The sequence below is a fragment of the Diceros bicornis genome, chromosome X (genome assembly GCF_020826845.1).
Source record: "Diceros bicornis minor isolate mBicDic1 chromosome X, mDicBic1.mat.cur, whole genome shotgun sequence".
Lineage (NCBI taxonomy): Eukaryota > Metazoa > Chordata > Mammalia > Perissodactyla > Rhinocerotidae > Diceros > Diceros bicornis.
The window spans coordinates 130294118-130438296 of record NC_080781.1 but is presented as its reverse complement, the minus strand read 5'-3'; positions in this window follow the sequence as shown (position 1 = coordinate 130438296).

Here is a 144179-nt window from a genome sequence, read left to right as displayed (position 1 = left end):
TATATGTTTAATGAGTAAATGACAAGTAGGTTAAATATTGTGGAAGATAATAATTTTAAGACTATATCCATATCCTCAATCAGTTTACAATCTAAAAGGAGAGAGAAGATCTAGAGAAAAATAATTCTGAGAAAAATAATTCTGGAATGGGATTTAACACCTTTCTTTTTTCTTTGCATGCTAAATGTCAAATAAGTACTACTACAAGAAATGAAGAGGAAGAAAATATATTTGTTAGTGCCTATACAAATATCCTACAAAAATGGTTAGCCCAAAGAAGGGTAGGGTGGTCTCAGGCAATCTTTAAATTTCTCTCTGCCTTGATATATACAGGTCCTAGCCTCACTGAAGTGTGGGATTCTTCTGGCCCTGCCTGGCTGTTTTAACATGGCTTTTACACTGAACTTTCACAACTCACTCACATCCATTACATTGCTGCTCATACTAACCCTTGCTCCTGTCCCGCTTGGATTAAAGTGTTTTTCCCTGAATTTACCACACTTTGAAATTTTAGCAAATCTCTTTACTTTCCTACATTCAGGGTTTTCATCTACAAGATGAATAATAATAATACTTACCCTACCTATTGATAGGGTTGTTAGGAGATTAGGTGAGATAATGTGCATAAAAATTTTTCTGTGTACTGTAAAATAAAATACACATACACACAAATGAAAGGTGATTATTAGAAGTAGTAATAATAGTGAACAATAACAGACTGTTGAACTTATGGTTAATATTACATAACTTCTACTGATAAGTATAGGGGGTTGAATAGTGTCCCCTCAAAAATTCATGTCCACCCAGAACCTCAGAATATGACCTGATTTGGAAATAGGGTCTTTGCAAATGTAATTATTTAAGAATCTTGAAATGAAATCCTCCTGGATTTAGGGTGGGCTCTATTAAAAAACAAAATTCAACTGAGTAAATTTGAAGATCTAATTGGCTTTATTAAACAATTCACGAACCAGGCAGCATCCCATCTAGCAAGTAGCAGGGTGCTTCAAGGAGCTGTACAAAATGGAAAGTTTTAATAGGAAGAAGGGTGGGACAAGGGAGCTATTAGCAAAAGGAAAGAAAGGACTATTCGTAGGCTGGGCCATCTCCTCTTGGAGAAAGGGAATGGCGGGGGTCTTTATCATACAGACGGCCTCTTCTTCTTCTAGGGGGATGGAGAGGGCCCACATTACCAGAAAATTTCAGACTGGCAAATAAGATTACATTTGTGGGAGAGGTTGAAACTGCAATTAGATCAGGCATTAAATCTAGGTTTGTATCATGGGGTTTAGCATGAGTGACACAATTTTGGGCCTGTGGTTTTCTTTTTAACAGCCCTAAATCCAATGACTGGTATCTTTATAAGAGAGGGAGATTTGGATACAGAGACACAGGAAAAAATGTTGTGTAAATATGGAGGCAGAAACCGGAGTGATGCAGCTCTAAGCCAAGGAATTTGCTTGCCACCAAAAGCTAGGAAGAGGCAAGGAAGGATTCTCCCCTAGAGCCTTCAGAGGGAGAATGGCCCTGCCTGAATCTTAATTTTGCACCTCTAGCCTCCAGAATTGTGAGACAATTAATGTCTAAATTTCTGTTGTTGTAAGCTACCCAGTAGTGATAATTTGACACAACCACCCTAGGAAACTGATACGTGGTTTACTTATTTTCGTAGGTTTACTTATTTTCAGCAAATATACATTGTTCAGTGGATAGATATGTCACCTACTAATTGCCCCAGGAACTCAAGGGTGGGTTCCAAAGCATTTAACTGTTCAAGAGATGCAATCACCAACCACCCTGAACCAGACCAAGCCCCACAACAAGAGCGACGCCTATGACCTTTGCCTCATTTTTAATGCTAAGATCTCCTCTCTGGGAGGCCCTTAAGCCTCATTGCTATAACCTGCAGTGTATGTGGGAGCACATTTTTCCAACTGAGCCTGCACAAGCAAACGTCCACCTCTCTCTTTTGAATATTCATTCCCCATCCAAAATAAAAGGTCCCTGCTTCCCTTTGTTCGAGGACTCCATGACTTTGGAAATGATTCTGTGTGGTCTCGTATTTGCTGCAAATATACCCTACTTTGTGTGACAACTGCTTCTGGGGGAGAGCCTGATTGTAGCTCTCCAGAAGGTGCACTCACTTTGGTTTCTGTAACAGATAATATCTTGAGATACCTAACTTGGTGGATCTTGTTGAATTGTCTGAGGGCCGGGCCTGGGCTCTGGTCTCAAATGTGCAGACTGTACTATAGGTATTACCAGTCACCCCAATCCCTTCCCACTTAATAAAGTTGGTTGCTGAACTACATATACTTGGTACAAAGTACTGTATTTCTGCACTGAGTTTAATGTTGGGTAGAATGGGGGACAGCTATGGGTTCATGGAAAAAAACCCTGTATTCTGAGTCAGAAATAGAGAAAACATGCTGCCTATTAAAAATGTGAACTGAAGTACGACACTTACATTATTTCTTCTTGTTATCATCATCTGTAAAACTAGAGTAATTTTTGATTTATAAGGTTGCTGTGGAAATCAAAGGATAAAACATACGTGAAAGCACAAAGCACAAAGCACAATTGTTGACCTTGTACACAGTTTGTAAATCTTCCCCTTGTCACCCAGGGAAGTCCCTAAAACATTTTCCATGTCTAATGCTTTGTTTTTAAGTTGTGCTTGCTTACAGGAAGCAAGGGAGAACACTGCCAGATGGGCAAACCGCAGAACTAGTCCAAACCAGAAAGGTCCAAGATGATGATGGGGTGCTGTGCACAAAAGGAAACGTGTGCGAAAGGTGCTGTGCATGAGAAGGGAAGATCTGCACATGCCCCAAATGACACCACCCCCTCGAGCGATGATGCGGAGACCCCTCTCCCTTCACATCCCATAAGAACCTGCTCACGTTCCCTTCGGGGAGACGATGTTTTAGAGCACGAGTTCTGCCTTTCTCCATATTCCTTGATCAATGAATAAAGTTTTTGATCTGCTATTCTGAATCCAGTCTCATTCTATTGGCACCAGCAACCCCGGGGCCAAAGGACCCACTTGCCGGTCACCAGTCCCTTAGGGCTTGGTAACACCCTTACTCCTAATATGCCTCTTATTTCTTCTTCTTCTGTCTTTTTTTACACACCCCCACTTTTTCACAACAGGAATACTAAACACATAGTTTTAAAAAGATGCAGTATTAATTGACTCAGTGACAATTACAGGGAACTAATTTTGCCAAAAAGCAATAAAACAAATACAATGTCCAAAGGACCATTATTTGTGAAATACCATTTTAAATTTAAAGTATATGCCAGTGAGAAATAAAACACAGCTGCTCCCCACTCCCAACCAACATATTTTAAGAAATATCCCCCCAGAATGGAATCTAATACCATTAATTTGTACCTAACATGTTTTCTAGGTATCTGAAAAATACTATCTATGGCTTGAGGCAAAAATGAATTGCTTTCAGAATGAGAAAAAACTGTGAATCACTGAGTAGATAACTAGAAGAAGTAATTAAAGAATATTATAAGACAATAGTAACTAGTCTGCACTGATCTTTTAAAAAGCCCCAGAGGACTTGTTAGAAATATTTGGTGTACTTTTTGTTATAGAAGTTTAAATCCTATTCTTAGAAATGTGTCTACCTTAGATTATTCTCTTCTCTGGCTCATATTGTGATTCCCCACAACCATCCCCAGCTTCATATATATAAAAGATAAATGATTGAAACAGAGGACTTTTAGGAAGGTATGAACTTATCCCAACAGGACTAAAAATAAGGTAGACTCACTTGGATTTCTTTGCTTCTGTACCTATATCTATACGTCACAATTAACTTTTGGACATTTGAGATATCACTCAGACTCATTTTCTTGAATTTTTAGCAATGGTAATAGACCCTCTGTCATTTTTCTGTGGAGGAAGGCACAAGGTGAAAAACAGTTAGGAGTGTCCTTTATTCTTTTTTATGTTTGTTTTTCTAGATGTATAGCACAAATTTATCTTACTGAATTTGTTATTCCTGAAGGATAACTTTGAGGAAGTTCTCAGGGACTGTCTCCTAAAACTATGCATTAGGGAACTTGATAATCTTTCTGCTGAGAAACAACCAGAAGCAGAGAAAAAACCTTTTTTAAAGGTACAGTTGAACTTGGAAAAACCTAAGGGACATCCCTAGAGACCTTTGCCCAGTATCCTTAAACAAAAGGCTTGGCTTTTAATGCTCTCATATGAGCCCTCATGAGTCTTAGAGCTGGAATTTTGGCCTCTGTATAAGTGAAATAGAGGAAGAGCAAAAATCCACTGGCAAAAGCACAAGGAGATGAAAAAGAAGTTTGTTAGTCTTTACTGGGCTTTGTAGGGCGAACCTCTTCACACTAAACTGACATTATCTGCAAAACACAGAAACTCTCAAGATGAAAAATTACTATAAAAATTGTCACTTGCTGGTACGTGCAGAAGCAAACAAGATGTCTTTGGAGGAACATGCTATCAACTCATGAACATCACACTTCACAACCATTGACCATAACGCTGAGGATGAATTGGCAAACCAAATTTCCAAAACCACAAAGGAACAATCCAACATGAGAGTCAACTGACATGAGGAACAGCAGGATTATATTTCTAAGAACTTTAGACAGTGAAATACTCTCATAAAAGACCATAAAATGGGTATGTTTAAAAAAATAAACATATCAATCTAAAGTATGAGAAAATAATTAGACATTATTAAAAATGGATCCGTCATACTGAAAAAGGATCAACAGAACTTCTGGAAATGAAAAATATACCATTGCAATTAAACCTCAATGGTTCTCCCAGGAAAATGTCATAGAGAAACTCTTGCACATGTGTACCAGCATTAGTTTTATCAATACGTCTCCCAAAGACACAAGGAATAAGTTCCAATCTCACACAAAACCCTCTGTTAGGAAGAAAAACTACTCAACTAGTTTAATGAAACTAGCAAAACTTTAAAACCAGAAATGAGCAAGGGCAGTGTAATAAGGAAAAATACAAGACAACAAACATTCTCATGACACAGATACAATGCTCATTAACAAAATAGTAGCAAAACAAATCCAGCAGTATTTTAAAGTGACAAAGTTAGGTTTACCTCAGGAATGTAAGGAAGCTCTTATACTCAAAAATCAATTAATGTACCATTGTTACCGGATACATACACAGGGTCTTTCCCCGCCACAAAAGAGAGGCCAAATAAAAACTGGAACACCAGGCTTATGGCAAAGAACAGGTTTTATTTCGAGTGACATCAGCCAGGAGACGAGAGGGAGCCCTCAAATTTGTCTTGTCTCCCTGAAAGATGGGAGGCAAGGGGTTTTAAAAATTGGGAGGGATGCGGCTGCTTGTAGGGAGGGGGAGCCTGTGGCCTTGCTAGTTGGTGCTATCCCACCAGCCTACCTTTGGCCTTGTGAGGCTGCTTGTAGGGAGGAGAATGGTGAGATAGAATCCACAGGTGGGTGTCCTTGGTTGTCTGCCTCCATGGTGGATGGTGGATTCTGGTGCCAGGAAGCCAAGGAGTTGGGGTCTGGGAAGCTTCAGCTTCTTCATATGCTCTGGATATCAGTTTCCCTGTAACAAAACTTCAAAGGACACATAACTAGCTAAACTTCAGTGTGAGCCCAGTGTGAGGCCACCTGAGCTCTAACAATGTGTAACTTTTATTTGCCTTGTGAAGTTCAGGGATACAAAGGGTTAAAAAACCGATAGTAATATATGAATGTAACTTAGAGAAGCAGGGAAAGGGGATGAGTGCTTTTGGTTTTAACCCCACATATGCTGGGTTTAATGTAGGGGAACTGATATCAGGGCCAGTATCACGATGTTTACTTATAAAAGCGGAAAATAATATGACCATCTCCCTATGTGCAGACAAAATGTTTGATAAAATTCAACATTTACTTTTTATTAAAAAAGGAAAAAAAAACTTTATCAAAGCAAGAATAGAAAAAAATCTTTATTAGCCTGATAAAGGGTACCTATAAAAATTTCACAGAAAACGTCATACTTAATGGTGATGTAATGAAAACTTTCCACTTAAAGTCTGGAATGACAGAAGGTTTCCCACTGCCACTACTCCTATTCAACACTGTGCTTCATATCCGAGTCAGTGCAGTAAGGCAAGAAAAAAAAGACGTAAGGATTAGAAAAATGCTACTCATTATTTGCATATGATAATTATTTATGTACAAAACCCAAAACATATACAGGTACATTATTAGAATTAGTAAGATGATGTTGCAAAGTGTTGGGATGCATGATCAACACACACAAAACGTATTTCTGTCCCCCAGCTATGCAGAGTTAGAAAATATAATAAAAATAGTAGCAGTTATAAAAGCATCAACAATTATAAATTACCCAGGAATAAATCTCACCCCAAAATATGCAAGACCTTTGAGGAGAAAATTGTATAATTTCACTGAAAGACATGAAAAAAATCCAAATAAATGGAGACAAACACCATATTCATGGATTAGAAGGCTCTGTGTTAAAAAGATGTAAGTCATCCCCAAATTGATTTATAAAGATAATAAAATTCCAGTCAAAATCCACAGATCTTGTTGTGGAACTTGAGAAGCTAATTTCTAAAAATTTACTTGGAAAATTGAAAGCCTTAGAATAGTTCTAAAATAGACATCAAGGTGTGGGAAGGTGTTACCTTACCAGGTTTCAAGAATTTTTATGAAGCTATGGCAATTAAAACACTGTGGGATATTGGCACAGAAAGGGACAAATAGATAAGCAGTATAGAAAAGAGAGATCAGAGATGGAGTCACACATATTTGGAAATTTGAATTATGACAGAGGTGACACTGCAAATCAACTGGGAAAGGGGACTCTTCAATAAATGCTGATGGGGCAAATGCTTATTCACATAAAAACATGAAATTGGAGCTCTACCTCCGACCAGAAACAAAAATCAATTTCAGGAAAGTTAAAGATTTAAATGTGACTAGGAAAACCATTCAACTATTAGAGGGAAAGATAATAACGTGAGGTCCTTGGGATAGGAAACTCTCTTACTATATACAAAGCACAAACTGCAAAGAAAATGTTTCAAATTCAACCACATTGAGATTAGGAACATTGTTCTTAAAAAGACCGACAAATGAAGCTAAAAGACAGGACATATACTAGGAGAAAAAAATTGCAACGCATGTAATAGACTACAAATTAGTAGCCACAATAAATGAAGAACATATTTTTAAAACGCACAAACAATTCAGTAGACAAATGGGCAAAATAATTCATAGGTGCTTTACAGAAGCACAAATGGCACATGAATATCTGGAAAGATGTGCAGGCTCATTAGTAACCAGGAAAATGCACATTACAATAATTGAACATCATTTCATATCCATAAGCTTATCAACAATATAAAAACCTAATGATATGAAATGTTAGGCTGTGGAGCAACCCAAACTTGTCATCACTGTACACAGGACAGTAAACTGGTTCAAAAACTTTGAAAAATAATTTGCCATTATCTCAAAAAATTTAGAGTGCTCATCTCCTGTGACCCAGCAAGTCCCCTTTCAGATTATCATCCCAATCTCTGGCGCTAGTGAATAAGATGTATATAAGGATTTTTATAATTTCGTTGTTTCTAATTGCAAAAACCTAGAAACAACCCAAGAATCTGTCAATAGTAGAATGAATAAATATATTCTGGCATAGTCGCACAATGAAATGTTAAATGGTAATGAAAAATTAATAAATTACAACCATGAAACTACACGATTGCATATCAGGAAGATAACTATGAGTTAAGAAAAGAAAAAAAAGAGAACACATTCAGCATGTTTCCATTTATAAAACATTCAAAAACAGGAAAAATTAAACAATATAATGTTTAGGGATACAGATATGTATAATAAAATGGTATGAAGAAAGTTAAAGTGCTGATAAACACAAAATTCCTATTATTGGAGAGGTAGGAAGGAGATGAGACAGGAAATCGCACAAGGAGCATACATTGATATTTACTGGATTATTATTTCTCATATTCTACACTTTTTATAAATATCCTTTTGCATATACTCCTTAGTAAGAAAAATAAGAAAAAAAAACCCGCAGAAAATCAAAACATATAGCACTCAAAGATGTGCCACAGCATCATCACTATGAGATGCCAGAATGGGATGATTTTTCTCCTGGACTCCTCAGAGAGTAAGGGGAATTAGTGGCCTGCGTATTTGAGAAAATCCAGGGTTGGATGTGCAGACAAGCGACTGGTTGGGGAAGCGAAAGATAAGGAGGAGGGAGCTCTGCAAGCTGATGCTAAGAAAGTCCTAAGACCTAAGACAGCCATATTTTAATTATGAGCTCACTTTTTGGCATAAAATCTGTCAATCAAACAAAAGTCAATGAAGTGTTTTTACATGTTAGCAAAAGGTATATTGAGGCGAGCACGGGGAACTGACGATAAAGGTTGAATATTGAATAACTGTTTCAGTGTTTTACTTCAAAATCCTTTTATGATTGAAAAAGCCCTGTAAATCACATTATGTGTCCACGACCAACTTTCTCAGCACATTTTTATTTTTAGCTGAGGAGTAAAAGAACTTTGACTAAATGGATATTGTTATTGACTGCTAGCACTCACGCTAAGCTTGCTGCCCCAAATCCAATAAGAAGAAACTGTGTAACAGCCTGTCTACCATTTTATAGCTGGGGTTAGTAAAATCTTGATCTAGAATATTCCTAAGGTCCTTTATCATTCTAAGTCTCCATAACTCTCTGTTTAACAGCACTTAGTAGAAAATGGTCATTTTTACCCCAGTCCTGGCTTAGGAAAGGTGCTGCTTCTGAGATTGGTTCAGGTAGGATCACAATTGATTTATGTAGGCCACTTGGAGAATCTGGGCTCTGAAACGACAAAAAGACACGTATGTTAGAGTTAGGATGTACTCCTGCTCCATCCTAGAACATGCTTGACATGACGCTGACACTGACACTACAGAGTTGGGCTTCTGAGATCTGGCCCAGAGACAGGGCAGAATTGTTACACTTTCTAGATGATATCTTCAAACCCTCAAACTTGAAGCACTTTCTGATTGTCACCACACTGATCTGGTTGTCAGGAGATATGCCTTCTAGTCCTGCCTGTGACTTTAACACGCTAGTGCCTTTGGGCATATTATTTTCAGGACCTCTGTTTCTCCACTGAGAACATGCAAGATTTGCACCGGGTGATCTCTAAAGCAGCCTCAGAAGTCAGACCTGCTAAGCTTCTGTGATTCCAGCTAATTTCATCTACTATCATGCTACCTTCTGAGGTATGTTGGTAAAGGACCCATCCTCAAGCCTATTAAATGAATGAATAAATAAAACAAAATCAAAATGAAAACTACAGACATATTAAAGTTGTGGCTTTCAAAAGTCCAAGAAAAGGCAAATGATATGGATGTGTAGCTGACCTTACCACTCTACTGTCATTTATTGTTTTTTCATTTTTACCAATAGTATAGGATAAACATTTTAGAATGAAATCTGAAAGAGTTGGATGAACACACTGTGATGTTACAGCTTAAGAGTATTGGCAATAATAATTCTGCAGTTGCTAAAACTAAGCTTCAGAGCAAGATTTCTAGGATTGGATTTAAAAAAAAAAAAACTATTGTTCTTCTGCCCCCTTGTGGACAGTTTCATGTATTACAGAAGTCTAGGTCATGCATCCCTTGCAAAACGGGTTCAGTCAGACCTGAAGAGGTTCAGAGGTTTTCTGTGTAAAAGCCCAAAGCCCATTCTGCATGTTTGCAGAATATTTTGTTATAATTTTTAATTGTATTACTCCATTTAAACAAACGTTTTTTTCTGCACAACTTCTCCCAAGAATTCTTCAGGAATTTCTAAATTTTTTTTCTGAGAGACATCTAGTCTGAAAGACTGACTACTATAAAATCTAGAATGTTTACAGTCTCCAACCCTAGTGTGGGGGAAGAGGAAGAATATCCCCCTCTGCCCCTTCCCTTAAGGTTCTTATGGCTGGCCAAATAATTAACAAGACAGGTTAGCAGGAGAAAACAATACCAAGTTTAATAACATGTATACATGGGAGAAAGCAGGGACACTGCGTTTCTCAACACAATAGCAGAAATTCTCGTCTTAAATACCATATTCAGTCAATGACAAAGGAGGATGTTGGGGGTGGGGGGAGTCAGTTACAGGAGATTACCACTAAAGCACAGTAAACAAGAGTAAGGTTATTATGCAGATTTAAGGCCTCACCTTCCACATTGATAAGTCTCTAGAAATGAGGCCCTCCCCCCTCTTCCCAAAACAGAGAGGGATATACCTTTACAAATGGAGATTTCCCTTATAAATGTAAATGTTTGTCTGGCAACTCCTCTCAGGGCCATCCAGAGAATGTGGCCAGAGAGACAGAACTTCTGATAAGATGGGCTTGTTGGTGCCTTTCCTATTGTAACATCTATTTTACATTATATTACAGCCATCAGATAGAAGATCTGTTCCAGGAAGGAGTTACTATGTCAAATTCTTTAGGCAGTTAGTGGGGGAGGTCAAATGTCCGTCAGAGAAAACAATCAAGGTAAAGAGATATATTTCAGGGTGGCCAAATCTTGATCTCCCACACTACCAAGGCTTATTTAGACTGTGTATAATTCAAAAATCAGTGGTTGAAAAACTATTCACTATCATTTTTCTTGAAGAAATCAGTATGTTCTGATTCCAAAAAACATGTTGATTAGAGAAAAATTTTAAAACATAGAAAGGTACAAAGAAGAAAAATTGCCAATATTTCCAATAACCACTATTGGCTCTTTCAATTATTTTGTTCCAGGTTATTTTCTAAACATATTTACCATTGTTGCACATAGTAGGCAATTAGTAAACAATTGCTGAATATACAGGGATATATGTATATACAAGCATTTTATCTTTTCACTGAATGTCCTTTGTAAACATAATTTTAACTTCTTAAAATATTCATTCAAATTAATATGTACTTAATTATGTCTCATTATGTTTTTATGGTACATGATAAATCTTCATAAGATGTTTCCCAGAAGGTTTATACTGTTTTATATCCCTACTAGTGGAACATATAGTTATCCATCTCACTTAACCCTGGCCAAAATTGAATATTCTTGTTTGTTTTTACTAAATTGAAGGATGGAAATGTATCTCACTTAAATTTCCATCCTTTCACTCATCCATATATGTGTTTATACAGTCATATGTCACTTAACGACTGGGATAAGTTCTAAGAACTACATTGTTAGGCAATGTCGTCATTGTGAGAACATCTTAGAGTGTACTTAAACCTAGATGCTATAGCCTACTACACACCTAGGCTATATGGTACTAATCTTATGGGACCACCATTGTGTATGTGCTCCATGGTTGACTGAAATGTCATTATGTGGCGCATGACTGTATATACATACATACACATACATACACGAATATGCATGTAACATGTATATACATATATACATAATGTATATACAGGGAGAGAATGGTGATGTGATTGGTACTTTAGTTTTGTTTTTGTTCTGCTCAGGTTTTAATAGTTTATGTAAACAAACATCCATATTTTAATTTGTAATTTCTTCCATTGCTATCAAACTTTAAAAGTATCAGCACAAACAATTTGATAATCACTTGTATTTTTTATGGTTTGATTTTTTAAAAATTTCTCTTATGTAGTATAAGCCATACTAGAAACTTCAGATGAAGCATCCTTTAGGTATATAGTAAATATTCATTTAAATTTAATGTGTTTCAGGAAAAACCAATTTCTTCATAGGGTCAAATGTTATCACAGAGTATTTTAAGAATCAGGTTATTAAAAATACATATTTTTCTTTGAAAACATCAAGATATTTCGTCTAATTGTTCAAAAGTTGTACAGCCTGAGTAGCATTTCTTAAACATAGCTGGTATTATCTGGACTCTTCCTAAACTGGCATGAAATATGAAACTACAAAAAGAACTTGGAAGCTGCATCCTTTCAATTTTGGTGATTAAGAAAACAAGTGAGCCTCAAGAAACTTTTAAGACTCTTCGCCTCCAGTTTTTTTACAGTGTATGAGAATGTAGACAATGAATTGCAAATGAAACACTGCTTATAAAGGAAATTATTTGAGAAATTTCAAAATGCTCAACTAACTTGGTTGATAACTCCATAAATGTTACTTTGACATTCTCCAAAATGCAGGGAAACATGATAGATTGCCTGTTCATGTGGAATTCAAGATTTTTCAGGTGAAGTATGAGGCCCAATATTTCAGAGATTCCTTCACATTGACTCTTGTTTTCATTAGAATGAAAGATAGAGTCTAGTGGATAAGTTAATCAACAAGGAGAAACTGTCTATGGTGTATTTTGCTGGGCATAGAACACACAGAAGAGGAGTACAAAATTTGCTCAAGTAGAATGCAATAACATTGAGTGCTTATAATGTCCCAAGTTCTATGGTAAATTTATATGTGTCAGTTTTTAATCCTCATATAGCAACTGTATGAAATAGTTTTATGTATTTAACAGATGGGGAAAATGATGTTTAAAGTTGTTAATTACCTCGTCGGCATTCACACTATTGATAGAAGCCAGAGCTAACGTTCAACATTTTAAGCCCTTACCATCTGCACTATATCGCTGAGGGTAAACATCTGTGAGCCAGATTAGATCTGCTATAGGGCAGAGAAAGTTTACATAAAGGTCTTGGAGGTAGAACTTGAACAGGTAAAGAAAAAAGAGGAGAGAATTTTTTTTAGGGCAAACAGTGAGAGCAAAAGCAGAAAGGTATGAGTAAGGACATAGGGGAAGTGAAAAAAAGTCAAAGAACTTTTTTAATGTACGCCAATTATTTTACTGTTTACTAAGCAATCCCGTTATTTTAATAAAACAATTTTTAAAATATACAAAAGCACAAAAGGAAATTAAAATCACTTATAGCCCCACTTCTCAGAAATATATAAACATGGATTTTAATAGTATCATATTACATATAGAAGTTTATAATGTTTTTAACTTAATATATCATTTGCATTTCACATCCCTACTGTATTAATTATATACTTATTTTTGTTATTAATCTAATTGGCCTGTTATAGATTTATAATGAAAGCATCCACCAAATTTAGTTTATTTTTCCTTGCAATGTTAACAAATGATTAAGTTACTCATCACGGACTTTTGCCTTTTATCAACATAACGAGTCCCTGAAAGACTCTGGAAGAGTCACTGAAAGTGTTTCCTTTTGGTTATGGTATTGCATCTGGTGTTCCTTTGTCAATTCTCTTATTTTTAACCCTTTGGCTTAATTTTATTTTAGGTAAATTTTTTTGGTTAGCTCGCTCTCTTGTTATTTTTCTTTTAATAGATAGGTTTCACCCATTTTCATTATTGCCTTGCTTCTGTGATCTTGTTTGAAGGTTGCTAATTTTAATGTTTCTTACTATTTTTTTTTCTCTTCTGATTCCTTTTGTTGTCCTGATTGTTCTTTCCTCCTCACCCTCTTATTCTTCAGGTTTTGATTCTTTCACTGCTAAATAACCAGTAATCCAAGTACAGATCATAATAAAATTAAAAAACAATAATTTTGGGGCCGGCCCTGTGGCTTGGCAGTTAAGTGCGCGCTCCGCTACTGGCAGCCCGCGTTTGGATCCCGGGCACTCACCGACACACCGCTTGTCCGGCCATGCTGAGGCGGCGTCCCACATACAGCAACTAGAAGGATGTGCAACTATGACATACAACTATCTACTGGGGCTTTGGGGAGAAAAAGGGAAAAAAAAAAAGGAGGAGGATTGGCAATAGGTGTTAGCTCAGGGACAGTCTTCCTCAGCAAAAAGAGGAGGATTGGCATGGATGTTAGCTCAGGGCTGATCTTCCTCACAAGAAAAACAAACAAACAAACAAACAAAAAAAAACAATAATTTTTAAGACAAACTTATAGCAAGAAAACTTGCAGTATTTGTTTATTTATAAAAGCTCAAAGCAATAGATCTATTTTCAGAAATTGTCTTATTTTTTCATAAAGTCCAAATCAGCGTGATATTAGTCAAATCAAATTAATTTGAGGGAATAGATTCCAAATCTGTGAAAAATTATTTTACATATATAAACTAGCCACAATTGTCACCTTGAATATTTTTCAAATGTAAAATCAGAATAATTTACAAGTTCTAGAGTGTTCATAAATATGTAAATTAATTTTTTAAAAATTCTGTAGGGATCTACACCCCAATGGTAGGTTGGGGGTGGGGGGTGTCAGGAAATATGTTATCTCTTTTGTATGACATTTTTATAATTATATCATAACATACTATGAAACTTAAAGATTACAAAATAAGAGTATACAAGGTTATACCTAACTTATTTGATAGAAGCTGTATCATTTTCAGTGACTAGGTCATGGAAAAATCCACCAATAATTTTTCATGAGAAAAACAAAGGTCTCAAAGCATTTTGCAGTAGACATTAATTAGGCGAGGTCCTAATCCTCTGATTTTCTCTAGCAAACAGCATGATATCATTTACTATGCATTTAACCATCACGCACCCAGTGAGAAACATAGGCAGAGCAAGATAACACTTCCAATTTTTGGATGAAAGAAGTGAGGAGTTGTAAAATGACTTGCTTAGGCCCATCACAGTATTTACCAAAAGTAATTATGTAACTGACCCCTAAGACAGGCGACTCCTTAACCCTTACGCATGCAGAATTTGTTACTTTAGCCAAAGAAAAATGTGTCCATTCTTTTCTCCGTAACATGGAGTTATTATTTCTATTGCTTAAACATTAAAGCCACAAACATTTGAAGGTAACTTTCTTAAAGTGAAGTTTAAAAAATGTCTTTATATATATTGAATTCCCTTAGATCTACGGAGAAAAGGCAATATTTTAAGTGGTCTAGTAAATGTTTTTTACTAAAAATAGGAAGCATTTAATTACAAAGAAAAAGACTTTTCCAAGGCTAGGATGATCTCAGGCAGTCAGAGCATCACAATACAAGTCCTTTGAAGGACGCGTTTAAGAATGCAACATGACAAGTCTGTACTCCTTTCTTACTGTTCGATTTCCCAATAAGGAAAAGATGCTAAGAAGTAATACAGTGGGTTCTCCTCAAAACATTTCAAATACTCTACTTCGCCTCTGTCATTATTAAACCCAAAACGCTTATGCAAACTAAATAAATACCGAGGTGAACCACAGACTTCTGTGAATTGTCACTTTAAGGTTTGATAGTCTAAAACATATACTTTTTTATTCTGGGATCCCAGCTATGTATTTACAACATTTTCCATGCTGAAGCTGTTGGCGAGTCCTTTCTGTCATTGCATTTCCTATGAAGTAACTGGAAAACTAGCAATCCTTGAAAAATCCTAGCCCACGGAAGGAAGTCCTTCCATTTTGTGGGAGGACCCCTGCGCCTTTTGCCCCTTGAAAGGTCCTGGGAGACCCCAGGTCATATGCGCCCAAAGCCATCAGAGGAGATAGATGCTCTGCTTTCTGGATTCATGGCTTCTGTATTTCCTTTTGCCTGAGAATATTTTCACATTTTCCCTGATTGACAGATAATTATTAGAATCATATATTTATGCAATGCAGGGTTCTGCAAACTTTTTCTGTAAAAGGCCAGATGGCAAATATTGTACTAGACACTTCTTGTAAATAAATACTGTACAGCTTTGTGAGCCATACCGTCTGTTACAGTCGTAGGCAATAAATAAATGGATGGGTGTAGCTGTGCTCCAATAAATCTTTATTTACAGAAACAGGCAAATTAGAAAACCATTGAGGATGGAATTGAAAGCATCTTTGATGTCTCCTTTTCCTATTCTTAATCTTCAATGGGTTGAGGTCAATCAAAAACAAAAAGAGAAAAAGAAAAAGAAAGAAAAGGTAAATAGACTTAAAAAGGAATTAGAAGTGAAGTCTGGGATTTATAAATTAGAGGCCACACTCACTGCTCTTTGCAGGACTCTGTTTACCAGTGTGATGCTATGTGATCCGAAAGCTGCATACCAAGTCCTTGTCTCCTATAACTTACCCTGGTAAACACTGCTGATACAATTTGGTCTGCAGCTATCACCCTCCTTCCAGTCTAGGTATTTATGTTCCTGCTAAAATATATAGTAAACAAGGGAATTTTTCTCCGTTAACGAGCCTGTGTCATTTTTGTCTCTGCCAGATGACTTTTCACTTACTTATCGGGCTTTTGTGCCAAATGCTAATGGCATTTGGGCACATGACCATTGCCATATTAAACTTAGAGACATAAACTAATGCTTTTTGCATGTTTATTGCTTCTCTTTGCCTACAATTTCCTGTCTACCGCAGCACATAAATAATAAGGCATGTTTCAGGAGGGTCCTTTCCCCGTCACTTAATCCTTTCTCCTTTAATGGCCCATAAATTTGACAACCATTTGCTTTGTTCTTTGCTTTTATAAGACAATGTTCTCATTTTCAAAAATGTTTTGAATAATTTAAAGGTTGTTTCAAAACTATAACATTTTTCCAAGTGGCATCCAAAAAATTGGAGCTGGTTTTATAACTTTTACTACTTATAGGTCTAGTGCCTTAATAGCTATATACCTCCATTAATAGATATATTTTGAATATTTAGATATACTTTGAGTATTTACTATGGGCAAGGCATTATATTAAGCACTGGACCAAAATAATATCTGCTGTACAACTGGAACAAGTAGATAGAAATTTGAGACAAATATCGAAGGCACATTGTTTTTTTTTGTGAGGAAGATCACCCCTGAGCTAACATCCATGCTAATCCTCCTCTTTTTTTTTTTTTTTTTGCTGAGGAAGACCAGCTCTGCGCTAACATCTACTGCCAATCCTCCTCCTTTTTTTTTCCCCAAAGCCCCAAAGATAGTTGTATGTCATAGTTGCACATCCTTCTAGTTGCTGTATGTGGGACGTGGCCTCAGCATGGCCGGAGAAGCAGTGTGTCGGTGCGTGCCCGGGATCCGAACCCAGGCCGCCAGTAGCAGAGCGCGCGCACTTAACCGCTAAGCCACGGGGCCGGCCCTGAAGGCACATTTTTAAGCTACCAACAAAATCAGTTCAACGTAAGATATTGTCCACGATTATCCGCATACCACACTCTAATTTCTGCTTTACTTTGCTAATGGAGGTTTAGATTTAATGTTCTCAATACCAAATATACTGGTATATTCTGAGAAAAACATCATCCAAACTGGTTATTTGAGTAGTGAAGATAGAAATATGTGCTTCTTTGGTACAGCATGACACATTCAGAACCGAATATTTCCTTAGCCCAGGATTGTTCCTCTGTAGAAAATTATTTAGATGGTTGAGATCATAAAGAATACATAAGTTTTTACTCTTGATCGTTTTTACTTTAACACTATAAAATTAGTATTTCCCCATCTGATTGTAAAATGATTTTGAATCATCTTTTTAATCACTGCCTGATTTTTCAATGATAAATGAGAGAGCATTCTCTTAATTTTTAAAGTTTTGAGTGTGTCTTTATTTTAAAGACTATTTTTTTAGAGCAGCTTTAGATTCGTAGCAAAAATGAGAGGAAGGTACAGAGATTTCACACATCCTCCCTGCCCGCACACATGCGTAGCCTCCCCTATCATAAACACTCACCAGAGTGGGACATGTGTTACAATTGATGACCCTACATTGAAAAATCATTATCACTCCAAGTCCATCATTTACATTAGGGTTCACTCTTGGTGTTGTGCATTCTATGGGTTTGGACAAATATATAATGACATGTATCCATCATAACAGTATCATACAGAGTATTTTCACTGCCCTAAAAATCCCCTGTGCTCCACCTACTCATCCCTCCCCCCCAACGCCTGGCAACCACTCATCTTTTTACTGTCTCTATAGTTTTGCCTTTTTCAGCATATCTTATAGTTGGAATCATACAGTATTGTGTGTCCTTTTCATTGTGTAAATTATGATGCAATAAAATATCTTCGCATATCAAGATTTTCCCACACTCAGGATTATTATCTTAGGCTAGATTCATACACATACTGCATGAAAGGGATATCGTTAGATATTTCACTTTAAAAATTGACTATTTCAGTAGTTAGAAAGTAGAACCATATATTGTTACTTGCATGAGAGAAACATGACTTTATATTTACATTTTTATTTCTTTGATTTCTACTATGTTGAACCTTTTTTCCCCCAAACTTATTAGCAATTTGTTTTTCATCGTTTGTGAATTATCCGTATGTCAATTGCTCAATTTTATATGAAGGGTTTTAAACACCTTTCTCAAACATTTATATTGAGCTTTTAAAATAAGTTGCCATGTTCATTACATTTCTCAGTTTATTGTTTGCCTTTTAATTTTCCTGGGTATATTTTGAAATTCAGAAATTTTGTGATTTATTCCAGTCATTTATATCAATATTACTTTATGATTTCTTTCTGCTTTGAAATTGAGAAAGTATCCCTTGCCCATAATTGAAAAAATATTTATCTCTGTGTTCTTCTATAATTTTATTGATTAATTAATTTTACATTTATTTCTGTAATCCAGCTGGAATTTATTTTGCTGCATGAAATAAGATGAATACATAAATTCACTTCCCCAGGGCTTGATGATGTTCTTAGTCGTACATTACATTTTATATATGACAAGATCTTTTTCTGAATTTTCTAGTAGAGAGGTTTCCAAACTCTTTTGATCACACAGGCCCACCAATACAAAATATTTGTGCATGCACCATCAACATGTGTATATTTATTTTTATTACCTACTTGTACTACTGTTAATCCATATGTTAGCACATATTAATTTATATCCTGAGATCAAGTGGAAATATACTTTCTAATATTTTTCATTCAACCCCTATTGAATTTTTTTGCATGTTACACATTGCTTATTATATGATTTCTATTATTTTAGCTTTATAACATGCTGTAATTTCTCTTATATCTAGTTTTTCCCTCAGGATTAGTCTTTCTTCAGACATTTATTTGACATTCACTTCTATATAAACATATATGTCGTTTTATAAAATTTTCTGAAAAATCCCATTTTGACTACAATTGTAGTTTAATTCAATTTATATTTATTCTTTTTCCATCTTTAGATGGTCTTCTAATTCTAGGTCATTGTATAGTTTTTGTCATCTTTATGTCTCTTAGCAGAATTCTGAAAATGACTCAAAAATGGTTAATGTTACTTAATCCTAGAAACTGTATATATGTATTTGTTGCTATGGGAATTTGATATTTTCTTTTTTTCCAAATTATTTTTAACAGGTTATTGTAGGTATAGGGTGACTATATAATTTTATCATCCAGACCATTTCATTTTTTAGAGTGAAAGGGGGCACTATTAGCTGAGGCAGCAGGCATAAATGGGACTCTCCTAGGAAAATCAGCCCACCTGTTAACTCTAGGAACCTAGAAAGCTTTTCTCGTTAGAAAATGCAATTGTCGACAATTCTTTTTTTTTTTTTTTTGTGAGGAAGATCAGCCCTGAGCTAACATCCATGTCAATCCTCCTCTTTTTGCTGAGGAAGACTGGCCCTGAGCTAACATCTATTGCCGATCCTCCTCCTTTTTTCCCCTCCCCAAAGCCCCAGTAGATAGTTGTACATGGTAGTTGCACATCCTGCTAGTTGCTGTATGTGGGACGCGGCCTCGGCATGGCCGGACAAGCGGTGTCTTGGTGAGCGCCCGGGATCCGAACCTGAGCCGCCAGTAGTGGAGCGCGTGCACTTAACCACTAAGCCACGGGGCCGGCCCCTAGACAATTTTTGAAATACCTTTTTCTGTGAAGGGGAGGAATAACAGAGTGGTAGATGTAGGGCAACACAGGATAAAATAATGCTGTTTACATTTAATTGAATCTGTTTAAACGTTGATGGGAAAGACGTCAGTGAAAATAGAAATGTTCAAATGATATTAGAAAGTTGAATAATTAATGAAGAGAAGTCTGTCGAGAGGTCACAGCGGGTAGGATTCTGACCACAGGAGGAGGAGTAAGCATTGTGCTCAGAAGGAAAAAGGGAAAGATGGCTTCGTATACAAATAAACTTGCAGGTAGAGGCTAGGTAATTGATGTTATTCCCATCACCTCTCAGAACATATAGCACTATGTCATACCGAAAATACTCAAGAAATTTACTGAAACATATGGCACCTGTAATGAAGATGGGATTTAATATTTTTGTTTCAGTCACAATTTCAGTGAAATTCATTGCTCATTAAAATAACCCTGCAAATGTATATACATGTTTTTGTATTCTCCGTTTTTATTTACTGTTATATTGCCATTTTACCATTTTTCGCCTTTAATTTTTTGGCCCCTATAAGTCTTCAAAAGATACACTCCTAAGAGAAAGAGTTTACATGTGAATAAGAGGCAGTGCACTCCGGTTTTTATTTTATCTATATTTCTTGTAAGCCCATGGCACTCCATTAATTCCATTTCTTTGCTATCTTAAGTTGTGTTATTTGTGCATTCTGTATAGTACTTCTCTTTGGCAGTGTACTTTGTGTTCAGCCTAGGATTCAGACACATCTGAGCACATTTGGAGGGCCTGTCAGGCAGAACCTCCGGGGATTCGTTTTTTGTGAGGGACTATGGAGTCTTCTTGGAAGGAATTCATCCTAAGGCAAGACAGATTTCAGGTACACAAATTGTTTTAAGGCCCCTGGGTCAGTGGACAATTTGAGTGATAGAAAATACCCTTTACTCAGCTTCATCCTTTCCCACTGGGGCTGGAAAATCCTCTCATCTAAAGCCTCTCCCACCTCTAATGGCCCACTCTCTTCTCCCAGGTGCACTCACCCTTCATTCCAAACCTTGAGCAGAGTCCTGTGCTCCAGGCCTTCCTTTCCCTTCTCTCTCCTGCCCTCTCCCTTCCACCAGTGCAGCAGTTCCTGCCCTATGCCGTGTTCCTCTAGGGCTTTGGTTAGACAGAAGTGACAGGAGCTGCTAAAAGTTTTATGCTAGTCATCACACTTGTCCCTTTAGAACTTACCTAGCCTCCAAAAGGGACAACCACAAGGCATAGTTTCTTACTCAAGTTTTCCCCTAATGCCAGGCATTTGCTTACCATCTTTGCGGTTTTGCCCATACCTGTTATATCACCTGTACTATCATGTACATAACATTTTTCTTTGAATCAACTCGTGACTAACATCTCCACTTACTTTTATTTTGTTCTAGGCAATGATACCCATGAAACTGCAGGTTTTATGTGGTAACTATAGTTTTAGAATATTTATACTTATTATATATAATATATATAAAGGAATATAACTATAAAAAAGTAGCATAACAAACCAACAGAAAGATATTCAGGACAGACATGTTTTTTCTTTCAAATAAATCAGAGAGCGTGGCAGCCTATTTCTTGTCCTAATGCGAGCAAAGTTTTCTCCTTCCTTGCTTGTTCTACCATCTCCCTTAATTCATACATAACTAGACTTGATACAGCATGTTTATGCTGTGAAGTAAGCCATTTTAAAGTCTTTCTTCGCACTAACAAATAGGCATTCATATAAAATAAAGGGCAGTTAGAATTATCTCATTTTATCTAAAAGTTGAAATGATTTGCTATAAAACAGTATCCCCGCAGGAGTCTTGAAGGATTATTTGCCAAAGATAATTTGCTGATTTTGAAGCATTTAAAAGAAAAGGATCAGATATACATATTTTTTTGTTTTTTGGGGAGGAAGATTAGCCCTGAGCTAACATCCGATGCCAATCCTCCTCTTTTTGCTGAGGAAGACCGGCTCCAGGCTAACATCCGTGCCCATCCTCCTCTACTTTATATGGATGCCACCACAGCATGGCCTGACAAGTGGTGCGTCGGTGCGCGCCTAGGATCCGAACCTGGGAGCCCCGGGCCACTGACGCGGAGCGTGCACACTTAACCGCTACGTGCCACCGGGCCGGCCCCCACATTTACATTTTTTTTAAGGTTTTAAAAATAAGCAAATTTGATATTTGGAGTTGAAAAGAGAAACTGGTATTACAGAGTAGATTTTCTTGAGCAACTGATAATAACAACAAAGATACAGACTTCTAAGTCTGAAAGAAAATTATTTGGCAATAAAAATCCTTCAACAAAATCTCTGCTGTAAATCATACTACAGACTTTTCCAGAGTGTCACCAAACACGTTAAGGACATTTCTAACCATTTTATCCAAAATATTGAATCATATTAATAGAGATATGGTATTAAGATGTGTTAGCTATTGGAGTTTACACTGTGCCCTTACAAATTTCAGGACAAAGATAAAAATACCTTGAGTTACTCTCCTTGCTAGGGAGGCAGCAAGATATAGTATAAGTCTTGAATCTCAAAGATAGTAACCATGTTATCTTAAATAACTTCAGCATTGTGTACCTTAGTTTTCTTGGTTATAACATGGGAGCAATAATGATTCTTCTCTAGATATTTTGTTGCGTAAATGATAAGATGTATATGCAACAGCTCTGTAAAGTGCTTTACATCTATAAGTTTTTAATGTTCTGATATTAGTATTTAGCCTTTCTCTGGATATGGTTATAAACTCTCAAATTTGAAAAAGAAGTATTTGCCCCCATGCTTCTGATGGAGGCATTTACAAATCTTTATATTTTTTAGGAGGAATGATGTCACATTGATGTGTTCCATTTTTTAATTTAGTTCTGATTTTCTTTTTGTAAATTAAATTTTATTTGCATTATTTTTGGCAGTAGTTTCATTCTCTGGGTACCTGAGGCTGACTCAGGCACTTGAAAAGTGTGTTAAAGTTACATAACTACCTTGGTGAAAAAGACACTGCAAACTGGTTATTTACGGAAGGTAAAAGATGTAGATTTCTCTCATATAATCTCATCTGCCATGTCATCAACTCTAAACATCAGAGACTTTTCCAAGGACTAGCTTTGCTAACTTCCCACAGCTATGCACCCTGACCTACTGACATATTTTCATCAACTCGCATTGCTATCTAACTTTTAAAGACTACTACTTTCGTTATGGAGCAAAGCCTACATAATTTCATTCATTCAATAAAAATTTATTGCTCACTTGTCCTGGGAAGGGACTGTGCTAGGTGCTAAAGATTCAAAGGTAAATATATTGAAAGACTTTCCTTCAAAAAGGTCAGGATATAGTCATGGAGATAAAGTCATAAACAATTATAGTGCATTGTGTTCAGGGAAATGAAAGTGGACTATACTGCTGTGGTGGGAAAACAAAGGCCTAGGACTCTCAACCTGGGCCTGTTAGGGAAGGCTTCCTGGAGGAGGTAAGATCTGAACTTCATCATTCATTCATTCAACAAATGTTCATTGATCATCTACTATGTATGTGCCAAGCATTGTTCTAGGCACTTGAGATATATGGTGAGCAAAATTGGCGATAATTCTTGCCCTCTTAGCACTTACATTCTATTAGGAGAGACAATCAGATACTTTCTCAAATAAATATAAAATTACAACCATGGTAATTGATGCAAAGGAGAGATACCTAGTATTAGGGGAGCTCATAATACGAATGTTTGTTCTAGTTTCTGGTTACGTTGGAGGAAGGCTTCCCTCAGAAAGTAACTGAGATCTGAAGGATGAATAGGAGTTGATTGGTATAGGTTGGGTTATAGACTGATTCTAGGCAGAAGGAATAGCATGCTTAGGAGGGAACGTAGCCATCAGGGTCTTTGAGAAGCACCCAATAAATAGCAACCCTTTTCACTGTCTAGGTTTTGAGTAAATTCAGGGGAAAAAAAAAGGACAGAGGAGTGGTACATAAAAAGATCAAAATATCATCTTATATTAATGACAAAGTTGTTATTGGAGAATGTTGCTTAGATATGAGAGACAAATTCACTTCCTATTATTGAATACCAGAATTAGTCATGTTTACCTGCCCAGTTACAAAAGATCGTGGACCACTTATGGTCTCCATGGAAGAGAGAAATCTTTTGTGAAATTTACAACATGAAGAAACAGAGTATGACTTGAACACTGTGTAGAATGAGTGGAAAGGCTATGTAGAAGGGAGAGGTTGGAGATAAAGGAAGTAGATATGAATGATTAATCAAGGTTCTGGGAGGAGGCAGGAGGCCAGGGACTGGACTAGGGTGAGGCAAGCGAAGGGTCCAGGGCACAGAGTTTGAGACACTCACTCTCAGGGTTGTGAAAGTGTAGGGTCAACACCTGAAAGTGAGTTCTCCTTAAATCTTGTGCCCTGGGTACCTCTCTTGCCTTATCCTAGTCCTGGTCCTGCTGAAGGGCATGAGATTGAAAAGCACAGGGGAGGTGCTGGCCCTGAGAAAGAGGCATGGATATTTTATCTTCTGAGACTGAAAAAATGATGTGGGAATAGAGATGTATGCAGAGAATGGAATAGTGTACAGGAAGTTAAGGGAGAACACATCAGATGGTCTTGTGTTTCTTGATGAACTAGGAAATGAAGTCAACCGTTTAAAATGAGCATGCAGTTTGAGAGTTGTGACTGTTTAGAACATGCTGACAAAGGGGGAGGGGTACTCACAAGCAGTACTGGGGTCCTTGCTAAGACTGAAGCTCAGTCTGTACCATTGTTTGATCATCTTAACTTGTGTGTAGCTTCCCGGGGTTCATGAATGGCAGAGGCATGACACAGCAGCAGTCCAGGGTAGAGGCTTTACACGATGAGTATCACAGTGGGTGGGAGTAAAAGGTACAGGTGAGAGAGGAGTCCAGGTGATAAACCATGGGAACCAGGCATGGTACAGGGACAGGAGTTGCTGGTAGGGTGATAATTGACAGCGACAATAATGGTCTCAGTGAAGCAGAAGAAGAGAGGTGGTCAGAGTCAGGTTGGGTATGTGACCAGTGATTTATTTGCATTCTTTTCAGCAGATGAATCTGTTCCAGAGTGTTTCTGAGTGAAGTCATAGATGCATTAAAGCTTTTTTTTCACATGAGTGTAAAAATATGTGGAGTGTTGGATAATAAACAGGCTCTGATTAAGCAAGCTTCAGAGGAATGGTGTCCTCTGAGCAAGATCAGCTTTCAGTTGACTTTAGTGAAGATTTGAGTATGTAGAGGATGTAGGAGCTTCCCATTGGATAAGGCTCATGGAGGACCCAGTGGAAAGATTGGTTTTTTGAGGGAGGAGGTGTTCTTGTATTATTGAGAGAAGTACAGAGTAGTATGGAGACAAGAGTAACAGGGATGTCTGTGGACTCTGGTATCACTTTGACTTGGCTTAAATCCTAGTTCCATCAGTTAAAAACCTTGTAATTGTGAATAAGTTATTAACAAGTTCTTTGTTTCTAAAATGGAGTTATAAAATATGCAGCTCCTTGGATTAATGTAAAGAGTAACAAATTAAGGGCATGTTTACTGCTTAGCACATAGTAAGTGCTAAATAAAAGTTGTTATTTATATTATTATTATAAGGATCAATTACAGTAAGGAGATGACCAAAGATAATAGAGACATGAGGTCTAGTGGTGTTAACTGAGTTTAAGTTAGAATTAGAAACCTGCGGATGTGTGCATCTATGGTCTAGTATGAGATTTTTACACCAACAGGATGATAGGGCATCAGTAAGCATGTCAGAGCTACCCATCTGTTTCATTGGCTTTTCTCCTGGTGTTAGGATGTCATAGCTCAGGCTTTCAATAGTGGCACTGTAAAAGTGGGAGTTGAAAGTGGGAAAGTAATGGGAAAACTTAGAGTGATTCTTCTACCCATTCATTACTACTTTGCTACAGATAGAAAAGTCATTTCTAAGAGAAGAATTAGGGACTGAATAAAGATGAATTAATTGCCACTTAAAATATGTTCTATTATTATTCTGTGGTTATGGCTATGCAGAGTTGTTTTCCTCACAAAGATCCACTGTGTTTCTGAGCCATAGAAGTGAGGAAGTTCTGAGAGCTATCATGCGTTGATTCCATTTCCAAGGGAAATAGTGCAAACACCTAGTTCCATCAGCCTTGGGGAGTGGAGGCTTTCAATTCCAAGAATATTTGTTGAATAGTTCCTATGTACTTAGTAGCCCTGCTAGACCCCAGGATTATCAGGAAGTATATCTTACATTTTTATCCTTCCCTGAAAACCCCGGGTTCTTATAGAAATCTTATGATTTAGTTACAATGTCCAATGGAGAATAGGAAGCATCAAATCCACTAATTTTTTTTCATGAAAATCAATCACCCAATATTTATTGAGAGTCTGCAACGTAGAAGGTACAGTTTTTTGTTTGTTTGTTTTGCTGAGGAAGATTTACCTTGAGCTAACATCTATTGCCAATCTTCCTCTTTTTGCTTGAAGAAGATTTGCCCTGAGCTAACATCTGTGCCAATCTTCCTCTATTTTGTATGTGGGTCACTGCCACGGCATGGCTGTCAATGAGTGGTGTAGGTCTGCACCTGGGAACCAAACCCAGGCCACCGAAGCAGAGAGCACCGAACTTAACCACTAGGCCACGGGGCCAGCCCCAAATCCACTAACTTTTAAAGATACTCTCAGCTTAGAATTGGATCAAATAGGATAGAAAAATCTCTCTCCATTGTAAGGTTTGAGTTGTGTGACCTAAGCCCCTAAACTCTTAGCCTTGTCTACCATCTCCCTCCTCTATCCTATATATACTTTTTTTTCCTTTTAATTATGAAATATATCAAAGTGGAGAAGAGTATGGAGGAGAATATTAATAACTAATACTCCTTATGTTTGCTTTGTAGCAGGCACTGTTCTATCTGCTTTACATGTATCAACTCGTTTAATCCATGAAACAATGCTATGAGATAGGATGTTATTATTATTCCTGTTATGGAGATGAAAATAGTTTCAGAGAGGTTATGTAATTTATCCAGGATCACACAGCTAGCAGGCAGTTTTTCTCTTAACTACCTAAACGATACTACTTTTCATGTTTCATCTTTAATAAATCTTGCATATTTGCTTCAAATGTTTTTTGTAAAAAAAAATCACAGAATACAGTTAAAATCCCCTCGTCACGCACTCCTACCCAATCCCTCTTCTTCTATCTTCACAAAGGTAACCTCTATCCTGAATTCGATGTTTATCAATTCCATGCATGTTTCTACAATTTCCCTATATATGTATTTATGCATAAATAATACATAGAAGTATTTTGCAAACTTTTTATAGTTTGATTTTTACCTTTAACATAACATTTTTGAAATGTAGTCTTGTTGATACATAGAGCTGGAGTTTGTGCATTTTTATTGTTTTAGAGAGTACACCACTGAACATATACTGTACCTGTTCTCTTATCTATGAACCTGTGGTGGATTGCGTTGTTGTTCCCAGTACTTCACCCCTCCCTGTATCCACACTCTGTTCCATGTGATTTTTTGATTTCTTCCATTAGAGGCAGAATATATTTTCGCATCCAATTCATGTTAGGCCTGGCTATATGACTTGCTTTGACGAAAAGAATTTTAGTGGGAATGACATAAGAGAGGGCTTGAAATGTGTTTCCACATTTGAGCTTGCCCTCTTGCACTTCTGCCAACGTCATGGTAGAAAAAAAGCCCCAGCTAGTCCACTTGCCCAAGAAGAATGAGAGGCACATGGAGCAATTCTGAAACAAATTTGTGCCCTGGAACCAAGACCAGATCAGCCCAGCTGAGATCATTAGAGCTTCCTTAGGCAACCTACATAGATGTGAGCAAGAATAAATGAGAATTGTTTTAAGCCACTGAATTTGGGGGTGGGTGTAACTAACTGAGACAAACTTTATGTTTGTTTCCAACATTTGACTTTTAAAAACAATTCTGCTATAAATAATGAGCAGGTTTCTTTGAGTATATGTGTGAGTTTCTCTAAGGTACACATCTAGAAGTTGAATTGCTGGATTATAGAGTATGCTCCTTTTCAGCTTTACTAGGCACGGTGCTAAATTTCCCTACAAAGTAATCGTAACTAATGAACCTAATGAACTAATGAACTAAGTATTGTTTGTTTCTCTACCTCCTCACTAACAATTAATATTTTCAGAATTTTATTTGTTTGCCATTCTGACAGGTATGTAATGATATCTCATTTTACTCTACATTCCATGATTACTAAAGAGGTTTAACATTTTTCATATTTATTGACTATTTGGGTTTCAGTGTGTGTGTGTTCTCTATTCTTATCCTTTGCCCATTTTTCTATTTATTTTACAAGATTTTTAATGTTTTATTTTTTTATATCCATCTGCTCTTGTTTCACTTATCCCATTGTCAGTGATTTCCTTTTTTAATGGAGGTAATTGCTTTATTTATCTCGTTGAGCACCCTAAAAGTATGCCTTTTAAAGTCTTTCTCTAATTCGAGGATCAGCAGACATTTTCTGTAAAAGGCCAGACAGTAAATATTGTAGGATTTGTGGGCCAGACTCTGTTACAACTACTGAACTCTGCCATGGTAGTGCGAAAGCAGCCAGAGACCATACATACATGAATGGACGTGGCTGTGTTCCAATAAAACTTTATTTACAAAAATAAGCATTGAGCTAGATTTAGCGTGAGGGCCACCAGACTAACTGTGCTCTACCACTAATTTCATCTGGAGTAAATTCCTATGAGATGGTTGATTTTGTTGATTGTTCTTAGCAATATGTCTCTATGTGTTTTAGATTTTGGTTTCTCTTTAAGGAGATTTTTTTTTTTTTCAACAATTGCCTCCACCAAGTCAGAGAGGCCTCCACTCCAGTGCACATCCAGGTAATTTCTGTGAAATCTCACTCTGACAAAAGAGGTAACACCCCTTTCCTCTAGACTATTTATTTATGTTATGCATAATTCTGTCATTGAATATATTGCACTCTATATTTCTGGCAGGGGAGGAGAGTGGGGGGGAGGGGTTAAACACATTCATTCTGTGTTTTTAATTCCCTGGGAACAGGGTCTGTGTATTATTTCTGTGCTCCTAGTGACTAGCAAAATATTTGTTGGATCTCTTGGTACATTTTCATTATGAGTTCTAGAGGAACGTAGATTTAAAGAAAACAATAAAATTGAGTCAAAATATTTGATTTGAAAACGTTTCTCCTCTTCCAATATTATACACTGCTAACTGTGGAGTAGAGAACCTTAAAAGATTTTTATAGGCTCCTACTTTCTTACTACTTGATTAATAAGAATTGACCAGGAATGAGTTCTTACTATAATGAGTATTTTGACAGACTCATTTAAAGAAAATTAGTAGAGACAAGACTCTTCATTTAGTACAATAACAATGATTATAATTAATAATTGTACATATATTTTATCTAAACATAATGTCAATCCATTTATTTGAGAACTCTTATACGCAGAAAAAACATTAAAGTGAATGAAAAGTTAGTCTCAGAAGAGTTTCAAACGAAGCAATTAACACTGAGGACATAATGAGAGGCTGTTAAAGGGAGTATTTCCAAAAACTGCTTTTCAAATGACTGTCTTATATAGTAGTTAATTTTATTTTCTGATCTAAAAAAATATCATCCAAGGCTTGTTTATATGCAGTTGATTATCAATTTGCTTGTTAGCTCTAATTGCTCAAAATTTCTATTCTTTCTTAGCTTAATGCCAACATTATGCAGTGGACCTTGCCTACTTTAAATGATTTTCACATCATAATTTCTCTCCTATATTTTGTTAAAGATATTCCACTTTTCTTTCTCTTTACCTATTATTATATTTCAAGTTAAATGCTGCACTATTATATTCCACCAATGTGATCACAAGTTAAAGAGTTTGTGCAAAATTTAAGAAACTATTTAACAAAGAGTTTTAAATTGGCACCCTTCTGGACTTTAGGATTTTTCCTTATTTTGTCATTTCAGTTGAGGATGGCCTGTGTTTACCGTAGTCAACACATATAAGTTATGCATGTGATCCATATGTATCTATAACCAAAGAGTATTATATAGAGTATTAATGCACATTCTCACCCTTGAAGAATCCTCATTATTTCAGAAAAAAAGGCCAACTCAATGTTGTAGTCACTTTTGACTCCAGGGGGCAGTATAAAATAAGAAATGATAAGGCCTTACCTACTCAATGTTTATATTTAATGTAATTATCAAAGCCAGAGGGAAATGATGGATTTTATGAAGCCAACCAGGATTTCACTGTGTAAGTTGTATCCTTCTGAGATGGCTCTTTAAATGTGGGAGCCAGAGTGTCCATTTGAATCCTCACGCAGAGGCTAATAACTGCTTTCCTGCTATGTTTCAATATTCTCATCTACAATCCTTTTACGATGTTAACACAGACAATGCGGTTCCTCTAAAAGACTTGTTAAAAATTCTCTATATTTCCAATGGAGCTTTCCTTCTGTGTACACATGTACAGGAAGGCCTACACATACACGTGTAGACAGCCAGAGATAAGAAGCTGTTAGCATACCATTATGGCCATATACTTAAGCAGGTGCTGGACTGAAATGGTGTTAACAAAAGCTTTTTATTAACAATTTACTTAATGGCAGGCTCTGTGCTAGTTCCTTCATATATTAAATCTCATTTAACCTTGTAACCAAATCCCATTTTTACAGATAAGGAAATTGAATCTCAGTAATTTACCCCAAGACTGCCAGCTAGCAAATGGCTAATGAGGATTCAAAAACATACGTTCTTTTTATTATGGTAACCTACATGTTCATACCCTACACAGCATATATTTTGTGCAAGAAAAAATAAGTGCCAGTTACAAACAGATTTTATGATCCTATTCTGTGTGTCTGTTTTAGTGCCACAGCAGTTATTTTAAAAGGCTCCTGGTTTTTGTTTGAGAAGAACAATTTTACCACTTCAACGTTTAGTCTGCGCTTGCTAAAAATCACAACTCCAGACCAATGGATTTTAAGAGGCTACCTCGCTCAACTCCTAAAGCAATTCTGGCCCCACAGCATCGGCTCTTGTGTTCTGCTTGCACAGGTTAGAATTAGTTGAGTCATCATATTAGAAAGACATGTAAAGAGCATTTTTGGTTGAAGAACCAAGGAATTAATATTTGGCTATTACTATCCTATGATCAGTTAATTACACATCCTGCCTTATCTACTTCACAGAGGAGTGCTAGGACATCTGAGAAGATAAGCACTTGGAAATCTTTTTATTAAAAAAAGCAAAGAAACTGAGGTTCTCCTTCATTTTTACCTTCACATTACCAAAGACCACATACAGTGATAATGTGAGCAGAATGGATTAAATTAGGAAATAAGAATGATAAATGGTGATTGCAAATCCCTGAAGAACTTGTGGGTTAAGCTATAAGGTAACCAGTATTGATAAATATTGCAAAATACTTATCAGTGCTTAGAATGATAGATTGTTAGATGTGATATAGATCATAAAGCTCACTTATTCTAACTCCTTCCTTTTCCAGATGTGTAAATTGACCCATGAACAAGTCTTAAATTGCTAATATGTGTGCAATGTGTAGCACAACCCTATAAGAGTAAACATCATTATGACAACATTTCATAAGAGGCACTGCATACATGTCCTTGACAATCCAGTCCCCAAACCTGGATTATAATCACCAGTTATTACTAGTTCAGATATATATGTAACAGGAATTTTTGAAGAGGCTCTTTAACTTGCAATTTATAAAGCTAATAAAATGATTGAGAATAAAGCAGTGTTCAGGTATTATGCTGAAACCCTGAGGAAGATATGGCTCCCTTCTTTGCTCCTTATATTTTTCTCAGATTCTTCATCCAGGTACTGCATAGCATCCTTTCAGAGCCCACACTTCGAGGGCTCTCTGGCTATCCTGGAATGATCTCTTACTTGTTGTACTCCTAGCAGGACCTTAATTACTAATTGCAGAAGAGTCTTCATCTCTTTTGCATCTGGAATTGTTTAAAGTTCAGATTTTTAAATAACAATTCTTCCTCAATTGATTCTAAAGAAGACTGTTTTCCTCTAAATTGGATCTGCAACATGACTTCTCATTACCCAGGAAATGTTTTTTCTCTCTATTTGTAAAGGTCTGCAGATTTCTGCATCTCTGAACCTCTCCCTCTACTGCTAGTGAGTTCACCCTGCTGAGACAGTTGATGGGAGAGTGGTGGGATGGTTATATTCCTTTCGTTTTTGTTGGTAGCCTAACATCTAGATTGGGATATGTTCTACAAAAGTATCCTCCAGTGGAAAGAGGCAAAGACACTATAGTACTTTATATAAATACAATTCCATGTCCTCTGGCTATAGCAGGCCTGCAAGTTACTCGTATAACCATTTCATTTCTAGTTTGTCTAATAAACATTGAGATTTTGACCATTCATAACTATGAAGTTTATTTTAAGTATCAGCTGAATAAATAAAAGCATTCAGAAGGGAACTCTTTTGTCTTCTCACCACTTAAGCACCCAGACAACTTGTCCGTGTACATATATTCTCCGCCTTCCGTCCAAGGACAATAGAAACACCATCATTCCGATCAAAGCTCCTCTTCTCCACTTACACCCTGTATCCCATCTCTTTTTGCATGTTCTAGAATGGTAGAGCCTCAACCATGTCCTCTCTCTCTTGATCATCAATTTCTCATTCTCTGCCGGATTGTTCTCAGCAGCAAACAAAAACGCTCTAGCATCTCCCATTTTAAAATTAAACTCTTTCTTCATCTCTTGTTTCTAAAGTCTATCTTTCCTTCACATCAAAATTTGCATGTTTGTATTCATTCCCAAGTTCACCGTTATCTGTGTAGCTGCCACCCATTTAGGCTTGTGTCCCTCTGCCGCTCCACTGAAACTGTTCTGCTCAAGGTCATCAACAACCTCCAGGTACAAAATGCAATGATTAACACTCAATTCTCAATTCATTCAACCTCTAAGTGTGATTCCACAGAGCTGGCCCCCCGCCGTGAAACTCATGTCCTCTTGCCTTCTGTGACATCGCACCATCTAGGCTTTACCCCTACCTCAATGGCCATTGTTTCTCAGTCTCCTTTACGTGCTCTCCCTCCTCTTTCCATTTTTTACAGTTTGGAGTGTCCAGGGCTTCGTCCTTGCCCCTCACCCCACAACTACACTCACTCTTCAGTCCTATGCCTAAATTCCATGTGTATTGTTACAGTTTGCTGTTTTATATTTTTAACTTAATTCTTACCAAGTTCCAGACTTCTATTTTCAGCTGCCTACACTCCATCTCCACGCGGAGAGCTTTCTTAAATTCAACATGGCCAAAAGGGAAGCTTTGATCCCTGCCCTTTCACTCTCACCCTACAACTACTCCTCTCCTATTCTTACCCATCTTAATAATTAGCACCACCATTCATCCGGTTGCTGAAACCAAAACATTAGGTGTCATCCTTAGTTCCTCTCATTCCCTCATCCCCTATATCCAATACTTAGCAAGTCTTGTAAGTTTTCCCTTTGTCTCTGTCTCTCTCTGTAACTCCGTCTCTGTCTGTCTCTCAAACTTGCCCCTTTCTTTCCATTTCTACTGTTGTCACCCTAGTCCAAACCACCATCATTCACATCTTGAGCTTAACTAGTCCCCTTGTTTCTCTTCATAGCCAAAATGATCTTGAGAGCATAAAGCATATCATGCTACTCTTCTGCTTAAAACCCTCTAGTGGCTTCCCATGACTCTTAGGATAAAATCCAGACTCCTTACCATGGCCTGCAAAGCTCTACAGTGAGGTAGCTCTTGTCTGTGTTGGAGTTCAGGGCAGGCCACCCGAACATGTGCCACTCTGGTATGAGAATTATTTTGAGCTGAAGACAATAAAGGCTCAGAAGACTCTGAAAGAAACTTTGACCTCCACCCCCCCCCAACTAACTGCCTAAGAGTATTAAAGATAGAAGGCCTATCCCCAGGACAGGCCATCACCATAGATAACTGGGTATGGATAGACTGGGAGGGTGCTTGGTAAGCCCATTCTTATCAAAGTTCTGTTTACCAAACATTCACATTTGTAACGGAAATCTCCATTTGTAAAGGTATCTCCCTCTCCATACCAGGAAGAAGGGGGGGTGATCTAATCTCTAGAAACTTATCAGTGCAGAAGGTGAGGCCTTAAATCTCCATGATAACCTTACTCTTGTTTACTGTGCTTTCCTGGTAATCTCCCATAACTGACTCTCCCCACCCCTAACATCCTCCTTTGTCTTTAGCTGGAGATAGTATTTAAGATGCGAACCTCTGCCATTTTGTCAAGTTACCCAGTGAGTCTCTCCCATGTATATGTGTTATAAAGCTTTGTTTGATTTTCTCCTGCTATTTGGTCTCATGTCAATTTAATTTGTAGCCCAGCCAGAAAGGACCCAGAGTGGGTAGAGGATAGTCTTCTTCCCCTTCATCTGCTTCTCTTAACCATTCCCGATTGCTTACTTTGCCATGCTGACCTTTCTTCTGCTTCTCTAGCATACTAAGTTACTTTCTACCTCAGATTTTTGTACTTCCTGTATGCTCTTCTGGGAATTATTTTCCTTCAGATACAAGTATGCTTGCTCCTTCCCTCTCATCAGCATTTTGTGAAGTTGCATCTCCCTTACCTGTTACTCTCTATCATATTATGCTGTTACTTAAAAAAAAAAAATCTTCCTAGCACTTATCTCTGAAATTATCTTAGCTATTTGTATATTTTCTAAAATTCTCTATGAGAACCCACTAAGCTCTATGTGAAGAGGAGCCTTGGCTGTCTTGTTTGTCACTATCTTCCTTGACCTAGAACAGTGTCTGCCTAAAGTAGGTACATAGTAACCTCTTGTTAAATGATTTCATTTTGCATGATTTTCGATCTATTTGAATTTTTCCTTTTTTATGAAGAGGTGTAACTGAATCCAAGGAATCTGATAATTTGATGTAAATTTGATGCTATATGTTAAAATATTTCCCAAAATTTGATCTTCATTTGTTCATTTTATCTCTTCAGATGTAGTATATTCTTTTTAATGCTCCACAGATGGTTAACATTTTGTTGATCTAATTTCAAGGTGATATAGCAATTGTCCATATTGTTTGCTTGTTTTACATTTTGTTTGAAGAACACAGGTTGCTCTGTGACTGTACACACACACACACACATACAATTAAGAACTAGCTGTTTGTTAATAAAGATATAATTTTTTTAATTTGCCATTTCATTATGAAAATTTTTAAATATATAGGAAAATTGAAAAAAATTTACAATCAACACCAAAATATCCACTGCCTATATTCTAATAGTGACATCTTACTATACTTGATTTATCACATATCTAGCCTTGTATCTATTCTTCTTTCCAGATATTTTTTAAAAGATTATTTTAATTTACTTAAGATAGCGAGTTTTTCCTAAGTTCTTTAATTTTAATCAGAAAAGAAGCACGTTGCTGCTTATTTTGGCTTCCAAAGCATTATAATGGAATTTTATGCTATGTTAAACCAATGTACATTTGACTCTTAAAATTCACAGAAGCCAAAAATTAAGATTGTCCTTTGAAGCTACTACTCATATATAGAGATAGATAATGTCATGGTAGGTGATGAAGGAACTGTGTTAAAATGAATTCTAGCAATTAATTGAAGATGTTTAGTCTAAACTAGAAGCAATGGGAAAACTAAACATTGTAATTAATAATGTTATTAGAAAAATAACCACAGTTGACTTCATTCTTCTCTTGGTGGATATTGATGGACGTTGTCTCTTTTTTCTCCTTTATTTAATTAGTCTGTTTCACTGCTCACTGACACTTGTACTGGTGAGTAGTGAGAGGGTGGTGTAAATGACAGTATTCAAATTGATTTAAGTCGTGATGAGATAATGAAGTATTTCACTGCTAATTAATTCCTAGAATCATAGAATATTGATTAATAAAATCATGCACAAAATGTCAAAACCAGAAGGTCCCTTCCAGATCACCTAATCCAATTTCTTCACTTTACTGATGGGAAAACTGAGGCCCCAAGAAGGGAAAACAGCTTTTGCACGGTCACATTTTCCTGAACCATGCATAACCAAAACACTAACCATGCCTAACCATACACTAATTCTAGGTATGTCTAGAGCTGCTTTCCTTCTCTACTTACAGGAAGCCACAAAAACAGACTTCACTTTCCTAGCCTAGCTGATTGCTTGAGTTCTTCTAGTTTTGACATTTGTTCATTATCTGATTGGACTTCAGATAATGTCGCCACTTGTCATGCTCTATATTTATAAATTGTATTTATAATATCTTAAATGACACTAGTACTTAGGGTTCAATTAGCAATGGAAATTACGTTTAATGGACAGTGAATTTTGTTTAATTTGCATATTCTTCTGGTCATTCCTACTGAAGCTTTTTCTAGTTTTCCCGAGTTATCAAGAGTTTACCAAAGAAAAAATTTTAAATACCATAAGAGGCAGATCCAGGTTTCATGGGCCTACATTTCATACAAGTGGGGCAAGAAAATACAAAATTAAGAATGAGAAAGAATATTTCACAGGGCTTATATAAGTTTGGGGCCCTGAGGCTTGGGCTTCATTAACTTCACTGTAACCCACCTCTGAATGTCAGAACAAATAAATGAGCTAGGTAAATAAATATTTTTTATTGCACAAGGAAGGGAAGGGATGAAAGGAAGCTAATGCTGTCTAAGTACGTACTGTGTGACTGGCATTATGCTAAGCACTTCATACGTAGTATCTTATTTAACCCTCACAAAACTATGAGCCTGATATCGTGTATGGGCTGTATTTCATAGTTGGGCACATCTAATAAATGGCAAAAACAGAGTTTGAACTTAGGTCTTTCCGATTCCAAAACCTCTGCACATTCCACCATACTCTTATATGAGAACAGTTCTTATCACAAGGCTCTGTTAATCACAATAAAAAATAGAAATACGGTGCTGGCCCGGTGGCGTAGCCGTTAAGTTCACGCGCTCCATCTCGGTGGCCCAGGGTTCGCCAGTTCGGATCCCCAGCGTAGACTGACGCACTGCTTGTCAAGCCATCCTGTGGCAGTGTCCCATATAAAGTAGAGGAAGATGGGCATGGATGTTAGCCCAGGGCCAGTCTTCCTCAGCAAAAAGAAGAAGAGTGGCAAAGGATGTTAGCTCAGGGCTAATCTTCCTCACAAAAAAAAAAAATAGAAATATGGTCAAATATAGATATTGACAGCAGGGGGCTTCCATTCATAAAGGATAAGAGAATTACTCAGATAATGATGTCAAGAAAGAATGTTGTATTTGCCACAAGAAAGGTTTCAAGATAGAATAATAACCATCTTTTGCCAATGGTGGGAGGATTCAAAGAAATATAAACATGAAAAACAGCTTTTTTTTCAAGTGCTGCTTTTAAGCATGCTCTCTCGATCCCCCAGTCTGTCCCTTAGAAACATCTTTAGCAGATTCCATTAATTCATGGCCATTTTCCTGTATTTAAATTTTGTTCCACTCAGTGTAACCTTCTGCTCCAGTGTAGACCGGAGCCATGACCCTGGCTGTTTGGAGACCAGTTTGGGTGGGAGAGAGTGATGGAGGAATCAGTGCCAACTGGTTCTGAAATGCATTCTACCTCATTCCTTTTCCCAAACCAATTCCTCTGGTGTTGGGGACAGGGAAGGGGAAATAGTGGACACAGAGCTCTTCTTACATAATTTATTGGTCACCTTCTGTAGCTGGTGACCCCAGTTTGTCCAGTTTGGTAGCTTCTGCTACTGTGTGGCCTTTGCATACATGAAGTGTGTGGCTTTTTTGAGGCACTGTTCAACTGCATCTGGGCCCCTCCTATCACTGAAGATTACCTCAGGAAGGAGGAGTTGTGCCTTTCTTCAGCTTCTGCGGGTGGAGAGGCATCTTATTTACTCAACATCTATCTAGATAGCCCTACAACTTCTACCCTTTGGGCTAAGGTTCTCTTCTGAGTCCTCCAAGGTCCATGACTGAGAGGGTCTCTCCCATATTCTTCCAAAGCATGCCTTGCCATAATCTCTTTTGATCCTGCTGGTGTAGGCAACTCCAGCAGGGCTCCTACCTTTAGAAATATCTATACCAGAAAAGGATAAGTTTCTATGTTTTCTTATGCTTCCCAAAAAATATCAGGCTCTCCCAAGAATTCTCTCACGATTCCCCTATCTTGTGGCATTATTAGGATGAGATTGCAGGGTCATCCGGGAAGTGAGAGATAGCTCATCTTCCTGCAAGCACCCTGGTCTCTCTGAATGATTCTCTGGAAGCTGTCCCTTGGCCTCACTTGGCCTGTGGTAATGACAGAAAGCATACCATTCACTCTCCTATAGGAAGAGGAAAAAGTAATTTCCCACTAGAAACGCTATACAACTCACAAAGCTAATGATTCCACCCTCTATACTCCTTATATAAACCACGGAAGACTGAGTTATCTGCCACCAATTGTTACCTAGTCACTGGGAAATGTGGGGTACTTAGTGGTTCGTATCCCGCTTTGGACCTTAGTCACTAACATTCTGTTAAAGGATTATTTGGTCTAGTAGAAAGAGTTCACATCCACTTTTTGATAAGGGAAATCTGCCTAGCATGTATTATAGTTGCAATAGGTCTAGAGTTTCTAGAATCTGGAGGAATAATGATAGAACCATTGTGATTAAATCTGTATAACTGAAAAACGAATGAAGTATCATTTATTTGCTCATCTGGACAAATGGATGCCTTAGCGCAGTGGGTAAGAGTTTGGGTCCTGGAGTTCAAAAGACCTAGATTCATGTGTCAACCTAGGAACATTAGCTAGCACTAGGTTTACATTCAGAATAATTTTTTTTTGTTCTGGTCAGGTTTTTTTAAGGTCCATTTCCTAATAGGCATTTCTATTAGCTATACAGGCCATAGAACTTGCCATAGACTTCAATGTTTATGTCCCTTCAAAATTCATATGTTGATACCGAATCCACAATGTGATAACATTTGGAGGTGGGGCCTTTGAGAAGTGATTAGGTCAGGAGGGTAGAGCCCTCGTGAATGAGATTAGTGCCTTTATAAAAGAGACCACAGAGAGTTCCCTCGCCCCTTCTGCCATGTGAGGATGCAGCAAGAAGACAGTCATCTATGAGCCAGGAAGAGGGACCTCACCAGACACTGAATTGGATGGCACCTTGAGCTTGACTTGCCAGCCTCCAGATTTGTGAGAAATAAATTTAGGCTCTTTATAAGCCACCCAGTATGTGGTATTCTGTTATAGCAGCCTGAACACACTAAGAATGTAATCACTAACATGGTGAAAATATTAGATCAGTGGTTCTCAACCACAGCAACACATTAAGGTCATCTGGAGAATTTTTAAAAAATACTCGTGCCAGGAACCCACCTCAAGACAATAAAGTCAGAATATCTGGAGATGTGACCCAGGCTCTGTTTCTAATGTGCTGCCAAGTTTTGAAGCCGCTAGATTAGATGAACCCATTTGTAATATTGCATTCTTTGCAACAGAGAGAGCCTCTATGATAAGCACCAGGGTCACCATGTTGCACAACTCTGAGGAGCATAATTCACAGCTTAGTCTATGTGAATGGCACCTACTGGAGATGTGAAGTGCACAGACTGTATGGCAATAAGTGCTAATCCTGAGGAAAACTCTCTAGAAAATTACAAAGAAGTAGAACATCAGAATATTAAAACACCCATTCAAGTCCAACGGTTCCCTTTATTATAGATGCCTTCTATAGGAATTTGCCTATGGATGCAATAGCATGGTAGTTAAAACGTTAGGCTCTGGAGAATTAAACAAATAATACAAGAAAATATACTTGTGCTAGGAAATGAGCTGAATCTCTGGTTGACAGCTCACTGAATTTAAGGTTGGATTGATGAGAAATACACGCACCTTAGCATTTTCTGGTAATATTCCTCTACTCCAGGGGTCAGTAAACATTTTCTGTAAAGGATCAGAGAGTAAATATTTTAGGCTTTGTGGTCCACGAAAGATGTTGGTTGCATATTCTTTATTTTTGACAACCCTTTAAAATAGTAAAAACCATTCAGAGTTACAGACTGTGCAAAAATAGGATGTGTGGGCTGTAGTTTGCCGAACTCCGCAAGGATAAAGAGAAACTCTTAGAAACATTAATGCAGAAAGAATAAATTACCTAGAAAGGAAAGAATAATCAGATTGGAATTGGATTTCTCATTTGCAACACTGAAACTGGAAAGCTTTTGAAAAGCATTTACAGACTACTGATCAAAAAGGACCATTTGCCACAAACCTTAATCTTTAAAGTGAACACTCTGGCCTTCCTCTGGCTATGACCCTCCTCACAGGGCAATGAATCTAGTGAGTCAAGGGGCCATGCCCACCCAGAGTCAGTGTTCTGGAAGTCAGCAACTGGCCTTCTCTGGGCCACCACTTTCTGGTACAGAAGTGGAGTCAAGGAATTTTGGGGAACCTGTTCTTTCAGGCCATTATAAACGTATGCTTATCAAGGTAGGATACCACAACATGTTTAATGATTTATTAGCTTGGTTTATAGCTTTTAAATATTTAGATATGTGGTATGTGGACCACTATTTTTGTCCTTGCTCTGGGCCCCACAAATGTTAGAAGAAGGCCTGACCACAACCCAAGCATCATACTCTAACCACAATATCAACAATATGTCAAAGATATAATAAAACAAAGATATTTGGAAATATGTGAGAATTTAGAGATTATATCATCCATGAACCTCATATGAGGAAAACACTTGAATGAAAAAAAAATAACCAAACACTAAAGGAACCGAAAGAGAAACCTCAAGATAGAAGAGACGAAGAAGAGAGAATAACATGGTGACCAAGTATTTATAGGAACAAATAGAGTAGGCTAGGAAGTTAGAAAGTATAGAATATGTGCTTTATGGGCAAAATAGGGGCTCTAGAAATAGGACATAATGTCAGGTAAATTTGAATATCTACCAAACTGTCTTAACCAAACCTAGAGCCTGGGAATGGGGAAAGGACAAAATAAATGTCTTCGAAATGTCTTTTTTCAGTTGTGGTGGGGGTATTCCTGTGGGAATAGCTAGAAAAAGGGAAGAGCATCCAAATATTCTAAAGGCCTCGGGTTACTGAGGAGGGGGTAGGTTAGAGAGGACATGGAGCGTCTTGGCAGAGGACACAATGCTTCTTGGTATGGAAAATATGAGAGTGGCTTAAACAACCATGATTACATTCCTATGATGAATGTTATGCAGTTCTTAAAAAAGAATCAAATAGATTTGTACCACTTGACTTGGATGGGATCTCCAAGAGTACTGTTGTGTGGGAAAAGACCTATGCAGTAAGGTATATAAAAAATGATCTCACTGTTGTAAAACAAGTAATCAAGGGGTGAAACCTCTCCTATATATGTATGTTGTATGTGTAGAATTATATGAGCCCCCCAAAATATGGAGTGATACATATAAATAAAGTTGTTAACACAACTTACCTGGGGTGTGGTGTATATTGAAAGGGGGGAAGAGAGGGAAATGTTAGAGTCAAGTGAAAAAAGAAAACACAAAAAATACCCATACTAAAATAAAGAGAGTGCTACTCCCTTTCCCTCAAAATAGTATTCTTTTCTCAAGAAAGGTTGGGAAATTCTAGAGAGCACTAAGTTAAATAGGTTTCTTTACTGCAGGCCTTCAGACAACTTTTGATATATTGAATATACTCTGTGAATCTTTAAGAAAAGGATGCAATACATGGAATACATTTTTGTGGCACACCTTAAAATGAAGACTTTGCAGAACAGTTTGGGAAACACTGCTTTAGTCAGTTTTGATGTGAATGTATTGATATTGCCCCCTGGTAGATATATTATTATGACTCTTTGGGTCTGTGTCTTTATTAAATACGTAATTAAAGTACCTTGTCACAGTGCTTACCATTATTTACCACCCTCAAATTGTTTGGAAATGATTATGTAGGCATTTCACATTTTTCTCATGCATATTCTATTGATTTGGTGAATGCTAGATATTGCCATCTCAATAACGCCTCTGTCAAATATTCCTCGTACATTCTTGGTGCTAGTAGATTTTTGAGATTTAAGTTTATCTTTTCCTTCCTCCACATCACCACGTCTTACAATTTTTAAGGATCACCATGACTCTATATTAAACGTACTATACTTTTTCAGACACTTAACAACACTGTTTCTTTTCTTTGCTTGAGCTTGTACAAGCTGAAAGTTTAATCCAGATACTGTGTAATCCATTGAATTCAAAGCTTGGACACTGTTGGAAGAAAGAAATACATGTTTTCTATCATCTCAGTCAAAAGACAGAACTGAAAAAGAAAATGTTGAACTGTAAGTATTTTCAGTCTTTTGCTGAATACTGTCAGGTTAGGAAAGGTGCACAACTATTTTGATAACTGACTTAGATGTTTTCAAGGACTCAGAAGATAGGGATGAGAGATTGCTCATTTAAAAGGCATTGATTGACATAGTTTCACCAGCTAGCTAGTAGTGACAATTTTTGTGAGCAGTGATTTTATTTTTACAGTATTTCAGACTCTGAATGTGAAGCTCCAAATAATGTGGAATCACAGAATCTCAACAAACAATCATCTTAGTCAGGACAAGCTAGGGACGCTGCAGGAACAAACGGCCCACAAATCTTAGTGACTTAAAGCAACAAAGTTCATGTCTCACTCACACTACAAACCCTTCATGAGTTGGCTCATGGCTCTGCTCCTACATGCCCTCCCTCTAAAACCCAGGCTGTTGAAACAGCCACCATTTGGAATGTGGCCGAATGCTGTGGCAAAGGGGAAAAGTGAGTGTAAAGGCTCTCAAAGCTTCCATTCTGCCCAGCAGGGAAGTGTGTCGCATTTACTAACACAGCACAGGCCAAAGCAAGTCACATGGCCACGCCTAAGTTCTATTGGGTGGAGAAGTACAATCAACCTATGCCCAGATGGATAGCCACAATCTTGTGAAGAGCCCTAAGGCTTACCACACGGCCCTTCAAAAGGCCATCGAATCTAAACCTGAACAAAATTCTACTTCTGGTATGGCTAGTTTGTACACTCGCACACACTCTCTGAAATGTTACGCTCAGAAAGTTACACTATATCTGTTTTGTTCCTCTCAGTATTAGAATTCTTTACCTATGAGCAGGGTCCTAAATTTGGATAACCAGATCAACATATGATTGTATTATTTGTTTGGGCTGAATACTCTGCAGGTTCTTATCAGGTTTTTGTGTGTGTGATTTTCTGAATTAAATATATTTTAGAGAATATTTTTGTTTAACACAAATGGTGCTTATTGTAGAAAGGGAACGAGGAAGACCTAGTCTTTAAATATCCTGTAAATATTTTTTAATGATATCCAGGAACTGTGGAAATGACCAAATGTTTGAGGTTAGGGAGGCTGGGTGAAATAAACGGTAAGGAGAGACTACTCGGAACATATTTCTAGTCTTTATAAATCAGAACTTTTACGTATGAGAGATGGTTTGATTTGAGATGAATTCAGTTCTATTTTATTTTTATTGCATTAGACTGCAGCTTTCAATATTTACTAAATTAGATATTTGTAAATTCCATTAGTAATATTATAAAATCGAACACTTGAAATAGTACCATGCTCAAATATGGAAATGAGTGAACATCTTTCATAAACAAGTTTTAAGTTGTTACAAAAATAAAGATAGACTCAAAAATATGTGAAGAGTAAAACCTTTTAAATTCTCATGTTTTAAAGCCTAATTCTTCTCAAAACATATTTTTGTAGAATCTCAGATGTCACTACTAGGAGCACTTAGGGAATAATTTTCCTTTGGGACAGTCCTATGGCCAATCGTCTGTAGATGAGGGCGCATAGAGCCACAGATCAGCTTTAAAGTCTTTTCAGGTTTTTTTTTTAATCTTCAGAAAATAACTGGTAACTTCTCAAGTCACCGTTAACAGCTAAAATGCTCACTCCCAGTCTCCTCAGTCACCTTGAGTTGGAAAATGAGAGTGACTTTAACTAAACAAAAATATGCATCTGCAATATGAGAGCATTTTTGAAACCAAAGAAAATTTGAGGGTGTTTTTGGTTTTGTTTTAGAAATTACAGGAATAGGAAAAATTCACTTCCAGCCAACTTGCAAATTTTTAATACCTATTAAAAAGAGGAAGTTACCAAAGTTGCTAAAGGCAGAACGATGGTGCTCAATGTGAGGTACATGATTTTTAAGCCCAAATTTGAGCTTCTTCCATTTCAGCTCCCCTGCTTCTAGACGGCTGATTGTATCAGGTTCACACTGCTTATCGATGGGGATAAGGAACAGGATATTTGTTCTGTTTCTCTGCCCTGAAACTCCTTGGCCTGCTCTGTTCCTGAGCTGATCTTGCTCCGCTTCTCTCATGCTCATCTTGAGAGTTTTCTGCTTGTATTTTTTTTGGATAGAGATCACCAAATTCTGTGCACCCCTACTTTGCAACACAGTGCCTAATATTTAAATGATTTCAAAATAAGTTTATTTCATTTTATGTATAAACGAATCTAACAGAATGAGTATTTGTCTCCATTTTAAAAGAAAACTGAGAATCAGAGAGATTTAATAACTTGTCCAAAGAGAGTTAATATTTGAACCAAAGTCTCTCTTCATTCAAAACCTGTGCTTTTCCACTGCATCATTATGCCTATGTAAAGACAGAAGAACATTCTATATAGAGAAGATCATTGTCCCCAGAAGCTTTAACCACTCTATGAATAATTTCTCATTAATCCTCATAACACCCAGCATCATAAGAATTCTAACCATTTAACAGCTAGAAAAAGTAAGGCTCAGAGATGGCACTATTATTACCATATTAACAAGAGAAATTATTGTATTGTTATATACAAAAGAAATGGATAAACTACCTTTAAAAAGTATGCTGTTTCAATAATTCAATAATTGGTTATTAATACCATGATTTGGAACAAGTATTCACTAAAATTCATTAGTTTTTGTGGTCTAAACACCTATACTGATAATCTTGTCTAAAGATTTGTGTTTGTATCTTTGGTATTTCTAAGCATACTTCCTTTCTAATAGCCCAGAATTGCACTGAAGAGTGTAATTAATGGAATGAAGAAAATGCACTCAATAATTCAAAATTTATTCATACTATTTCATCTAGAATGATGGCATTGAATATAACCTTGATTATGTTTTTTTTTCCCTTTTAGTTGAACAGTAAAAAATACAGAGCATGCTTGTTATTCTACTTTTAAACATTTTGGTGAAATATAGCAGTTCAGATAATTGAAAACACAGCACTTCATTACAGTGAGATCAGTTTTTCTGGTTTAATTCCTTTTCCTCTTATGCTATGGAATTAATAGAACTGAACTGTTACATGAGTACGTTTAAAGCGTTCACACTGACCAACTATCCCACCTAAATAGCATAGAGGATTAGACCCCTGTTCACATCCCTCGTACACTTACACCCTCCCACCTCAGCCAATAGTTACATTCTAACTAATTTGCTGTTAGTACCCTGATTCTAAAGTATATACCCTTGATTCTAACTTTTGCAGCAAGTGCTGTTTCAGAGGAAGAACTGCAGTAAGTCATTGAGTACAGCTTACACTCAAGGCAGGTGTGGAACTGATATCAGCTGATTATTTTGAATGCCTTATTTTCACTTATCTTTCTTCTTACAGGATGTTAACGGCTGTATACTTTCTGTGGCACTCAAGTGTATTCTCCATGTGTGCCTCCTTTGTCTTTATCTGGCAACATTGGCTTTATGGGGGCTAAGTCTGGGGACTGGATAGTATTCCTAGATGTCATAAAGACATAACCTCAATGAGAGACTGGAATATAAGGCAATACTGGAAGATGTGGGATATAAGTAAAGAATTCATAAGGCTACAATTAGTAGAAACTATTTACAGTAGCTTAAACAAATAGCAGTTTTTCTCACAAAATAAGAAGCCTGGAGGTAGGCAATTCTTGGCTTTGGTTTAGTATTGCATCAATACAAGTATAGGTTAGTAGAAATAAGAAGTTGATCACTTCCTCAATGAATCTACATCCCATTCAGAATTAACATCACATACCATGTTCAGTTTTTCCCACATAACCAGTCTCACCCTTTTTTAACCATATACACACATTAACACTTCAGTCATATCAAACTACTTAAAGGACCAGTTTGCCATATTTTCTCATCTCTGTTCCTTTTATTCGTGTTCACTCTACTTGTAACGCTCTCCTTCACCGTCCTTGATGAGATATCTCTTCTTTCAACTTAGCCATCATCTCTTCTAGGAAATGCCTTACTTGGCCTCGTCACACTCATTGTAATCTACATTTACCTCAATCTAACCTTTATTACAGTGTATTATAATTGCTTTCTTACATGTCTGTCTCCTCCATTAAACTAAATAAATTGAGGGCGCAGGCTTTGTCTCATTTGTCTTTGTATTTCAGGTGCCATACCATCATACCAGCATATAGTAGGATCTTAATAAATGTTGAATGAGTAAATGATTACTCCATGAGCCTGAGCTTGATTTTCCATGCTGAGGAGCAGGACCGTCTTGCTCATAATGCTTGGCGTCTTTTATGTAGTGTAGCTTCATAGATATTATTCCTTGTTCCCTCTCCATAAACTGAAGTCAAGGTATGGAAGTTGCTTCTAAAGCTGTGTCAACAGCTGGCAGCACAGCTGCTGTGGCATCTGGAAGATATCCTACCTGCATGCAAGGAAGAGTATTTTTTCTAGGTGCCTAGAAATTACAGGTTGTTTCTACCCTAGTATATATAAAAGAGAAAAAATCTTATTTTTCAAATAGCAAAATAAAGCACGATCTCAGGTGTTTGAAGTGGAACGATTTTAGAAAGCCCTTGCTAAAAAGTTAGAAATAATTTTTTTTCTTAGGAAAGGGAGTATCCTGGATTGGATCCAGGAATAGCAAAATGACTTTAAATGAAAAAAACCGGTGAAATTTGAATGAAGTCCAGTCAAGGTTGGAGTTTTAGCTTTGGCAAATGTTCCATCACATTGTAAATTGTTAACATTAGGGGACACTGGATAAGGAGTACGTGGGAAGTCTGCACTATCTCTGCAACTTTTCTGTGAATCGAAAAGTGTTTCAATAAAAGATTTATTTAAAAAAATAGGGAGAGGTTGCACAACAATGTGAATATACTTAAGGTCACTGAACTGCATACTTAAAAATGGTTAAAATGGTAAATTTTGTTATGTGTATTTTACCACACAATGGAACAAAATAGGGAGAGGGCTAGGTATGCTGAGGGAGAGGGATGGTAAGGGGAATGAGATATCATTTTTTAAACATTCTTTGTACTTCTGCAGTATTCCAGGCATTGTACTAGAAATAAAAAGGTGTTTTTATCTCCACTGTTACTGATGAGTCCACCAAGGTTGCATGAGTTTAGGTAATATCATATCTTGGAATCTACTCTGGGCCTGCTTTAATCCATGCTTAAGACAGAGGCCCTGGAGTGTATAATTTTGGAAGAGTGATTCAGATGAGTCCAATGATCAGCCAAGTTTGAGAACCACTGCTCTAAGGCTTTTATATCCATTCCCTTTAAGAGACTGTTTCTCTTATCTTGAAGATGAAAGCAGGCAGTGTAGGATCTTCTTTAAAATGGACACTGAGAACTTGAAAGACTCTTACAGCCCAAGGCCAAAGACTTGAATACCACAGTGAAGCTAGCAGAGCAGGATAGGAGAAATGTCACAGAACTGGATCAAATATACTCCATATAAAGTTTCAACTCAAGAAGGGTAATTTCCCCTGAAAATTCTTGGTTGTGTATTACAGACTGAACTCAGCTCTACAATATAAATTGGAATATTTGGCTACTTCTTGTCTTCCATCTCCATAGATGTTATTGACTGCAAAGAACTCTGGTGACCAGGGAATTTTCAGTTAGAGTAAAAAGGGAATTAGAGGCTGGCAGGGTGAATGGATTAAGGCAGTATGCTCAGAAGTTCAGAAAATAAGCAAGCAAACACTTAAAGAAACAAACAATCATGCTTCCTATTTCACTGAGAAAATAGAAGCAATAAGAAGAGACTTCCCCAGTCTTCCAGTCCTACGTCTCCTCACCTACCTATATCTGTCCTCGTGCATACTGTCTTTTCTGCTGTAACTGTGGATGAACTGTGTTCCTACCTCAAGACTAACCTACTTCTTGCATTAGACTCCTAACTCTCACTTACTAAGGTGAGGATGCTTCTCCAGCAATCCTATCCATCATGCCTTTTCCTACCAGATATTTCACTTCGGAGGACAATCCTGCTGTTACTTTCTCCATCCACACATTTTTTAAAAATTCTACACAAAACAAAATCACCCAAACCAAAAATCAGCTCTCTTGGTCTCTTGATCCCTCTTCTCCCTTAGCCATCTACCGCCACCTTTCTCCGCCCTGCTTCACAGCAAAGCTCTTGAAGATACTTGTCTGTAGCTTATCTTGAATTCCTCTCCTAACATTTTCCTTTGAATCCAGGCTCTTTGCTTCTTCTTCTCCACCAAAAGTGCTCTTAGTCAAGGTCAGCAATGACCTCTGCATTGCTTAATCCAATGACCAGTTTCATTTCTCAACTCACTAGACTTAGGAGCATTTAACACAGCTGATTCCTCCTTCCTCTCAGAAACGATTTCTTCCTTGCTTTCCAGGACCATATTTTCCTGCTCCCTCACTGGCTGCTCCTTTTCAGTCTCCTGATTCTTACCCAACCTCCTGACTTCTAGATTTTGGAAAGTACCAGGCTCAGTCTTGGACCTCTATTGTTATTTACTGTTATTTACTCATTCCACTGGAGATCTCTTTCAGTATCTTAATTTTAAATTCTATCTATTTGCTGGGGTTGCTGAGATTTATATTGCCAGCCTGGAATTCTCCCCCAAACTCCATATTAATATATCCAACTTCCTCCTTGACATCTCCACTTAGATATCTAATATGTCCAACTGAACTGCAAATCTCCCCCAAGCAAGCTCCCCCTGTAGTTCTCTCCATCTCTGTTAATGGCAAGTTTCTCATGCCAAAAACCTATAGTGATTTCTGAATACTCTCTTTTTCTCACACTCAACATACTATCTTTTACAAGTCTTCTTGACTAGTCTCACCCTCTCCAACCTAATATCCACATTGTTGCAGAGTAAAGTTTTAAAAAATGTAAATTGCATCACAGTATTTTGCTGTTTAAAATAATGTCTAAATTCTTTAGCATTCCATTCAATGGTCCACATGACCAGCCCTCTTCCTACCTCTCACCTCACTTTGCCCCTACCTGCAAAATCCTATGCTCCAGACCTTCCAACAGGCTTGCAATTACCTTAAAATATCAGGCGCTTCAGGAAATCATGCATTTTTCATACTCTCCTTCTCTCTGAAATATCTTCCTCCTTACCGCAGGATGGTTTTTTCCTGAGACCCTGAATGTATAATTGGAATAGATTCACCTGGTTGTTGGCAGAACCCTCACATTAGCTCCTCAGCCTGTGAGTTAAGAACATCAGACCAAGGAACTTATTTTACGCTAAAGGACAGCAGTGGGCACATTATCATGAGATCTACTGGTCTTATCACATACCACATGACCAAGATGCTACCAGCTTGAGAGTGATGAAATAAACAGACACAGCTGAGGTACCAGCTCAGCGATGATATTCTGCTGGGTAAGGCATCATCCTCAAGGACACAGAATGCATTCTAAATTAAGCACCAGTGTCTTCATCCATTCATGATGCCATAACAAAATACCACAGACTGGGTAGCTTATAAACAACAGAATCTTATTTCTCACAGTTCTGGAGCCTGGAAGTCCAAGATCAAGGTGCCAGCATGGTCATCTTCTGGTGAGGGCCCTCTTCCTGATTCGTAGCCAGTCTTCTCACTGTGTCCTCACATGTTGGAAAGGGCAAGAGATCTCTCTGGGGCCTCTTTTATAGGCACTAGTCTCATTCATGGGAGTGGAGCCCTCATGACCTAAGCACCTCCCAAATGTCCCACCTCCTAATATCATCAGATCCGGCACTAAGATTTCAACATATGAATTTGGGGAGGACATAAAAGTTCAGGCCATAGCAGCCAGTATATTGTACTACGTTCCCAGTAGTTGGAATACATCAGTCCAGGAAACAAGGGGTATAAATAGGAGGGGCTCACTCACCATCACTCCCAGTGACCCACTTTCAGAATTCGTCCTTCCTGTTCCAACAACTCTGGATCTTGCGGGTTTAGAAATCTTGGTTCCCGGAGAAGAATGCTTCCACTAGGGCATGAGCAAGGCTCTCAACAAACATTAAGGCCCAGCAGGCACAGAAAGGAGTCACTATCCTGGTGGAAATCAGTGGCAGTAATCATCAGGAGGAGACAAAGCTGCTGCTCACAATCGGACTGAGAGGCTATGCTTGGCACCCAGGTGATCCACTTGCATTTCTCTTGTTACTTCCTTTCCCAGTTTTGACAGTAAATGAACAGGTGTAGCAGCCATGACCTGAGAAAAGCCTGATAACTGGGGTCTCAGATTGCTCAAGGAAGATGGTCTGGGTCACCCCACCAGATAATCCACCGAGACTGGGAGAGTGATAGTTGAGGGCCAGGTTTATCTAGAATGGATAGTGTAGGAGGGAGATGATGAGTATCAGATGGGGCCTGAAGACCCACTTCACCTGGGGGCAGTGGTTCATCCTGGTAACTTTCCTCTTAGATGCTTCCCTCAAGAAAATCCCAACAAATTCCTAAAGGATCTGCTTCCAGAAGTTATATGAAGCACATAGATCTGAGTGGAACAAAGGGTGGATGGTAGTGGATGCTGTGGTATGTTGCCCAATTCCCCTTGTCCCCAACACCTATGCAACTGAAATACTCATCACCTCAGCTCTTGAGAGTATAGGTGGCTGACAGCTCTCAGCCCAGTTCCTTTTCAGGGTTGCCCCTGGCTAAAGAGAGTTGCTTTTCCTAAGGTTTCTCTGAGTGGCTGGGGGGAGTGAGTAAGCCTGTATCCACTGACTGGTTGATGCAGGGATGCATAAACCCAGACTCCTTACCACAATTTAAGAAAACTCTTAAGGGCCATTCCATCCCCAGTGCTCCCATGAGATGAGGTGAGACTTTTGCTGTGGCCATTTCACAGATCAACAGCTTCCTCTTCCTAATCTTGCTTCACTTACTTCCCCATAGGTGTAGCTTCTGAGAGCACTCCCAACAAACTCATTGCATGCTAATCTCTGTATCTGAGTGTGCTTCCCAGGGACCCTAAAACATGTCAAAGCTTCTTTCATCCTTTTTCCTTTTAGGATTCCACAATATATAACATTTGCACCATTTTATGCAGGTCTTCCCCCATTTAGACTCCATGACCCTTGTGAGCAGGGAGCATCTACTTGTTTGATGTGTCACCAGCACCTGACAGAGCAATTATAAAATGAAAATGACACCAACCAAATAGTTTCACCCTGGGATATTGAGTTTCATTGCGGAGTCAAAAGGACATCTAAGTGAACAGGGAGTTTAATGAGAGTTGGGTGAGTAGTAGCATAATTTGTGTGTAAGATTTTTGGAAGTGGCTACAATTGAAGGCTTTTTAAGGAAAATTATTCCAGCTGATTCTAAATCAAATTATAATTAAAGTAGAAGGATTGGGCACCATGAGGTTATGAATAGGATTTCCTAAAAGTCCTCTGTATTACCTCAGTAAATTTTTAATTTTCTTCTAAAGATTTTTACTTTGGCTAGTCAGCCACGTGGATAAATCTGGGAATTTTGTAGTAGAGGAAAAAAGTGATTACTACTGTTGATTTCTTAAGATTACTGAGAAATCTTTACAGTTAATTTAATGAAATTTATGGATTATTTAGTAAAATTCTTACAAATAGATTTGTTTATAGCCTTAATATTTTATTAAATTTGCTATATCTTGATACATCTCTAGAAAGGAGTAATCCTAAACTCATTGGCAAAAACCATGACCCTTTTTTTTGGGATAGGTAACATTATTCTAGTAATGGATCTTTGATAATGAGAATTACTCACTAGGTCTAATAGATACCTCTAGTTTTAAGCAGACTGTTTTGCATGCTGTACATCCTATGTATGCCTACTCTTTTCACGTGTGCAATATACCAATTTACTCTTCAAATAGTGGTGCAGCAGTGTCATTAGATTTTCTGACGTTTTATTTCCCTTTTATAGAGAATATTTGCACAGTTAATATGCTTAGGCATTTATAAATATATCCAAATTCTCAATTCAGCTTTCAGTTTGTCATATTGTGCTGCCTGATACACTGCTAGTATAGTTCCTTTAATGACAGAATTACTTTGTGGGCAGATCTTTCATGTGGGCAGTGCTGTTCTGTTGGCATCATATTTGATGACTGTAACAGCAACTCCATGATAAAAAATTCAAATTGATGCTGTGGGAACAATGCCACACTTTGATTGACTGAATATGTCACTGTTATACTAATTGGTTTGGTATTGTGTAAACATGGTGTATTTATAAGGATTTGAACAAATGAAGAAAATCCAATAGAGGTTTAGTTGCTTTGGGAAACCAGCAGAGACACATCTTTTAAATATGAAAGCCCAGCAATAACTATTTCCAGAAGATCTACTAGATTAGGAGTCAGCCCTCCTAGATTCTAGTCTAGGTCCTGTTTTTAAGAAGATAAACTGAGACAGGTCTCTTTACTTTGCTGGGACTTGATAATAATAAGTATGACCATGTGTTAAATGCCTCCTAGCATCTCATTTTTTACCCCAAACAGCTCTTTGAGGATATGCATTATTATACCTATTTTACTGATTAGAAAACTGAGGCTCAGACCGTTTAGGTAACTTGCTCAAGGTCACAAAGAGCCAGGATTTAAACCCAGGTCTGTCTCTGAAGTGCATGATTTATTCTACTACAGTATTCTGCCTTTTCATTTGTCATCCAAAAAACAGAAACAATATAATATCTGTCCTACGTGTTTTATAATTCTCTGTGTGTGTGTGTGTTTGTGTGTGTGAGAGAGAGAGAGAGACAGAGAGAGAAAGAGAGAGACAGAGAGAGACAAGCAGAAACAGGCAGAGAGAGAATGGAATGAGGTGATGATTGTGGAAAAAGTTTGTAGATTGCAAAGTGTGTCCAAGTGATATCATTACTGACTTACTCAGAGAGCTGTTTGGTAATTGTATACTTCGATTATACCATCAGACCCTTTGTTAAGTTATTTATGTCTTTTTGAAGGAAGCTTCTCCTCTTGAAAGGAAAAATGGTACATGAGAGGGGCAATAAAGAGCTATCTGTCAGCTATGGCAAATCAAGATATTTGTTTGAAGGTCTTATGCATTGTTACAATGACTGGACGCTAAGAAGTTATTTTAGGACAGGGGCAAGAAAGAGAGAGGAGGGCAAAAGGATATGAAACTATCTCTTTTGGTTAAAAAAAAAGTGCCCTGCATTTTAGTTGATCATAAATACCTTCACTAAGACCTCAAAGGTTCTGGGGTAGGTCTGGCCTTTAGGTTCTCTTTGAGGTTTACTTTTGCTCCCTTAACATTCTCATGTCTTTCACATAACACATTTTGTTTGTCTTAGAAAACAACATTTCTCCTTGTCTTTTTTTGTGGAACAAAATCAAGTTTAAAGACTGACAGTCTTCAGGCTGGCCAAAATAAAGCCCTCTGTTGAACAAATACGCATTAACCGCCTACTGACTACCAGGCACTGCAATGTGTGTTGGGATCACAAGATAAGAAAATTATTGGAATATAATGACATTCCTATAATAATGAAATGTACTAAGTGCTGTAAGAACACAGTGAACCAAGTGACTACTTTGAATGCATTTTATTTAAATTTAAGTCTAATACAATTTGTTTGTCTTCCATCTTTAAATACCAGTACTGCCATGTAATCCTGGTGCCTTTCATTTAACTAAAAAACTGATTTATTTAACATCCTTATTTTTACATGCATACAGAAACAAAAGAATAAGCAACTATTTCCAGTATTTCAAAATCCTAATGATTGTTGTACATATTCCCATCATGAGGCTGAACAAGCTAACCAAAACGTGAAATATCTTTGCTTTTTGGCTGGTTTACATCAAATCAGTATCAGAGAAAGAACACCTGATTGGCTCTTGATGACATCATAGGAATTTCTGGTGGGTAGTTGGTGCACCAATCATGCAGAGCAGAGCCCCGTGTAAGGTAGTCACAGCACTCAAATTAAACATGCCCAGTATGTGACTAATCTTGGACTTGAGCACAGATTGATGGCCAAATTTAAATGATTGGTATCAGTGAGCAGTACATAAGTTTCTGCAGGCTTGCTTGACTTTATAGCTTATCACAAACATGGCAGTGATTTATGTGATTTCATAATATTATTATAAAACCTTCATAATTATGGATTGTTGGTTAAAATCTGAATCGACAGTGAACCTGGAAAATAGTAATAATACAGATGGCATGAATTAATTATGATTTACTAAATGCAGTTTAGTAAGAAAAACAATTTCAATGCAGGGCCCAGGGAGGAAGAAAACATTATACAAGGTGGTTTGAAGGTTGGAAACCAAGGGATTGGTTCCTCTGCAGTCCCCAGTTTTCCTTCTGTCTGTGTCTCCTGCTTTTCTTCTTACTTACTCTGAACTTCATTTAAGAACCATTTGAAGTTTTATAAGTAATGATGGAAATTAATTAGTTCCTTTTCTTCTGAATTATTATTGTAGTGTATGTTTCTGTATGCAGACGGCATACCTTAAAGAGTAATTGATATATTCTTCTCCACAGAAACCAATGTGAAAGTTCAATGTCTATTTTAATAACAGCATTTTATTGCGCTATTCAAAAGTACACAGATTCTGAATGCTTCCTGAATATCTGATTGCCATATATATTTTTCAGAGGTCTTAGTCCTGCCAGGATTTTCTCATAGACCCAATGTCAAATGTTTTTATGTGTAATGTTTTAGCATTAACAATTTGTCTGTGTATATCATCTGGTTTCTTTGAAGGACTGCCAAATATATCACAAATATTTGTGCAAACAGAGCCTGAGTGACCCTGATTTCTCACTACTTCACTACTCATGAAGTATGTGTCATATACATTACCTGTTGTATGCGGTACCATGCATCAGAGCTGTGCAATAATAGGTAAAGTTGGCTTTTGGAAATTATTTGCTGAATTTGATTTAATTTGCATAGTTCAGATGAGGAAAAGCTGTGATTAAATATGTTGGGAAATTTAGCCAAAACAAATTTTTCAGATGAATTGTGTAAGCTGCTCATATTGTTTTGCTATGTATCCTTTTTAAAAACTTACTGTGTACTAAAAATTAAGAGAGCTTTTGTTGAATAAAAATTGAAGTACATTATGACATGGCTATACGAAAGCATTGAAAACAGTAAATTTTTTTGTGGTAAAATAAATATAATGTAAGATTTACCATTTTAAATATTTTAAAGTGTACAATTCAGTGGCATTTAGAACATTCACATTCTAAATGGCTGTGGGAGGCCACTGCAGCCCAAGTGCCAATATAAAGGCAAGCATCAGCGCTAGTCCCTCAGGGAACCACCAGATCTACCAAAACATATATCCCCAAATTTTTGTAGGACAATATTTTTACCGCCCACCCTGGTGCCAGCCAGCCACTCTAAGAACATGGGCTGCTATTCCCGCAGCCAAGGCTAGGCTGAGGAATGGGGGATGGTAGCTGGTCCCCCATTAGATGTATGCATGCTGCTCTCTTGTCCACAATCAGTTGCCTCTCTCTCTTCATTAAGCACTTCCCTGTTTGCTGTAAGTATCCAATTTAGTTTCAGGGTTCCAAAATAGGTGATTCTAACAGGGACTTTTTTTTTTCCAGTTTAATGGTTGTTTCAGTGAAGAGACCAAGCCTAGAGCTTCCTACTCTGCCTTTTTGCATGACGTCCTCTGAGAGTTTTGCAAGTTTTAGTTTAATAGTCTGCTTACTTGCTCAATCACTCCAGATAATGGGATAATAAGGACATTGTAATTTTGGGGACAAAGAAAGATCTCGTTGGATTTCTTGGATGATTTTACCAGTGAAATGGATTCCCAGACATTTGAAAAGGCAAGTGCAAATCTTCAGATTGGGAAAATTTGTGCGAAGGGAAATATAACAGCAGTAGTAGTGGTTGCCCTTTTCCACAGCAAAGCTTCCAGCCCATGAGAGAATATGCAAACAATGGTAAGGGCATATCCACAGCTGTGAGATTTGGGGAGCTGAATAAAATCTAACTACCAATGGAGAAAGGGTCCACTGGAGATGTCTCTCTTCCTTGTCCCACCTTTAGTTTTGCCAGGATTATGGCTTTGGAAGATGAGGCAAGAGAATACCACTTGTTCTAGTTAAAGAGTGAAGTTCCTCCACTAATGTCAGCTGAGAAGTTGATTTATTTTTTCTTTCCCATGATGAGTAATCTTGTGAAGGCCATAGAATTAATTTCGGGCCAGGGACTGAGGAGAGACCAAATGTCTATTTTGGTGTCTCCAAAGTGCGTCTGAGTGAATAAAACATCCATCTTGTTTCCAATTAGACTTTTCACTTTCAGGGGCCTTTAGTTGAGAGATTTTGACTTCCTCCATTAGAGGGTGAGGTGGTAAGTGGAATAGATTTTAATATCTTATCTGATTGTGGTGGGATTGGGACAGATTTATAAACTGCTGGTTTAACATATTTATCAACTAATGAATTTCCCCTTGCCTCGGGCATCTTATTGCCCACGTGAGCTTCAATTTTGAGTCAGACCCCCTCTTGTGGTAATAATCAGGCTTCTAGGAGGTCAACCACCTGGTTCTCATTTTTAAGTGACGTTCCAGCTACAGTCATCCCTTGGCTGTCCATAACATACCAAAGTTATATACTATTCCAAAAGCATGTCTACTATCTGCATAGATGTTAACTCTCTTATCCTGGGCTAAAGTGAAGGGGCTCTTGCAAAATTCAGGAGTTCTGCTATCTGAGTTGATTTTGCATCAGCAAAGTTTATATTCTATGGAGTTGTAGAAATCTGTAACGGTTTATCCTGCTTGTAAACCTCCTTCTGAGGAGCAGAGATGTGAACCATCAACAAAAGTGTAAATCTGGATCTACAGGAGGAACTTTAGCAAGATCAGGACAGGGAAGGGTTAAAGTTTGAGTGGCTGCAATACAGTCATGTGGTTGTCCTTCAGTCTCAGGATTAAGACTTTAGCAGTGGTGGGTAGTAATGTGAAAAGGAGAAAGCAAAAAGATCTCATGAGATGTAAGGCAAGAGGTGAAAAAAATGTTGGGCATTTTCAGTTAGGAGAATGGTTTGGACACCATGGGATACATAAATATTTGAAGTATGATCTAGCACAAGATTAGTCATGGCTTGAACCAATTTTGCTGTTCCTGTGACTGCTAAAATGTAAGGATGGAAAACTTGAGCTAAAAGGACTAGAGTGAGGCTAAAATATTCAATAAGCCTCTGGTTCCCATTATGCTTCTGAAATAGGATGCCTGAAGCATGACCTTCTCTCTCGTGAACGAATAGCAAGAAGGACAAGAATAATTTGGGATCCCCAAGGTGGGGGCAGAGGAAAGGGAGATTTTGAAAGAGTCAGATGCTGTTGTAGAGGATAAGTTCTGTGGTAGGGGTTCAGACACTGTTTTCTTAGTCATACTATGTAAAGAGGATGCTGTAGCAGAGAAATTTAGGAATCCGCATCCTACGATAGCCACCAATGCTGGAAAACTCTGGAATTGTCTCTTCACTTCAGGGAAAGGGTAATTGAGGAAAGTCTTGATGTGATCTGGGGGCAAAGATTTTCCCTCAAGGAAGATGTCATGTCTTAGATAATGAACCTGAGGGCAAAATAGTTGTATTTTGTCTCCAGAAACATTATGTCCCTTTTGAGTCATATGTATTGGTTATCTATGAATAAGTTATAGAATGTACTGGAGCAAAGAAGGAGGTCATCTACATACTGAATGATGATCCAATTACAAGGAAAAACCAATTCCTTTGAATTTGCATTTAATGTCTGGGAAAAAAATAGGTAGGGGGCTCCTGTAAATCCCTGAGGCCTAATAATCCAAGAGTATTATTGATTTTCCCAGGTGAGGCAACTAGGTGTTGGGAATCAGGGGTATATTGAAGAAGGCAGAACACAAGTCAACAACAATGAAGTAACTAGCATGAGGGAAAATAGAAGTGAGGATGGTACAGTCATGCATTGCTTAACTACACAAATACAGTCTGAGAAATGCATTGTTAGGCGATTTTGTCATTGTGTGAACATCGTAGAGTGAACTTACACAAACCTAGATGGTATAGCCTACTACACACCAAGGCTGTATGGTGCTAATCTTATGGGACCACCAACATGTAAGTGGTCTGTCATTGACTGAAACGTCGTTCTGCAGAGCACGACTGTATTAGGATTTGGGACTAAAGGGAACTTAGGTTTTACTATTTTATTTATGGCCCAGAGATCTTGGATTAATTGATACTTTCCCATTAGGCTTTTGCACAGGGTGAATAGGAGGGTAGGTTCTTTTTTAAAGAGCTCTTGAATAGCAGGTCTAAGACTTTCATTTGCTTTGTGTATTAAAGGATATATAGGTAGTTTAGGGAGGGGCACGGAGGAGTCTATTTCTACTTTTAAGAGCTCAGCTTCCCAGCCAAGTCCTAGGTCTCTTATTCTGTAGCTCAAAGAGATTCAGGAATGTGAATGAGCATGTTCTGAATGTGGGGACTGACAAGGGCTTGGGGAAGTGTATGTGTGTGTGCACGAAACTGGAATGATCCATCACAGCACTTAGAGGGCAAAGGTGAGCGAGGGAGGAGTTTTGGACTTTAAGGATTAATCCTCTGGCAGACATAAATTATTAACATAACATCCCAAGATGACCTCTGCCTCATAGATTAATGGGAGTTATGGAATTTAACAAAAATCTATCTCAGTCATCAGGGATCCAAGAGATAGAAAAAAGGGATGAGAAAAGGGAAAAGCATATGGTAAATTATCTAACTCCACCACTGAGATGATTTGGCTACTCTGAGGGATTATAGTGGGAAAAGGTGAAGTGTTGAGGGTGGAATAGGTGACTCCAGCATCTACCAGAAAGGTGGTAGGGTGCCCATTGACTGGGAATATTATTTTACCCAATGTGTTTAAGGTTTTCTGGAGACAAACAAGAGCAGATCCATGGAGGGGAGTCATTAACATTCTTCAGTTAGTTGGATTATTTTTCTTTTTGGACAAACTTTAGCTCAGTGTACCTTTTCCTTGCAACATCTACAGGTGTCCTGGTCTACAGAAGCTTTATAGAATTTGAGGGTGGCTCGAAGGTCTTGGGATGATTTCCCTCAAGTTGTTTCAGTTGGAGAGCCATCAGTTTATTTTGTGCAGATTTAGCTTTGTTAGATTGTGCATCTTCATGGTATTACGCTAAAGCATGGATCTCAGAGCGAGGGGCATTTTGACAATGAATATGGTGTTTTTGAATAGTCTGTCTCAGTTCACAGAGCCCATTAACAAAACTAGTAAATAAAGCAGATGTCGTGCATTCGTCTAGAGTTAGACCTGAATGATCTTTCCAGATGTTTTCTAAGTGGTACCTATAGTTAGAAATTGATTCATCTTCTTGCTGTCTGCACTATTGAATCTTTGACCAGTCAATTTTAGGTGGGAAATCCATAGGAATAGGACCTATAAGTTTTTCTCTGATTTCCTTAGCTCTGTGATAGATTCTGGGTGTATTTTGGTTTACTTATAAGTCTTCATTGATTATGACCCATTGGCCTTCTTAAACCATAGGAAAGCATCTCTAAGACCTAAGAGGAGTTAGACTAATTGGTAAAAATCTGGAATCTCTGAAGAATATGCCCCTAACATTAACCTAAATTGTGTAAAAAATTCTTCCCTGTTCTTTCTTGGATTAGAGAAATCCTTTACTCTAGAAAGTAAGTCAGATCTAGACCAAAGCTTAAAAATGTCTTGTTGAAGGGAAGAGGCAATTGAATTCCTGCAACTTTCTGTTCTTGGGCTGTGAGGACCACGGACATGGGACCATGGTTTTGAGTAACTATAAGAAACTGAAGAATAACTTGCACAGGCCAAGCTCAATCAAGCCATTCAACAATCTCAGTCTACCTTATCTGAGGCTATTCAATCTCTCAAGGATCTTGTGTCCCCTTCAAATGTTGTTTCCTCACCCACTCCAACCTCAAAGTCACTTCCATTTTTCTCCTCTCTCTCTCATTATCCCTTACATCCTCCATACCCCTCCTTGTCACCTTCACCCCAAGTCTCAGCTCTCGTTATATTTACCCACTTTGCCCTAAACCCAAACCTACTTTGCCAATCGTTCTCAAACTCTTGCAAAGAACTGAAGAGGGAGAAATACTCCAAAATTCATTTTATGAGGCCAGCATTATCCTGATACCAAAGCCAGGTAAGGAAACTACAAGAAACAGAAAACTATTCATCCTTGATGAGTAGAGATACAAAAATTCTCAACGAAATAATGGCAAACCAAATTCAAGAACACATTAAAAGGATCATACACCATGATCAAGTGGGATTTATCCCTGGAATGCAAGAATGTTCCAAATATGCAAATCAATAAATGTGATATATCACATTAATACAATAACAGATAAAAATTACATGATTATTTCAATAGAGGCAGAAACGGCATTTGACAAAATTCAACAACCTTTCATGATAAAAACTCTCAACAAATTGGGTAAAGAAGGAATATACCTCAATATAATAAAAGCGATATATGACAAACCCACAGCTAGTATCATACTCAATGGTGAAAGGTTGAAGGCTTTTCTTCTAAAATAAGGAACAAGAAAAGCGTCCCCAATCTTTCTACTCCTATTTAACATAGTACTGTAAGTCTAGCCAGAGCATTCTGGCAAGAAAATAATGTAAAAGGAATTGAATTTGAAAAGGAGGAAATAAAATTGTCTCTGTTTGCAGATGATATGATCTTATACAGAAAATCTTAAAGACTCCACCAAAAAAGCTATTAGAACTAATAAGCAATTTAGTAAACTTGCAGGATAAAAAATTGACATACAGATATCAGTTGTGTTTCTATACAGCAACAACAAAATATATGAAAAACAAATTTAAAAAAAATTCCATTTACAATAGCACTAAAGCAATGAAATACTTAGGAATAAGTTTAACTAAGGAGGTGAAAGATCTGTACACTGAAAATTATAAGACTTTGATGAAAATAATTGAAGGATATAGAAATACATGGAAAGATATCCCATGTTTGTGGATTGGGAGAGTTAATATTCTTAAAATATCCATACTACCCAAAGCTATGTATAGATTCAATTCAATCCCTATAAAATTTCCAATGGCATTGTTCACAGAAATAGACAAAAATCCTAAAATTTGTGGGGAACCATAAAGACCCTCAATAGCCAAAGCAAGCTTGAGAAAGAACAAAGCTGGAGGCATCACACTTCCTGATTTCAAACTGTAGTACAAGGATATAGTATTCAAAACAGTATGGTATGGCATAGAAACAGACACAGAGACAAATGGAACAGAATTGAGAGCCCATAACTAAACCCACAAATAGGTGGTTAACTAATATTTTACAAGAGAGCCAAGAATATCCAATGAAGAAAAGATAGTTTCTTCAATAAGTGGTTTTGGAAAACTGGATAATCACATAGAAAAGAATGAAATTGGACCCCTATCTTGCACCTCTCACAATGTTAACTTAAAATGGATAGGAAACTTAAATGTAAGACCTAACACCATAAGAATTCTATAAGAAAACTTAGTAAAAAAGCCCCTTAACATTGGTCTTAGCAATGTTCTTTTGGATGTGACACCAAAAGTACAAGTAACAAAAGCAAAAATCAACAAGTGGGACTACATCAAACTAAAAAGCTTCTGCACAGCAAAGGAAACCATCCACAAAATGAAAAGATAACCTGTGTAATGGGAGAAAATATTTGCAAACTATCTGATAATGGGTTAATATCCAAAATATACAAGGAACTCATAAAGCTCAACAGCAAAAAAAACAAATAATCTGATTAACAAATGGGGAGAGGACCTGAATAGATGTTTTTCCAAAGAAGATATATAATGGCCTACAGGTACATGAAAAAATGCTCAACATCACTAATAATCAGGGAAATGCAATTCAAAATCACAGTGAGATATCACCTCACACCTGTTGAGATGGCTATTATTAAAAAAAAAAATGTTGGCAAGGATGTGGAGAAAAGAGAACCCTTGTGTACTACTGGTGGGAATATAAACTGGTACAGCCACTATGGAACTTTAGTATGGAGATCCCTCAAAAAATTAAAAACATAATTATTATACCATCCAGCAATCCCACTTCTGGGTATATATCTGAAGGAAATGAAGTCAGAATCTCCAAAAGATATCTGCATTCCCATGTTCATTGGAGCATTGTTCACAATAGCCAAGACATGGAAACAACTCAAGTGTCTATCAATAGATAAAGAAAATGTGGTATATATATATGTACACACACAATGGAATATTATTCAGCTATGAGAAAAAGGAAAATCCTGCCATTTACTATAACGTGGATGAAACTTGAGGACATTGTGCTAAGTGAAATGTTTAGACAGAGAAACACAAATACTGAATGATCTCACTCATACATGCAATCTAAAAAGGCCAAACTCATAGAAACAGAGAGTAGAATGGTGGTTACCAGGAGCTGGGGAGTGAGGGAAATGGGAGACTGTGGGCAAAAGGTACAAACTTCCAGTTATAAGATGAATACATTCTGGGAATCTAATGTACAATATGGTGACTATAGTTAACAATATTGTATATTTGAAAGTTGCAAAGAGAGTAGATCTTTAAGGTTCTCATCACAAAAAGAAATAGTAATTATGAGGTGATGTAGGTGTCTAATAATCCTTTTGTGGTAATCATTTTACAATATATGTATATTAATCATCACATTGTACACCTTAAACTTACTGAATGCTACATTTCAATTTTATCTAAATAAAGCTGGAAAGACATAAAAAATAAAGAATAAATAAAAGTGAATTGGAGTGAAAAAGTTTTAGAAGTAGATGGTGGTGATGGTTGCACAACATCGTGAGTGCAGTGCGAGCTCCTCTGACTGCCAGACAACGTGGAGGTAGCACCACTGCCTCTGATGCTTATGCTCTGCTGTCTCAGTGGTGGCTGCTGTCAGGGCAATCTGAAGGAGGGACTCTGTAGTAACATGCCCCAGATGGCGCCACTCTCCCTCACTGACTTTAGTAAGATTACGTCCTTTATCATGGAGGTGAACTAACCAAGTCTCTAAAGTCTCTTCGGGCCACTGGATGAAGTGATCCTTAAAGGAGCTATATATTTTCTTTTCACTGTGACACAGGGTCTTTGTCGGCACCAGGGACCTACTTTGAAGTAACAATAGTTATTGGGCACAACTCAGCTCCCTGGGCATCTGATGGTCCCTTGTCCCATTGCTGGAGGACCTTGAGCAGTGGCTGGGGAACTGCTTCCCTAAGTTGTTTAGAGCCTCTTTGTTAAATTGCTAATTTGATCCACTTACTAGGTGAGCTCATCCATCAAGGGCTAAAAAGAAGGACCCCCTCAAAACCAAAACGTTTCTGTAAACAATCCACTAGCTTTCCCCACTCCAAGACCCATTGGTGAAGTGCTTCAGTCTCTTGCAAGCAATTCTCTAGCTGCCTCAAAAGAGTGTCCTGTGGGACCCTCAGGCATTTTTCTCTTTCAAAACACCATTGTGCTCAATTGACCACATGATTACTGCACCAATTTGTCAACCTGCCCAGTGTTGAGGTGGTCAATGGTAAATTAGGACAACAAACTAAACTGAAAATAACAATCAAGACTTTACTCATTTATTGGGACAGAACAGGCAAGAGAGAAAAGAAAAAAGTGCCAGCTCCTGAGTGTTTTCATTTTTCCCCACACAATGGCACTGGATGAGGATTAGATGACATTCAGTGCAAAATGAGGTAATCATCTCATTGCTGGGGAGCCCTGAACCAAAGGCTCCTTCCTTTCTATGGATGCAGGTTGCTGGGGGCAAAGAGAAGGGATAGGGCAGGAGTGGAAGAGTATTAAGTGAGAGTGGGGAAAATTGCCTCACTCAAGGCGCCCTACTCAGGACATCTCTCTGGAGGCAAACGGGAAGGGCCTCAGCCAATATGTGTATCAGATCACAGATCTGTGTATGTGTATGAGCATGGCTGTACCAGGAGGGCCTGAGTCCTTGACTGTAGCTTCCTCCAGAAAGTTGCAATGCACTGACTGTGAACCAGGTCTGGCGTAAGAAGGGCAGCTTTCCCCCATGAGGCCTGCCAGGCAAAGCTTTGTAATTGCCTATGGTCAGGCCTGAGGGATCACACCCAGGATTTTGGCCTGGAGCTGGCCTCCTCAATACTAATGAATATAAACAATTTATTCTTATTCAGTATATTCTTTCTGAAACTTTCAGCAGGTATTCACAGAGATTAGGTGTTATAATTTGATTTGCCATTTAGACTTGACTGCAGATGATTCTCTGAAATTCACAGGTTATCTTGGATGGCAGACAGCTGCATGATTTAATAAGAGTTGTTTTACCATTAATCTTAGGTCCTCCTAGTAGTGACTGAAATTTAATTATCATCCTTACTGCTTTGATTTGTGGCATGGTGGGGAATATATCTATCTATTGGTCAAATTTGTTGGAAATAACTCCAAGAGGTTGTCGGTTCTCCTCTTGTGTACTGGGAGCTTGTTGTATTCAAAATTGCTTGATATTAGTGTCATGCCAATGAGAACTTTGGCATTTGTTTTGTTATAGAGTGATATTATTATACTGTTTATTATACTAGGATTTGATTTGGAGTCACTTTTAAAAAGGGAGAAACTAAAAAGAGAGGGAGAGTTTCTATCTGTCTTTTATAATTACTTTTTCTCACTTTTCACATGTCAGTGAGTATAAATATAAAATATTACCCTATTTGAAGAAATAATATGTTGTATAAATATTGTACTCTTGGTACTAACTATTACACATGACTTATGCTTACACACATCTCGTTCCATTTCTAGGAGAGATCCAAGCTTGGCAGGATATTGAAATCTAATTTCTTTTTTGGTTTAATAAGCGCTCGTTTACTGAATCATAGAATTAGAGAGCTAGAAGAAACCCAAGAGTATGTTTTAATGTACTCAAGGCCTGCATTTGAACCCTAGATCTACTACAGTTGTGTGGTTTGGGGCCGGTTACCTAACCTGTAACTGAGTGTCCTTATCCACAAAATCAAAGCATCATAGTAGCCCTGTTTACTCCCCAGAGTTCTACACATAACACAATTTGAAAAGGAAAACTACCTAATAAAAATTAGGTGTAATTTCAATGTATATCAAATCACTTTAAATATTGTACAATTTTATTTGTCAAATATACCTCAATAAACCTGGAAAAAATAGGTGTAATTTATTTTAAAGATGAGAAATGTTTAATTAGCTTGCACAAAGTCACACTGTATTTTTGTAGCAGAGTAAGAACTAAAATCTAGGTTCTTTGGTTCCTACTATGGAAGTGTCAGTAACACATTGTTTGGGTTTCTTGTTTATAAGAAAATCCTAGAAAAGAGCTAGATCTCATGGGTAATGTCTCTTTTAAACTGTTATGGGAATCTTACAAATGTGGCACTTATCAGAGGTGGAAGTGTGACCCTCTGGGGGATCATACAGAATGTGGAAAGAAGTTTCAGAGACAGAGGTATAAAGAAATAATAGACTATGCCAATTATAACTCAAAGGTTATTAATTTTGAATGCAAGATATTTGAGGAGAAATAAATCATTCAAATCAAAATGTTTAAATGCAAGTTTGTCAACTGACCTAAGCCAATTTGACTATTCTGCAATTCACAGGTGCTTTTAGTAAATATTTAAGTAGCCTCTGGTCGTTAGAGGCTACCATACTCCCCTCCTGTCATGCCTCCTTAGCAAGTGATATGTTACAATGAAAAGAAATCTTTGACAAAATTCTGACAAGCGTACAAATTCTATAAACAAGCAGGCCCAGAGACAGCCACATAACCTATGTTATGTAGCTCAGAGGAAGCCCATTCTGTGCCTTTAGGCATTTTGCTTTCTCCTTGCATTGTGAATATCACTCACTGGTGGATGCAATGATATTTGGATGGCAAGACCAGCCATCTCCATATTCAGGCAGGCAATAGAGTACTAAGAGCTGAAATGGAGAGAGCTGAGCTGCTAGTTGTTAACATGGTCGATTAAAACAACAAGCCAAAATGAAAGTAACAATTAAGCCTTTATTCACGTACTGTGATAGTATAAGCAAGAGTCTGAAAAGATGGTACCATATACTAGTTTTCTAGGGCTGCTGTAATGGAGTACCACAAACTTAGTGGCTTAAACCCCAGAAATTTATCATCTCAGAGTTCTGGAGGCCAAAAGTCCAAGATCAAGTTGTTGGCACAGTTGGTTCCTCCTGAGGGCTGAGAGGGAAAGATTTATTCCATGCCTCTCCCCTCTTCTTGTGATTTGCTGGAAATCTTTGGTGTTACTTAGCTTGTAGACACCTTACTCCAATCTCTGCATTCCTCTTCACATGGTGTTCTTCCTGTGTGTGTCTCCATGTCCAAATTTCTTCTTTTTATAAGGACATCAGTCATGTTGGAATAAGGCCTACCTTCATGACCTCATTTTACCTTGATTATCTCTTTAAAGACCCTATCTCCAAATAAGATCACATTCTCAGGTACTAAGGGATAGGACCTCAACATATGTGTTTTGGGGGAAACACAAATCAGTCCATAACATACCAGCTCTCCTAATGTTCTATTTTTCCCCACGGAACAGCACTGAGTGAAGGTCAGAGGACAGGAGGAATCATCTCACTGCCAAGGGAGCCCTGAACAGGAGGCTCCTGCCACTCTATCCACTCAATAGTCTGAGGGGAGGTCGAAGGGAAAATCTAGTAGTGGAAAAGTACAGAGTACTGAGTCAGAGTGAAGAAAATGCCTTCAAAGCTCCCTGATAGTGTGGTCTCAACAGAGGTGCCTGAGAGAGGCCTCAGCTGGGGGCCGTCGATAAGGAGGACTTCCAAGGAAAGCAATTAGGCTAGGAATGCAGCTATGCACGAGTGTGGTCTGCCAGGAAGCCTGAGTCCTTGACTGCGACTCCTTCCAGACTGTGCACCATATCTGGTGTAGGGACGGCCAGCTTTTCCTCATGAAGCCTGCCAGGCAAAGCCTTTGTAATTGCCTAGGGTCGAGCCTGAAGGATCACATGTAGGATTTTGGGCTGGAGTCTAACTCCTCATAGTGACCTTCATCATGTGGAGATTCAAAAGACTAACAGTGTCTAGCTTGAGGCACTGCTCCAAGTTATTAGGCAGCTGGGTTCTCAGAACTAGGTATCTGCAAAGAGAGGATAAAAATAATATTCGACCTTAGTTATCATAAACGTATTCTTTGTAAAAGGTCAGTGTGAACTAAGATCCAATCTAAATCACAAGTTGTATATCTTTGCCTCAATTTTAAAAAAATGTTCAACAGTTGCTTTTGTGAGAACATTTTGTCTTGCTGAAGAATTCATGTAATTTGTTCTATTGAATGTCCTATCTTTTAAATTTGTTTTATCTTCCTGTGATTTAACTCATTGCTCTATCTTTATAGGTAAATTCAAATTGAATATCCTGACCAACATGAGAACATAGGTGATGCTGTTTACTTTCTATTATGTTACATAGGGACACATGATTCCTGGCTATGCTGCCATCAGTCATGCTGAGATTGGCTACATGATAAAAGCCTGATTCCTCCATTGCTTCTCTACTTATGATTAGACAGCAATCCGTGTGGTGTTACCTGGCATTACACAAATGTCTAATTGCCTAATATCCATTCACTTAATACCAGTTGAAAACCCTTGCTTAATTAATCATCTCATTAGAGATTATATATGGTAATATTCCAATACTAGCTGGATACTTTCTGTAATGTGAAACCTTTCCCCATCAATTGGGTTCTTTGGTGTATTAGTTTTCTATTGCTGTATAACAAATTACCATACACTTAGTGGTTCAAAACAACACCCATTTATTGGCTCACATTTATGTAGATCAGAAGGCCAAGCAAGCTCAACTGAGTTCTCTGCTCACAAGGCTGAAATCACACTGTTGAGTAGGGTGGGCACTCATATGGACGCTCCAGGAAGAATCTGCTTCCAAGCTCACTGGTGTTGTTGACAGAATCTAGTTCCTTGTGGTTGTAGTCTGAAGTTCCCTTTTCCTTGATGGTTGTCAGCCAGGGGCCAACGCTCTGCTTCTAGTGGCCCCCTGTATCAAGTCATTCTCATGCTTAAAATTTCTCTGACTTCCTCTTCTGCCACCACCCAGAGAAAACTTTCTGCTTCTAAAATGTTTCTGTGGTTAAATTAAACCCATCAGAATAAACTTTCCTTGCCATATAAGCTAATGTAATCACAGGAGTGATATCTCATCATATTCATAGGTTCCATTCACTGGGGGTCATTCTCAGAATTATGTCTAACACATTTGGTTACTTTGGAACATGGTTTTCACTGGAAAAGCCCAATAAATGTTCAGTCTCTTCTCACCTTTAATTATCTCTCAAATTAGCATTTGGCTATAACTTGCTGAGCATCTGTCTCTAGGTCTCCAATCAATTTAGATTCCTTTGGGTCATTTCACAATACCTAATATGCTAATTCAGTAATTAAAGTTGCCCACCATTTGAGTTATCTATTGATATGTAAAGCATCTCCAAACTTAGTAGTGTAAAGCGACAATTACTTATTATTTCTCATGATTCTGTGGGTTGACTGGGCAGTTCTTCTGCTCCACATAGTGTCAACTGGAATCTCTTGGTCTCTCATTAAGCTGTTTTTAGCTGGTGGCTGGGCTGAACTTGGAAGATCCAAGAAGATTTCTTTCACATATCTGGAGGCTTGGTGTTGACTCTTGGCTGGAATGCCTTTGTTTTTCCTCCACATGGCCTCTTTCTCCATATGGTCTCTCATCTTCCATGGCTTCTTCACATGCCTTTCTGTCCTCGTAGCAAGATTCTACTTGCATCATGCTTTCTAACCTCCTGTACTGGGTTGAATAGTGTTTCCCCAAAATTCATGTCCATCTGGAACTTGCGAATATGACCTGATTTGGAAATAGGGTCTTTCCAGATGTAATCAAGTTAAGATGAGGTCATACTGGATTAGGGTGGACTCTACATCAAATTACTGGTGTCCTTATAGGGAGAAAAATATACAAAGACACATGGAAGAGACCATGTGAAGACAGAGACAGAGACTGGACTTATTCCTTGTATAAGACAAGGAATGGCAAGTATTGCAGGGAGCCACAAGAAGTTCAGAAGAGGCAAGAAAGAATTCTTCCCTAGAGCCTTCAGAGGGAGCCTGACCATTTCGACACCATGATTTCAGTCTTTTAGCCTCCAGAACTGTGAGAGAATAAATTTCTGATTCAAGCCAACCAGTTTATGGTACTTTGCTACAGCAGCCCTAGGAAACTAGCACATCTCCCATTAGCCAAAGCAAATTGCATGACTAAGCCCAGAATCGATGTGGGAGGAGGCCAGAAAAGGGTGTGAATACCAAGAGATGTGGTTGATAGGAGGCCACCAATGTAACAGTTGACCAGTTTGCCAACTTTGTCCTTCTGATTCATGTCCCTTCTGCATGCACCTTATCTCAAGACACTGGGCTTAGGTTTGAGTCTGGAATCTCCTTATCTATATCACGTCCAAGTGAAGATGAAGTTCCTTGGTTGCAGCTTGTCAAATCTAGAGACTTGTGAACTAAAATAAGAAGTAACCTTCCTCCTCACACCCAACAGGCAAGACAGGGTCATGATAATTGCAGTAGACACTGTCTTCCTGAAAGGGGATGGGATGAGAGGCAGAAAATACTAAGCACTCACTGGTTCATAGAAGTTCTGAAATCCAGCTGAACAATTGGCACCAGTTCCTCCTGCTCCAGAGGCAGGGAATTTTTTAACAGTTGTCAATAAAAAAAAAAATTCTGGACTTAGGTAAAGAGAGACTTCATTTGGATGGATTATTGAAAGAGGGGGGAAGGGGACTATTGCAATAGGGAGGGGGGAAGGGGACTATTGCAATAGGGAGAAGTCCCTGACTATAAAATCTGCAAATGTCAAAATTGTTAGGCAGAGAGAAGGGCTTTTCTTTTATAGGGAGGAGTAAACAAGTCTAGAAAGAACAACGTGCAGGGAAGTGGGATGAATGGGAGCAGCATGACCTGATAGCAGATCAGAGAATATTTTACACTGAGGCCAGCCTAATCTCAGAAGGGACTGTTAAGGTTGCATGCTGGCTCAGACTGTGGGTGAGCCAAAGTTCAAGGAGCTGGTGGAAGGAGAGAATCTTAACCAATGTTTGGTTAACAAGCATTTTGTTCCAACTGATCAGTGGGGACAAAACAGTTCAACAAATTGCTTATGAGGCAAAGAATGAGAACTTGGAGAGTCTGTGCATGGCCTTGCCCTTGGTAAATAACGGGGCATCTGTAATTACAAGGCTGAGTAGATTTCAGTATTGTCACAGTCTACAACACCCAATAAGTATTCCCACTATACCAGGAAATTACTGCTCTTTGGGAATAATAGCTATGTCTTGTTTCTTCCTTTATTTGTCTCTTATTTTTAGTACAAGCCTCCTTAATATCTGAAAATGCCTTAATTACCACACTTATTTTTTCTAACACATCCCAATGTAAGGTTCTGTTTCTGCCAGGATATTCCTGTGATATTGCACACTTTAGGTTGTATTTTGAGTATTTCAATTTTATCATTTATTGAGTGGTAAGTTAGTCATAGCCAAATCCCGATATTCCTTTGCTGTGTTCATCCAGTTAAGCCTAGGGCTATCTCCGTTAATCCAGACAGTTGTGTTGACCTTAGAAATAATCTGAATGACTAATATTCATTCCAGGATTAACAACTAGGGTTTACTACACCTTCCATGAAATCATTACTAGAAAACTTTAGGGTACTCTGAGTAAAACTGCCCTAATTCAGTCATTTTTGTGTTTGTTGGTATAGGTACCCATCAGTTTGTAGTTTTGTATTGTGCTGGAAACAGGACTAATTTAATATACTAACTTGCAGTAGACTATATTCTGTCAGGCAGAGTCTGTTTAATAAAATCAGCATAAGTTGATGGATAGTACATGAAAGGGAGAGTCCTATATAAGCTATGTAGTACTTCACAGGAGACTTGAATGTGCGCTGTGTCTCCAGCACATCATTGTCCTGTTCTTTTTGTTATTAAAGTCATAATGAACAGCATCCCCAAGATACTGATTAGCGTCATATTGTCTTGGTCATTGTACCACTTGAAGATGGGTAAAGAAAAATTCAGTATCATGCCTTGAAAGGACACTTCTCTATAGTAAAGTTGTATAACTGAGTATCTTAACGACAGAAACAATATATGTATAAGTTTTAATGAGTAGTTTGACTAACTAGGAAGTGACCTTCATGTCTACCCGTCCTATAAAGGGTGTTTTCTATGAACTAACCTAGTAAGTTTTCTTGCCAGGTGAATAAATGAATAGGCTTTGGGTCTGATAATTTTCACTACATTTGGGACTGGTTTCCACATCCATCCATGTAGTTGGGTACTACAAAATGGAAGCAGTTCACTCGAATCTTAAAATATCCTTACTACAAATGGCATTATATAAATTAAGGGGAACTCTTATTATAGAGGAATCTTCAACCAATAATAAAATGTCACTATGTGTTAATAACTACCAAGTGATTTATTGGTCTTGTACTGAGAACAGAAATAATTTGACACACTAGCTTGTAAATAAATGGGTGGGCCTCTGGTTTTTATTCCATCATAGGCATAATCTTCAGCATAATTTCAAGAGGCACTGACTGTTTCTTCCATTATATGTGCCTGGGTCAAATTATCATAAGTGTTCTGCAATGATCCCATCTTAAAATGGGGATAAGATGGACCTGTACAATTGGAATGAGAGCAAAACCTTTTCATTAATTTGAGGAATCAAGTCTCCATATCATCTTGTTTTTAATGTGGTAAGAATGAAAGCCTCAATTTTCTGGCCCAGGCCTACTCAGGGTTTTGTTTGGACTGGTACATGTAAGTGTCTTTTCTGGGAAGACTTTTCAGTAAAATATTATCAAATCAAGGTAAAAATCAAGGTCAAATTAAGGTAAAAAAGGTGGTCCTATTTCCCTTATATTAATCTGCTAGTATCAGTTATGAAATATCACCACTCAACACATTTAGTGCCCTAGTCCCTGGAACCTTCCAATGGCTCATGTTTATTAGCATTATATGACCATATATTAATTATTTATTTGTTTTTCAATAGCTTTATTGAGAGATAATTTACATACCATAAAATACATCCATTTTAAGTATATAATTCAATGGCTTTTCGTAAATTTACAGAGATGTACAACCATCCTCACAATCCAGTTCTAGAATATTTGCATCACCCCACAAAGATTCCTCATGCCCATTTGCAGTCACTCCTTGCTCCACATGCTTCCTCCCTCCCAGCAGCCCTAGGCAACCACTAATCTATCTTCTGTCTCTATGGATTTGCCTATTCTGGACATTTTATTTAAATGGAGTAATATAATATGTGGCCTTTAGTGATTGGCTTCTTTCACTTAGCATAATGTTTTCAAGGTTCTTCTACGATGTAACATGTATCAGTACTTCATTCCTTTTTATTGCTAAATAATATTCCATTGTATGGACATACTGCTTTTTATTTATTCATTTACCAGTTAATGGAGATTGGGTTGTCTCTACTTTTTGGCTGTTATAAATAACGTTGCTATAAACATTTGTGTAGAAGTTTTTGTGTTGACATATGTTTTTTGATATACGTTTTTATTAAATATTTTTGAATGTTAGAAAGGCCACATGTTCGGCCATCTGTAATATATATGTACACCTTGGGAATCACTGGCTTAAAACATTTGAGACTCACTCCTGATTAATAAGGTTATTGAATGACACGATGATTTATATAGATCTTTAGCTGGGTTCCTTTTTTCTGGGATCATAGCTATAGCCATGAGTATAACAGCCTTTTCGAGTTCTGTGAATCCTTGCAAATCATTCATCCTGAGGATGGTCTTGAGAAGCCCTGAGACAAGGTTCAAGTATTATTTCCCAATGCCTCATTTAATTAGTTCATATAAATCAATCAGAATTTTTCTAAAACAGCATAATTTAGAGAATAAGGAAGTGTCCTCCAACAATCCACTCTTAATGCCTATGACTGTTGTTTTGAGGACTTGGCAAAAAATATTGCTTTGAAAATGTATAAAACTAATTTTTGGTGACACATAATATCCTCTACCCATCAGTTTACTTAGATGAGGCGTTGATGAGCAACTGAGCCAATGCTCCCACAAAATCAGAGAATGGCTCTGGTTGGGCTGATGCTAAAGCAGTGGATTTTGGTCTCATTTCCTCACTGCACATTAGAACCACCTGGGAAGCTTTTTAAACAAATGATGCCCAAGCCCCGCATCCAGAGATTCTGATTTAATTGTTCTAGGGGTGTAGACTGGGAATTAGTATTTTTAAAATGCATCCCAAGTTGTTTCTAATGCACAGTCAGAGTTGAGAACCACTGTAAAGGGAGATATATCATACATTATGTTGTCTACTTTCCTATGAATGGGTTAATTTTAGCATTATAGGACCACTCCCAGTAATACATCATCCTGAGGAAAACTTACATCTTGTCATTGGCTGAGGACAAAATATCTTTAATATTACTGGAAACTTCATTTGGCTTTGTAGTAGTTGGGGACCGTCATTTGACTTTGTAGCAATTAAGCTCATTTTTGCCATTCTTCACTTATGTCTCATAGGGATCTCTCTTGATATTGCTCTGGGGATTGGTATTGTGGCAGCTTGAAGTTGCCTCTGAATATCTTTCCAGAGCTGTAGTGTTCCTCATCTTGATGTGGTCTCTCATTTGATTCCCTAACATAGTGCACTAATATTTTTTGCCCATTGCCTGTTAATACTGGGATACAGTTGCTTTCATAATTATCTTTTTAAAGAAATTGTTTCACCTCCCCCCATTCCAGCTGAAGTCAAATAGAATGGGATGTGAAAACTCCATTGATTATCCCTGTTATTTGTATGTTCACACAGTATTTTTATCAAATATATTCCCTAGTCTGAATTAAATGTTTCACAGCCCCCATATTTTAGTGCAATTCCTCCAAAACTTTTATTTTAGTTTGGCTAGCCATTGTGAAAGAGCAAATGCAATTCCAAACCCCAAATTCAAGTAAATGGTGGTAAAACCAGGCTGTTTATTGGTGCCTTTTTAGAGGTCCTGTAGTCAATCTGCCAATGTTGCCCAGAAACCAGTCCTCTGTGTGATCTTCTATGAGAGCTATTCATAAATCTCTGAGTCAGTTTACCTGCTGGACGTGTGATCCTAATCTCTTTGATGTACTCCACTCACTTAAAAGGGCAGACACCGTGTGAGCCCGCCTTCTTAACACATCTGTGAAAGGATCTGATGGCAGACATTCTGTTGCCTCGATTGCTCCCTTTTAAATTTTAACTGCCATATGGCTCTAGTGTCTCTACTCTAACATATTTATGACTGCTCCTTCACCTTTTTAGTAGGCTGAAACGTGACACATTACATTGGTGTTGATGCTGCGTTTCAAAAGTTACTGTCCTCATGTTGTTTTCCATTAATTATCCAGTCTTTTTATTTTTTAACTGCTTGATAATATAGTCGTTTCAGTAGTCATCAAACACAAATCCAAGAACATGTGGACATCTGGGTTGTTTGATTTCTCTGCACCCTACACTGCCATCAGGACTGTCTGAATTTCAGTATGGTTTGCTAGTTGGTCTGGCTAACCCTTTGCCCATTTTCCCACCTTAACAGCAGCTTTTCATTTAACCCTGCCTCTGGTTAGAGTGGGACTACCACCCACTAGCAAAAACATTGTCTCTACCTTCCTCCAGAAAATTCTCCCAGCACTGTCTCCACTTAGCAAGAGGCTGTCCTTCACTACTTGGTGACATAGACACTCCTTAGGGCAGTAGGGGAGCAAGTGGCTGACTGGCACCTCCATGTATAGTGCCGGGGGGCATGGTTGGGCCCTTTTCTGAAGCTATCTTTGCAATTTTAATTGCGTGTTCTCTGCTCCTCCTCCCTGATTTGATTGGACCCATAGTATAACTGGAAGCTCTTCCTATGGTAATAAAATGGTGTTTTGAGGTTTTGAGGATCTGTCCCATTAAGTCTTTAGTTTCAGGTAGACCTAAGAAGGTGGGGAGTATTTTGATTTTCTAGGGGGGTAAGAAGTTGCCTTTGCCCTTGGAATTTCTTGCACTGAAGTCTTGCTGGTTTCTGGAGGATACCGCAGATGGGTTCATTCAACATTGATCCTAACCTCCTTCCTGTCCCATAGGGGCTGGACAGCCAAAAACTACACTTCCAAGACTCCTTTGTTTCTGATGAGATTTAGCTTTTTCACATTAGATCTTAATTAGGAATTGAGTTAAGTGGGAGAGGGGCTGCAGCCAATGAAGCATCTTTTTTGTGGACGCAGATCCAGCAGGTGTGGCATGGCTCATAATGGCCTTCATAATCCTCCAATCACAGCTAAGGCACAACTGAGGGCCATGGTTGGAGCAGCAGCTTCCTGATGCCTAGATAACGGTGAAGGTGGTGTGCGCCCGGATCCTGCAGTTTAGACAGTGGCCTCCTATGTCAGCTTCTTGATTTGCCATCTTCCTGACTGACCTAGAGATAGCAGTTTCCTTGATAGGTTGGTTCTGTGATAGTGTTCTGGGAATTTAAGACTCAGCCTAGGGCCTGCTTGTTTGGCCCACCCACAATTTTGTGAGCACTTAATTTTCTGCCGTAAATGTTTTTGCTTTTGATAGCTAGAGAGATTTCTGTTATCTGCAGTTATATCCTGATTGATACACAACTGGTCCTTTCTTGACTCTGCAGGAACTGTTTTCAGACAGTAAGATGCAGAGTTCCTGATGCCTAGTGATTGACATGTCTAGAGTAAATGCTTGGTCTACCGGCTTGTCACTAATAGTACACTCTGCTCCACAGCTATATATATATATTTTTTTTTGCTTGAGGAAGATTAGCCCTGAACTAACATCTGTGACAATCTTCCTCTATTTTATATGTGGGTCACCACCACAGTGTGGCTGGCAAGTGGTGTAGGTCTGTGCCTGGGATCCGAACTCACGGACCCGGGCCTCTGAAGTGGAGCATGCCAAACTCACCACTATGCCATGGGCTGACCCCTTGACAGCTATTTTAAATTAGTGTAGACTGTTGTTGCCTCCTTATTTTACCTGCGTTCCTCAATAAAGTACTTACTTTTTGAAGTTGATGTAACGCTACTGGAGGAAGACAAAAATGTATTGCATTCTTTGGAAAATGATGAAAGGTTAATTCACATTCTTTTTCAGTTGGTATGTTGAAAAACGTTAATAGGCAAGTCAATTGCAGCTAAATATTTTTCAGAGGCTTTAATTAATTCATTAGTGATTTGGACAGTATAGTCAGTACACTGGTTGCTTTAACAATTAATAGTTATTATAAGGCTTTCTTAACATTTATCCTAGAGAATTAAATGGAGATATGGTTTTGCAAATCACCCCTATCTCTTTCAAGTATTTTATATTTGGGGAGGTTTCAGCTTGTTTCCCCTCTAACTCATTTTTGTGGATTATTAAATATGTACTTTTTTCCTTTTCTTTCTTTCTCTCTTTTTATCTTGCTGGTAACATTTTCTTGATTTGTATGTTAAGTACACAAATGTTCAGTTGATAATTATCCCTTGAGTTTTATTTAAATTGTGGTAAAATACACATAACATAAAACTTAACATCTTAACCATTTTTAAGTGTACAGTTGAGCAGTATTAAGCATATTCATATTGTGAGCAACAGATCTCCAGAAATTTTTCATCTTGTAAAACTGAAACTCTATATCCATTATAAAACTCCCCATTTTGCACCCCCTTCCCCCAACCAGCCCCTGGCAACTACCACTCTATATTTCGTTTCTATGAATTTGATTACTCTAGGTAACTCATAAGTGGAATCATGGTATTTATCCTTTTGTGATAGGCTTATATCATTTAGCATAATAGCCTCAAGGTTCATACATGTTGTAGCATGTGTCAAAATTTCCCTCCTTTTTAAGGTTGGATAATATTTCACTGTATGGGTAGACCACATTTTGTTTATGCATTCATCCCTCAATGGACACTTGGATTGCTTCCATCATTTAGCTGTTGTGAATACTGCTTCTATGAGCATGAGTGTGCAAATATGTCTTTGAGACCCTGCTTTAAATTCTGTTGGATAAATACCCAGAAGTGGGATTGCTGGATCATATAATAATTCTATATTTAATTTTTTTGAGGAACTTCCATACTGTTTTCCATCGCAGCTGCATTAAATACATACTTGGAAGTAGGCAATTTGACACATTGCCATTTAGCCTTCTGACCATAATCCTAAAAGTATTGAATTCACTATTCAATTAAAAATACCTTTCACCACCCTAATCTATCCATTCCAATTATTCACTGAAGTTCTGGCTACTACCAGTTCAATTTCTTTGCTTGGCCACCTGTTTCCAGTTTAATCTTAGTTTGCCTCACCAGTGTGTCTGTGTTACCCAAACCTTGAAACAATTCTCTATTTCCCAAAGCAGTCATCACTTTGGAGCCATTGTTAAGTAATACTAATTCCCTCTACTGACCTTTGGAATTTCACGGGATGGTCAGCTTACCTCACTCCCAGATTAGCTTCGTGGATTCCTTATCAACTCTGTAATTTTGGGGGCTGCTACACTTTTCAGACCGGGATATTTAGGGACAAGCTCAGCTTGGTTTATTTGGCCTTGAGGGACCTTACCTCCAAGCCTTCCTGCCCCCTGGGATTGTGCATCAGGGATTGCCTCTGGAACATGAAGTTGTTTTCTTGGTACTTCTGTAACTACCTCATCTGAGCGCCTGTCAATTTTATCCTTCAAGACCAACCTTTCTCTCAAAAATTATCCCTGCTCTCTTCTAGCTAACTTATTGCCCCATTTCTATAGTTGAATGACAAAAGTGAACCTACTCTCACATGATCAGTCGTCTACGAATTAAATAACGCAATTGCAGGGCATTAGTAAGGTCTCTAAGCTCCCTAATACGTTAATTAGAGAATTCCTCTTGCTGAGAGGTGCTATGAGTTCCATTTCCTTCATTAAAAGCAATTGTTAGGGTATCCTGACTCTACTCTAGTTCCAATGCAGTTTGATGCATCTTGATAAACCCATTTGTTCATGGCTAGCTTCAGCTTTGACTTCAAGAATAACTTTCTTCGTTTGCCTCTAAATCTGTTGTATTAACTGTGAGCCAGTTCTTTCACCAGGCTGTAAATACCTATTTCATGGTGCAGTGGGAGAGGGCTTCTCAATCCTTGAAGAAGACTCTAGGCTCTTTTAAGTATGGTCGAAGTCTTCTTTCCTGGAGAGACTTCTAAATTTCTAATTTTATTTTTGTTAGCATAATGGTGTCTACCCCTTTAGTGTATATTAACCAAGCCAGAACTCCTTTTTTTTTTATCTCTCTGGCAAATTCTTTCATATGATTATGGGGTAAAATCAATTGCGTATGATTAAGCCCTTACTTCCTACCTCTTAAAATCTTTACCTAAGCCAAAACCTTCAGCAGAATGGTGATAGTTGTCCCCTATGTTAGGCTGGCTTTCTGATCTCCATTCTTCCAACTTTTTTAAAATGTGGTACTGTGGACTTATTTAAAAATATTCTCCAAGATTCTTTCTTTTGCTCTTTACACAACATAAGCTCATACTACCTTAATAACTTTCAAATTTTATCTCTTTTGAGAAGCAATGTGTTTCTTCCTTTTGCTCTACACCTAGGTAAAAACTACCCACTTGGTTGCACCAGGTATTACAAACTGACCTAAGTTAATTTAGCCATTCAGTAATTGTTGGGTTCTTTTGGTGTTTTTCACTAGCCTTTGGAAATTGGAAATAGTTGGTGCTCTATATGTTTGCTTCCCCACAATCTTTCTATCAGGTGATATGAAAGCAAATCTTAGATCCAATTTTGCCAAAGATACGCTTGTCAACAAAAGCAGGCAGCAACAATTACACTACCTGTTCTTGTAGTTCAGGGGGAATCCCACTCTCTTAGTTCCTCTGGCTGTTACTTGATAGCTGGATCAATCAGCTTTGTAGGTAGTTCAAAGAAGAGTCTCACATGCAATAAAGTGACACAGAATCAGTGGGACTTTAGACCTTAAGGACTGCATCCAAACTATTAGGCCGCTGGGCTTGCCAGATTCATGAAAGGGCAGTGGCGCCTAAGCGATGTCCCAACCACCTACATATCATGAACACCATTTATTCCTCCAATGAAAAAATTATCTCTAACATCTTTTATGTTGATTAACATAACCTCAGGATATAGATATTTACATCCATGTCTGAGTTGCTTAATAATCTCCTCTGGAGTGTGAATTCCTGATTAGGGTACATCATAAGCTAACTAACTGTAGATGACAGTTATCTTGGATACATCACAATTTCTGTTACAGAAAGTATGAGGCAAGCCACATAATTAGATAGCAGTTATATGGAGAGACAAGCAAAAATCTGAGGGTTTTTTCCCTACATTACAAGGCACACATCATGTAAATGTAACCTTATCTTTCCCAGCCTGTCTTTTAGTAGCTCTTCTACTAAAGAGCTTCTACTAGTGGCCCTCTTTCTGCCCTGGAGACTTTCAGTGCTCTCACAATCTTCCTCCTTTAGCAAAATAGGTTCTTAGAAAAGAATTTGGTGAACTCTAACACAATAAGGGGTTAATAACAGAGTGGAATACTACTCAGCCATAAGAGACGATGAAATCCAGACATTTGTGACAACATGGATGGACATTGAAGGTATTATGCTTAGCGAAATAAGTCAGAGGGAGAAGGTCAAATACCGTATGATCTCACTGATGAAGTAGTAGATAATAACAACAACAAACAAACACATAGAGGCAGAGATTGGATTGGTGGTTACCAGAGGGGTAGGGGGGAGGGCGGAGGGTGAAAGGGATAATTAGGCACATGTGTGTGGTGATGGGTTGTAATTAGTATTTGGGTGGTGAACATGATGTAATCTATGCAGAAATAGAAGTATAATGATGTACACCTGAAATTTATCCAATGTTATAAACCAATGTTACTGCAATAAACAACAGCAACAATAAATAATAGAGTGGAGAAGGTAGAAGCAAGTTCAAAGCTTGTTGTGTATTAAGAGTATTTACATGTTTGAAGATGCCTGGAAAGGACAAACAGTTGAGCAAAATTCTACCATTTTAAGTTACCATTTATTGAGTGTGCACTATGCATGTGCTCTGACACATATTATCTTAGTTCATTTAGGCTAGTATAACAGAATACCATAGACGTGTGGCTTATAAACAACAGAAATTTATTTCTTACAGTTCTGGAGGCTGGAAGTCTGAGATCAAGCCACCAGCAGATTTGGTGTCTTGTGGTGGCCCACTTCCTTGTTCATTAAGGGCCATCTTTTCTTTCTGTCCTCACATGATAGGAGGGACAAAGAGCTCTCTGGGTTCTCTTTTATAAGAGCACTTACATGACCTAATAATGACTTATATGACCTGATTACCTCCCCAAGGAACTACCTCCAAATACCATCACATTGGGGATTAGGTTTTATGTGAATTTTGGGGGGACACAAACATAGCACATATGGTTTATACACACACACTATCTCATTTAATCTTCACAACTTCCTTGTTAGACAGGTAGCATCATTTCTATTTTATAGTTGAGGAAACTGAGGCTCAGAGGGGTTAAATAACTTGCCTAAGTTATATTTAAGATTTCCTGGGGTTTGCATTTTAACGGTGAACAAAGCCTTAGGACATAGGAATTCATTTCTCATTGTGATTTTCAGGCTTCAGTGAACTGGTGGGAAAAGTGATTGTCACATTAAACAGTTGATCTCTTTTGTGGTGGGAGATTTCAGTGAGGAGTTTGCAAGAAAAATCATGCACATATACAGAATCTCTATTTTAATGGTTTCCTCTGTTGATGTTCTTTCTTCGCCCCACTCCACCTTTCTTATGTCTACACATGCACAGGGACTCACATACATACACAGGCACATTTTTGTCTTGCATACTTAGTTAACATTAGTCTACAAGAGTGCTGTGTCTAGAATGTTATGAGAGATTTTCTTTATTAATTTTTACAAGGAATTTACATAAAAGCCTAATATCATTTCCACTAGTATCTTTCAATGTGACGATATTCTGCCTGCTCCTTAGCTATAGTCAAGAAGTCTTTGAGGTTTTTATATAAATCTCTTCTTGTTGAAACTTTCAGCCATGGTTTGTGGTTAAAACTGACTGCAAATAAGTTTTATGTTGACTCATACATACCAATTATTTTGCATAGATTATTTATTTATAAGCAGCTCTGTATTTCAACTCTTTTCTGATTGATCAATTGGCAAAAAGAAATCATCTTCCATCTTACTAAAGTGGTCATTGCACACACTATTAGTCGTTATTTCATGGTGATTATCACCAATGTAATAATTATTAACAAAATGTCAGCATCTTGTACCTTCACTAATATAATGATTTATTATCTGTGTGTCGTCTCATATAAATGAGACAGCCGTGAACTCTGCCTATTGTCTATTACTGTCAGATTCAAAAAAAAAATGTTATGGAATAAAGTAGAACTCCTATTTAAGATGGTATCACATGCTCATTCTTTGAAGTCCTCTATTCCAGACACATAGATAGAACAGATAAAATAGAGAAAAGAGAAAAATTAAAACAATATAGCTGTGCTCAGAAACAAGATAAAAATCTCTCTCGAAGTGAAGCTGGAGCCAAGCATGTGGATCTTGAAGCAGACTGGAGTATATAGAATTTCTTTTCCCTCGGGCTAAAAGGCATTAAAAGTGTCCCACTTGATCTGGGGGACCAAATCAAGACTCATTGCTTCGTGGAAATAACAGAGACCACACAAATGAGAACAAGAAGGAGGTATTTTATTCAGAGCTTGCTGTAGCAAGGGGGTCAGCCAGAATCACTTGCATTTGAGAGATCCAAAGGCTGTCAGGTGATTGGGAAAGCTTTATAGCGGAAAAAAAAGAAGGCCTCAGGTATGTTTTGACTGGAGTTTGTTGGTGTAGGGAAGCTGGAAGCAGGCTAACTAGAAGTGGGATGTCCTGTATGATTGGTTTGGAGAACATATTTGGCTTTCTCTTCTTGGTTCTGAGCACAGACTTTTGATAATGATAAAAAAAATCCTAGGAAATTGATTCCTCCTCCTGAAATAGTAGCGCTCCCATGAATAATTTTAGGTCTCCTATCATTAATCAATGTGGATTTTGGAAATAGGAAATAGACTTCTTTATAACCTTAATTGGCCTATCAATATTTCCTTCCATTAGGAAAAATAAATGTATTTTAAAAGCAGGTTTTAGAAAAGGAAAACAATGGGGAGGCCCTGGTTTTTCTCCAGAATATATTCATTTTAACACTCATAATATTTACACTGAAATATAAGGTATAGAACAGTGAAGAATATGACTTACTAGTTATGAGAATTGTAAAAGTTAAGTGGTAACATTCTTTTATTTTCTAGAAAATAATCACAAAATGTTCAGAAAAATATAACCGGCCCCAAGGGTGCTTAAAATCGGGAAATTTTATTTCAGTGGACAGTGTCAGGCTCTTTCCTGTAAATATCCTGTAAGATTCTCAAGGCTCCGTAAGAACTTATCATACAGAAGATCTAAATGACACAGAAATGGCAAGAGCTTATTTGATTGCACTAATGAAGATTTTCTGCCTTCTACAGGACCTTGATCAGAAGAGGCCAGAGTACCTATTGGAGAGTTGTAGTGATGACTCTGATAACAAAAATATTAGACATATTACAACAATATATTTGTCCACTTTACACAATAATGCTATGATTTTTATTGAAATATTATTTTGGAGTATAAATTTAGCATTTTCTAAAGCTTTAAATCCATGCTAAAAATGAATGCAATGCCTTCAATTCATAGTATTTATCCTGATAAGCAATGAACATTTTCTTTCATTTCAAATGGTCCTCAGCTATTAGGCTTTGACTTCAATTGACCTACCTAAATGGCAAAGTGTTTCCACCAATTAGCACTTTCAGTTTTCCTCAGACATTCTTTTCATTTTTTTCCACCTTTCATAAGGTGAAATCAAGTATACGTTTTTCCCTTTTATTATCAACAAGCTATTGATCAATCGAGATCCTTCTAAGATTTGTATTCTCCTTTATCTTAATTGGACAGTGTGATTCTCATCATTGCAGATTTTGAGACTGTGTCGTTAGCTGAGGCTCCTTGTGATATTGTGATTTATGATATGTATTTGGTCATTCAGATGACCAAAATAGATTTCTCAGATATATTTGGTCTTCATCCACAGTTCCTGGCTCACAGCTCCGAAAACCCTTGGAATTTGCTGAGCAACCGGGAGCATCTTTTGTTGTAATACTTGGCTCTTGTCGTCAGTTCCTGAAAACACTTCAGGTCCATAAACGTGAAATGGGTGTCTTGTTTATGTCAATGAAGGTGACTTTTGAACCCTACCCAAGGGTGAGGGCTAGTTTCCAGGAGAACCAACCATGTGATCAGAGGGTTGGAACTTTAAGTCCCACCCACTGCTTTGGGGTCGGGGGGGGGGGGTGAGGTGGCTTGAGGTTGAATCAATTGCCAATGGCCAATGACTTAGTCAATCATGAGTATACAATGAAGCCTCCATAAAAACCCAAAAAGGACAGCTCTTTGGCCCTCTTTTGTTTGGAGAGTTTCCACATTGGGGAACCAGAATGCTTCCACATGCCACCCGGCTGGGCCCCCAGGCTCCCGGAGGACAGAAGCTCCTTTATTTGGAAGCTCACCTGTTCATCTCTTCTTCTGGCTGTTGATTAGTATCCTTTAATATCCTTGTAATAAATTGGTAATCTAATGAGTAAGTGGGTTTTCTTGAGTTCTGTGAGCCATTCTACCAAATTAATCGACCCTGAGGAGGGGGTCGTGGGAACCTCTGATTTATAGCCGGTTGGTCAGAAGTACAGCTAACAACCTGGGCTTGTGATTAGTATCGTGAGTGGGAGGGGGTCATTAGAGCCTCCAGTTCGTAGCTGGTCATCAGAGGCACAGGTATCAACCTGGGCTTGTGATTCACATCTGAAGTAGAGGGCGGTCTTGGGAGACTGAGCCCTTTACTTGTGGAATCTGATCTATCTCCAGGTAGACAGTGTCAAAATTGAGTTGAATTCTTGGAAACGCTGCTGGTGTCTGAGAACTGCATGTTGGTGTGGAGAAGCCTCTACACACACACACGTTGCAGTTGGGTCCAGGAATCCTTTGCACTCCTGTACCTTTATTTTGTAACTTTGAAAATGTTGATACCTCAGGCTTTTTTCAACATTCAATTTTGAAAGCTAGATTAATTCCTCATTATGTTATTGAAATTGTTTATTATAATTACCTTATAATTGCCAAAGCCAATGGTGTTGCGTCAGTTTTCACCTACTTTTCAAGACTTTGGGGCATGGGACAGTGTTGATCAATCAAACCGCAGTCTATAAATTTCAATCCTAATCAAAATCCATTTTGAATTTTTTGAAAAACTCTGTAGTAATCAGAACACAAAACAGCAAGGATATATCACTTTCTACCTATTAGCCTGGCAAAAATTCGAAAGCAGGATAATTCTTATTACTGACAGAAATATGTAAATATAGGAACCCTCAGGCATTGCTGATGTGAAGGTAGTTTATTGCAGTCATTCTGTAGTGCAATCTTGCATAATTTAAAGTAAATCTATTCCAATAGAAATTCAGCAACTGGATATATATCCCAAAGTATTCCCCACACAGGCTTTTCAAAGAACATATACAAGGCAGTCCACTGCTGTACTTTTTATATAAGTGGAGAGTTTGAAGCAATTTGGATATTCATGAGTGAAAGATTGACTAGGTAAAATGTGGTAGATGTAGGGAGGTCAAGGGTCTTGTATCTCTACATCTCCCAAGCGGAGATGTATCTATTGTCTGCGGACTGGCCCCTGGGAGTGGTGCAAAGTAGTTCTATGAGTCTATAAGGGATGCAGCTGTGAGCCTTCAGGATCTATATTCCCAGTAGCTGGGAAATGAGTGCATTGGCCCTGAAGAGGAGATCTGGGTAGAACATTTGAGTATCCATTACACTATACTTTGAAAACACGCCCCAAAAGCAACCAGTTTTCACCAGGTCCCTCACTACCATTCTGTCTTAATCCATCATCATATCTCACCTGGCTTATTGCCATAGCTTTCTAACTGGTCTTGCTGCTTATATCCCTGTGCCTCTGCTATTTCTTCTCCACACAGTACCTTGAAATATCCTTTTAAAATGTCAGAGCATGTGACCTTTTAGCTCAAAGCTCATCAATAGCTTCCCCATTATACCCAAACTCATTTGCAAAACACTTAACATGGCCTTTACAACCCTTCTTGATCTGGCCCTTATATATTTCTCTGACCTCATCTCCCACGTCTCTTCCTCTTGCTCATGCCATTCTAGTTCCTTATTATTCCTCAAACATCTTAGACATACTTACATATTACATTTGTGTGTGTAGTTTTCTTTTAGCCTGGAATGTTCTCCAAGGCATCTACTTGGCTCACTCTCTGTTTGTGTTCAGACATCTATCACCTTGGCAGAGACAACTTCTGTGACTGACATATATAAAATAGCATTCTTTCATTCCCCATCTTCTTAACTTTTTTTTTCTATGCAGTTCTTATCACCACCTCACATTCCATATTTATTGGTTTATTATCTCTCTCCTGTTGTTAGAAAATAAAGTCCGTGGAGTCAAGAACTTTATCTTGTTCTCAGCTGTGTCCTCATTGCCTGACCCATAGTCGATGCTCAAAAAGTCTTTGTCAAAAGAATGAATCGAGTGGTAAACCAAGATTCTTAACAATTTCTTTTGGGGATCGTTTGAGGTTTTTTTCCCCCCAAATTCTGTACATCAGTCTTAGAGAGAAGAGGCTAACTCTGGGAAGGAGTTCTTTGAACTGTAATCTGCCAATTTCCTGATGAAATGTAGCAGAGACTGTCAACTTTTCATCAATAATCGCACTCCTCTTCATCCTGCACACACAGATAAACTACATTTCCCAGCCTCCCTTGCAGCTAAATGTGACCATATGACTGAGTTATCACCATTGGAATATGTGCAGAAATGATGTATGACATTTTGGGACCAACATTTTTAAGAAGTGAGTTTGCCCTCTCCATGCTTTTTCCTCTTTTGTTAGCTGTGTGCAGATGATGATGAGACAATGATGGGAAAACTAGAGGATGGAAAGTTTCCAGGTCCTTGAAACATCAAACGGAAGAGAGACATCCTCATACTAGAAATACTTACCTTGGACTGTCACATGAATGACAAACTTCTATGTGTTTAAACTATGATATGTTTTGGGGTCTATTTCCTATAGAAGCTAAATCTAAACTAACTGTGTTAGTTTTCAAGGGCTGCCATAATGAAGTGCAACAAACTGGGTTGCTTAAAACAACAAAAATTTATTGTCTCCCAGTTCTAAAGGCTAGAAATATGAGATCAAGCTGTCAGCAGGGTTGGTTCCTTCTGAGGGCTATGAAGGAATATATTTTCCAAGTCTCTCTCCTAGCTTTTCGTGGTTTGCTGGCAATCTTTGGCATTCATTGGTTTGTAGATGGTGTTCTCCCTGTGTCTTCACATCTTCTTCCCCCTGTTTGTGTCTCTTTCTCTTTACATGATGTTCTTTATATAAGGACACCGGTCATATTGGATTAGGGCCTCTCCTACTCCAGTATGACCTCATCTTAATTTAACTAATTATATCTGCAACAACTATTTCAAAATAAGGTCAGATTCTGAGGTATTGGGGACTAGGATTTCAACATAGAATTCTGGGGAGCACAATTCAACCTATAACACTAACCAAAATCTTCTTGCAATACAGTTGTAGAAGTAAGTACACCTCTAGCTATAAATTACTGGACATGTTTCTAGGTCTCAGAGCATAGGCTGCAGTGGGGTGAAGGCCATGAGCAGGTACAAGAAGGATTCTAGGAGGATTAAGGAGAATAGAACCCTCTATTTTTTGACTCATCTACTTCCAAGTATTTGTCCCTTTTTTTGTGTACTGTTGACCCCAGGAACTTTCGTACTTGCTTCCCTTCCCATAACTGCTAACTTTGCAGGTGTGATTAAGTAAAGGATCTTGAGATGGGAAGATTGTCCTGGATTATCCACGTAGGCCCTAAATGTGACCACTCATATCCTTATTAAAAAGCGGCAGAGGGATATTTGATGACAGACAGAAGAGGAGAAGGAGATGTGAGCATGAAGGTAGAGATTGGAGTGATGTGGGCACAAGCCAAGGAGTGCTGGCAGCCACCAGAAACTGGAAGAGACAAGAAATGGATTCTCCATTACATCCTCCCAAGGGAGTATGGCCCTGCCAACGCCTTGATTCCACTCCAGTGATAATGATTTCAGACTTCTGGCCTAAAAAATTGTGAGAGGATAAAGTCTTGTTGTTTTAAGCCACCCATTTTGTGGTAATTTGTTACAACAGACACAGGAAACTAAAACACATGGCTTAATAATATCAAATAAGGATGATAATATCTACCTGGGAGTGTCACAGTAAGGATTAAATCAGGCAATATATTTAAAAGTTCTTAATAGAACTAGGCATATACTAGATGCTTAATAAATGGTAACCATCTTTATAATAACTACTATTATTAAAACCGGACCCGATGATTTGGGATCATTTTTTTAAAAAAGGAGTTTGGGTTCTGAGGTAAATAGCATGATTGGAGTTGAGTGTATATGCTAGTCCTACTCCAGCCCTGGGCAAGGTAAAGAGGAAAATGAAAAGTAGAGAAGAGAAGGAAAATGAGTTCCTCTAGAAAGTAGCCCACCATAGGGAGACATGGAGAATTTTGCCTAAGGGCTGCTACCTCTGGATGGTTAATGCATGTAAGGCCATACAGAATTTAGTCACATAGGAGTCAGGGACAGCATATTTTTTCCTTGACAAACAAATATGTTCAATTGTTGAGCAAAACTATTTTTTCTCTGGAACTCTTCTCCACATTCAATTCATTCACTTTTTGTCTTGGGATTCTATAGTCAACTTATTGCATGAATAGTCCAAAGGACTGATCATTTCATGGCAAAATTTCTGCTCGTCTATTTTTGTTTGTGGCATTAATTGCCACAAAATTATAGCGTTGCTTTGTAAAAGCTGGAAATGTTACCCCTGGCGTACCTCCTAGGGAAAAAATAAATAAATCATATTTTCAATAATACCTTGTTTTCAGCAAATAAATACTACTCCAAAACCTATAAGTGACATAAAATATCATATGACAAGCCAGTTGCCAAAATTTGAATTGAATAAATAGTGAGTTGAATTAGCAGGCTGTAATTGTGTCTAATGGAGAGAAGGCTTTTCAGCTTTCTGATAGGTGGTTATGGAGCATCCAGTTATTTGACTCTCCTCTGACCCCTTACTCTTCTCCTTCTACCACCATGTAGGATGGGAGTTCATAGAGCTGTACAGATCCAAAACAAAATGAGGAAACTGAATTCAAAATAAGATGACCATAATAAGAGAGCCATAATAATAGAACACTGATGAGACCATTTCCCGTATTCCTAGTCTTTCCATATTTCAGAATGAGGTCAACAAAATACTGAACTATATAAAGTCAGGACACCTAAATTACTATCTTCAGAACTGCAGCTTGCTAAGTAGGTGACATTAGAAAAATTAATTTGCCCTTATAAACCTCAGTTTCCCAATTTTTAAAATGACGTGGTACACTGAATGATTTCTATAAGTGTTTTTAGGAGCCAACATTCTATAATTCAGTATTAATTGGATTTTAATTTCCTTTCAGAAAAACACTTTTGACTTCCAAAGTGTAAATTGATGCATACTGGGGCAAAATTGTTCTGACCAGAAGATTCAAAAGATCCCAGTTTCTCAAGATAGCTATTTCTGTATGTTTTTCAAAATTTGGTGTCTAGCAATTTCATTCCCTGCTGCCTTGTTTCTTCATTTGTACTATAGCATATAGCCATTGGTTGTTGTCTTAGTCAATTCAGGCTGCTATAACAGATTACTATAGACTGGGTGGCTTAAACAGCAAACATTTATTTCTCATAATTCTGGATCTGGAAGCCCAAGATCAGGGTGCCAGCAGATTCAGCGTCTGGTAAGGGCCCACTTCCTGGTTTGCAGGTGGCTGTCGTCTTGTTATATCCTCACGTGGTGGAGAGCAAAGAGAGAGATCCTTTGTTTCCTTCTCTTGTGTAAGGGTACCAATCCCATCATGAAGGCTCTACTCTCACGACGTAATTACCACCCAAAGGCCCCACCTCCAAATACCATGCCATTGGGGATTAAGCTTCAACATGAGAATTTTGCAGTGATACAAACATTCAGTCCATAGCAGTTGTACTTGGCAATCAATGAGTCATGGCACAGTCATTGTCATAGGACAATCATAGCCCATATGAAGCTGTGCATGATAGAGTCCCTTTCCATACTCCTGGCAATTTCTTACCATAGTGAAAAGTATTATAGAACTAAATAAATCTAACTGGTCTCCCTGCCCTTTTAATACTACCATTTAAAATCCATCTTTTGAATGAACCAATGGAGACATTTGATCTTTGCTGATGATTTCTCCCCCATGTATAAACCCTTCAGTGGAACCCTAGGGTCACATGAAAAGTCCAAACTCCTTGCATGATTTATAGGAAACTTTATGGTTTGATATGACCCCTGATAATCTCTCTCACTTTATTTCTCAACACATCTCACTCCTCACATTGCACCTTCCACACACGGTACAGTCCAGACACACTGTACTTGTGGCTGGCCAAATACACCACATTTTGCTGACTGTTATCTTCCTTGCTTTGTTACTCACACTGTTCTCTCTGCCTAAAATGCATCTTCCCTGCCATTTCAGTACTTTGCTGTTTTGCAGTTCCATTGTTTCTTTTTTTCTATTGTTTCTGCCTTCTTTTTAAATTGATGATTTTATGTGGTGATATTCTCTGATTCCCCTTTCTTTATATTCTGTGAATCTATTCTAGGTTTTTGCTTTGTGGTTACCATGAAGCTTACATAAAACTTCTTATGGATGAAACAGTTTATTTTAATTTAATAGCAACTTAACTTTGATCACATACAAAAGTTCCACCCTTTTACTCCCCCCTTTTATATTTTTGATGCCGCAATTTAACTTTTTGTATATTTTGTACTCATTAACAAATTATAGATGCTATAGTTATTTTTAATATTCTTTTCCTTTAACCTTTATACCATAGTTAAGTGGTTAACACACCATTCTATTACAGAATTAGAATTTTCTAAATCTTCCTGTATAATTACCTTTACCAGTGTGTTCGTATGTTTTTTTAATGTTTTCTATGTTCATATGTCTAGTGGTGTTTAGATGTTTCCATGTTACTAATTAAAGTCTTTTCTTTTCAGCTTGAAGAACTCCTTTCAGCATTTTTTTTGTGAAGTAGGCCTAGTGGTGATGAACTCCCTCAGCTTTTGTTTGTCTGGGAAAGTCTTTATTTCTCTCTCATTTCTAAAGGATAGCTTTGCCAGTATGAGTATTCTTGGCAGGCATTTTTTTTTTCTTTCAACACTTTCGATATATCATTCCACTCTCTCCTGGCCTGTAAAGTTTCTGCTGAGAAATCCACTAATGGCCTAATGGGGCTTCCTTTGTAGGTTACAATCTTTTTTTCTTTTGCTGCTTTTAGGATTCTCTCTTTTTCTTAATTTTTGACAGTTTCATAATAATGTGTCTCGGAGAAGGCCATTTTGAATTGTGATAATTCATGAACTTGGATGTCTAAGTCTCTCCCCAGGTTTGAGAAGTTCTCAGCTATTATTTCTTTAAATAAACTTTCTGCCCACTTCTCCCTCTCTTCTTCTTCTGGAACTCCACTTATTCAAATATTTGTACGTTTAATGCAGTCTCATAGATCATGTAGGCTTTCTTTGCCCTTTTTCATGGTTTTTTTCCTTGTTCTCCTTTGATTGAGTTGTTTCAAATTTCCTATCTTCTAGCTCATTGATTCTATGTTTCATGTAGTCTGATCTGTTGTAGATGCTCTCTATTGCATTTTTTTTTTTCACTTAATACATTGAATTCTTCAGCTCCAGAATTTCTGTTTGGTTCTTTTTTTATGATTTCTTTGTTAAATTTTTCATTTTGTTCATGTATTGTTTTCCTGGTTTTGTTGAATTTTCTTCCTGTGTTTTCTTGTAGCTCTCTGAGTTTCCTAAAAACAGCTATTTTGAATTCTTCATCAACTAGACCACAAAATTCCATGTCTTTGAGTTCAGTTATTGGAGGATTATTGTTATCTTTTGGTGATGGTATGTTTCCTTGATTCTTCATATTCCTTGTAGTTTTGCATTGCTTCTTTCACATTTCAAGTATCATACACCTCCTCAAATCTTTTCTAGTTGCCGTCAAGTGAGATATACTGTTTGTTGGTCCTGTTATATCTGGGGCTTTCTCCAACCTTGTATGGATATACCTGTTCCACATTTCTTACTCCCTCTTGTGGCTTCTTACTCCCTCCTTCTTAAGGTTTTATGTCTTCTCTGGTTCTTACAACTCCCCAGGCTGGTTGCTGGAAACCTCTGTTTTCTTCTCTAGAACATGGTACTACAGCTCAAGTTTGTGGTTTCTCCCATGCCCATAGAGCCTGGTCTGATTTTCTGAGTGCACTCCATTTATAGGAGCTTGCTCTAACCACTGTGTTTGGGAGTGTGCACAAGGAGCCAGGTATGGGTTTAGCACTTGGTGTGTTAGGGTTGCCCACAGGCCAGGTGGGGGATCCTTGTGTGAGGTACTCCCAGAGGCTTATGGGTGGACTTCCTGCTGAAGTTCTGATTGATGTCAGCAGGAACCACATCCTTTAATGCTCTTTGATATTCTCTATAATGCCTCTTCCCCAATTTTCTCCCTCCTCTCAGTCTTGGAAGTCTCACTTTAGTACACCGGATGGTGCTGGAGAGAAACGGATCTCTCCAGCAGCATCCCACACAACTGGGGTAGCCAGACACTCACTTACCACTCTCCTTTTCCCCCAACAGTGAGGTCACCACCAGCTAGTTCAGCTGTGTGCTATGTCACCTTGATGGAGAGGTGGCACTGACAAAGTTCCTGTTACACTCTCCAATGCATCCAAAGTCATATATTTTTTTGTGTGTGTGCTCCAAAGGAGTGCTGGAATCTCCCCTCAGGAAGGCTGGACTTCTACAAAGTCTCTCATCCATGGATGTCTGAAAAAGCCAGCACTCCCCAAGTTTTTCCCAACCACAGCTGAGTGGGGTTGGGGTGGGTTTCCTGGCTCCTGCTGGTTATGCAGCCCATTCCAAGATCTTTCTTCCCATTACCAGATGCACAGGTGGTTGAGATTCCTCCCTGATCCCTTGGCATATGGTACTGGATCCCACAACTCCCACAGAGGCACTTTTGTTTGTGGATAAACACCTAATTAGTTGTTAAAAAGGGAGACAAAAAGGAAGCATGTCTTACACTGTGATGATGCTGATGTCACTTGGGCCTTGCCCATTTTCCACAATGACCAGGCCCTATATGCAGTTTCCTGGGCTGATGGAGCTTTGGCTTCCTCTGTGAAGAAATGAAAACTATAGAGTTGTGGTCATACATTATCCAGTTGTTCTCTGGATTGGGATGGTACTATGTATAACAACTTTGGGAAAAGATGCAAAGTTCAGCAAGAAACGTTACAAAATATGCTCAGGATGGAGTTGAAGGAAATGGTTACTTGTAAATCCTGAGTTGTGATGACTAAGGCCACTGAGTTTATTGCTTCTTGCTTTACATTAACAGGTTATGTGCAGGTATGTTAGTTTCCTAGGTGCTTAACAAATACGCACAAAATTGGTGGCTTAAAAAACAAATGTATTTTCTCACAGTTCTAGAGGCCAGAAGTATGAAATTATTTTCGGTGGGCAGAAATTAAGATGTCAGCAGGACCACGCTCTCTCCAGAGGCTCTAGAGGAAAATATATTTCTTTTCTCTACCAGCTTCTGATGGTTGCCAGCATTCCTTGGCTTGTAGCAACTGCTCCAATCTCTGCTTCCATAGTCACATTGCCTTTTCTTCTTCTCTCTGGGTCAAATCTCTCTCTACCTCTCTCGTAAGGAGAGATATGATTGTGTTTAGGACTCATCTAGATAATACAGGATAAGATCTTTAACTTAATCACATTGGAAAAGACTCTTTTCCAAATAAGATAACATTTATAGGTTCATGGATAAGAAACCAGTATCTTTTGGGACCATTTTCCAGACTACTACAGCAGATGTCTGCCTCCTTTTTCCTATCTCTTTCTTAAGTGATTCTTCTATTTGATTACTCTTTCTCTAAGATCTCAGGTATGAAGGTCAACTTTCTGTATATATGCCAGGCACTATGGTTTACCAGAGTGGTAGAGTTAGCTTTTAGAGGGAATGCTTGCAGAGAAAGTAGAAACTCCTTGCTTGGAAACAGCATTATTCTAGAAGCATTATGTAATGGAAATAACATTAAATTTGGCTTATAAGACCTGCGATCTTGAAGAATATTTGATATCCTTCTCATTTTCTGTAAATTTCATGCATGTTAACTTGAAAAATGTACCCTCACCTATCTAACTTTCTCTGTAAAATGAGCTTTTCTTCAATTACACTTCTAGCTTCGATATTCTTGGATTCCATGGTGTTTAACATAATGGGCTTACTTTGTGGCAAGGCCTTCTTTTCCCCTAGCCATTGCAGGAGATTCACTTTCTTTTTTTTCTTTACAGGTATATGAGTTTTTGTGCTTCCTCCAACAAGTGTGCCCTTTACATGTGTCAACCAAATTGAGCTCACTGTATAGTGTTAGATCCACAAGCTAAGACATTACTAACAAAATTGGTTAGAAATATTAACCTCTGGGGGGCCTCACAGAATCAAGTCTAAAACCACTTATAGAGGAATTTTCAAATCCCAGGGCAAAAGCAGACTACCTCTGAATAAACAACCCTTTCTGAATAAGAAGTCAGAGTCAAATTGTACACCTTAAAGGAAAAAAATATTGCCAATGAAATCAGAAGCCTCAATGGACAAGATAGAGATGAAGAATTAATGAACTAAAAGATAGAGCTGAGAAACTACCCAGAATGCATAGAAGTAAAAAGAAAACTTAAAATTACAAAATGATGTGAAAAAGAGGCACCATAAACAAAGTTAAAAGACAAGCCATAGTTAGGAAAAAGATACTTATAATACACAAAACCAGCAAAAGATTAGCTGATATTGTTTACTGATATGGAACATGGTGGAAGAGTAGAGGGTAAGAGCAGATTTGTGGGTAGGTGGAAATTAAGAATTTGATTTTGGTCATGTTAGACTTGAGATACCTGTTTATTGATGTCAAATATGCAGCTAGCTCTAGACATTTGAAGTTCGGTGAAGAGGTCCAGGTTAGAGATATACATTTGTATTCTCGGCACATGGAACAGGATGTGTTAGCTACATATAGGCATTTCTAAAGGACTCAAAGCCCTGGTGGTGGGCTGCAGGAAAGACTACTGAACAATAGCCAGGTTATTGGAAGTACAGTAGGGTTCCCAGGAGGAAATTTACCATAGGGGAAGATGGAGCCTGCCTGGTTACACAAGTCTGAACAAAGGAAAGAAGTGGTTCTAGTTAGAACACCATGGAATAATTTTAAATATAGCCAATATTATGGAGTGTCCACAATTTACCAGGCATAGTGCTAAGTGTTATATATATATATGAACTCATTATGCCTTTATGATGACCCTATGGCTAAAGTTTCATTATTATTCCCATTTTACAATTGAAGATGCTGGATCTTGGAGCTGTCAATACTTGGCCTAAATTCATACAGAATTAAGAAGCAGGGCTAAAACTTGATCTCAGAGCTACTCTGGTGACCAGTGAATGCCCCGATCACTGTGAAAAAGGAGAAAAGGGGCTGTGAGTAAACTGGCAGCTCTGCCTTAGTGGACATTAATACTTTAGAGTCCAAAGAACCCTGCTATGGGACCCACCCCTAAAATGATCACAACCTAGGGAGAGGGAGCATATGCCTCTGTTTGGTGATAGGACTTGGGACTAGTAATATGAATGTGACCTTATTCATACCTGCAGGAGGATAAATAAACTTGGGGACATCTGAGTTGTGGTGTAAGGATATAATTGAAGACATTTTTGTTGAAGAGAAGAGCTGCATCTGAAGATCAAAAGAGCTTATCATAGATGAGGTATAATTAATGAAATACAACCCATATCTACCATATTTTTGGTAGAAATTCTGATATTTGAGGATGAAGGAAGAATCATACAAGCATCTAAGTGAAAAATCAGATTATCTACAGATGGAAAAAGTCAGGATATGTGCTTCTTGGAAAAAATATTTGAAGAAATAAACCAGCCAACTGAGAAATGATAAAAAACATAGGTTTAAATCCAAATTAATATGCAAATACAGTTATAAAACAATGCAAATATAATTATTGAAAGAGAACATAGATAATGGAAAAATAATATAATAATAACATGTAACTGGGACGCAATTTCCAGATCACAGCAACAAAAACTGGGAAGTGTGAGATCTTGGTGGTGGGGGGTGAGGTGGTGAGAAATGAAATGTGCTGATTTCCCCAACTTACCTGGGGGAAATCATTGGAAATGATTTATAGTTACAAAAATGGAGGCTTAAGTATGCATTTCAAAAGCTAAAATAAGAACTAGTTAAACTAAAAGCAGAAGATTGAAAACAAAAGGATGAGCTAAGAAAGCACTGAAAAACAGGAAATGCTTGATAAAACAGATACACTAGACACATCACTAATTAAAATCACTATTTATCAGACTAGGTCAGGATATAAAATCCAGTTATGTATTATCTACAACAGCCTACTCCAAATAAAGTGACTCATGAAGGTTAAAAAGTTGGACGTTTAAGCAATTTACAATAAAAGAATTACTGAATTCACTCTATTGATATCAGATCTGACAAACTCATCTGACAAGTAGAAAACATCCTTTGTTCTTAAATGACCATATAATCTTGACAAAGTTGATCATATATTAAGCCACAAGAAAACCAAGTTACAAATAGAAATAATATAGACTACAGTCTTTGTCAACGACACAATAAACTATGAAAATGATAAAAATTTTAAATGCATTTCTAAGGAAATTATGAGACAATAAGAAAATCAAAATTCCGTTACAGACAATTTATAAAATAATAGTGTTGAGATCAGTACATATAAGAATTCATAGGATGAGGCCAAATCTATATCAGAGACTGTTAGGAGAGTTCACCAAAGTCATTTGCTATCAGAATCTCTACTATCATATTTCAAGAGCCTGACAAGAATTTTCTATTTGCTTTGGTACTTCCTGCGTCAGCACTGGCTAATGTACAGAGATGACCCCATGTCACATTTTGCCTGACTGCTTGTTTCTCTGGTTGCTGCTCTTGGTACAGATGCCACCGACGCTACTGCAATCGATGCTATAGGTACTGTTGCCACTGCTGAATATGGTGGCTGACAGCAGAATTCTCTGGCCCTACTCCGTTCATTAGCTGCAGCCTAGGGGACAATCTGTTGTTTATTGGTTGTTTTTGCTACTGTGAACAGCTGTTGCTCTGAGAGACAGATTAACCTATGCTGTGAATATTCTAGCTTCCCTACCAATCCATTCTCCACACTGCTGCCAGGATGATCTCAATCTGAGCATGTCGTTTCCCGGTTTAACATTCTTCCTTGGTCTCTCATTCTCTATAGAATAAAATCCAAACCCATTAACTAAGCATACCAGGCTCCACATGTTAGAGTATTTTGCATAATTTTCTCTATCCCTTTCTACCACTCCCGTCCCCCTCGCTTTGCAAAACTCTTTGCTCTAGCTCTGCCAAAGTACTTGTTTTTACCTCTGCTTGGAATGATTGATGCTTTAATTATTATGCAGAGTTTAGCATATTAAGTTACAAGGAATCTGGGGGAAGTATTTGTCAGGAACATGAAAAAGAGTTAATACCCTAATATGAGAGAGTTGCTACAAATTAGTAGGGAACACAAGAGAAACCACAGTGGAAAAATGGACAAAAAACCATGAAAAGATAATTAACAGATGTGACAACAAATTATTGATAAGCAGCCAGAGTATAAAGGAAAATAATTTCCAGAATAGTTAAAGAAATACAAATTAAAATACTATGTTTCTCTTCATTTCAAATAATTTAAAAAACAACAGTAAAGTGTCTTGTTCTAGCAAAGTCAATGTATTAGAATGATTTTCTAACAGATGAAAGAAAAGTATCTTGAAGAAGGAGGCTCTTTTCCCTCCTTTGCACCAAGGCACTATATTTGATAGTGGCTGCCCTGTGCATAGTACAGTCATGTGCTGCATAATGATGTTTCTGTCAACGATGGACCGCATATACGATGGTGGTCCCATAAGATTAGTACCATATAGCCTAAGTGTGTAGTAGGCTGCACCACCTAGGTTTGTGTAAGTATACTCTATGACGTTCGCACGACAAAATTGTCTAACGTATTTCTCAGAACATATCCCTATCATTAAGCCAACACATGACTGTACCTCCTATATGCCAGGTAATGTCCTAAGAACTTTACATGTATTTCTTCCTTTAATCTTCAGACCAAACACTTGGAGGCAAGTAGCATAATTTTCTCTATTTTACAGATGAAGAAACTACAGCCCAGAGAGGTTAAGTAACTTGCAAAAGATCAAACAGCTAATGAAGGGTAAAGCCAAAGTCAGACTCTAACAGTCTGACTGTAATGTCTTACCTTTTAACCACTGTGCATACTGCCTCATATATGTTTGTAGTTTTGAGAGTGTGTGTGTATGTTTTCATTATATTTCATAGGTACAGACAAGTTATATTCATTGCTACCATTTATAGAATAATTGTGTGCCAAACATTGAGCTAAGCATTTTATAACAATCGTATGAGGTAGATAATGTTAATTCCATTATGCGTTTGAGGAACATGGGGCCTAAAGAGTTCATGTAACATGCCAATGGTCATTCATATAGCAATTGGCAAAGCCAGCATTTGAATCAGGTATGTTATACTCTAAGACTCATGCTTTTCACTGCTGTGTATTACTAGTGCATAAATATTAACATACATACAGATATTAGTAAGTCTGGTCACGTGGCTCCCTTAATACATTCCTCCACTAGCTTCTTACCACACTTGGAATTAAATCCAAGCTCATTACTACAGCCTGCAGGGCCCTTCATGTCCTGGCCCTTGCCTGCCTCTCCATCCTCATCTCCTGCTCCTCTTCCTGCTGCACTCCAGCGACGCGGGCCTCCTTGCTCTAGCCTAAACACGCCAGGTGCACATCCACCTTAGGGACAATGCATGTGCCTCCCTCTTTGCCTTGATTGCTTTTGTCCCAGAGAGTTGCATGGCTCACTCCTCCACTTCCTTCAGGCATCTGCTCTACTCTTACCACCATGTCTAAAATTTTGGCCTTTAGCACTCTCTGTGCTCTTGTTTATATTTCTTCATAGTGTGTATCACAACAAGACATTACATTATAAACTTACTTGTCTATTGTCTGTATTCCTAATCAGACTGTAAGTCCTAGGAAGGCAAGACTTTGCTTTGTTCACTATTGTGTCCTCCGGGTCTGAATCAGGAGTTGACAATTTTTTTTGTAAAGAGCCTGATATTAAATATTTTAGGCTTTGCAAGCCATACAGTCTCTGCCACAACTACTTAACTTTTCCAATGTAGCATAAAAGCAATCATAGGTAATATGTAAGTCAATGAGTGTGAAAATGAGAAAGCTATGTTTCAATAAAACTTTATTTAGAAAAACAGGCAGTAAGTTGGATTTGGCATATGGGTCATAGTTTGTCAACTTCTGGTCTAGAATATTACCTGATTGGCACTCAATACATATTTGTTGAATAAATTTATGTGTCTACATAATACACATGTGCACACACATGCACACACACATATACAAATATACACACATGTGCATGTGAGTTTGTGTACATGTGTGTGCAGCAAAAGGATACTGGAAAGAATCAAATCAAAGTATTTCAGTAGTTATCTCTAGTAGCAGGATTATTACTTTAAAGTTAAAATTTCTCCTGTATATTTTCTGCATTTGCTAAATTTTTAATGAATATTAATTTTGTTTTTAACTTTTTTCTTAAAGTATGATATAAATATAGAAAAACTGTACAGTGCATAATTGCACAGCTCAAAGAAATTTTACAAGTGCAACACACTTATAATACAAGCACCCAGATAGAGACATAGAACAGTGTCAATATCCTAGGTGCCCCTCTTGCACTTCCTTTCAGGCACTTTTGCACACTATCCTGACTTCTAACAGCATAAATTAGTGTGCCTATCTCTGTACTTTACATAAATGTAATCATATGGCATGTACGCTTTCGTGTCTGACTTCCTTCACTCAACATTATGTCTTCGAGATGTATCCACACTGAGGTGTTTAGTTGTAGTTCATTCATTCTCGTTGCTCTATAGTATTCCATTGTTTGAATTTACAGCACATGTTGCTCATAAGATATTAATTTCTATTTGTTCTTTTCATATTTTCCTTTTTCCTCTGTTCCACATAGGAATCCAGGATCCCTCCATTAGTAATTCTTAAGTTCAAATGTTTTTATAGGACTAAAGACAGAAGCATCCCAAAGTTAATATCTTTCATAAAAGTCTCAGCCCATTCAAAAGGACAATGAAGAGAGGCAGGAGGGGTGTGGGGAGAGTGTATTTGAGAAAGAAAAAATTCCCCCAAATTTGGGAAGAGATAGCAGGTCACTCTCCCAGAGAGATCTGGGAGTCACATGCAACTTAGTTGTAGGGCCTTAAAGAGATGGCAAGTCCCCTGAAGAAATGGTTGTTTGGAGCAACTAAGGAGCCTGGACCCTAGGCACCATGTTTTTATCTCAGCATGGAGTTAATTTCTGGACATAAGGGGATCCTGTGGACATAAAAATGATGGCAACAGTGGTGACCACAATAGGATGGAGATCAAGGCCTTTTGCCCATTTTGGAGGCATCATAGAAGAATCTTATTGTCTGGTTCAAGCTCTAAGAAGTTAGATGTTCCCAGGAAAGAAGGAAATTAAATTTCCTAGCAGTTTGACAAGATAGGAGATCAAAGTGAGATTTAATTTGATCTAAAAAATAATTCCTCTGGTTCTTTTTATAGATCCTGTCAAATTTAAGTACTTCCTGAGTCTTTAGGACAATGATCCCATTTTATTTCAAAATAATCTGTTTTAAAAACAAAGGTCAGCTCTTTAGTTTTCTGGTAGTTATGGATCCTTGGCTTGGTTATCAGTGTACATAGCATGGTGGAGATGTGAAATTCCTTTCTTCTTTGAGATGTGATGTTCTCCCCCGTTTCCCAAGGTAAAGCATGGAAAGACCAGTGGGCTTTTTCTCCCCCTCCCTAATCCAACTCAGTTGGAAATTTCTTATAGATACTGATAATGGTGTGTCAGTCTTATTTTTTAGGGCTTTTTCACGTTTCTTCCTTGTTACTTTTCTAGATGACTAGGAGAGGCTGCCTCTTGATTCGTTTGCCAGATATCATTTTGAACTGAACATGACCTAGATTTCTTGTCTCCTTGTTTTAAGTCTTCCATGTTACCATTTCCTTGGAAATACACCTTTTCTAGCAAAACAGCTGCTCATACCTTCCACATTAGAGTTTTAGATCCCTTAGACAGTGGTGGATTGAAAAAAATAAAGATATACTCAGAGGGACTCTTATATCCTTAGATGGTTTAATATCAAACACAAAGAAGGAAAATGAATTAACTAATCATTTAACTCAAGAAAGTAAAAAAAGTAGCAAAAAGGTAAAACTAAGGAAGCCAGGAAAAAGGTATTAAATGCTGAATAAAATAATAATAAAACAAAATTATTCAAGAGACTGGTTAAGTGAATACAAGAACTGTTTTTTTTTTTTGAAAAGACTGACTATAAAAATCTCTATTAACTCTAATCCCCCCCAAAAAAGTGAAAACAACTCAAGGAATAGGAATTAATAAGGTGTCAGTTCTCTCCAAATTAACTACAAATTTTATGTAATTTCAATTAAAATTTCAACAGCATTTTTAAAACTTGACAAAATGATTTCAAAGTCTCCTAGAAAAATATTCATGTGAAATTAGCCAATAAAATCCTAAAATTGAACAGTAGTAAATGATGACTTATATTAGCAGATATTTAAAAATAACTTAGTAATAAAACCGTCCTGAAGGTTTGGTGCTAGGGTAGGAAAGGCAGAGAAATAGCCTGAAATGAGTAACAAATACAGAAAAAGCCAAGTAAGTATGAGCATTTCATCTAAATGAAAGTAGCGTTTTATATTGTTTTGATGGATTAGTCAACAAATTATCTTGAGGCAACTATCCATTTGAACTAGCTACATTATGCCAGGATTAGCAAACTCAAATGCCTTCAAGAGCTAGGCAGATAATATGTACAATGAAATGTTTGAATAAGAAGGGGTAAATAAAACATATCAAAAATGAAAGTTTGGACAGAGCTGCCTATGTGTGAGCAAGATGAATGTATATTCATGAAAACTATGCTAATAGAAATCATCTGAGTATGCAAAACACTAGTTTCCAATAAAAGAACATTCCAAGCAAATTGTTAAAGATTTTGTTTACCTTGGTTAAGTCATCAATTTAAATGGAGACTGCAGCCAAGAAATCAAGAGAAGTGTGAGACATGGAAGGGCGGAAATAAAACAATTAGGAAAGATCATCAAGTGTAAGGAAGTGTCATTAAAGACTAAGGCCGAGACTATCCACACCTTTGTATTCCCAATTACTAGGTACAAGTGTGAAAGTTGGTCAGTGGAGAAGGCTGACAGGAAAAAAAAAAAGACTCATTTGAGATCTGGTATTGGAGGAAAGCTCTACGGATACCCTGGACTGCCAGAAAGACGGACAAGTGGGTCCTAGAGCAAATTATGCAGGGAAAAGTAGAAGGTAGCAGAAAAAGAGGAAGACCGAATATGAGATGGATTGACTCCATAAAGGAAGCCATAGCCTATGAGTCTACAGAAGCTGAGTAGGGCTGTTGAGGACAGGATATTGCGAATATCACTAATTTATAGTATCTCCAAGAGTCAGAGCCAACTTGATGGCATGTAACAACAACAACCTCTCACTATAAAATTAAATAGGAACAAGAAGCCAGCAAAGCAAATACTCAAAGAAAGATGGTAAATAATCAAAATGAGTTAAACAGGGAGGTTGGAGAAGTAAGTGGTCAAATTGAGATATATATGTATATACATATGTGTGTGTATATATGAGATATATATATACATATGTATATGAGAGATATATATGTGTGTGTATGTGTGTGTGTATATATATATATCACCAAAGAGCAGAATAACCATGGCTGAAAATCAAATTACTACCAGAGAACAAAAGCTTGATATGGTCATACTATAAGCAAAGGCATTATTGATCATTGATCAATCATCAATAACCCTTCTTTGTTGGGCTATATCCAGCATAATATAATATGTTGTATTAACACTCATCAAACATGAACAAAACAAAAAAATCCTCCTTTGATCCCCTATTATTTCTAATCTTTTTTGGCCCTTTCTCTTCCCATTCCTTCTTGAACAGTCTTATAAGGCTTTTGACTCCACCTCTCTACCAAAACAGCTCTTATCGAGTTTACCAATGACATCTGCAGTTTGTTTATAGCTCCAATCTTTTCTCTAAACTCCTGATTGCTATATCCACCTGACTAGTCAATTTATTTTCTTCAAGCTGTACTGAGTATTTCAAATTTAACTTGTTCAAAACAGAATTCTTTGGCCTCTGAACCTGGACTTCCTCATCATTCCCCATCTTGGTAAGTGCAACCACCATATTCATCCACTTCCAGGGCCACAAAATTTAGACCTATCCTTGATAAGTTCTTTCATACTCATCCAACATCCAACATGATACATCCAACATATCATTAAATCTATATGCTCTGATTTAAAAGTATATCCCAAATCTTCAACTTTATCTCCTACCACTCTTAAATCTTCAATTATTCTAGCCCCAACTTACTCACCACCTTGCTGTTTCTGGAACACATCAAGTAAGCTTTCAGCTTAGGACCTTTGTATTGACTGTTCATTCTGCCTGAAATACCCCCTCTTTGCCCCAAATATACACTTCCTTCAAATCTCTTCAAATATCACCTTCTCTGGCCACTCTATTATAAATAGGACCCAATCACCATTTTTTTATACCCCCTTACTCTGCTTTATTTTTTTATACTACTTACCACCACGGCACATATTATAATTATTGTCTTTCTCCATTATAAAGTAAATTCCATTAGTGCAGAGATCTTGGTTGTTTTTTTTTTTAAACTATTATTGATTTTGTTTATTTCTAAGTAGATGATTATATCAGATTCAAGTTTTTGACAGTTTTATTTCTTCTCTTCAATTCTTATGCCTTTCATTTGTTTTCCTTCCTTATAGAATTGGCCAATATTTCAAATGATACGTTCAACATTAACACTGATAGTGAACATGTGTCTTGTCCATAATCCTAATGGATTACATATAATGTTTCTCCATTAAATGTTGTATTTTCTGTAGGAATTTGGCATGTAATCTTTACCAAGTTAGAAAGTTTCTATGATTTTCCCACATTGCTAAGAATTTTGTTTTTATCATAGATTGGTTTTGAAACTACTTGTACAAGGATGAACACATTATTTTTTCCTTCAGGCTATTAATGTTTTTAATTGCAGTTATTTTTGATGTTGAAATCATCTTATTCCCGGGGAAAAAATCCTACTTAATCATCATGTATTGTATTCATCTTACACTGTTGAACTTATTTAGCTCATATTTTATTTAGGATCTTTGCATCTGCATTCATATATGAACGAGGCTTAGATTTTCCTTTTATTTTATCATCAGCTGGTTTTAGAATCAAGAATAGACATGCCTAGTAAAATTTGTTTGGCAGCTTTTACTTTATTCTGTTCTCTGTGAAAAAAATTGTAGACAATTAGAACTGTTCTTTTGTACTTTGGTATAATTCACCTGTAAAATTATCTTACTTTTAGCCTGGCCATTAATTTTGAGGGGAGTTTTTTCACTACCATTTCTATTAATTTAGTGGATAGTGACCTGTGTAATTTTTTCTTTCCTCTTACATTGATATTGATATTTTATATTTTTTTCTGGTTATTTATATATTTAATCTAGGTTTATATATATTATATTATTTTAAGTGCTTATATTTGTAGTGGTTTTCTCTTTTATGTTGTTATTTATAGTTTATCTTTTTGTAGGAATCAGTCTTGCTAGAAATCTGTTCATTTAATTAATCTTTTCAGAGAACCACCTTTCTCTTTTGTTAATCGTTTCTATCATTTTTTATTTATCTTTGTCATGAATTTCTGCTCTTGGGGCCAGCCCAGTGGTGCAAGCGGTTAAGTGCGTGTGCTCTGCTGTGGCGGCCCGGGGTTCGCCGGTTCGGATCCCGGGCGTGCACCGATGCACTGCTTGGCAAGCCATGCTGTGGTGGCATCCCATATAAAGTGGAGGACGATGGGCACGGATGTTAGCCCAGGGCCAGTCTTCCTCAGCAAAAAAAAAAAAAAAAGAGGATTGACAGATGTTAGCACAGGGCTGATCTCACACAAAAAAATTTCTGCTCTTACCTATATTATTTTATTTATTTTTTCCTTATCTCAGTTTGCTCTGTTGTACTTTTTTACAATTACCAGGGTTGATTGCTTAGTTCATTTTTAAAATGTTTGTTTTATTCTATTTTAAAGTAAAACATGCTTATCATGAAAATCAGACAACAAGAAAAAATAAGAAGAAAGTTTAAAATGACCCATGTTATCTCCTAAGAACAAGAGCATTCTCTTATACAACCACAAAACATCACATTCAAGGAATTTAACATTGGTACAATATTATTATCAAGTGCATAGTTCTTCAAATTTCCCCAGTTGTCCCTAAAATTTCCTTTATAGCTGTTTTGTCTGTTGGTCCAGAATCCAAAGATCATGTGTTACATGGTATTGTCACATCTCTTTAGTCTTTTTTATTATAGGAGAGTACCCACCTCTTTTGTCTTTCACAAAACTGACATTTTTTAAGACTTCAGTCCAGCTATACTGAAGTCTTTCCACAATATAGATTTGTCTGGTTGTTTTCTCATGATGAGATATAAGTTAATAATTATTGGCAAGAACACTACGTATATAATGTTGTGTACTTCCCATTGTATTACATCACATCACATTGGGAGGTACCTAACACTAGTTTGTCACTACATAATTGACACTAATCACTTGGTATAAATGAGATTTGTCATATTTCTCCATTTGTAAAGGCAGCATTTTCCCTTTGTAATTAATCTGTGGTATGATACTTTGAGATCACATCAATATACTCTTTTCTCCCAAAATCTTTCACCTAATGATTTTAGCATTCACTGATATTATTTGCCAGAATTATATATAGTTCTTTAAAGTAAAATTTTATTGAAGTGTAACAAATAAAGTACACAAATCATAAGAGACGATCTGACTGAATTTTCACATTGTATACACCAATGTAAACAGAATCCAGATTAAGAAATACATTATCAGCACCCTAAAGTCCCCCTTATGCCCATTCCCAGTCCTATCTTTCCAAAAAGAATCTTCTATCCTCACTTGTATCACTATAGGTTACTTTTGCCTTTTTTTTTTTAAACTTCATATAATGGAATCACGCGCTATGTACTCTTTTGTGTCTGATTTCTTTTGCTCAACATTGTGTGAATTATCCATGCCATTGCATGTAGCAATAATTCATTCATTCTCATTGTCCTATAGCATTCCATTATATGAATATACCACAATTTATTCATCATCCTACAGTTGGTGAACATTTGATTTGTTTCCAGCTTTTAGTTATTATTAGTACCGCTGCTGTGAACAATCTTGGCGAACATAGATATGCAAGTCTATTGGATCTATACCTAGTAGTAGAATTGCTATTTCACAGGGTGGGTATGTGTATATTCAGCTTTAATAGACACTACCAAAATCATTTTCTTAACTAGTAACAATTTACATGTCCACCAGGAATGCAAAAGTTCCAATTTTCCTTGCAAATACTTGGTATGTTAAGTCTTTCAAATAAGAAGTGGTATCTTATTGTGGATTTAATTTGCACTTTCCTGATCACCAGTAAGGTTGAGCACATTTTAAAATGTTTATTGGCCACTTGGATATCCATTTTTAAAAAATGACTGTCTTTTGCCCATTTTTCTATTGGGTTATGTCTTTTTTCTTATTGATTTATAAGAGTGTTTATGCAAGCTCTTCATTGTTTACATATTTTGCAGATATCTTCTTTCAATTTGTGGTTTGTCTTTTCACTCCATTATTTTGTTTTGAACCCTTCCTGTTTCCATATGTGGGATTCTTTTTAAAATGTGCTTTGCTATTAAATATCTAATTTCATTGTATTTACATTAGAGAATATGGTTTGTGAGATATTGATTCTTTGAAATATGTGAAGGCTGCCTTTATGGCTTAATGCATGGCATATTTTATTAATAATTTGTGTGTGTGTAAAAATAATGCATATGCATAATTTGTTGAGTGTAGGTTGTCTATATAGCCAATAGCTGATGCTTAATGTTTGTACAAGAAATTATACGTGTTCACTATACTATTTCCACTTTCGGGACACAGAGGAAGAATGCTTTTCATCATCTCTCTGTGAAATTGGCTTGGGCACATGCGAATGAATTCAGGACAATGATTTGTAAGCATAAGTGATATACGACATTTTCAAGCCTGATAATGAGACTTCCTATGCCATATTTTCTGCTCACTCTCTTCACTGGCGTGTCGACCTTTGAAGTCATGTGTTCCATATGGAGCATTGCCGGATAAAATACAGGATGCTCAGTTAAATTTTAATTTCAGAAAAATATCAAGTATTTTTAGTATAAGTATGGCCTAAATGTTGTATGATACATACTTATACAAAAAAATAACTGTTTATCTGACATTCAAATTTAACTGGGTGACCTGCATTTTTTTTGCTAAGTTGAGGGGGACGAGTATGAAGATGAAAAAGCAGAGAAATAAAGCATGTTCCTGAAATATGTCTAGAAATGAAATATTGGGCATGGTTACTGCCACTTGGAACTGACTAGAAGGAAAGAGGTCCGAAGCCTACTAAGTTTATGAGAGAAATTTTTCGCCCAGAAAAGCACAATTCTTGACAAAATGTTTTTCATAGTTCCAGACTTAAAAGAACCCTTCAACCTCCAAGCTTGCAAAATTGACAAATTTGCTGAGAAGGTTATGCAGTTCTCAGTTTCAGCATATTCCCCCAACACCTACTTCAAGTGTGGCCAGGCAAAAAAAGGAGAAAATGAAAGAGAACCTCCCAGAAGGTAAATTCAGATACCACTGAGAACAGTGGACAAGGAAATTGTTTGAGAAAACTGAATCGTGGTCTAAGCAAGCAGTCGCTTTAGCCCCTAAGGTAGGAGGCAGACCTTCACCATATTTGCCAGCAGTCTTTCAGAAGTACTTTTGACGGCTGTTAGCTTCTGTGTGTCTCCCATTTCCCCCTTTTTGAATGGGGATATTTATTATAGTTATTCTGCTCCTGCACCACCCTCGGAAATTGAGCGTATGAGGGAGGCATAGCAGATGATTCGTCTTTTTAGTGCATAGGTCCCTGAAACGAGCGGAGCCACATCCTAGGCGTTGGGCCAGAGGCAATGACAGATTGGACTGCAGATTGTCTCCCTTGGGAAGGGAATGAGTGTTTTCTACGCGTAGGAAGAAAAAGAGAAGTTTCATGGCCAGAAGAGCAGACCATGACAGAGTCAATACTATGTGTTCACTCTCCCATTTCCACCTCATAGGAACACAGGAAGAAGGCTGTATTTCCCAGTCTTTCCTTCACTTATGTTGGGGGCTGAGTTTGGCCTATGGTGTGTAGACATAAGTAATATGTATTAGTCAATGTATTTAGTCAGGAAAACCACTCTAGATATATCAACCAGAGATTGTAAGCAAGGAATTAGTTACAAAAGTTTTGGAAGGACTGGAAGAGCAAAGGAAATGAGAGAGTTTCCCGTATTTCAGGAAGATTCTACTGCCCTTGGACTGGAGCCTACAACTCATACTCCCTGCTAACCTGATGGAAGTTGTCACTACCATGCCATTGATGCTTAGCAGGAACTCAGGACCCGGTACTCCTATTAATGCTGCTGAAATTGCTACAGATGCTGCCTTTTGTAGCAATGCTATTGTATTTTTCATAATTTCAGTATCTCTGCTTTCCTTTTGTTCTTACTTGATCTCTCGGTATCTGAGAAGAATGTTTAAAATCTCCCTACATTTCCATCAGTTGTTCTTTATAAAAAGGCAATAACTCTTTTGAGATAGTATTGTTAGGTCCATACGTGTTATTGATGGTCTATCTGCTCAATTTTCCCTTTTATCAATGTATCGTATCTTTATTTATTCCTTATGAGGTTTTTGGCTTGATTTATATTTTGTCATACATTAAGATTTCTATCTTAGCTTTATTTTGATTCCTACTTGGCTAGCATATATTTTTTACCCATTTTTTCCATTTTTTAAAACTTCTTTGTATCTTAATTTTAAGGAATTTTTTTTGTACTTTTGTAATACATTTTTTTAATCCAAATTGAGAACTTCTGTATTTAATTGCTAGGATTAACCAACTTATATTTACATATTTACTTATTTACAGTTTTAATAAGGCTTATACTTGCCGTCTTATTTCATATTTACCATCTATTGTACTTTCTTTTTTTTCTTCCTTCATAAATTACACTGAATGTATCACTTTTTATTCTGCTGATTTAAAAGTTATACATTGTATTTTTGTTCAGATGACCCACGTAGCATAAAGTCCACACTCCTGTTCATTTGCCTCTATTGATTTCTTGGACCTACCAATATCTATATGATCCTCCTTAACAATATAAATACACTCTCAGAGACCTTTAATCTTTCCACCATTCTTTACCTTATTCATATTGTACTACAGTTTAGCCCTAGCTTGCTATAAATATACTTTTTTATTTTCTGGTCCTAGCTTTGTTAGGTAAAAAGTTTTAAAGGTATTTGATCACCTTGATTCCCATATATCTTACAGCATCCTCCTAAGTTTATTTGTCTTCTCACCTAAAATCACAACTGTTCATCCAATATCCTCTTCTCTGATTTATTTTTCACAATATATTGTACTATATATATATACACACATATACACACATATAATTTGTTATGTGATAGATAGATCCTTACCTTTCAGAATGTAATCTTCTTGAAAGCAGGGTTTTTTATCTGCTTTTTTAACTTCTGTGGGCCGGCCCTGTGGCTTAGCGGTTAAATGCGCGCGCTCCGCTGCTGGCGACCCGGGTTCGGATCCGGGTGCGCACCAACGCACCGCTTCTCTGGCCATGCTGAGGCCGCGTCCCACATACAGCGACTAGAAGGATGTGCAACTATGACATACAACTGTCTACTGGGGCTTTGGGGAAAAAAAAAAGGAGGAAGATTGGCAATAGATGTTAGCTCAGAGCCAGTCGTCCTCAGCAAAAAGAGGAGGATTAGCATGGATGTTAGCTCAGGGCTGATCTTCCTCAAAAAAAAAATAAATAAAAAAAATAAATAAAAATAACTTCTGTATCACTAGAACCTCACAGATACTTGGTACTTGATAAATATCTTTTGAATGAATGGCTGAAATTGAGTATCTCCTCTAAGAGTGATTTCAAAGTGGGTTATTGGGTGGCCAACCTTCTGAGGCTTTGTGTGCCTGAGAAAAATTTTATTACATGCTTACACTGAAATGATAAACAGGCTGGATATTGATTTTTACCTCTAATATTCTGTCAATATTTTAAAGATATTCTATTGTCTTGAATTTAGTGTTGGTGGTGAGAAATCAATCTGATTGTCACTGTTTGTATTGATCTGCTCCTTCTTCTTGGAAGTTTTGAGAATTTTCTTTTTGCTTTTCATAGGTCTAAGTTTTATTTTAATGTGTACAGTGAAGTTTTCCCCTTATATCTCTTGTTTTGCACTCTATTAATCCTTTACATACATGGTCTTTAAACTTCGTTTCTGAGAAGGTTATCTTTGTAGTTTCTTGACATAATTCTCTGGCAAAGAATGCTAGTATTCATACTATAAATGTTTCTCTTCTTTTCTCCACGCACACCACTACACCACAATTTCCAGACCCCTTATGGGTTGGATGAGTTCTGGCCAATGGAATGTGGGCAGAAGCGATATGTGCCACCTCCAGGCCTGGCCTCTAAAATATCTCACAGGAGTCTCCTGGTACTCTCTCCTCACTCACTGTCTGGCAGTAAACATGATCGGATGGCAGGCTCTGAAGGTCTAGAAGGGAAGGAACCTGGGTCCCTAAATGACTTCAGAGAACAGAGCTACCTCCACCCCTCTGACCTATAGTTTTGTGACTTTTGTTATGTTAGGCTACTGAGGTTTGGTCTGGTTTGCTATAGCAGATGGCATGACTTTCCCTACTTAATACAATTCGCATCTCTCCCGCTTATTTTTCTTCTCTTATTTTGGTGCACCTATTGGCAATTCTACCTATAGCCTCCATGTCTCGTTGCCCTTCTTATATATTTCTATTTCTTTATACTTTCTTGCTAATTTCTGGGAAAATTCCTCAGTATGATTTCCCATATCATTGAATTATTCTTTTGCTATATCCGTTCCCTTATTTATTCCATCTAACATTTCTTTCCATTCAGATCTTTTTCTTTTTCTTTTTTTTTTTTTTGTGAGGAAGATCAGCCCTGAGCTAACATCCATGCTAATCCTCCTCTTTTTGCTGAGGACGACCGGCTCTGAGCTAACATCTATTGCCAATCCTCCTCCTTTTTTAATTTTTTTTTCCCCAAAGCCCCAGTAGATAGTTGTATGTCATAGTTGCACATCCTTCTAATTGCTGTATGTGGGACGTGGCCTCAGCATGGCCGGACAAGCGATGTGTCGGTGTGCTCCCGGGATCCGAACCCGGCCCGCCAGTAGCAGAGCGCATGCACTTAACCGCTAAGCCATGGGGCCGGCCCAGGATCTTTTTCTTATATAAATTTTTGTTTCTGTTTTAGATTGCTAGTACCTTTCATTATCTCTTTAAGAATATTTGAATGTGTGTATAAAAATATATATACACTTGGTCTTTCTGTTATAATAATTTTATTACAGTTGGTGTGTGTTCAGTGACCGAAACACATATCTGGCAAGTTTAAAAAGAGCTGAGAGGATATGCCCCAAGAGAACACAAAGCATTCCCAAACTGCTGTTTCTACATCCCTTTGCTTCCATTCCATCAGGAAGCTTTTCTGTTCACAAAAGCAGTATTTGAAAGAGGCATTTCACCAGCCATGGGAGTTAGAGTGGAGGAGGATGGGGGTGCAGGGTGTCATGGCTGTGGGGAAGAGTCAATGCCAGCAGGCAGTTGGTGACCCCCACCTGTTTTAGTAACTTCTTATTCCAGCAGGGCTTTTGTACTTGTCTGATATCCCTTTGGCATCTGCAGCCTGGTCTATTGCTCCTGATCTCAATGGAAAATGGGCAGGTAAAGGTAACTAGGGAGAAAAGGCAAGAGGAGAACTTAGGAGCCTACTTTCAACTTATTGTCCCACTGCCATGCTGTCCCACTCTGCCCTCTGCCCTGAGCTACAGTTACTCCACACCACACACACTGACATACTCTCTCTCACATATTCTCACACACACTCATACATGCACATACTCACACACATGCACATACACACACACATCCTCATCCACACCTACTCACGCATACACACACACTCACAATGACATCATCTCAAGTCAGCCTTATATTTTACCAGGACTATCTCGTATTTTACATTCTTATTTTATTGTTGTTAGTTCCTCTGCATAATGTTTCTCTCTAACTTGTATAATTTCTCCGGGGTTCATTTTGAAGAGGCATCCAGCAGTCCTGCTCTTCACCATCTTAACAGGAAAGGGAAATGAATTAACACTTAAAAAATGAGTGTGTTGAGTGATCCCAATTTTGTAAAAATATAATTAGAGTCTCTCTAGTCTCCTTTCTATATTTATTCAAACACAGTCATGTAGGATGATTTTGTCCTTTATGCAAACTATGCTTTTTTCTGGGTATTGTATCTGGGGTGATATCTTACTTTCCCCTTTGTAATTTTCTCTATTGTTCAGATTACTTATAATGTGTGTTTATCATTTTACAAAAGCAAAGTTACCCTTCTTAAAGAAAAGGCATAAGCAATGAATAAGTTGTGTTGTGTAATGCGATTTAAAGTTTCCTCATTCCAGTCATCTCATCTAAGAAATTGTCTTAGGTTTGTGTTGAGCAATATGTATTTGAGTTTTTAAATACATATCAGCTGGCAGCTACTATTTCCAAAATTTCCTTTACTTCCAATTTCACAAAAATGTTATCAGCTATTTTTCATCTTTCACTTTAATTCAGTTCATCATATTTGGAGCCCTTTCCATGTGCCATGCACTGTGCTAAAAATTGTTAGCAAAAACATGAATAATATAACAGCATTCCTTGAAGAAGTCATGGCCAAATGAGAAAGACATTTACATAGACCACTAATTATAACCTTAATAAGAATAAGTAAAAATGTTCTATGATAGTGTTATAAACTGGGTTCTATATTAGCCAAAGAAAGAAAACCCTAATTGTGATTGCAAGCTATTAGTTCATATGTGGCAGAAGTTGTCAGATTTAAGCTGGATTTTTAAAAAAGATCAGGGAGAAGGACATTCAAAAAAGGGACAGAGAAGAATGATATTCTAAGTAGAAGGAAGAGTGAGGAAAGGCACGGAAAGGTTAAAGATCATCATGTGTTCAAAGTTGGTGGGGCTAGGAGCACTGCTTGCAGGGGAGAGTAGTGAGAAGGAAGCTGCAAAAGTAAAAATCATATTTTAATGGGCCTTGAATATCTTGGTAAGAATTTCGTTCCTTTTTTAGATGTTTGATTCCTTCTTTATTCAGGTAACGATAGCAACCTAAGTCAATAGACTTTAAAAAGATCTAGAAAGATCGGAGGAGGGGGAAGATGATGGGGAGGTTGTACGGCTGGTAATTTGTCATTTTTTCATTCACTCAACAGTTTATTTATTAAGTGCCTACTATGTTCCAGGTACTATTCTAGGCACAGGATACACAGTGGTGAACAAAACAGAGACAAGTTCGTGCCCTCATGTAGTTTGTATTTAGTGGTAGAGAGAGACAAGATAAATTAGTAAAATAGTATATTAGATAGAGATAATGGTCAGAAGGAAAATTAGAGAAAGTGTTTCGTGAGTGCTTTGTGTTTTTTTTAATAAAGCATAGTAGACTGCACAATGCTCTCTCAAAGAAATTTACATCTTAATCCCCAGATATTGTGAATATATTACCTCACATGGCAAAATATACTTTGCAGATGTGATTAAGTTAGAAATCTTGAGATGGGGAGATTATCCTGAATTATCCAGGTTGGAGCCAGGAAACACTCTTAACAACTAGAGGCCTCCCACAGTTCCTTGTCATGTGGCCCCCATAGGGAGTTCACAACAGCGCTATTTACTTCCCAGACAGCAGGGATACTTCTCTCTGACTTCTAAGCCCCCTCCAGTATGCTGGAGTCTTATCTAATGTAACTTAGTGAAAGGAGTGACTATTACTATATTCGAAAGGGGAGGATTAGACAAGGCTTGGGGCCATCTTAGAATTCTGCCTGTCACACTGTGTTAAAGTGGTTTGTAGAGGGATAAGGATGACATCAGATAGACCAATCAGAAGGCTATTATAATTATCCAGGCCAGTGTTGAGGGTGGCTGGGCCAGGGTGGTACGGTAGAGGTGGGAAGAAGTGGTCATATTCTGGATATGTTTTGAGGTTTGATATATTCTGAAGATAGAGCAGAAAGAATTTTCTAACAGATCATATATAGGAAAGAGAAAGAGAAGAGGTCAAGAATGACTCCAAGATTTTAGACCTGAGCAATTGAAGAATGAAGTTGCCATTTGTTGAGATGGAGAAAACTTCAAGAGGGTCCAGTTGGGGGGAGGGCAGTGACACCAGGAGTTTGTTTGGGACACAACAAACACAAAAGACATCGAAGTTGAGATGGTGAATAGGTAGTTAAATGCAGCTGGAGTTCAGGGAGAGATGCGGATTAGATGTATGAGTTTGAGCGTTATTAGCATATAGGTGATACCTAGAGCCGTGACACTGAATGAGCCGACAGATAAAATGAGATAGACTAGAAGTCTAAGGATTGATTTCTGAGGCACTTCAATTCCGTTCTGGGTTGGGGAGATGAGGAGGAACCAGCAAATTATTTGAGGAAGGAGCAGTCAAGTGAAATGGGAGAAAAAAAGAGGGGATGTAGTGTTCTCAAAGGCAAGTGAAGAAAGTACATCAAGAAGCAGGAGGCGAGCAGCTGTGGCAAATGCTACTGATGGACTGACTGCACTTAGCAATGGGGAGCTCACTTCCCTGGTGACGGTTGGAAGAGAAGTTTTGGGAAGCATGGTGGGGTGAAAGCTACACATTTGAAAATGATGATCTCCAACATCCTCCAGGAATGTTTACCTGAGTCCTTAAATCTAGAGGTGCCTCCTATGCCTCCACAGTACCCAGTTCTTACCATTTGCATTGTAAAGTATTTGTATTAAACTCGATATTTGTAATTGTGTACCTGTCTTTCTCCCTCTCTTGGTAGTGAGCTCCTTGAAGCTAGGCTGTTTCATTTAGCTCAGTTTCTCTAGCTCATTGTAGGCTCTCAGTAAACAGAAATTGAAGGATGTAATAAGTGAATGAAAGGCTTATTCTTTGAAAAATATCCCTTTGTAATTCAAAACAATTGTACTCTTTGAAAAATCCTAGGCTGGTCATTCGGCACTTCTGAAGCAGCTCCATGAATTATAAATGAAATAGAGAACTGCCTTGAAAAAATAAAAGGAGAGCCACATATTGGAGTAAAGAAGATTGATTGACCTTGTGGCTTGAGGAATCTTCCCAGCCTAAGTGCTTTTGGGTGGGCTTCTTCTGTCATATTTGTCTAAGTTGTTGTGAAAAAATGTAAAGGGACATGACAGATGAAGCTAACTTGTGGTTCTGAATGAAATTATTCCACAGAGAAACACCAGAATATTTCTGATCAAATAAAATAGAAATAGTTTTAGGTTCATTTTCCAAAGTTGCTTTTCATGATAAAAAGTTGAGTATGAAAAAAAGAAAATGATCCTGTCTGTAGAGAAAGTTAACAGGAAACTTTGACCCTTCCACTTGCAAGTTTCCCTTGCGTCTGCACTGTGTTATTAATTTTGTTCAATGTTAGGTTTGTTTCTGCCATTTAAGAACAAGATTAAAATCTTTAGAAAGGTTGACAGCGTAACACCAGAAACATCTGTATATAGCTTAGAATAACAAAGGAAAAGAGTAACAATTTTTCATAATTCCCACATACTATTTAACATGTTATACTTCTTATTAATGCAGATTTAATCAGTGGCCTTCAAGAGATTATTTGTATGCTTGAATTACTTTTATAATAATAATAATAATAATAATAATAGCAACAGAAGCTAGCATTCACTGAACACCAGCAATATGCCAAACATAACATAACATTACAGTGATGAACCAAATTGTGTAGATGAAGACAGTTGAATAACTCATCAAAGGTCACACAGCTTATAAGTAGTGGAACTTGGATTTAAACCCAGGCATGTCAGGCTCTAGAACAGAGTTTCTCAGCTTTGGCACTATTGACATTTCAGGTCAGAAAATTCTTTGTTGTGAAGGCTGTTTTGTGCATTGTAGGATGTTAAACAGCCTCCCTGGCCTTTACCCACTGCATGCCAGTAGCATCTCCCAATTATGACAACTAAAAACGTCTCCAGACATTTCCAAATGTTCTCTGGTGAACAAAGTCACCCCCACTTGAGACCCACTCATCTAGAATAAGTGCCCTAGCCACACTGCTCTATGGTCTTCAGAGTAACCTCTTTAAGTACAAGAGAATAGACATTGGATCCAGATGTAAACTTGAATCTTAAGTCTCCTCAGCGACCCAGTTTTTAACATTGTAGCTCTTAGAGGTGAATTCAATCTTTCACTCATCAGTGTTGCCTGGCATTTATTGATCATCTTCATTGTACCTAGTGCTGGATTCTACTTAATGTGTTGTTCCTGTGGGAAGTGTAACCCCAGCCCAGTGGTGGAATGCCTTTAACAGAGTCTTATAGTTTCAAGGTGATGTGTCATTTGATCCCAAGAAGTCGTTTCTTTATTTCAGATTTCTCAGTCTGGGATATTTGTAGTGAAAGATTAGGAAAGTCCATAGACGACTGGGCATTTAGGTGGTTGGGGAAACATCCTCCAGTCAGGCCCATAATAGAATATACTTTCTCAGCTTAGAAGTATAAAAATCTATAAAGTCCTTTCTGCTGCTAGCAAGCCCAGACAATCCAGAGTACTTGAAGGAGATCCTGTGTTCTCTGTATTGCCCAATGTGTATGTAGCTGGCAGAGGCAGGAATATCTCATAAACTTTTTGAAGTTGAAGCAAAAAGATAGTAGCATAATCAGTATCATAATCAGAGCTTTATCTACATGTAGGAATAATAACAATAACAATAATAATAGCTGATATTGAGTGCTTACTATGGTCCAGATACTCTGCTAAGCATTCTTTTAAACCCACTCAAACATTCTATCTGCTGGCTAAAGTTATATTTTACATATGAGGAAACTAAGACACTGACTAAGTAAGTAACTTCCCAATGTCATACAAGCAGTAATTGGCAGAATGGAAATTTGAATGGAGGCAGTTTGAATCCACTCCCCACAAGGCTGTACTGCTGGATACTTTCATATGCATATAGGTACATAATTAACACACACACACTATATATATACATATATATATACACATGGGGGGCAGAGGGAGGGAGTTGGGGGAAGGTTAGGTATGCTAAAGTATAGCCATTCTAGAAAAAAATCTGCAATTAGTCAAATTAAGTATATATACCCCTTTTGACCTATCAATCTCACTCGTGTGTATGTGTGTATGTATCCAAACTCCTACATAGGTCCTTATGGAAACACACACAAGGATATAGATCGCTGTGTTATTTTGTGGGGCGGGGAGTTGGAGGCAATCTCTAAATTACATGTGTCACTGGGTAAGCGGATAGGTAGAATGTATTACCCACATACCTGTAGTACGATACAATAGTTAGAAGTATTCAACTAAATGTCAATATATACATGGATGGCTCAGAAAACATAGCACTGAGTGAAAAAAGGAAGAAACTAAATGAAGTATAGTAAAATGCCATTTTCATAAATTCAAAATGTATGCACACAGAACAATAACACACATTTTGCAAAATCATACAAACAAACGGATATGTACTAAACAGATTAGAATGGTTCCCTATGGAGGGAAGGGAATGGGAAACACGAATGTAAATATAAGATTGAAATATAAAAGAAGGGCCTTACTATGTCCAATATGATAACATCAATAATTCAACTCTCTACATTTAAGTCAAAAAACAAAATCAAAACAAAAGTATTATATAATACTGGGTTCCAAACTAATTTAATATGAAAATAAGAAACTGACAAATTACTTCTACAATGAAAATGTAATAGCTTATCTTTTCTTGATTATAGCATCATTCTGGTTTTCGTTTTACAAATGTGGGGGACTGTATGAGCCTATAGAAGAGTGACTCACTACTTGGTTAGCTGTTCTTTAAGTGCTTATCTTGTTCCATTTTGGTGCCCCAAATGTATCTATTGTACCAATGTAATAAAGAATACATACCCTACCTATACTGCATAGAGTTTTGGATGGGGAAATAGCTTCCATCTGATGAATTTACCTAGGAATTTCCTTCTCCTTCTCTGCTTCAGTCATTCATCTCTGCTCTCCTTTCCCTGGCTCTTTGATCTAATTTCTTTCATCTTAATCATTAAGTTCTGTGCTAGTTATTAGTGACGTTCACCAAATATTTCTGGTTCTCCTCCATTCTGGGCACACAGAACCATTTCCCGTCTTCCTTTCTGTTGGATGGGACTGACTTGAACTGGCCAATGTATCTGACCCTTCTTTGGAAATGCAAGACCCTCCAAAGCTGCTTTTTCCATCCAACACAACAACGAGCAAATTTGGGGATGGTAGATGCTCCTTTTACCTAAATCTCTGAGCAACTAAAATGCACATAGAGCCCAGCTAGCTCACACTGGGCATGTCATTTGTATTTAAAATAAATATTGCTTACCTTAAGCCTCTGAGATTTGGGGTGATGTTTATTCTGCTGAAGTAGACCCTAAAATATCCTGACTAATACAATTTCTAACAATTAAATCATTGGTGAAAATAACTAATTGCTTTGATCCTGGGATTTTCTACTGGGGTATTGGTTGCTATGACTAATGTGTTTATGGTTACTAAAAACTTGAAAACATCAGCTTAGGCCACCCAATAAACATATTTATTGTCTTATATAGTGTAACATGAAAACATGAACTCAAGTCTAGATGAAGAATATTTTATATATTGCTTCTTACTGATTTAAGAGCCTTGTTCTTGTCATATACAAAAAGAAGACAGATTGATAGAAAAAAAGATTGGTTCTTCTTAAAGTATCATTAATCATTTCTGAGGTTTTTTAACAGACTTACTGATTCATTTGTAGGTAATTTCTTTTTAATGTTTTCCCCCTCAAGAAAGAACATTAAGTCAACTAGCCTGTCCATTTCCTTGCTAAGTTTGTCAGAACATGGCACCTGGTTCAATTAATCCACTCTTGCCTTTTTTTCACCATAACTTTGCTATGTAGCAAATTTTCACTGTCGTTATGAGATTCTTTTGTTCTCAGTTGAATGAAAAATAATTTGGAATTAATTTGACAGTTACAGATGAACATGTTCTCTTTTGTTTTGTCTGAGAGGTCTGCATAAACACTGCTTTTGAGCAGTATCCTCAGTGAAGGAAAATGAAGCGTAGCCTTTTAAATTAATGTGCCAAGAAGGATTGAAAACTTGCCATTAGCTAGTTGGCATTACAAAGACACCAGGTACATAGGTGTGCAAGATGTGTTTGTTTACTCTATAACAATAGTCGGGTAGAGTCAATCGAATTCTTTTTAAATGTGTCCTCTTATGATGGTATGTATGTATGATTGTGTGAGTGGTATTTACTGTTAGGTTCAGTGTGCTTCAAAGAACTTTGTCACTCTTCCATCAGAAGGTGGAGACTATGTTCCTTCTCCTTGAAACTGGTTTGGCTTTTGTGACTGCTGTATCTAACGAAGTATGGCAGAAGTGATACTATGTGACTTCTGAGACTGTCATAAAAGATGATACAGCTTCCACCTGGTGCTCACTCATGTTCATTTTCTCTCTCTTTCACTGTTACTCTTACCTCTCTCTCTCTGCTTACCCTTGGAATCCAGCTGCCAGACTGTGAGGAAGCCTGGGCCACATGGAGAAATCACCTGTAGGTGTCCCAGCTAACAAACGTCTGTGGTCCTAGCCAACAGCCTATATTAACTGCTAGACATGTGAATGAAGAAGCCTTCAAGACTAATCCAATCCCACTTATCATCTGACTGCAATTGTGTGAAAGATCCCAGGTGAGAACCATCTAGCTGAGCACAGTAAATTCTCAGCATTGTGAGAAATAATAATAAATAATTGTCATTGTTTTATACTGCTAAGTTTGAGGTGGTTTGTTTTGGAGCAATAGATTGCTAGAACAGAGAACAAGTGGTAACGTAACTCGCTTATGGTCACGCAGCTGCTGGGCTGCAAAATCCCAAGGTTTGCTTGAAATCTTGTAAATGTAGACCATCAGATTCCTGTGTATAAGCTATTCTTTGGAGAAAAGAAACCATGTACAGATCTTCCTCAACTGATGATGGAGTTATTATCCCCATAAACCCATAGTAAATTGAAAATATCATAAGTCAAAAATGCATTTAATATACCTAACTTACTGAACATCATAGCTTAGCGTAGCCTACCTTAAACATGCTCAGAACACTTACATTAGCTTACAGTTGGGCAAAATCATCTATCACAAAGGCTTTTTATAATAAAGTGTTGAATATCTCATGTACTTTATTGAATACTGTACTGAGAGTGAAAAACAGAATGGTTGTGTGGATACAGAATGGTTATCAGTGTATCGATTGTTTAGCCTCCTAATCGCATGGCTGACTGGGAGCTGCAGCTCTCTGCCCATGCCCAGCATCACGGGAGAGGATCGTACCACATATCACTAGCCCGGGAAAAGAGCGAAATTCAAAATTCGAAGTACAGTTTGTACTGAATGAGGATCACTTTCAAACCATCATAAAGTCGAAAAATCATAAGTCAAACCATCATAAGTGGGGGACTGTTTGTATATACGTGTAGGTACTCATAGGAAAATACTCATGGATCTTCATGACCCTCATTCATGGATGATAAATAGCAAGGATTTTAGAAGAACACTGCTAAGCTCCTGCTGTAGTCTATCCTATAGTATTTCGTCTTCTCTTTTTGTTGTTGGTGGGTGGGAAGGGGTTGAGGATAGGGCTGGAATTTAGGGAGTACACTCTTTTGTGACAGTCCCGAAGGATCCCATAAGATGGCAAGTTTAAAGCAAAAAAGAACCTAGGTTAAAGAACCTAGGTTGTATGTCAGACCTGTGTATAGATCTAACACCTGCTAGCTCTGTGACCTTGAACAAGGGCCAAATGAACCAATACTCATTTTTACAGATGAGTAGTCTGAGGGCCAAAGAGGTGAACTGACTTTCCCAAGGTCATTTACCAGTTCTTCTAAATTCATTTCAGGTATTCTGTCAACTATATCATGCTGTCCTATTTGTAAAGGTATTTTTCTTACAATAAGGAGAGGGAAAGGGAATACGAAAAGCATTTACCAATCACTTATAATAGATTAAACAAAAGCACCATGCACATATTATCCAATTTAATCCTTACAAGGATCCTTTGGAGTTGCTCCTGATTCTAGTAAGCCATTGAACAATTGAGTTAGCTGAAATTCCTAAAGCAAGCTCAAAGTCACAGATAACATGTCCAAGAGGCAACATTTAAATTTATCCTTGAGTCGTTATAAACCTATTTACTCTGCCATCAAATCATTGTGCCATCTTCTTGATTGAATTTGTTTTCCTTAATATTTGTTAAAAAAATTGGCATCTCTTTCATTTTTTCATTGTTTTTCAGAGTAAAAGTTTCTTCTTCTCTCTCCAAAACTTAAATTAATTTTGGCATTCTGTGCTTTTTATAGTTCTGTTCCTTAATTAAAAATACATCTTAAGTGTCATGTCTTTCTAAAAATCATGGAAAGTCATTTCATTTGAAGTTTCTGAAAGACAAAACCTTAACTGAAAGGTACTTTTCATCCACCTTGCTACTCTGTATTCTTTACCTCCAGCCTTTCTGTTTGACTTTGCAGAAAGAAACTAGCTCTGAGCAATGGAAGGGCAAAGCTTCTCTCTGAGGACCACTCCCCAGTGCCTTCATACCTTAGTACCAGAGAGTCATTCTGGCAGACAGACTTCAAACACAAATTAACCCCATAGCGTATTGGGGGAACTGGGCTATGAGTTAAGCTATGGATCCCCCTATAAAAGCTTGACTGTTGGCTAGACATCATGGACATCCAGGAATATGATTTGAATTTCATTCATTCTCTTACTTTATGGGAGAAGAGATGAAATTCTACACATCAAAGACCACTAGGAGCATAGCTTCTGAATTCAATCAGTTTTAATTATGGAATTACTTCATGAAATTTGATGAAAGACATAATGGAGGAATAATGGCTTTCGACTCCACTTAAAGCAACTTACTGATAATAGCTCTTGGGTGGCTTAAGTATAAAATGAAATATAAGAAAAGAAAAATTTCACATTTCAGGGTGAATTTATTTAAAAGAATACGTGTTTTGAAGACAAACATCTGATTTTGGTGGGCAGGTGGTTCAATCTTTTTGAAACTCAGCATCCTTATGTATCATATGGGATGACAATATCTACCTTACAAGGTTTTGATTAGAATTAAAAGAGATACTGCTTTTAAAAGATTTGACATGCTCTTATTAGTGTATAAGTACTCAGTAATTTCTAGAAAATAGTATTACAAAGATGGGTTAGATTTGAAAACCCCAGTTTTAAATAGATTGACGGGACTCATGAACTGAAATGTCTTCAGTGGCTAGGCAGATCAAGTAAATGCTTGAAGTGGCTGAGTGTAATCCAGGAGGGAGTTGTGGGGCCTGTGGAGACCTGGAAAGAGATTTGCCAACTGAAGGTTTTCCAATTCAGTTTTTAAGAGAAGCACTGTACTAACTAAACAAAGCGTGTGTGCTTTGTTTGCATCCCACTGAGCACCAGTTCAATACTCATGACATATAGAAATGTTAGACAAAATTCCTATTTCTCCTGATATCTAAGCAGTCTTTTTAACAAGACATTTGTTGACTTTCTACCTAATTAAATATTTAATAAATCAATTGCCAGAAACATGTCAGACTGTCATTAGAAACACATAGAAATATGAGATTCAATATGTGAACATAAAAATTTTATTATATAGGAAAGTTCAAAAAAATCCTCAGGTACTAGAAATTCTGAGATAATTTTAAAGTGTGGCATTAAATATGAGATGATATTACAATGGCCATAACATTTTTTGTGTGTGTGTGAGGAAGACCAGCCCTGAGTTAACATCCAATGCCAATCCTCCTCTTTTTGCTGAGGAAGATCAGCCCTGAGCTAACATCCGTGCCCATCTTCCTCTACCTTATATGGGACATTGCCACAGCATGGCTTGACAAGCGGTGCGTAGGTGCGCACCTGGGATCCAAACCTGCGAACCTCGGGCCGCCAAAGCAGAGTGCGTGCACTTAACTGCTGCGCCACTGGGCTGGCCCCCATAACGTTTTCAATGTTCCATATATGCTTTAGTAGAAAGACAAGTTTCTAACACAAATGGGGACAAGACATGTGACCCGGAATCTACAGGAGGAGGAGAAACTACAACTCTTAGATAAAGCAAAATGCCTTCAAGAGCTGTCACATCTGACAAAATAGTCTGTAATACCTTTCACTAATACCCTGAGGATATTGTAAGGAAGCTTACCATCTGTCCAAAGCCTTTGTTATGGTTTAGCCTCCAAAATCTATCATTTTGATTTATTACACTAACAGATTAAAAGATTAAGAGAGAAAAAACATAATCTCAATATGTGTAGAAAATGTATCTGATCAAATATAATGCCCATTCATGACTTAAAAAAAAGCTCTTAGTACAATACAAATAGACTTCCTTAACCTAATAAAGAGAATCTACCAAGAAAATTCTATTCAACATTGTATTGGAGGACCTAACCATTGCAATAAGGGAAGAAAAAGTTTTAAAAAGTATAAGAGAAAAGAATAAATAAAAAGAAATAAAGTTGTCTTTATTAATACATGATAGAGTTATCTACACAGGAATTTCAACGACCTCTACCAACTATTAGAACTATGAAAGTAGAAATGTTTTGGGGTAAACAATTGATGTGAAATAATTTATAACTTTTCTGTATACTGAAGTAGCAACAGCCAATAATCATAATAAAGAAAAAAGTCTTATTTGTAACAAAAAACTATAAGCACCTGGTAATAAATTTAACAAAAGTTCTTGAAGATTTTATGGAGAAAATTATAAACATTATTAAAGGCAATGTATTAGGGTTCTCCAGAGAAACAGAAGTAATGGGATACATATAGAAAGAGATTTATTTTGATTGATTGGCTCATGCAATGATGGAGGCTAAATCCCACTATTTGCAGTCTGCAAGCTGGAGGCTCAGGAAAGCTGGTGGTGTAGTTCCAGTCCAAATTTAAAGGCCTGAGAACCAGGACAGGCAATAGCATAAGTCTCAGTATGAGTCTAAAATCTTGGGAACCAGGAGCACCAATGCCCAAGGGCAAGAGAAGATGGATGTCCCAGCTCCAGCAGAGAGCAAATTCACCTTTCCTTCATCTTTTTGTTCTACTCAGGCTCTCAAGGTATTGGATGATACCCTCCCACGTTGGTGAGGGCATTCTTCTTTACTCAGTCTACTAATTCAAATGCTAATCTCTTTTAGAAACACCCTCACAGATACATCCAGAAATAATGTTATACTGGCTATCTGGGCATCCCTTAGCCCAGTCAAGTTGATACATAAAATTAATCATCACAGGCCATAAAAGAAGACTTTATTATATCAGTTAGGGATTGTGTTCAGGTATTCATAACAGAAAACATTGAGTGGACTAATTTAAAAAGAAATGTTTTACTTCTCTCATGTAAAATGAACCCTGGAGGAGGTTGATTAGAGCTGGTATAGTGACTACATAATGCCCTCAGGGACCTAGGCTTCCTTGAGCTTTCCAATCTATCATCTTTAGCATGTGACTTTTATCAGCTTCACAATCAAAGGATGGCTGCTCAATGTCCAGCATAGCATAAGCATCATAAGCTTGAAGAAGGGGAAGGGATGAAAGGAAAAAAAAAAAATAGTGCCAGTAAAGTCTCCCTCTTTTTAAAGAACCTTCTGGAAGTCCTGCCCAGCAAATTGTACTTATATTTTATTGACCAGAAATATGTCACATGGCCCTGCCTACCTGCAAGGAGGCTGTGAAATGTAATTTTCTCCCTGAGGATATTGCTACCCTGAACAAAATTGGAGTTTTGTTACTTAGGAAGAAAGCAGTATGGATATTGGATAGGAAACCAGCAGTCCATGCCACATTTGGTAACTGGAAAGCTACTCCTAGTCTATACATGTGAAGAGTCACTATCAAAATGATATTAATTCTTCCCTAATTAATACATGAATTCAATACAATTTTAATTAAATTTATAATTGGATTTTTTTTCAAGGATATTGAAAAATTCCCTTTAGAGAGAACACAGCATAGTGATTAAGATCACAAACTCTGGAGCCAGACTGACTGGCTTCAAATCCAGGATCTGCCATTTATAAGCTGTATGACCTTGGGCAATTAATTAACCTATCTATGCTTCAGTCTCTTCATCCATAAAATGCAGATGATAATAGTAGTACCCCATAGTGTCATTTGTTGTAAGGAACAAATGAGTTACTGTGTTTAAAGCACATCAAACAGAACCTGTCACATAGTAAGTGCATTGTATTTGTTAAACATATATTAACATACGGAATAAAAAAGAGCCAATAAGATCTAAGATAATTTTGAAGATAACTAAGGAGTCCTACTACATATCACAAGTTATTACAAAATGGTGGTATTAAGACAATGTATTCTTGATGCAGGCAAGGATAGACAGATAGACCAATGTAATAAAATTAGAGAACCCAGCAACTGATTGAAGCACAGCAGGGAGCTTGGCTTATGACAGAATTGGCAGTAAAACTCTGTGGGGAAATGATAAGATTGTCAATAAATGATGCTGGGACAATTGGTTTCCCATACGGAAAAAAATCATATCCCTACTTCACAGCATACACAAAGATAAATTTCAGATGTGTTAAAGATAGAAATACATATATAAAAAAAGTAAACTTTAAAGTCATTAGATAAAAATAGACTATCTCTATGACCATCATGTACAAAAGGATTTCTTAAGCATAATAAACACAAACTGTCAAGGAAAAGATTGGTAATTTGAATACATAAAAATTTGAAATCTTTGTATAGTTAAATAAAAACACCATGAGCAAATAAAAAGTTAAAACACAAACTTGGAAAAGAAAAGTGAAAAGCATATTACTGATAAAGATTAATTACCACAATATATAAAGAACTCGTACAAAGAAATAAGAAAAAATCAAACAGGGGCCGGCCCGGTGGTACAAGTGGTTAAGTGCACGCGCTCTGCTGCAGCGGCCCAGGGTTCGTTGGTTCGGATCCCGGGCGCGCACCAAGGTACTGCTTGTTAAGCCATGTTGTGGCGGCATCCCATATAAAGCAGAGGAAGATGGGCACGAATGTTAGCCCAGGGCTAGTCTTCCTCAGCAAAAGAGAAGAGGATTGGCATTGGATGTTAGGTCAGGGCTGGTCTTCCTTGCAAAAAAAAAAAAAAAAAGAGAGAGAGAAAGTCAAACAACCCAAAAGAAAATAGGGGAAAAAAGATAAAATTAGGCACTAGATAAAAGAATAGTGCTGGGGTCTGTATTGGTCCATATATTTATGAAGAGATGCTAAGCAAATAAAGCAATGTTTCATATTCATCAGATTGGTAAAATGAGAAGATCTGACAATTCAACTGTTTGAGAGGATGTGGAGAAGTGGGATCCCTCAGACACTCCTGCTAGGAAGATATATTAGCATATAACTACTTTGGAGGGCAATATGCCAATTTCTTGTAAAGTTGGAGATGCACATACCATATGTCTCAGCTATTCTACTTCTAGGTATAGAGAATATCTCTTATACGGAAAAATTTATTGAGGGATGATTATTTGCCAAGTACTATTCTGAGTGCTTATGTGAATTGCCTTACTTAACCTTCACAACAACTGCATGAGATAGGCACTGTTGCTGTCCTCATTTTACAGATAGTAAACTAAGGCAGAAAGAGATTAAATAACTGCCCAGGTTTGCATAACTAATAAGCAAAATACTTGGGATTGAAACACAGGCAGTCTGGCTCCAGAGTCTGCATTCTTAGCACTAACATAACTTTCATACACAAAAGTTCAATTCAACATTGCTGGTAAAAACAAAATAATAATAGTAATAATAAAAACTATTATTATTAATAAAATTACCTAACTGTTCTTTAGTATAAAATGGGTGAATAAGTTGGCAATCATCATATAATAGAATATCACATGCCAATTAAAATAAATGAAGTAGATCTACATGTATCAACACATCTCGAAACGTAAAATTAAGTGACAAAAGTGCAGAAGGATTAATAAATTCTTTATGTAACTTCCAAAACAAAATAATAGTTATGGACACAAACATATTTAATAAATAATAAATTATGGACAGGAGTGGTGTATACTCACTGTAAAATAGTGGTCACTTCTGGATGAGTTTAGAGAGTGAGATTATAGGATTAGGAAGGAATATAAAGGGGATTTCAGCTAGATTTTTCATATTTCGTTTCTGTAAAAATCTGGCACAAGCTCCTACAACTCAACAACAAAAAGATTAACAACCCAATTTAAAAATGGGCAAAGGACTTGAATAGACATTTCTCCGAAGAAGATATGCATATGTATAGTAAGCACATGAAAAGTTGTTCAATATCATTAGCCATTAGGGAAATGCAAATCAAACCTCTTCATACCTAAGATGGCTATACACACACACACACACACGCACGCACACACACACAAACAAGTGTTGGCAAGGATGTAGAGAAATTGGAACCCTTGTACATTGCTGATGAGAATGTAAAATGGTGTGGCCACTGTGGGAAACAGTTTGGCAGCTCTGCAAAAAGCTAAGCATGGAATTATCATATGACCCCGAAATTCTACTGGTAACTGAAAACAGGAATTCCAACAGATACACTTAAGACAATGTTCATTGCAACACTATCCACACGAGCCATATGGTAGAAATAACCCATGTCCATCAACAAATGATTGGGTAAACAAAATGTGATATATATATAGTGGAATATTATTCAGTCATAAAAAAGAATTAAATTCTGATATATGCGATAACGTGGATGAACCTTGAAGACATTATGCTAAATGAAAGAAGCCAGACACAAAAGCCATACAGATATTGTATGATTCTCCTTATATGAGGTCCCTATAATAGGTCATAGAGACAATAAGTGGATTGTAGGATCCTAGGAGCTTGGGGAGGAGGAATGGAGAGTTATTATTTAGTGGGTACAAAGTTTCTCTTTGGAATGATGAAAAAGTTTTTGAACTAGATAGTAATGATGGTTGCAAAACATTAATTACATTCTAAATATAATTAATGCCACAGAATTGTACACTTAAAGTTGGTTAAATAATGGCAGATTTTATATGTATTTTACCACAATATTTTTTAATCTGAGGCAAATATAGCTAAATATTAACATTTTTATATTTTGATGACAGATACTTGAGTTTTATATTATTTGTATTTTCTTTACTCTTGAAATATTTCAAAATAGAAGATATCAATGGTGGATTTATTCAGAAAAAAGAAATATACTATTGGAAAAAGAAAAAAATAACTTGAAAAGATTTAAGATTTCTGGATATAGGGACTTCATTAATTCACTTCCTAATGATATCACAGTGCGTTGTATTAAATATTCAAATTAATGAATTAAAGCAACCCAAATCTGCTCAAATGATTTGGAAGCTGAAGTGATGCATGCTTTTATGTGTGCAAAAGTTTTAAATTCATTTGACTGTCAAGCAGACAAAGGGTCATGCACCTTGACAATCTCAGCAGTTTGAGGAGAAAGCAGCATTTAAATTTTAAGAGGCAAGCAAAACAGACATACTACATTTGCACTGTTCCCCTTAGAATCGCAGGCTACGAATCAGCAGGAAAGAGTGCTATCCAGGCTACTTCCAAGTCTATGTCTAATTGTGTGAAAATTCTTCATATCGTATGTCCTATCCATATATTTTACGGAAAGGAGACCTTTTTTGACATGAATTTTTTAAGAGGAACTTAACTAGTGGTTTATTTTCAACTGATGTTCTTCTTAAAACAATTGCAGCTTATGTTACCATGGTAAGCAAAAGAACGACTTGGAGATAGTTTAAGTGTGTCATGTTAGTAAGAAGAAATTTGAATCAGGTGACAGAACTGAATTCAGATTGTTTCTCTATCATTTATTAACTAGGTGATGTTGATCCAGTTGCTTACTTTGTCTGGGTCTCCATCTCATCATATAAAAAGGAATGGGTTGACACCAGATCATCTCTCAGGGTTGACCATTCTATACTGACAAAGTTCTTTCTTATTTTATAAAGTAAGGTCAAAATGATTCCAGAATCGTGAAGTAAAAGTCAACTTAAAAGCATGTTTTCCATGGACAGTACCAGTTATGTCAAATAATATTTTTTTTTTCATTTTCTTTTGGATATATTTAAATAGCAGCATGAACATGATTAAGAGGAAGGTCAAACTGATTGCAGGTTCATGATGAATAAATACTCTATACTGCAAAATGTCACGTGCAAGGTTTCAGTTTTCAAAACCACCAGATTCTTTGCTTGCCTGTTCCACTGAAGAGCTGTTTTATGTGCACCAAGAAAGTGGAAGTTTTGTTTTGTTTCACTTTGGGTGTTTGTTCTTATAAAGAGAAGTCTGTATTTGTCCTTCAATAGTAATAAGCAGAAATAAGGCAAGTAGGTACCCATTGTTCTAGAGGAGCCCTGTCTAATAGAAAGATAATGTGAACCACATATGCAATTTTAAATTTTCTAGTAGCACATTAAAAATTAAAAAGAAATGAATCAAATTAACTTCAATGATATATTTTATTTAACATAATATATCCAAAGTATTACCATTACAACACATAGTCAATATTACAAAAAACGTATCAGTGAGATATTTTGTGTTCCTTTTTCTGACTTGGTCTTTGAAGTTTGATGTGCACTTTATACTTAGAGCACATTTCAATTCGGATTAGCCACATTTCAAGAGCTCGTGGCTACCATATTGGATGGTAAAGGACTAGAAAAAGGTAACATGTCTTTAAAAGATAATTTAGTAAAAGCTATCTCCAGCCTTGACATGCCAACAGGTCACTAGTGGGGAAGTGTACAGATTTGCGTAAAGAGCCCAGGCCAGCTGGTGGTGGAGAGATTTTTAGTCCAACCCTTGCTCCCCAAGATCTAAATGTTAGGGAGATCTCTCAAGGTAGAAAAAAAGTGGCTAAATTAGGGCCTACTTGCAGGTAATTGCAATGTGGAGTGGTTTTGCAAAATTAATTTTCGCCAGAGGTGATTTTATTGCAAACTTCAAATGAACTCAGTTCCAATGAATTTGATTAGTTGATTATTTGAGCACAGTGTCACAATATCTGTAAGAGGCTGTTGGAAGAAGATGGAACATGATTTGTCATTTTCTTATTGCTAGGATGTCGCCTAGATTAACTGTGCTTGGTTGGAATAATAATGCTGCAGGCGCGCATTACACATTTGTGTGTGGTCTTTGATAAACTTGAAGGGGGCTCTTGGGGGTTTCTCAGCTTCCCTAGATACCCCCCAAAAAAGGAATCTGAGAAACCCTGACAGATGTCAGAGAGTCCTTTGCCCTTTAGTTTATAGTAGAAGCCCTCAGGCCATCACTCATGAATTTCTCTTCCCTTAATTGACATACCCACATACAATAAGAATAATGATGATGATGTTACCCTCTGCTTGTCTTTCACTTCTATTCTATTTTTGAAATCCCTTCCACATATATTATTTATTTTCATTTCAACAAACTTTCTGCAAGTTAAAGAAATCAATCTACTCCTACTGCCTCAAGGCCTTGGATCCTGAGAAAATCAGTTCAGATCCCTGAACTTCACTCTTCTTATCTTACAATATGAATAATATCACTTTTCTCATATAGCTTTTGGTTTAAATAAGATAACATATTTTACATGCATTGCATATTGTATGTGATCATTAGATATTAGTTACCCTCATCAATAGAAATTTAAATTAAAAATTTAGCAAACTGTATGGTCAGTTTTAGACATATTGCAATCACAATAGCTAAACACTTTGGCATATGAAATCATCAACTCATAGAACTAGAAGGATCTGAGATTCAATTCAGTAACATGCTTTGAGGAGCTACAACATGCCAGGTACTATGCCAGAGGATCTAATCCACACTACAAGAGCCAGAGGCTGAATGAAGAGGGGAAGCCGAAGACAATTGCTCATGGTCAAATGGTTAATATATAATGACAGTGGTACTAAGATTTGGTTTTCTAATAAGTCTAGGCAGTTTTTATGACACTGCTTCTGTCTCCTCCTCCCCTAAACTCTTAACAATTTGTTATTTAGCTCATGAGTCCACAGAAACAGCACATTGGAGGCAGGCTGGGCGGTACATGAGTCAGGCATACTGACAGCAATAGTGACAGTTGACATCCTGGACTCAAGGGAGGAAGCAAGAACACTACATTCTTATAGTCCATGACAGTATCTCATGTTCACAATGATGACCCTGTATCTTCTAAAAATAGAGTCGATCATATTTAAAAAAAACTCTAAGTCAGAAAGATTTTCATCAAAACGGTTTAAATAACATGACACTGGAAAGGATATTAGACAACATCTGGCCAAGCTGTTTTCAACTGCTCTTTTTATGGAGGTGCCTGGGAGGCCACTGACAACAGCTTCCATATCAAGGTCACCTGACAAAAGAGTTCCATACACACACACATACACACACACAATGTATGTATGCCTATATGTCATGTATATTATGTATGGTGTGTATGTCATATATATATGTACACACACACACATACATATATATATGTATATATCTCAATGCTGATGTGATTCAACTAATTTCTGTTGCCCTGCAAGCCTTCCCCTTCCCTATTTCCCTGGGACTACTAGGCTGGACTGGTAGACTGGCTCCTGGGATCTCTAGACTGGGCACATGACTCAAGATGGGCCAAGGAGATCCTCTGTCTCAGGAACTTAAATTTTGCATAGAGATATACAGAAACTGACAGTGGTTGGAAGTAAGTCATCTGACAGCAGTACAGAGAGGGAGTTCATGAGTTCCTTTTGCTCTAATGTCCAGAGCAACTCTGATTCCCATCCTTCCCAAGGTTTGATTGTCTAGCTCTTCCTTTAATTTGGTGACTTATCCCAGTATCCTCTCAATTAATCTCTGCTGATTAAGTTAGTCAGATTTGGTTTCTTTTGTTTGCAACAAAGCTACTTAAGTGATAGCTTCAGGGAGTAAAAGTGATTTCCTCAAAGTCACACAGTGAATGAGAAAAACTTGACAAGATGACAGTCTCCTGATCACCAATGTGATCTCTACAGCTAGATGCAACCTCCAGTGTGGAACTCCCCATTCCAGAATGATTCTGAATGAACAATTCTGAATGATTCTCAATGAATGAGGCATCACTGTATCAGGCCAACACAAAATTGAGGGTTAAAATTAAGCAAAGATGGTTCAGTCTGAACATAAAACATACCTCCGTAATGTAAATATGTTCTTTGCATAGTACTTTCTCTTCCAGACTTGCTCAAAGATCAAAGTGTCCAGAAGTAAAAAGCTGGATTCTTCTTGTTTTGGCACACTAAACCTGACAGTATCTTCCTATGTGAGGAAGGGATAACCATGCTTTAGCTCTGTATTGGTCAGGATCGTCTAGGCTTTGCTGTGATAACAAACAAATCTCACTGGCTAACACATAGAAGTATTCTCATTTACATATGAAACAGACCACTGCTGCTCTGTCCATTCTGCTGACCAGTTGCCTTCCAAGGGTGCCTCAGAGATCCAGGTTGTGTCCGTCTTGTGGCTCTGCCATCTCAATGGGGGGGCCTCTATAGTCACACTGAGGGTTAAGTAAGGGCTTTTCACTTTCTCAACGTGAAAGAGACAATGTACTTTACTTCTGCTTACAGCAGTGTTTTACCTAGTGTATTTGATGCCTGGACTGGATAATTTTGTAGCACTTTCCTCCTCTATATGACAAAATTATTTTCAGTAATAATCATGGCATAAAATGAATAATAAAAATGACCAGAAAATAAAGCAGTGAAAATTTTCTTTGTGATTTTCATATCAAGCCAATAAAAAAAAGTAAAACATAAAATAAATATTTTAGTGCAAAAAAGAAAAAAAAGTAATGGATTAACACTTCATATTTATATAAAGGTGATTTTTGAAAAAAGGGAGAAATTACAACTGTATATTGCTATGACCCAGTAATACATAAAAATAGTATTACAGTTTCTGACTTTAAGATTTTTGCAAATTTGTCAATGATTCATCAAAATCCATCTTTTCTTATATTCATGTTCATTCATAGTTGATTGAAAAACACATTTTATTTTATTATTTTTATTTTTTATTTTTTTGGTGAGGAAGATTTGCTCTGAGCTAACATCTGTTGCCAATCTTCCCCTTTTTTTTTTGCTTGAGGAAAATTATCCCTGAGCTAACATCTGTGCCAGTCTTCCCCTGTTTTGTATGTGGGTCGCTGCCACAACACGGCTTGGTAAGTGGTGTAGGTCTGCACCTGGGATCCCAACACGTGAACCCAGCCTGCCCAAGTGGAGTGCACCAAACTCAACCACTACGCCACGGGGCTGGCCCCTGAAGGACACATTTATTACCTTCAATTTTAAAACTTTTTTGTAAGAAACGACAGATTTACACATAATTAAACAAAAATGTCTTAAACATAAGGATAAGTTTGGTACAGTTTTAAGATATGTAGTTTCACAGTAAATTCTAGAAATTACAGTACTACCTTGTCTTTGTTTTTTGGGATTAATTCCAGTGGCCTTTAAGTATTTCTGCAGTCAAAAAAAATTTTAAACACAAATTAATATGTCAAGTGGTCACACAGAATGAGAGATTTGTGGTAATTCAAGTTCTAAGTCTTTGTCTTCACAATCACTGTGCGATCACAGTTTGTTTTGTATCCACTGCTTAAACACAGGATGTAGTGCCACAGGGGCTAGAGACAGGAACTGTGCTCTGAGGAGCTCAAATGATTCCAAACTGACCGATTCACCTTAAAAGGAACTTGTGTAGCTGAGTCTGTGTGTCAGAGCTGACTGTATACCTGGCAGTTCTTCAAATTAGTTTCCATGTAGAATATAATGTTTCTTAAAGGAAAAGTAATAAAGTGCTAATTTGAGACTAAGATATATCCTATTAAAACTTAACAGTTACCACAGCTATTATTTCCAATTGTAAGGCCACCAAAATTTTTTTTCAGGAAGGAATGCTATATTACTGACGCTTTAAAATTGCAGGAATGAGGTGATAATAGGTTTGTTTTAAATACTTTACAGACCACACACCCTTATATATGCACCCTGGTGGACTGCTTCCGCCAGCATGGTTTTGGCATACCACTGGCCCACAGTCCACTGACCAGAACTAGTCACTTGGCACTCCTCAACTGTGACGAGTCTAAGAAGCATAGTAAAGCATACCAATTTTCAGTGCCCCAGCAGGGCCTGTCAGCTCTGTGACCCTGATTGGGCAGGACAGCAGCAATCAAACTGTGTGGAGGTGCAGGTGGGGGGTGTATGTGTAGACTCAGAAACAGCTCAGGCAGCAGTGGGTCAGACTCTATTGGGTCTGGCAGAGACCATGAGGATAGATTCATATACTTTAATAGAAATAAGCCTATAGAATATTGTTCAGAGAGGTTTCAGGAAGAATGTTGCATAAATCATAACTTTGAATCAGGGGGATTAACTTTCTTAATGCTTCAGGGCCTCCTTCTATTCTTAGACTCCAGTGGTACCTTCTGGAGTTTGATCATACCCCAGATAAGTTGAATCTTGTCATCTGGAACAGATAAAACTGGGAAAATATGCAGTAATATAGTGTTTTCAAAATGTGCTTGCTAAGAATCACCTGGGACAACTTGTTAACTACATACATTACCAGACCTTTCTCCCAGGAAATTCTACTTCAGTAGTTCTGGGTTGGGGCCCAGGACTATAAGAAGTATACTAGATGATTTTTATTTTCAGGCACTTTTGCAGAACACTGTAGTAGTTATAAAGACTCCACGCTTCAGAGTCAAACAAACCTGGGTTTGACTCTGTTTGAAGTTTGAGTTTCCCTGAGTCTGCAGAGTGACTAATTTTCAGCTGTCTAGTCCTGTCAGCTGCTTGCCTGACCAAAGGCAGGCCCAGAACTCTTCAACCACTGCTCTAGCTCACCTGGTCAACGTGGTAGGCAAGGCGTAGTAAGTAATAGAACAAATTTTCTTGGTTGCTTATGAGGATAGGTAAGAGGACAGAGACCTATAAGGCGGTGGTTTTCAACATGATTGGAGAGAGATGCATTGTAGTTTAAAGGAATTTTCCAGGTGCTTTCAATATGCATTTCATACCTCCTAAATCAGTGGGTCTCACTGTTGGTGGCAAGTAGTTTAAAAAAATAATAATGCCTGGGCCCCAGCCCCAGGGGTTCTAATTTAATTAGAGTTCTTGAGTATGGCCTGGGGACTGGATTATTTTTAAGCTCGCAACTTGATTTTAATATCCATCTAAAATTTAAACCTACACCCCTAGATTGAAAACCAGTGATCTATGACCTCCACCTGGCCAGGTAGTGATTGGAGTTTATCCTATAAATAGGCATGCCAGTGGCAGATTGTAGCAGCAGGAAAAATAATCAATGTTTCCCTTGAAAACAGCGTAGACTGGCAGCAAGTTGCGGTGATACAGGTTTGCATACAGCTTAGGTTAGTATTCCAGACTCTGAAAATTTTTGGAGTAAAGGGCTTTGAAAATGCCTGATACAAAGAAGACAATCAATGAGAAATAAGCAAATGACAGTGTAATCTGACACCTGGAGGAACTGAAATACTTGATAGTGAACAGAAGAGGCTCTGTAGCACAAGAATCATATTGCATTGTCGTCCCAAACTAGATATGAGGTGGGGGCTTGGCATGAGAACAAGGCAAAAGCCCAGTTTGTGAAATCAGGTTTTATCAATTAAGATGTTGGATGCAAGTAATAGAATAGCTGACTAAAAGTAGCTTAAAAAATAAGAGTATGTTAATCAATCTCATAACTGAAATTTTGGGGTAGGCAGCTTTAGGTTAATCCAATTGAATAATCTCAGGACTCTAGACTGGCTGTTCTGTTCTGCGATTCCCTTTGCTTCCCCCTTATGCTCACAAGATGCTTGCCACAGTCTAAGCATCCTGTCTTCACAAAGTTGCATATAAAAGCAGGAAGAAAGAATTTGAGTCTGAACTGGTCTATCCTCAGAAAAAAATCAGGAAAAGAATATCAGGAAAAATATATTTTCTGGAACAACCTCCCTCCCCCAGCCCCAACAGATTTCCCTTATATTTCACTGGCCAGAACTGAGTCACATGCCAACCTCTACATTAATCACTGTCAACCAGTTATGGAGCTACTATGATTGTCTTGGATCACGTTTCATTGCCTGGGACCTGTTCATTGCCATCAGATAGCTTTGGCAAGGAAAGAGGGGACGAATATCGGAGGGACTTGCACACTCTGGCTGATTTCAGGTTGAGCTTAAAAGACCAAGATGTAACCATTTTGATATTTTCCCTGCCTGGGAGCAGTTTGGTCTCAGGATCTGGATTACTCTGCCCAAGAATGATGCTTGGGGTGGCATTGGCAAGGAGACAAGCCGGTTATTACAGAGTGTTGGGTACTGAATTTTATATGAGTTGATGAAACTGGCAACTAGAGGTCAGAGTACATGTGCATTATGAACAAAGAGTGGTGATAGACATATCCTCATATATAGAGACTTTACAGGAAGTGGTTCAGCCAGCTGGAAGGTTTATTTTAATGGCTACCAGTTAAAGGCTGGTTGGGCTGGAAAGCTGCCAAGATGTATTTTCACACACACACACTCACAAGCACAAAGAGCTTGGAAAGGGAGTTGGTCTTGTTCTTGTGTGGAGATACTTATCGACATATGTAGGAATATGTTGGAGTTAAACAATTCCTCATTTGACTTTATTTGATCCTTCTGTTCTTCTCTGCATGAGTTTCATATGGCTCTGAGAACCCTGTCTGGGTGAGTCAAGTCAAGAGAAGCCTGTCTCTAGTCTGAGGGAAACTAGTACTCAGCCTGAAGTGGGCTGTTGTATATAATTGATGAAAAAAATGGAAATCGTGCACTGTGGTTTTGTACTTCTGAGCTTACTTCTGGTAGCAACATTAACACATTGCATATTTCATTATAAGTATCTTCTAGTAAGTTTTTGGATTAATCTGATAGATGACTACTATCTGGCATTGCTTTTTTGCTGAACTTGCTGAGAGCTGTAAAAGGAATCCTCTCAAATGAAATATGAGTGAATTCTGGTGACTTCAAAATCTTAAAGGTGGTTGTAGCTTTGTTGAGGCCTATCATTTCACAGAGTAGATTTAAATACATAGGAACTTTGATTCATTTTAGAGAATAAGAAGTCACCTCTTCAGTATTTCGCCAAATATATCCCACGGAAAACTTACAGGGTGTTGGGTTCCACATAATATTTCATTAAAAAAATTGTTTCGTGGTTTTCTGGTTTAAATAGAAAATCGTATGTTCAATACCCTCTTCTTGATGTTGTCAATATACGTTAAAATCTTTGAAAAGTTTTATAACAGAGAAAGCTACTAACTTTTTTTATTCTAGTGTTTCCCAAACATATTTAAGAAGAGACTACAGGTGTACCTTGTTTTATTGCACTTTGCAGATATTGCATTTTTTACAAGACCCTCCACCAGCCAAAAGATTATAGACTCAGTGAAGGATCAGATGATGGTTGCATTTTTTAGCAATAAAATATTTTTTATTAAGATATGTACATTTTTTTAGACATAATGTTACTGCATACTTAATAGACTACAGTATAGTATAAACATAACTTTTGCATGCACCGAGAAACAAAAAAATGTGTGTGACTCACTTTATTGTGAAATTCACTTTATTGTGGTGACCTGGAACCAAACCCGCAATATCTCTGAGGTATGCCTGTATGTTTTTCTTGTAATATACCACGAAACAGGCCTTGTTAGGAGCACATTTGCGAGATGCTGTACTCCTTGATATTTAGAAACTGAGAAGACATTTTAAGAAATTGTTAATTCTCAAGTCAGTCCTAGAGAGGTTAAGGTACCAAGACAAGCAAAGGACCAGAGACAGGGAACAGCAGAAAATGTTTGAAAAAATAGTAATTAGTCCAGTGAAAATTTTGACATCCTTTTTATGAAGGGGAAAATGAGGTTGTAAAGGTAAGCAAGGGTCAAGAAGAGCCTTGAATATCAGGTGAAGAGTTTGGATTTTACTATGAAGCGTTAGTCATTGAAGTTTTTGAAACAGAAGGATGCCTTCTGTATTTCAAGAAGACAACTTTCATCAGCATGATGTCTGGATTGGTGGCATGAGACCCATTAAGAAAGTAATTGCATTGGTCCAGATGAGAGATTATAGGGCATGAACCTAGGCAATGTCAATGGGCTGAAGAGGAGGGGCTGCTTAAAAGAGTTATTAGAGAAGTAGAATCAGCAAGCCTTGATGTTCAATTGTACATGGAATGTACATGGGGTTGCTGAAGATGCCTTTGATGTTTTCCTGGTGGCTAATTGGGAGAATGGTAGCGTTATAAAATAATGAGGCTATAGGACATATTGGACATAGATCAGATCATGTAACTCCCTGCTCAAACCCCCCATTGCTGCTCATTATACTCAGAATGAAATCTGTCCCTCTTGCTCATTACACTCCAGCCACACTGATCTTTTGGCTTTTTTTTGACTGCTCCAATCACAGACACACCTCAGGCCATTAGCTGTCCTCAGCATTAGCTGTCCTCTTTCTTCTTGGAAGGCTCTTCTCCTAGATCTCCTGATGGCTTCTTTGATCCTTTCATTCAGACTTCTGTTCAAATATTATTTAATTTAATGGGAATGTCTATACTATAATATCTCACAAAGAATTGTGATGTTGGCTGTAATTTATTATGTTAGGTATGTACCTTTTTATTTCTCATTTGCTAAAAATTTTGTCAGGAACAGGTTTTTAATTTCACCAAAATATTTGCTCTATTTATGGAGAAGGTTTTCTCATCTCTTAAAATTTTCCATGGTGATCAAGTCAGCAACATGACTGAATAAGACATCCCTCATCATATGCCCCCCTCAGTGTCAACAATTTTGCATCTATCCATGGACTAAAGTGCCTTTGTGGGAGCTGTGGGATCCAGCACCATACTCCAAGGGACCTGGAGTGAGTCTCACCAACTTGTGCCTTGAGTAATTGGCACACAGACCTCAGTGCTGGCTGTGGACCCTGTAGTGGCCCATGAGCTAGCTCCAGCCACTCTTGGCTTCTGTCCAGGACTCCCTGGAGAGTACTGTCTTAGACAATCTCCTGCAGACAAAAGAGAACCTTTGCAGAATCCATGTTTCCATCAAAGAAGTTCCAACACACTGTTGGAACAAAAAAAAAATACAAGTTTGGACCTATTGGAGAGGGTAAGAGGACCAGTTTGACTTTATCCACATCACCCCCTCCCCCAAGATCTTCTAGGCCCATGATTTCTCGTGCTTGGGAAAGAGAGAACATGAATGAGCACCTGCCTTCCCCAGCTGTATGGGACACTGCCAAAGAGGTCCATTTCCGTCTCTACTGAGTACTGAGTCATGAGCTGTACAACTAGGGGGTGGGAAGATGCTGAGAGAGCAGCAGATGGGACTCTTGGAGGGTATTATAGGCACATGGATCCTACTAACTGCATCTTGGATTCTATCAAGAAGCCTGCCTCCATCAAAAGAGTATAATTGTGGTTTCCAAAGGCTGGAGGGAGTGTGTGTGGAGGAAATGGGGAGACATTGGACAAAGGGTGCAAACTTCCAGTTATAAGGTGAATAAATTCTGAGGATCTAATGTACAGCATGGTGATTATCATTAATAATACTGTATTATATATTTGAAAGTTGCTAAGAGAGTAGATTTTGAATGTTCTCACCACAAAAGAGAAGTGGTAATTATGTGATGTGATGGAGGTGTTAACTAAACCTACTGTGGTAATCACTTCACAATATGTAAATATATCAAATCATCACGTACATTTAAACTTACACAGTGTGATATCTCAATTATATCACAATAAAACTGGGAACAAAAGGAAAATGTGGTATATACATACAATAGAATATTATGCAGCCTCAAGAAAGAAGGAAATATTGTCACAAGCTACAAGTTGGATGAACCTCGAGGACATTTTGCTAAGTGAAATAAGCTTGTTACAAAAGGACAGATACTGAATCAGTCCATTCATGTGAAGTATCTAAAGTAGTCAAATAATAGAAGTAGAAAGGTAGTTGCCAAGAGCTGTAGGGAAGGAGGAGGGAGAATTAGTCTTTAATGAGTATAGAGTTTTAGTTTTGTGAGATGAAAAAGTTCTAGAGATCTCTTGCAAAGTGATGTGAATATACTTAGCACTACTGAACTATACACTTAAAAATGGTTAATATGGTAAATTTTGTTGTATTTTTTACCATAATAAAAAATAACTGAAAAAAAACAAAATATTCCTAGTGATATAATTAATTATATTAATAAATTTATAAATGTTATATAATCCTTGCATTTCAGGGATTTAGAAAAACATTATTATGCAAATCAAAACCATAGTGATCTATCACCTCACACCTGTTAGTGTAATTATATAAAAAACAAAAGATAAGTTTTGGTGAGGAGAAATTGGAAGCATTTTATGTGGTTGGTGTAAGGTAAAATGGTAGAGCCACAATGGACAAAAGTATAGAACAGTATAGAAATTAAAACTAGAACTACCTTATTACCCAGCAATCCCACTTCTGGGAATTTATCCAAAAGAATTGAAATCAGGATCTCAAAGAGACATCTGCACTCACATGTTCATTGCAGCATTATTCACAATAGCCGAGATATAGAAACAAGCTAAATGTCCATTGACAGATGAATGGATAAAAAAAGTGTGGCATATCCATACAATGGAATGTTATTCAGCCTTTAAAAAAGGAAATCCTGCCATTTGCAACCACATGCGTGAAAGTGCAGAACATTATGCTAAGTGAAATAAGCCAGACACAGAAGGACAAATACTGCATGATTCCACTTATACGAGGTATCTCAAGTAGTCAAACTCATAGAAGCAGAGTAGAATGATGGTTGCTAGGGGCCGGGAGGACGGGGAAATGGGGAGTTGCTGTTCAACAGGTATAAAGTTTCAGTTATACAAAATGAATAAGTTCTAGGCATCTGCTGTACAACATAGTGCCTAGAGTTAATAATGCTATACTGTGCATTTAAAAATTTGTTGAGAGGGTAGATCTCATGTTGTGTTCTTACCACAATTAATAAAACCCATTATTAAATATTTTATAAATACTGCTAAATATTTGTTATTGTTTTACTTGGTGTTTGTGCATATACGTATATGTATATAATGCATCAGTCTATAGGGGCCAATATCTTTTGATATTATCTTTCTCATGTCTGGGTATCAGAGTAATGTTTGTATTAGAAGCTGCTTTGGGGAGCTTTCCTTCTTTTCCTGTGTGTTGGAAGGTTTTATATAGCATGGAAATTACCTTTTCTTTAAAAGTGAAGAGCAGGGTTTCTCAGCTTTGGCACTCTTGACATTTTGGGCTGGATAATTCTTTGTTGTAGGTACCTGTCCTGTGCACTGTAGGACGTTTAGCATCGTCCCTGGTCTCTACCCAGTAAATGTCAGTACCACCCCCTCCCCCTATTGTGACAAGCCAAAATGTCTCCAGACATTTCCAAATGTCCCCTGGGGGCAACTCCCTTATACACACACTCACCAGTTGAGAATCATTGGTGTTAAAGGGACTCTACCACTGACTGTCTGGGCCTGGAGCCTTTTTAAGAACATGTGATTTCCTTCATTAAGTAGTAGATAATAACAACAATAAACAAACACATAGAGACAGAGATTGGATTGGTGGTTACCAGAGGGGAAGGGGGGAGGGAGGAGGGCGAAAGGGATAATTCGGCACATGTGTGTGGTGATGAGTTGTAATTAGTATTTGGGTGGTGAACATGATATAATCTATGCAGAAATAGGAGTATAATGATGTACACCTGAAATTTATACAATGTTATAAGCCAATGTTACTGCAATAAACAATAAATAAATAAATAAATAAATAAATAAATAAATAAATAAATAAATAAATAAAAAGAAGCTTTGATAGGGGGCCGGCCCGGTGGCATAGCTGTTAAGTGGGTGCGGTCTGCTGCTGGCGGCCCGGGTTTGGATCCCTGGCGCAGGTTCGGGTCCCAGGTGCGCACTGATGCACCACTTGTCAGGCCATGCTGTGGCGGCGTCCCATATAAAGTGGAAGAAGATGGGCCCGGATGTTAGCTCAGGGCCGGTCTTCCTCAGCAAAAAGAGGAGGATTGGCACAGATGTTAGCTCAGGGCTGATCTCCCTTACAAAAAAAAAAAAAAAAAAGAAGAAGCTTTGATAGCATTTTCTATTCCTTTCATGATTATTAGTTTTTCCAAGTTTTCTACTTCTTGTACCAATTTCAATAGTTTTTATATTCTCACAAAACCATTTATTTCCTCAAGAATTTCTTCATTATTAATAAAATCTACTCTGTATCTATTATTATTCCTGTTTCCATTTTTTGTATTCAAATTTTCTCTTTTGTTTTCATTATGTTTGCCAGAAGTTTCTCTATGTCATTGCTTTTTTTTTTAATTTCACAAAGTCACTTCCTGATTTCTTACCGTGTATTAGGTGCTGTACCCTACAAGTTCCCTGCCATAATAAATCTCTGAGCCAATTGCAGGATTCAGATATGCAAACTTCTAATTACAGTATGATAAATGTTAGGATAACAGCATAAATTGGGTACTATGAGAAGACAAAAAGTTAATAATAACTCCAGGGTCAGGGAAGGCTTGCCAGAAGCTTGAGTTGAATCCTGAAAGATTAGAAGCAAAATAATCTTAGATATGACTATGTGGATGAGATTATAAATTCTAGAAATTCTATGAAAGGTCAGCTGAGAATGAGAAGAGGTTGGGGATAGGTTAGGTTTTGAACAAATGTGTGAGTGGTGGAGGTAATGTCAGGTGGGGAGAGCTACAGACATAAAGCTTTAAAATGAAAACTCAGAAAATTAAAGTCTTTTTATATTTGAAATAAAAAAAGAACGCTTTTGAAAATCTCTAGAATGAGTGACAGGAATGTGTGTGTGCTGTATGAAAATCAGGACGCTGAAGTAGTTAGAGGGCAAAAACATCAAAGTCCACTTTCAATCGTACTTATTCATTTTATGTCTGCACGTATCACATACTTCCCAACTCTCCTTTTCCCTTTATGACTTGTCCTTTTTTGAAGTCCTACGTTCATTTACATAACTGGGGGGATTTTTCTTGTGCCTGAGGAAACTTGCCCTTAATGTGAAAAAAAGTGTTCCATACCCCTTAGCATTAGTGTTATGGTCATTGTACATACGCCTCTCAAATTACTTTTATGAGGAATGGCAGGTCTCCCTTTGGGCCCATCTGATTCCTGGCATGATTCATGTCCTACCAGGCATTGTACCAATGAGAGAAAGACTGAGCCAACATCAGGGCCGCTGAAGAGGAAAAAGTTGAAATGACAACATTGTGAAATGAATCTGAGCTGAGAGTTTGGCTTCTTTTCACCTCTCTAGAAATTAGAATTACCTGGGTCGTGATCTGGAAATGTGTGTATTGCTTTTCAAGTCATCTTTTGTACTGTTATTTCCAAAATTGTAATGTGACATGTTCAGTTCTTTCCTTGTGTTCATGTCCTTAAACAGAACGACTAAGTGGTGTTGTACCTTGCCAAGTGGCAAGTGTACCAGCCTTGCTGGGGAATCCCAGGTGGCTTTAAAAGAGGTAGGCCAGAAACAATCAATCAAATTGATTGATCTAATCAAACTATCTTTTACTAGGGGAATCTCTGATGCAAAGCACAGAAGTTATCAAACACCTGTGCCAAGAGCTAAAAGCACTTGGTGTACCATTTGGCTATTTTAAGGGTGTGACCTGTATGCAGTCAGTGTGGGGTGGGGTGATGCTCTCACCAGCTAGCAGTTCCTCATGTTTACACAAGCATACTCATGTTTACTTTTGAATATCCTATGCCT